At 51.0% G+C, this 143,416-nt stretch overlaps 2 protein-coding genes across 2 annotated transcripts; one reads left to right on the forward strand and one right to left on the reverse strand.

Annotated features, from left to right (window-relative positions):
* Nucleotides 1-34,343: 34,343 nt before the first annotated feature.
* Nucleotides 34,344-34,685, forward strand: LOC308246083 (type III endosome membrane protein TEMP-like; the record flags this gene model as incomplete). The annotated part of the gene is made up of 1 exon (XM_080664011.1): nt 34,344-34,685. One exon carries the CDS (start codon nt 34,344-34,346, stop codon nt 34,683-34,685), a length of 342 nt encoding a protein of 113 aa, XP_080520137.1.
* A 4,976-nt stretch (nt 34,686-39,661) lies between these two features.
* On the reverse strand, nt 39,662-110,523 carry FNDC1 (fibronectin type III domain containing 1; the record flags this gene model as incomplete). The annotated part of the gene is made up of 23 exons (XM_080665576.1): nt 39,662-40,776; nt 42,396-42,518; nt 43,898-44,059; nt 45,277-45,306; nt 47,457-47,536; nt 50,891-50,999; nt 53,586-53,816; nt 56,121-56,264; nt 57,546-57,614; nt 62,875-63,330; nt 64,222-64,333; nt 66,470-66,570; nt 68,436-70,715; nt 72,085-72,273; nt 75,266-75,373; nt 76,092-76,279; nt 78,332-78,449; nt 79,929-80,027; nt 81,336-81,542; nt 88,229-88,297; nt 88,747-88,833; nt 91,317-91,535; nt 110,415-110,523. 23 exons carry the CDS (start codon nt 110,521-110,523, stop codon nt 40,661-40,663), a joined length of 5,406 nt encoding a protein of 1,801 aa, XP_080521702.1. The 3' UTR covers nt 39,662-40,660.
* Nucleotides 110,524-143,416: the final 32,893 nt, after the last annotated feature.

A 143,416-nucleotide genomic window follows, 5' to 3' on the forward strand; every position in this document is an offset into this window, starting at 1 on the left:
GCTGCCCTTCTGGCAGTGGCTCTCGCTTTCTCCTCTTAAAATGAGAACACTTCATTCCCAGCCTTGGGCAAACTATGGCCCGCGGGCCGGATCCGGCTGTTCTATCCGGTTCTCTTGCTCTCCCCTCCGCTCCTTTACTTTGAATTTATATTAGTTCACACAAACACTCCATCCATGCTTTTGTTCCGGCCCTCCGGTCCAGTTTAAGAACCCATCGTGGCCCTCGAGTCAAAAAGTTTGCCCACCCCTGTATCTAACCACTTTTTTTTTTTTTTTTTTTGCACAATTAACTTTTGCAAAATGAACGTATAACTGTTCCTGCACCCTGGGTTTCTGAAGCCAGACATTAGCCTATTGAAGTGATTTGCAGGATTAACTGCACCTTTCATGTCACCGATGCCTGAATAATCTGAATAGTTTCTGCCTAGAGGGAGTATGTTTGTGACGCATCAGAAGGAGATGGCGGGTTGGAGAAGTTGTCGGAGAGATAAGAGATGAACCTGGAAGCAGGAAGGGTCGGGCCTCTCTCTCCTCCAGCAGGTCCTGACCCTGGCATGTCGCCCTGTGTCCTGGGATTTCAGTTTTCTCACAAGCAGAGGAGGAGTCTGCTCTGGATCACTTCAAAGACCGAGCCTTCCCGCAGTGGAAGGAGAATTCTGGGGGTCGCCGCGTGTCATAACTGAAAATACCACCATCACCTGAGACAGACAAGGGGAGATCAGAACTTCCCTTTCCTTGGACCGGAAGTCAGCACATCCCTCGAGGCCTGTCAGAATGTTCACGTCACCCACAGGCTTCTCGCCCCTGAACCCTCTCCTCCTTCCTTAGGCTGAGCCGAGCCCTCACGAGAAGGAGCCAGGCCAGGCGAGGAGCAGCTGCTGGCTGCTGACAATGCCGCTTCCACGGCAGTTTTGAACTGATGAGATAACACTGCGCACGAGGTCATGCTCTTCATGTGGAAGAGGTAACAGGCCTTTGGCCACTCCTGACCTGCACCCTACTCCCTGCGTCTTCACCCCAGTCCCCACACCTGCACTCCACTCCCACAACCAGCACACGGCCTGACCCCGCTGTCCTGGGACCTGCCACAGCCCTGCACCAACTGGCTCATGTCTGAACCTCCTTCTTTTTACGCAGGGCTCGCTCTACACTTTCTCTAGGAGACATTTCAAGCTTCACCTCCGCTGACCCCACCTGGCACCCTCTTCCCCAGCCTTCTGCTAGAGTCCCATTTCCTCCCCCTTACCTCGCCCCCCCCCCCCCCCACGCTGCCTCACTCGTGTTCATGTTCTCAGGGCACCTCTTCACCAGAGAGCACGTGCCCTGCAGGCTGGCTGTGTCTTATTTCTCTAGGTTGTTCTTTTTGGTGTCCTTGGGGCCCAGGACAGTGTTAGACGCGCAGCCAGTGACTCAGGAAGTGACTCATTGGCTGCTGACTTGATTTCAAGTTGCTGATGCAGCCATTGTGGGTCACTATAGTCTTTCCTTTCCTTTTTTTCTCCCTTCCCTTCCCTTCCCTTCCCTTCCCTTCCCTTCCCTTCCCTTCCCTTCCCTTCCCTTCCCTTCCCTTCCCTTCCCTTCCCTTCCCTTCCCTTCCCTTCCCTCCCCTCCCCTCTCCTCCCCTCCCCTCCCCTCCCTTCCCCTTCTCTCCCCTCCCCTCCCCTTCCCTCTTTTCCTCCTTTTTCCTTTCCTTTCCCTTCCTTTCCTTTCCTCTCCCTTCCCTTCCCTTCCCTTCCCCTCCCTCGCCTCCCCTCCCTCCCCTCCCCTTCTCTTCCCTCCCCTCCCCTTCCCTCTTTTCCTCCTTTTTCCTTTCCTTTCCCTTCCTTTCCTTTCCCTTCCTTTCCTTTCTTCTCCCTTCCCTTCCCTTCCCTTCCCTTCTCTTCCCTCCCCTCCCCTCCTCTCTTTTCCTCCTTCCTCTTTTCCTTTCCTTTCCTTTCCTTTCCTTTCCTTTCCTTTCCTTTCCTTTCCTTTCCTTTCCTTTCCTTTCCTTTCCTTTCCTTTCCTTTCCTTTCCTTTCCTTTCCTTTCCTTTCCTCTCCCTTCCCTTCCTTCTCCTCCCCCTTCCCCCTACCCCCACCCCTACCCCATTCTTCCTTCCCCTTACCCCCTACCCCCTTCCCCCTTCCCCCTACCCCCTACCCCTTCTCTCTTCCCCTTCTTTTCTTTTCCAATAAAGGCAACTTGGAAATAAAACCACAAAGAGGCCTACATGCCAAGGACCATCCTAAACATAAAGGACTTCATGTGGGGTTACCTGAGGCAGGTCACCCCTGGGGGCCTTGCGCTCTGCCTGGAGCGCCCTCCCCCAGAGCCCGGAGAGCCAGGGACTTAGAGGTGCTTACACATCTGACTCCGCCTCAGCTCCCGGGCCTGAGTGTTACACCAGCAGTGCTCATTGCATGCTGGGAAGGGAATGACTTTCACACTTAGGTGCCCACTGCCGTGAATGGGGTGTTGAATGGTGGGGGAGCTTTGAGTTTGTTTCCTGCACTGGGTGCCTAAGACTGGGGTGAGCGGGGCTCCAGACCCAGGCCAGCTCCTCCAGCCCTGCGCCCGCCCGGAGGCAGGGGCTTCTTGGGGGCGAGTCAAGAAAAGCAATAGATCCCAGACAAGAAAACGCTAAAGGCGCTGTCACCATCAAACCAGTATTTCCAGAAATGTTAAAGGGGCTTCTTTAAGGAGAAGAAAAAATCTCCAAAAATAGGAATAATAAAATGGCAGTAACTGTAGACCTATTACTTTAAATGTAAATGGGTTACTTTAAACAATTACTTCAACAATTACTTTAAATGCAAATGGGATAAGTGCTCCAATCAGAAGACTTACGGCTAAAGAAGGCAAGCGCTTAAAAAGTGTGCCTTCCCTCCTGCCCACACAGAACCGCAGATTCCCTGTTGGTTTGAATTCTCCTCCCTGCCGTTCCTCCAGAGGTGGGCCAGCCCCGAGACCCAGAGTCAGAGTGTCACCCCTTAGGAATGCAAAATGCTTCCTGACCCAACACAGCTTTGCTTAATGATACGCTCTGCAAAGTCAGGGAGCCCATTTGGGTAAAATACAGTTTCCCCTTTTCATGCATTTGCTGCTTTCTCAAATTCGTAGGAAGACTGCAACATCAGCAAGTTGACAATTTGGAACTGAAAGAGCGAGTCTAGAGTCTGGAATTTCATGTCCCGATTGAAACAATAAAAACCTTTGAAGTGTATGAATCTGTGCTCGGCAGGGCTTGCGCCGGGCATCGGCTCATTTTTCACAGACCAAGCTGACGCAGGGACATCCCCCTCCACCCTCCACACCGAGACTCTGCCCACCAGCCCCTTCACACACCCGACAAGAGTCCTCCTGAGAAGGGGGTGTGGCCCCCCATCACCGCGCCCCCACAGACAGGAGTCTCCCCACAACTGTCCCCTCTCCATCTTCCTAACAATCCGCTCCCCACCCAAAGTGACACACACAAACGTGGCTTTCCACACCAGGCAGCTGGTGAAATGCCTCCGGAGTGTGGGAGGCTGGATGCTGGGGCAGCATCGTCACGCCGTGTCCCCCCTCTCTCCCTGGTCGCTCACGCATGGAGCTCGAGCTGTGTGACATACAATATCATATTAGTTTCAGGTGTACAGCACAGTGATGAAACATTTCTGTAACTCATGAAGTGATCAGCCTGATAAGTCTGATACCCATCTGACACCATCCATAGTTGTTACAATATTGACTATATTCCTTATGCCAGCCGTGGGCAAACTACGGCCCGCGGGCCGGATCCGGCTGTTCTATCCGGTTCTCTTGCTCTCCCCTCCGCTCCTTTACTTTGAATTTATATTAGTTCACACAAACACTCCATCCATGCTTTTGTTCCGGCCCTCCGGTCCAGTGTAAGAACCCATTGTGGCCCTCGAGTCAAAAAGTTTGCCCACCCCTGCCTATGCTGTATTTTACATCCCCAAGATTGTCTTTGTAACGGGCAATTCATACTTCTTAATCCCTTCCTCTTTGTCACCCATTCCCTCACCCCCTCCCCTCTGGCAACCATTAGTTTGTCAGATTTCACATATAAGTGAAATCATATGGCATCTGTCTTTCTCTAGCTGACTCATTTCTCTTAGCATAATGCCCTCTACGTCCATCCATGTTGTTGCAAATGGCAAGATTTCATCCTTATTATGACTAACATTCCATTCGTGTACTACATCTTCTTTATCCATTCCTCTGTGATGGACACTGGGGTTGCTTCCGTATCTCACCTGTTGTGAGTCATGCTGCAGGGTGCGGGTGGATGCACATGTCTTTTCGATTTAGTGTTTAGGGTTTCTTCAGATAAATACCCAGAAGGGGAGCTGCTGGGTCCTTCTTATCTCTTGTTATGCAGCCTTTATTTTAGAGTCTATTTTGTCAGATATAAGTATTTTGCTACCCCAGTGGGGTGGTTTTTTTTTCATTTCTATTTGAATAAGATATATTTTTCCATCCTTTTACTTTCAGTCTGTGTGTGTCTTTCAATCTGAAGCGAGTCTCTTGTAGACACCATATGTAAGGTTCTTGTTTTCTTATCCATTCAGTCTCCACATGTCTTTTGATTGGAACATTTAATCTATTTGCATTTAAAGTAATTATTGATAGGTCTGTAGTTACTGCCATTTTATTATTCCTTTTTTTGGTCTTTTTTTTTCTTCTTCTCCTTAAAGAAGCCCCTTTAACATTTCTTGTAATACTGGCTTGGTGGTAATGAACTTCTTTCGCTTTTTCTTGTTTGGGATCTATTGATTTCTTGACTAGACCCCAAGAATCCATGTTGGAGAGGCCCATGTGGCAAGAACTTGAGGGTGGCCTCTGGCCCACAGCCAGCAGGGAACTGAATCCTGCGTGCAGCCACTTGAACTTGGGCGTGGCTCTTTCCCCAGGGGAGCCTTCAAATGAGACTGCAGCCCTGGCTGACAATTTCATTGCAGCCTGCGAGGCGCTGAAGCAGAGGCCTCAGCTGAGCCATGCCGGGGGTCCTGGCTCACAGGAACTGTGCAAGAATAAATGTTGTTGTAAACCTTTAATTGGCGATGAGTTGTTATGCAATAACTGACATACGTAGTACCTTAAGAACATGCTAAAATATCTGGGGATACATGATTGGGAGGTGCTAGTATTGACAATTAGGGCACTGGGGAACTTTTGCTATAAAATATGATATTAAAAAGAACAGCACTTAATTTTGTAGTCACAGGTTGATGAGGCTAGAAGAGCCTGGTTATTTGAGAAGTTGCTTGTGAATTATTTGTTTCTCAAAATGATGTGTCTCACCCTCTGCTCAGCACCCCTCTCTCTTCTCTAGTTGTTGTCCGATTGCCTACCTGGACACTGCTTTCCTGCCGGCCTTGTACCAGTGACTCAGTTGGACCATGTGCCTGTCTCTGATTTTAGTTTATTCAAAAGGAGTTGATCCCATTGGTTCCTTTCATAGCATCTAATGATCAAGTGCAGCTCCCCACCCCCCACCCCAGCCCACGCTCAGGCCTGGGTCTGGGGACTTCATTTCCCAAGAGGAACCAGAACCTCTGAGACCTATCTGTGCCGAGAAGGGTTTTAGACACGGAACACATCTATTCAAGAAAGACTTGGAGCAATCAGGGCACAATCCATCCAAAATGAGTTCGTATGGGGGCGACATTTAAGGGAACATCATCCACTTTGAACTCTGCACCCTTGGAGGCCAGCCAGCCCCCCACAGCCTGCTGGTTGGGATCACTGTTGCCGAGGGAATTCAGGACAGAACGTGGGCTAGAACACGGGCCAACCCATGCTGGCAGCGTCCCTTTGGCCTGTGGTCCTCTCACCACATGTGATCTCTGGTATCCATGCCTGACAGTGGCAATTCCAAGCAAGGCTCCCCACCACAGGGGCCTGGAGAAAGCCCAGGCCTTTGTCATCCAGGAAGTTGCTATACCACGCCCCCCCCCCTTCCGCCCCCCAGTCTCCATACGTCTTGGCTTTACTCTGATTAACATCAAGACCTCATCCCTCCATGTTTTCTCTTGGTTGAAATCCAGGTGAAGTGGAGAATTTGCGTATTTCAAAGCCTACGGTTGGATTTGGAACATTCTTAATTCCTCCTCAGCCTTTCAACTTGATTTCTCAGATCCAGTGCTGGCGGCACTCCCTTTTAAGCTGCCTTTGTGATGCTGACACACCTCACAGTTTGATGAAAAGCTGGAGAAGATTCCTGCAATGAACAAAGCGCAGTGTTTAGGAAATTGCCCATATTATGTTGTCAAAAATGGGTTTTTCTTCTTAATTTGCTTTGTATCCGAGCATTTGGACTAAGTTTATTTTAAGCATTAACTGTTTGGGAGGTTTTCTTTAATACACCAGCCATTTGTATTTCCTTATTATGAAAGAACTCCCCGCCCCCCCCCCCCCCCAAATACATCACTGTGGGGCGCGGCTACAGTGTTTGGGCAGGTTCAAGCCTCGGACTAATGAGAGGGCTCAGTCCTCTCATGGCCACGTGCAAGTCCCGGCTTGGAGGGCAGAGCCCTCCCAGCACAATGATAGCCAACAGCTGTGGCTGTGAGCTTGAACCTATGGTCCGAACACGTGGCCCCACGTGCCTGAGTGATATGGGCTGCAAGTAAACAAAGCTTGTTCAGGTGCATGTAATTGAGGAGGATGGAAACCCACGAGAACGTTGTAAACATCTTGACCACGCCCTTTCTTTGCCTGGTGGCATCGGCTATAAAATAAAGACACGGCTTGTAGGCGTCGGCGTTGTCTCTCAGGAAGCAGCGTCCCACCGAGACCCAGCCTTCGTTCTCTTGTCTGTCTTTTCTAAGCCTTTCAGCCGCCCCCACTCAGGTTCACCCTTGGCCGTGCCAGCGCGGCACCCATCACCCCTAGACATGAAGAAAGATAAAGGGGTCCCTGTGTGTGATCACTTTCTCAGCCTTCCCTTCCCTCAGGTGTCCCGGGACGAAGGTTAAATCAGGCAGGGGCCCTGCAGAGTGAGAATCTCTTGCAGGCCTTTGTGTGAGGCATTCTTGGTCTTGGGACACTGGTTGGTTTCGAGAACAGGAAGAAGGCGAGCTGGTGGGACCCAGGGCTGACAAAGCTGGTGCCACAGGATGCTGGGGACGCTGCCGCCGCAGGCTGAGGGTTGGACCAGGTCACTCCCAGCTCTTCTATCATAAACTTATTTGCCAAACTCTGCCCTCCCACCATGGGGGCAGGTGAGCTGGAGGAATTCCTTAGAGGGGAGGCTAGAGTGTGGGTGTGCTCATCCGGGCAACATGAAAGTTCAGATGAAGGGAAAAAGCGAAGCTGAACTGAAGTATCCAGATTTATTTCTTCCCTTGGTCTCCAGGGATCTGGCCTTGACCTAGGGCAGTGGTCGGCAAACTCATTAGTCAACAGAGCCAAATATCAACAGGACAACGATTGAAATTTCTTTTGAGAGCCAAATTTTTTAAACTTAAACTTCTTCTAACGCCACTTCTTCAAAATAGACTCGCCCAGGCCGTGGTATTTTGTGGAAGAGCCACACTCAAGGGGCCAAAGAGCCGCATGTGGCTCGCGAGCCGCAGTTTGCCGACCACGGACCTAGGGGCTGGCCTTGCATGCAGGGGGGATGGGGCTGCAGACCCAGAGCCGAAAAGCAGCATTCAGAATGGAACAGGCAGAGCAGGAGGAGTAGGAAGGGGCTGGGCAGGAAGGAGGAAAAGCCCTGGGTTCGAGGACAGCAGCATGAGTGAGGAGGAGGGCTCACAGAGCGGGCCAAGGAGGCGGGGGCCCAGGAGATCCTGTGAGGCGCAGGGACCTCCGCAGGGCCCACTGATCTCGTCTCTGGTGGAGAGGGCACAGGAAGGCCGACCCAGCACAGCAAATCCAGGTTCCCAAGCCAGGAATGGAGCTTCGAGCATTGCCGGGAGAGAAGGGAGGCCAGAAGCTGGCGTCGGAGTCGTGATCTAGAGTTAGCAAGACAAGACCAAGTTCAAATAGGGACCCATAGCGAGGGGATGTGCAGGGTGGCGGGAAAGCTTTGCCTTGCCCAGGAAACATGTTTAGCCTCTGCTTGCATTACTACTCAGCCAATGCATGACCTCTGGGGGGTCGGGGGGGGGGGGGTCAGGTGGGATACTAAGAGGGCCAGGCTGGAAGGGATACTGTCTGCTTAAATGGACAGCCATCACTCAGAGGGCGTAAGGGCTCAGGATAATTTCATCCCCGTGGTGGGAAAGAAACAGCATGAGGTCTTCAGACCTTGGGCCTGTTGCTCCCCAGTTGTTCACGGGGGCAGTACCTGCCTGTGGGGATTGCGCCTCTTTGAGGACCACAAGGCAGAGGCGGGATTCATTCTCCTGCCTGAGCTGCAGGGCCCGCCCGAGGTCTTTAGGGGAGAAGGCAGGCGGCTTCGGACGGCCAGGTGACATTTTCTGGAAGAAGCCTGTTTGGTTCCTGTATCCGGGCTGGACCCGGGGGCCTGACGCTGAAAGAAAGACGGCGGAGGCTGAGGCCGCATACCTGTGGGCAAGCGCGTTCACTGTCCTTTGCTGGGCTGAGCATTTTCAGATTTCCCCGCTTCGGGTTATTTGCTGTTAGCGGTTTTTACCTTATTTGTTCCTCCTTTGCCAGTAGGAAAACGTGTGTTTCACATTTTTCTTGGATGTCTTCTCTTTCCCCCAAGGGCAGGGTGGATCTGGTTTCGTGGGGCCCGAAGCTTAACAGGTTGAGGGTCCTCTTTGAGAAAAAGAATATAAACATTTGAACATAAAATTAGGTGCAAAAGTGCTGATATTCATTTGGAATGAGAAGTCACAATATATGACAACTTTTAAAAAGCTGTCCAATGTAAAACATCACAAGGTCTAGAGAAATAGCACACTAATTAGCTGCCTGACTATAATATCCTTTTTCCTCTGTCTTTGACTGCATACTGTGGTGACCTCCTCCTATAGTAACAGTTTTTGTTTAGAGAGAGAGAGAGAGAGAGAGAGAGAGAGAGGAACATTGGTATGAGAAACACTAATCGGTTGCCTCACGTACACACCCAACCGAAATCAGGGTTTGAGCCCACAGCCTAGGTGTGTGCCCTGACCGGGAACTGAACTAGCGACTTTTCCGTGTATGGGACGATGAGCCACCGCCAGGGCTAACTGGATCTTTGTTTTGTTTTGGTTTAACTTTTAGCATCAGCGCTGAAGGGAACCCTCCGTAACTCCCTTTGCCAGCAGGAAATGAATGTTTTGCAGAAACATTTGTTCCAATGAGAATGAGCCTAAAGTAGCTGGTTCCTCGTTCTCCCTTCGGCAGGAGCACAACTCAGACCCCGGAGAGAAGGAAAACATTTCCCATTTCAGAGCCTCCAAACAAGAAGATTCCAGAACCCCTTCATGCATTCAGTCAGGCAGTCAGGCAGTCACCCACCGGGCATTGGTAGGTGCTCAGCTGTGGTGCTGGGGTGGCAGGCATGAGACAGCCTGTCGGGGAGGCACAGCTGGAGCCCCTGATAATGGGGAGGGGGAGGGGGTCGCACACACTGGCAGTCCCGGGCCAGCTCTGGCTCCCACGCGTTTTGTTTGGCTGGAACGGTGTTGTGCTACGTTCATTTTTAAAATTAGGAAATAGTTGCCAGTGTTTAAATATTTGGAAAAAATGTATGCACACTCAAGAACACTCACTTCCTACACATTTACAACGCGGATTTCCAGTGTCTCTAAAAACTGGGGTGAGCCAGGTGCCCATCCTCTGAGCTGGGAAGGTGGGGGTGGGGGTGGTGCCCGGCCTGGTCCCCACCCCACGGGGCTCCATCAGCTTTACCCGTGTGTGTGTGTGTGTGTGTGTGTGTGTGTGTGTGTGTGTGTGTGTGTTGCGGGGGGCGGGGGGAGGTTTGCGAGATTTCATTTATAGAAAGAACTCCACTGGTTTCGTTAGTTTTTTACTATTTGAAAAACACTCTTTTATGATATAAATTTCCAAAACATATAGAATAGTCTCTTCCATGTTGGCTAAGTTCTTGGTGTGTTTCTGTTCCCTTCATATGTCTTTTGTGGACCCTTTATTCTGGGTGGCCCAATACAAACTGGGTGCCAAGTGTGGTCATATTATGCTAAAAGAGACCATACTATGGTCACATTATGCTTAAAATACAGTCGTATATAATGCCTTAAAACCTAAAGGGACTATTTACTTACCTGGGATCTTCACAAATCTCATGCTAATGAGAAACTATGGATCTGATTGTACAATTACAAGCTTCTAAAAGAACCATTAAGTTCCATTTTTTATTAAATAAATCTGGACAGTAGTCTTTTGTAGAAACAGATTTTCTACCAGGAGGAAATGGACTGTGAAGAAAGAACTGGCTCCTGAACCTTCTAACCAAACTGACCAAGCTCCCCCTCCTCCCGGGCCCCTCTGTAAGCCGATCTCTCTCCATTTGCCTGGCTTCCGTGGAAAAGGAACAGGTCCCCGCCTCCGACTGTCACCATCTCCGACTTTGTGGACTGTGCTCTGTGGCGAGAGGGTGGACCTCGGGGCGTTTTCCCGGGCGGCTGCAGACAGGCTGTGGGGTTCACCTGCCCGCACTGCTGAGCTGGGGCCTCCCGTTTCCTTCCTCTGCTCCTCACATGCGTCTTTTCATTTTAGTTAGTAATTGATCATTTCTTACCTGTCAACCAATGGGAACATTTTATGATGTTTGCAAACACAGCTTTATAGCACCGGGTGGTTTCTCTTAACAAATTCTTTCACTAGGAATCTGATGTGTCCAGGCAAAGCCAGGGACAGAAACCCAACGGAACCCAGAAGTATTTGCTAAGGAATTCCCAGGGTGTGTTCAGTTCCTTAGTATCCCTCACACTCTTCTTTTTTTTTTTTTTCTTTGTTAATTGTCACCCGAGGATATTTTTCCATTGATTTTTAGAGAGTGGAAGGGAGGGGGAGAGACACAGAGAGAGAAACATCGATGTGATGGGGACGTGATTGGTTGCCTCCCCTGTGCGCCCTGACCAGGCTGGGTATCGAGGGGCCTGCAACCGAGGTACGTGCCCTTGACCAGAACTGAACCTGGGACCCTTTAGTGTGCGGCCTGACGCTCTATTCACTGAGCCAAACCGGCTAGGGCTCCTCACACTTTTCTACAAAGGCCAAAAGGGAAGCCAGATGTGTCTGTGAGGTAACCATGGCTAATGGAACGAAGCTGGGTGGGGAGGGCATGCTTGGGGACTCTGGGTGGGACAGGGGCTGTGCCCCCACACGGTGTTCAGACATTCGGTCATTCATTCCCTGGAATGTACTGAGTGAGGGGCTCATTCATCCCGGGGTGGGCACACAGGGCATCCTCCAGAAAGGGGATCCGAGGCCAGGAAATCCATTCTAGGGAGAAAGATGGGAGGACACAGGTGGGGTCACACCCTTCACACCCACAGCAAGGCCAGCTGGATGGCCCTGACTCCACGCCTTCCCGCCTTCACTCTTGTGAAGAACCCATAGCAGAATGCAGGGCAGGGTGACGCCATTGCAGGCTTATGTCTAAGTCCGTTCTGACGGACATAAAAGGAAATCATTTGCAAACTTTGGTACTTGAATATCCACCTTTCACATCCCTTAGAAATGATCCCTGCAAGGAGCAGGTTCCAGGGCAAACCCCACGCCAAGCATCCCAGTAGGAAAAGACAGCACAGTAAACGGGGATGATTAGGAAAGTTTAACACTGAGGAGTAAAGTTTCTACAAAATGCATATCACTTGCCTACTGTTGTCAAGTCGAAAAATTGTGAAGTCAAACCGTTATACGTCGGTGACTGCCTGTATGACAAAGCTAGAGTAACAATGTCAAATGGTACTGGCATAGAAATGGGCTTATAGACCAATGGAACAGAATCGAAGACCCAGGGATAAATCCAAGCATAAATGGTCAAGTAATATTTGTTAAGGGAGCCAAGGATAGTCTCTCAGTGACTGATGTTAGGAGAACTGGATGTTCACATGCAAAAGAGTGAAATGGGAGCCGCATCTTACACCACTCACAAAAATTACCTTGAAATGAATCAAGGCCTTGAACATAAGACCCCAAATGGTAAAACTCCTGGAAGACAACACAAGGAAAAAGCTCCCTGACGTTGATCTTGACAATGATTTTCTAGATGTGGCACCAAAAGCACAGGCAACAGAAGCAAAAATCAGCAAGTGGGACTTCATCAAGCTACGCAGCTCTGCATCGCAAAAGAATCAACAAAATGAAAGGCAACTCACAGCACGGGAGAAAACATTTGCAAACTAGACATCTGGAATTAATATCCAAAACATATAAGAAGCTCATACAACTCAAAAAAAAAAAATCAAATAATCTAATTAAAAATGGGTGAAGAACCTGACTAGACATGTTTCCAAAGCAGACATACCAGTGGCCAACAAGCACAGGAAAAGGCCGTCCACATCACTGGTCACCAGGGAGATGCTAATGAAACCAGCGAGATGTCACTTCTCACCTGCTGGGATGGCATCCAAGCCACCAGGTAGCAAATGCTGGTGAGGAAGAGGAGAAAAGGGAGCCCTCGTGCACTGTTGGTAGGAATGTAAATTGGTGCAATCAGTGAAAACACCATGGAGCTTCTTAAAAAATAATAAACCAATTCATAGAACTACCATAAGATTGGGCCATCCCACTCTGGGTATGACGTATGAAGGAAACAAAATCAGTGTCTCCAGGAGCTATCGGCACCCACATAGTCATTGCAGCGTCACTCATATCAGCCAAGATATGGAAGCAGCCCAGTGTTCACTGACAGAAAAATGAATAAAGAAAACGTGAGATACACACATAACAGAATATTATTAAGATACACAACAGAATATTATTCAGCCACAAGAAAGAAGAAGATCCTGCCGTTTGTGACCCGGGGATGGACCTTGAAGGCATTATGCTAAGTAAAGTAAGTCAGTCAGAGAAAGAAAAACACTGTATGATCTCATATGCGAAATATTAAGTAACCAAACTCATAGGAACAGTAAATACAATTGCCAGGTGCTGGGTGGTGGGGGAAATGGGATGTTGGTCGAAGGATACCAACTTCCAGTTTCATAAGATAAGTAAGTCCTGGGATGATGTACAACATGGCGGCCATAGTTAACAGTAGTATATTGTATACTTGAAAGTTGTTAAGAGACTAAATTTTAAATGTTCTCACCACTGTCACCGCAATAAAATAATAGCAATAACCTTATTGTGGTAATCACTTTGTAATATAGATGAGTATCAGATCACCACATTGTACACCTTAACCTTACACAGTGTCATCTGTCAACTACATCTCAGTAAACCTGGAGGGGAACAGTGTGGTGCTGACCTGTGGGTTTACTTTACAGGGTTAGAAGCATGTAAGGAATTTGGGGTTAAGATGCTTATTGCTGTGGCTGACATAGGGGGCAATATTCAAGGTTCTGAGGCTGCCCGGACCCAGAGGTGTGTTTGGAAGGTCGAGCAACCCAAATGCTAGCAGGTGGGATCTCAGTGGGGCTGGGAGGGGTTCCTATTGCAGCCAGCCGGAGCGGGAGCAGCCTCTCCGTGGGCTGACTATACGCAATCTATACATCCCGGCGGAGGGCAAGTTGAAAGCCTGTTGATATAATCCTGACACCACGGAGACCATAATAAATGGGGCAGGCCAAGTAACAAAGGCAAATAATCCTACGCCTGAACTTGAAAAGCATGTCCTAGGTATATAAACATACAAAATACACATGTTTATAGGACTGCAACAATGACAATAATTTATCCACTTTTTCTGAGGACTTAAGAAAATAAATTGGGTCATCTTTCGTGCTCATTGTTTTTGGTAAAGTAACGTAGATGTGCATAGATAAATATACAAGTATTTGCGGCAATTTGAGGTTTGCTACAATAGTCTAACTCTGTAGAACTTACGGTGGTTCTGCCTCAAGGGCAGCATATTTACCCTGAGATGGTGTCTACAGAAATGCATTTGCGGGGTTAGCGGGGTGGGGTGGGGGGGAGGCAGGGGAGCATATTCTTCAATAGGAGGGACGCCACCCACTTGGCCTGGCTCTTCTGGTTCTTCCCGAAGCTGGGGACTTGGACCCATGAAGCCCTTTTCCAGGGCAGTAAGAGCCCCCTCACGCGTGATAGTCTTACCAGCTGTCACGTTTGGAGACGCCGTTTAAGACAAGTTTAATAGAGCTGGTTTGACCCCGGTTTCCAATAACGGTAGAGGAGTTCCTTGGGATTCATGTGGTTCTGCAGAGAATTCGTCTGTTTCTCTGTTAATTCACTTTCTGTGGATCACCCAGTGTCTCACTTCTCCTCTAAGACCTTGAGGAGTTGTCCCTGATGTGTACCCTCCATCAGCATGCTCACTCCCAAATGAGGCAGGCCAAAAGGAAGGGGCTGAGGTCAGCCTCACTCTGGAGTCCAGGCTCTGATTGCACCAGCAGGTAGGAAGGACCAGGGCCTACAGAGAAGGTCTGGTTTAATGGCCTGGTTCTACTGCTGGAAGCATCAAGCCAACCAGGCCTTGGTCCCGGATGGAGGGGGTCCAGGCCTCAGTCCCCGATGGAGGGGTCCAGGCCTCGGTCCCCGATGGAGGGGGTCCAGGCCTCAGTCCCCGATGGAGGGGTCCAGGCCTCCGTCCCCGATGGAGGGGTCCAGGCCTCAGTCCCCGATGGAGGGGTCCAGGCCTCCATCCCGATGGAGGAGGTCCAGGCCTCGGTCCCCGATGGAGGGGGTCCAGGCCTCCATCCCGATGGAGGAGGTCCAGGCCTCGGTCCCCGATGGAGGGGGTCCAGGCCTCCATCCCGATGGAGGAGGTCCAGGCCTCGGTCCCCGATGGAGGGGGTCCAGGCCTCAGTCCCCGATGGAGGGGGTCCAGGCCTCGGTCCCCGATGGAGGGGTCCAGGCCTCCTGCTGTTGCCTCAGGGTAGACGCGTCAGGACAAGGATCCTGTGTGCAGAGCTGAGGACTGCAATGCCCTGGCTTTCTCTGGGCCTGGAGCCCATGCTCTCCAGGGAGGAGGAAGCCCAGGGATGTGGGCAGGTCCTCGGTGGGGTTCAGGGTTCTCTCTGGATGCACGGAAGTGGACAGTCTGATAAAGAGTGCTCACTTCTCTTGAGAGACCCAGCGTTGCCTTGTCTGGCCTCAGTCCTTAGAGTCCCTGTGCGGGGACGATTGACTAGCCTGCTCTGAACCTTGGGTAAAAGGCTCCCAAATAAAGCTGACGCTCGTCAGGAGTCTCTCTTAAGGCAGCTCTTCTCGCTGGTCCTCTCATCTGTGAAAGGTTTGCTGTCCTCCCTGATTCTGTCCCTGCTGGTCGGCCGGCTGGCGTCTCTGTCCTGGGCTACAGCCTCTCTGGGACACAATGCCCTCCGTGGACCAGCTCACCCAGGGTGGCCTTGCTGGGCTGATCAGCTCTTTTGGATACTTTCAACCTAACAGCTTCCGAGTAGCTCTGAGTCCTCCCTTGACTGACAAGGGGTTGAACCAACCAAAAGGAAGAGCTAAAAATTCATCTGTAGGATCACACTCAAGGATGTGAACAACGGTTTCTCTACCAGTTAACTTAAAACACACATATTCTCACATTGCAAAGAAATGATGTTTATTGTCCTATAAGGGAGAGATTCTAGATCGTTCACACTCCTGAACATCACTGGGTAAAGATAACCAAAGGGGAAGGACTCAGTAGGTCCCTCTCAGCGGCTTCTCTGGGCATCTTCAGTCATCCCACTGCATCCTGAGGCTTGTTCCCAAGGAAACACTGAGCAGGGATGTTCATGCCTTTAATGCTACCTCACCTTGAGGTCGTCCACACGAATACAGCCAGCGTGGAGTAAGGAGCTTTCTCCTAACACGTTTCCATTTAGTGAGTGAGGGAAGAAAGGCATTTGGTAATTGCTAGTCTGGTTCTCATGAGGTCTAAACCCTTGAGCTCAAATGTCCTCTTCTTACCTCACATTGTCTCTCTGTTCTGTTTTGTTATGAAATGAAGGCTGTGCTAATGAGCTTCTAATTGTGGGAAAACTCCGTGACCAGTAGGGATATAGAAATGGCTTTGGTAACTCATGAGAGTTCATATTTATAAAGCCCTAGCCTGGTGCTGACAGAAGTCCTCCCTCCACCCGTCTCCCCACAGCTCTGGGAGGGGTCCTGTTTCCTCTGCTCTGCAGACAGCCAACTGCGGCTCAGAGCAGATAAAGAGAACCTTGGGGGTTGGATAGCTGCTAAGTGGCAGTCATGGGGTTTGATTCCCAGTCGGTGCCAGACCCCAAAGCTTGTGTCCTTACCCCTCTCCTTGTCGGGTTAAGCCATCACTCCCCACAAGTAAGCAGGGAAGAGCCCCCAACCTCCCAGCCCGCAGTGTTGTGGGGCCACATGGATGGGGTTAACGGGGCTAACCTGGAGTTTGCCAGTGCCAGGGGCACCCCTCACAGAATAACCCCAAGCCAGGGAGCAGAAGCGTTAAAGGGAAGAACATCAGCTCGAAGAGGTCTAAGAGTGACGATGAAGATTCCTGTTTGGAACCCAGCACGCGTGACACATGGTCCTGGCTTCAGACCCCTCCCATTTCCACATGGCTGAGCCTCCCTCAGCTGAGTGACCCCTTAGGGATTTGTCTTGTTCCAAGTGCACTGTGAAGTGGAAAGTGTGTGGGGCCCTCCCCCGCGGCCCCCCCTACCCCGCCCCATCCCCATTACCTCCCCATTTTTCCCAGTCCTGGCCCAGGACACAGGCAGGTGTCACGGCCACCAAAGCCAGCAGGCGTCTTGCTGGTGTGGCCGTGGGGAGAGGCCCCGGGCTGTGTGAGAGCCGGCGGGGACGTGTGGCGAGCCCAGTGGCGTTGCTGGCTTCTGCGCCCTTGCAGACCCTTGGCTCTTTCCTGCCTACACACAGCCCATGCAGACCCCCCGCTCTTTCCTGCCTACACACAGCCCATGCAGACCCTCCGCTCTTTCCTGCCTACACACAGCCCATGCAGACCCTTCGCTCTTTCCTGCCTACACACAGCCCATGCAGACCCTCCGCTCTTTCCTGCCTACACACAGCCCATGCAGACCCTCCGCTCTTTCCTGCCTACACACAGCCCATGCAGACCCTCCGCTCTTTCCTGCCTACACACAGCCCATGCAGACCCTTCGCTCTTTCCTGCCTACACACAGCCCATGCAGACCCTCCGCTCTTTCCTGCCTACACACAGCCCATGCAGACCCTCCGCTCTTTCCTGCCTGCACACAGCCCATGCAGACCCTCCGCTCTTTCCTGCTTACACACAGCCCATGCAGACCCTCCGCTCTTTCCTGCCTGCACACAGCCCATGCAGACCCTTCGCTCTTTCCTGCTTACACACAGCCCATGCAGACCCTTCGCTCTTTCCTGCCTGCACACAGCCCATGCAGACCCTTCGCTCTTTCCTGCTTACACACAGCCCATGCAGACCCTTCGCTCTTTCCTGCCTGCACACAGCCCATGCAGACCCTTCGCTCTTTCCTGCCTGCACACAGCCCATGCAGACCCTTCGCTCTTTCCTGCCTGCACACAGCCCATGCAGACCCTTCGCTCTTTCCTGCCTACACACAACGCCTGCCCACTGTCAAGCTTGGATGCAAAGATGCAATGGGATGTGGAGATCAGAACAAAGCTTAGTTCCGGCTGGGGTCTGCCTTGGGGTCTGCCTTCCCGCATTCTGTGAGGAGAGAAGCCACTCACCGAGGTTCAGGCAGGAATGTGCCTGAGGCTGAAGTGCAGAGTCCCTGGGAGGGGTCGCCAGGATTTGCTTTTCTTGCTGAACCTTTCCTTTGCTCTAAGACCCTGTGTTTGTGAGATTTCAGTTCTTGGCATGTGTGTCAGATGAAGCCCACCTCACCCGTTCCCCAGGCTCGCGGGGGGCTCTCCAGGGCCCTGGCCCTCCTCCTCCGTGTCCAGTCCAGCCGTTCCCTCGAGTTCAGGGAAGCACAGGTTTCTTACCGAATCCTTTCACAATTATGACTTCCTGCTTGCGGTGCCCAAAGACTAAACACACAAGGAAAGAGAAATACAAGCATGAACATGAATAAAAAAATCTGACATTTTCAGTCTTTAAGGCTTTGAGTGTTTTTGTTCCCCCCAAACGAGTATTTTATTCTTGTTACTGTTGTCCAAGTAAGGTAAAAACCCGGATTCAAGTGCTTCCTTATTCCATCAGCATCTACTCAGCATGTCAGCCTGTGTTCTGCCCCGAGGACACATGGGCACACGCCCGGCGCCGGCCTGGAGGGGGAACACACACAGGCAGGAGAGGAAAGGCGTGCCATCGGGGAGCCCACGGCACCCGGCCTGCAGGACGGCACGGGCCGAGGCTCCCAGCAGCGCCCACCCGTGTCCGTGTGCGCCCCTCTGCCAGGAGGTGGGATCCATGCCCTCCCTGACGCAGGGCTGCTGGACCCACAGGATGAGGCAGAAGTGATGACGTGCTACCTCTGAGCCTGGCCCTCGGGGGCCCCCAGCTTTCGTCTGCACCCTCTTCGAAGCCAGCTGCCAGCTTAGAAACTCAGGCCAGACTGTGAGTGCTGAGAGGTCACAGGTCACAGGGAAAGAGGCCCCGTGGATGAGCGCTGAGCCACCCACTGACACCGTGTGAGGGAAGGTGTAAGCTTCTCACTGGTGACGTCCTGCCCAAACGCCCCGAGCACAGGATCGCGGGCAGTGAGGCGGCCGGGGTTTTGAGCCCCTGAGTTTTGGGTGGTTTGTCATTGAGCAAAAGATGACGGAAGCCACAGAGGTGCTGACCTGTAAGTGTGGAGCGGAGAAATGCAGCTAAATCTGCTGCAGCCCCCGGGGCGGCGGCACAGGCTGTGTGTTGTGACAGAGAACCGCCTCCCAGCTCAGGGGACAGGCCCCCGTGTAGCCACAGAGACACCTGCGTGATGCTGTTCCATGCCAGACGCCGTGCCTACACTCATTAACCCATCAGCCCCACCACCAACTCCCTGGAGGCGAGGGCGCTGTTACCAGCGGGAAAACAGGCTCAGGGGTTGAGAAACTTGTCCAAAGTCGCACAGCCAGTGAGTGGCGTTCTGTCCGTGGCCCTCCAGCACCAGTTTGGGCTTTCGGCCTCCACGTGTCTCTCTGCCGGGAGCCAGGGTTCAGGGAGCAGCCCGGCTTGGTCCCTTAACTATGAGAATACTGTTGAGGGGAGGTTTGGCTGAGGAAGACGCTGGGGAAAGCGCAGCCAGCTGAGGGGATCAGCAAGGTCTGGCCTCTGCAATTAGATTGGCTGCGCCCTTGGACCCCACCACCCCCTCCGCTCTGCTGCTGGCCCCCCCTGAGCGGAGGCCTCCTCTCCCCGCTCCCTCTCCCACGCCGGCCTGGCCAGGTCTAAGAGCTGCAGGCTCGAGGTCACCCAGTGTGTGTGGGACCCGCATGTAGGCCAGGGTCGGGACGAGGTCTCTGCCGGTGATTTGGCCTTTTCATATTCCACCAAACCAGGAAAGAACCGTGGCTGCAGTGCGGCCCTGCTATTTAGTATTTTGAAGTTTTATTCAGATTCTTCCAGGAAAAGGTAATTTTTAAAATTTAAAACATCATTTTAAAATTGTTGCATGCTTAGACCATATCCGTACTGGCCTGTACAGTTTGATAAAATTTACTTCTAAACATCATACTGATTCCACGGAGTGAGGCATTCCCACGCACACGTGTTTCTCTATAGTTTATACCCAGCAGAGACCCTGACTCAGCTGAGTGCAATAGGCTATAAAGCAGGGGTCCTCACACTTTTTAAACAGGGGGCCAGTTCACTGTCCCTCAGACCGTGGGAGGGCTGGACTATAGTTTAAAAAACAACTATGAACAAATTCCTATGCGCACTGCGGGCCCGGGACGCATTGGCTGCTAAGCAGGACAGGCAGCGGCACCCGGCGGGCCGGATACATGTCCTCGGCGGGCCGCATGTGGCCCGCGGGCCGTAGTTTGAGGATGCCTGCTATAAAGCTTTCATTTCTCCTTGTCTCCTGGAGGCGGGTCTGGCGGGAGACTGCGGCCCTGCCTTACCCGCCCAGGGACCAGGGTTGAGAGGCTCAGTCTCATCTGAAGCTGGTCAGGAGCCACGCAGTCCCGGGGCGGGGTGGGGGGAGGGGGTACTGGGGTCAGCTCTGATGTCAACCCGGGTCAGGCCTCCTTGCACACACACGTGAACACCGCCCCGCCCCCTTCTCTTAGGGATCCCCGCCTCCTCCCCGCTCTGGTCCTTCCCCCTGCGTTCCTGCGGCGATGCGGCCGTGTCCTGTTCTCCATTAGGCTGCGGATGGCGGCCCTTAGATCCTCGCCACCATCTCTGCAGCAAACCAAGAAAAACAAACCTCGGGTTGGCCGTGGGCCGGACCCGGGCTGTGGAAAGCAGTCCTGATCATCTGACCCTTCTCAGCATGAAATTACCCTTTTGCTTGCCTCAGATCTTTCCTGCTATACTGTACTTTGTTTAATATTCTTAGAGCCATCTTCAGCTTTCTTTCTGATTAGTGAGCCTGGTATGTCTTCGTCTAGACTTTTACTTATAACTTAGTCGTGTCTTTATTATTGAAGTCTGTTTCTTGTAGACAGCATTTGGTTTGGCCCGACAGCCCCCGCCTTGCAGTGAGGCGGGTCCCTTCTGAGTACTCGACCCAGCGCCCAGCGGGATGAACGTGGCCAGTGGGGCTAGGGAAAGGGCCTCCTTATACATCCCGTGTTAATTCCGGGGCTCTCTCCTCGCATCGTTTTGGCGTTTCTTTTCCTTGCCTCCTGTATTTTTTCACGTGCACGAGTTGATTCGTTCTTTGCTGAATACTCAGGCATACTAGTACTCTGCAGACCTACCAGGCCTGTCTCTCTGTCTCTCTGGGAAGTCCTCTTTCTCTCTCTCTGAAGTCCTCTCTCTCTCTGAAGTCCTCTCTCTCTCTGAAGTCCTCTCTCTCTGAATTCCTCTCTCTTTCTCTCTGAAGTCCTCTCTCTCTCTCTCTCTCTCTCTCTCTCTGAAGTCCTCTCTCTTTCTCTCTGAAGTCCTCTCTCTCTCTGAAGTCCTCTCTCTCTCTGAATTCCTCTCTCTCTCTCTCTGAAGTCCTCTCTCTCTCTGAAGTCCTCTCTCTCTGAATTCCTCTCTCTTTCTCTCTGAAGTCCTCTCTCTCTCTCTCTCTCTCTCTCTCTCTCTCTCTCTCTCTCTCTCTCTCTGAAGTCCTCTCTCTCCCATTTTCACTGTGAGCTCTCCTTGCCTTGGTCTCCCTGGACTTTAGCTCCAGCCTCTTCACTCGGGCTGGCTCCCAGCCCCATCCGGGTTCCCCTCCCTGACCTGCATCCTGAAGACTCGGGCAGTGAGCTGGGGCAGTTATCGGCCTTCCTTCCTTCGTTTCCCATTTCTCAAGGATCGCTGTCTGTCACTGCCCGAAGCCCAGAGTCTTGGAAAACGTTTTCATATGTTGTTTCCGTTTATTAGCTGTTGGAGGCGGGTGGGCGAGCCTGTCCCTGTGGGACGTGGGCGTCCCGAGACAGGGAGGCCCCTCCCGCTGTAGTGAGCAGAGCTGAGCGCAGAGGGCAGATGGGAGCCTGGGAGGAGGTGGATGACTCTCCCACTGCTCGGCCATGAAGAGCAGTATGTATGCTCTTATGTTGTTTTTTTAAGCAAGTCCAACGGATTTATCAATTAAATTAGACCACTTAGTTACTAGCTATTTCCTTTCTTAGGCTTTTCCCACTCCGTGATTTCCTTTTCTGTGGAACTCAAAGATATAAAACCACGGGAAATAAATTATTCTTGTATACCGCTCCCAACAAACAACCGGACGAATACATAAAACCTCGGGGTACTGGGCAAACATGGGGCCAATGCTGGGTGTGTATTTTCACCTTCTAATCGTGAGTCAAAATCACTGCTTGTGGAACTGCTATCATACCTCACAGTGGAACGAACCGCCTCATCTAATGCTGAAGCGAGGGGACATAACTCTTGTCCATTTTCTTTATACACAAGGACTCCCTCCAAGTAGAACACATACAGTTAAACCTTCCCGCAGGAATAATAGAAACTAGATTTGCTGCGGGTTTCATTCTTGAAGGAGAGTGAAAATGTGTCATGATTTTACCAGCTTGCCACTGACAAGGTCACAGGACCTCTCAGACCAGGGAGGCCTCAGGCTACAGACGCTCCACAACCTTCTCGAGAGGCCAGACAATATGCCAGTGAGAGAATTCCGAGGCCAAGGAAGGAGGAGTCCGAGAGATTGGAAATGCGGAGTCTGTGTTGGAAGAAGTGACAGGAAAGCCGAGAAGCAAAGACTGAACTCTCAGAGGACTCCCGAGCTTGCTGATGGCAATGAGGCCCAGACGTCCAATCTCACTCACTCAGTTTCCTTTGTTGTTAGAAGGAAGACATGCAAACATAGTGTCTCTGAGGGTGTTTTAATTGCTCAGAACATGTGTTTGACTTAATGAGGCACCGGAACCCGGACATCTTCCAACAGCCTTCCACAGCGCAGGATGTTCATAGCACGGATCTGGCTCACTCCTGTCAGGTCCAGACAGAAGAAAAGATCGAAGAGTGGGTGGGACTCAGGGAGGTCTTTATCTGAGAGGGAGGGGGCATTATTCCAGCAGGCAGATACTTCCTGTTATCTGCTGTTTATCAATATCCAAGACAACCTTCCTTCCCTGCCCCACAAAATACAGCCAGAACTCTGCATTTGGAGAGGCCAGTTCTAGACAGATAGGAAGCAGTTTTGGAGGGGTGCTTTACCTTTAAATCTTAAAAAACAAAAAACAAAACCATGAGTGGCTGGAACATTAAAATAATTACAGGGAATTAAAAAGAATCTGTTTGGGGGTAGGTTTTCGATTGCATGAGACTCCTGGAAAAGTCTCTTTACCTTCCTGGCAATAGCAGTGTGTTACTTTGAGCTGCTCTATGCTGGTACTGTAACAGGGGGGATTTGTAACCTACCCTACCATTCTTTTTTGAAAAATATATTTTTATTATTGATTTCAGAAAGGGAGAGGGACAGAGAGATAGAAACATCAATGATGAGAGAGAATCATTGATCGGCTGCCTCCTGCACGCCCCACACTGGGGGTTGAGACCACAACCCGGGCATGTGCCCTTGACCGGGAATCGAACCGTGACCTCCTGGTTCCTAGGTCAACGTTCAACCACTGAGCCACGCCTTCCAGGCCCTACCATTCTTTTGACGTTGTTTCTGTAAATGCAGACTCTGACTAATATGTAGCTTGCAGCTAAACATAAGAATCCTGGGAACTAACTTCAGAAGATGCAGGCTCTGACTTTCAGTGACCCCTGTCCCAGGAGATTGGCTGACCTTCAACAGAAAAACCAGGATGACCTTGGTTACGGCTACAGTACCTTCAGAAAAGCTTCCAGATACACCTTCTTGTGGCTCAGCTCACACCTTATCTCCTCCACCTGCTTCTGCTCCTGAATGTTTGTCTGCAGAAGTGGTTTAACCCACAGGCAACCACCCTATCAGCACCACAGGAATGGCGCCACCAGCTGCTCTCAGAAGCAGCGCTGCAGTGACTCCTGCTGAGCTGTGGGCGAGAGTCACGCTCATCAGTGTGATACCGAGCTCATTTAATAACTGAGCGGCCCGGGAACGAGGGGCCAGGTGCAGAGGGCCAGGAGGGAGGGCCCCAGGCGCCTAACAACGGACAAAACTACGAGCCCTGCGAAACCGCTCCCGGAAGCAGGCTGCAGCTGGGTTTCAGCTCCGGCCCCGCAAAGCAGCAGGACCAGGCAGGGCGACGCCGTGGCTGACATGAGGACCAGCTGCACTGACTAATGACCCTCGTGCGGACCAATCAGTGGAGACCACGCCCCCAAGGAGACACACCAGGAGAGCTGATGACTATTCTATAAAAGGCCCAGGATGGCCCAGCCGCTGTGGCTTAGGGGTTCAACCGTTTGATTGCCGTCAGGACCCACGTCCGGCTTGGGGGCTGCAGCCGATCAATGATTCTCTCTCATCATGGGTGTGTCTGTCACTCTCTCCCTCTCTCTTTCTCTCTCTGAAATCAATTTTAAAAAATTTTACCAAAAATAAGCCCTCAGGATGGAGGACCCAGCTTTCTCTATGGAACACGCCAGCCCTTTCCCCCCTCCTTTCCCCAGCGGTGCTCACCCCCTCCCCGCCGCTGCGGCTCCCCGAACCTCTCCTCCTTCTTTCATCTCTCAAGGCGCATCTCTCTCCCTCCTAAGCTCCCAGGGCCCTTCTGCTGTACCTTGTTCCTGAGCTGGTTTCTTCTTCAGCTCACTTCTTCCTCTGGGACTTTCTAAATAAACTTTCTCTTATAATTTGCCTCTTGGCTCTGAATTCTCTCTTAGCCAGAACTAAGAACTGGGGTTGCTGAACCGAGGCCGACGCCTGGTGCTGCTCCTCCGCTGACAGAAGGGCTCCCCTTGTTCCAGATCTGAGCCGCTCCAAGTTTCTCTCAGTCTAGACAGCGCTAGGCCCTTTGCTAGCACTGCCGTCAGTATTTTTGCATGTGAATAGCTCTTACGAAATAGGCTTTGCCAATTATTTAAGTGTTTTTTAAAAGTTAAGACATGTTTTACTTTTTAAATTTTAATGCCTCATGTTTTAATTTCCCGTCAAGCACCATTGTTCAAATGCCTGAACATCCACTTTTATGAAAAGGTCACAGCACGCTTCGGTGTTGGTTTGCTTTATGGGCGTAACGAGCCGGATCTCAATGGCCGGCACGTGCAGCCAGCTGCCCTGGGCTCTGGGCAGAGAGAAACCTCCCTGCAGGCCCAGAGCAGGAGCCCGGCCTACCGGCCCACGTTTGCCAGGAGAGCCCCCCGCACTGCCCCGCCACGGCCGCTGAGGTCGAAGAGGCCACCGAAGCTGGGGTGGGACCCCCTCTCCCGGCACAGCCGCCTGGCCGGCCGCAGGTGAGGGGGCCTGGCCCCAGCAGCCGCGTTGGCAGGAAGGGGGGCCTCTCGGTGGGTTAAGTGGCCCCATGTAGACATGACCCCTGGGAAGCCCAGCGAAGAAGGCCCATTGGGGGAGAAAAACACGTCCGTATGTTTTCCCTCTTTTCAGCCATCGGGAGGAGTAGGGGCCTAGATGACCGAGGGTGAGAACAGACAGAGCTAGAATGGAAGGAGCTGAGAGTGGAATCAAAGCAAGCGAGGCAGAGGGAGGGGGAGGGGGGGAGGGGCGAGACCCGCCCACTCGTGATCGCACATGCGCACCACTTCCCGTGGGAAGCGGAGGCCACTGGGGAACCTGGGCGTGAGGGGCCGGCACGTGGACCGGCCTGAGGCAGGGCCAGAGCAGACAGACGGGGTGCTGTGCCCACAGCGCGTCTTGGTCCCCACCGGCCCCCACCAGGCCACCCCCCACGTGGAGATCCTGGGCCCCAAGAGCTGTGCCATGAAGCGCACTGTATGGCGGTGCTGGGTGGTCCCGCACTGTCCCCAGAGAGCGGGGAGCAAGGAAATGGCCTTTCCTGCCTGCGAGCTCCGAGCCCCCAGGTGGGAAGCAGAGCAGGCACGGCGCCCTCGTGGATGAGAAGGAGGCATCCGGGCGGCTGGCTCGGCTGTGGGATGGGGGCAGCGGGGGGGGGAGGGGGGGTGAGGCCCCAGAGCACGTGGCCCCTCAGTGACAGTCTCTCCCTCCCGCCGGGAGAGGGGGCAGGAGAAGGAAGCAAGACTGACGGGTGAAGGAAGGAAGAATCCCGTAAAATGAGCGCGGCCAGAGGCAATGGCTGTAAATAACAACTCAAGTTTCCCAAATCCTGGGATACACGTTCCACCCCTTCACACAGGCGTCCCCCATCTGGGGGTTGTGACAGGCCGTGGCGTCGGGTCGGCCCGGCCCTGGCTCAGTGGGCCACCCAGGGCGATGCTCCCCGCTGAGCACCGAGCAGCCGGCTGTACAGGACGCGGGCCCCTGCCATGCAGCTGCCTCCTGCACAGTGTGGCCGGCAGAAGCTCCTGCCCGCGGGCCATCTGGGGGCCCTGCCGCGGACAGCTCCTCCAGTGACGCAGCCCCCCTCTCCTTCAGAAACGCTCCCACCCTTCCCGTCCGCTCGCACGCGCCTCCGCCCGCCCTGGCCGGGGTCCTCCGCTGGCCCGTGGCCCAGCAGTGGCCGGGGTGCAGCCTCCCGCATTAGGCCACGCGCTCTGGGCTTCCCTGCCCCAAGGCGCGGGCAGCCAGCGGCCGGCTAGGCCGTCCAGTGAGCGGGCGGTGGCGTTCCGCTGACGAGTGGGGGCTTCCAGGACGAATGCCCCTTCTCGCAGTGTCACGCAGCTCCTCAGGGACGCGCAGCAGCTCGGCTGCTAGCCAGGCTTCTGGAAGGAATCGCACCTGTCAAAGCTCTCAACTTTTGTGCTGTCGTTTTTAATGGATTGATCGATTACCAGCACGTGATGTTCCTGTGACCCTGCCCTGTGCCCTGAGAAGAGGGTGGGATATTGGCCAGGCTTTCAGGTGGTCCGTCCGCTGCATCAGCCAGAGCTTTACGTGCCTCACTTCCTGTTCAGGGACCCACTTGGCACATTTTCTCCTGTGTGCTCAGATTCAGACCCCTCCCTCTCTCCCTCCCTCCTTCCCTTCCTTCCTTGCTTCCTCTTCACCAGAAGATATGTGTTCATCGATTCTTGGAGAGGGTGGGAGAAGGAGAGAGAGAGAAACAAATGTGAGAGAGAAACATCAATCAGTTGCCTCCTGTATGTGCCCCACCAGGGAAAGAACCTGCCCCCTGGTATGTGCCCTGACCGAGAATCAAACCCGAGACTGGTGCACGGATGACGCTCCAACCCATGAGCCATACTGGCCAGGGCAGGGCCTTTCTTTTATCCTGACAGCTCATTCCTGATTTTTCATTGGACCGGAGTACATTTAGGTTCTGGCTATACAAGGCAGTGCTTCCATAAAGCATCTTTGTAGCCTCTGTTCATAAGTGGGTCTCCCGCAGAGAGGCTCTGCGTAGGCTGCCGTCAATCCTGCAGGACGCAAGGGAAGTGCGAGTTGTTAGCAAAGTGACGGCCCCGGGAAAAGTGCATGAAGTTCTAGCAAATTCCAGAACTCTTTTCTAGGCTGCTGACCTCATTGTGCTCTTTGGCCAGGGAGGCTTGCTGTGCAATTGCTTCACTTTTCTGTCCTTCTCACACTAGAACTCGGAGCTCTTGGGTGGGAAAGCCAGTTTCATTGACTTGACCTTAGCCCTTCAAAGAGAATCAGAAATACTGAATGGCCGCAACATGCTTCAGAATCACTACTGGGATTCCCCTTAGATCAGAGTGTTTTCTCACTCCCATGCCAAAACAAAAACTTGATGGCGACTTGTTTTGACTTAGAGGCACGAGTTCTTTGAATGCAAACTGGTGCATGTTACCCGTTTGTCTAGACTCCTCTAAAAGCAGGACTGGAACCCAACACTAACCCCCAGACCCTAAGAGGCCACAGCATTCCCTGCCCCTGGCCTTCGCTTGTGCAGCTGCCAGCCCAGACCCTCCATCCGCCAGGGCAGCACCTGCTCGTCTTCCAAGGCCCCCTTTTCCAGAGTCTCCATGAGCCCCTTTCATTCCTGGCCCGTCCTCCCGGCCCCACCGCATAGATGTGGTCACCCTGTCCATTGAGTCCCCATGGTGTCCCCACGATCCCGGTTCCGTCACACGCTAACACTTGATTGCACGTAGAGTCTTACACATGATTTCACTTTCCCAACCAGGGTTTCTCAGTCTCGGCACTGTTGACATTGTGAACCAGATAGCTCTTTGCTGTGGGGCTGTCCTGTGTGTTGTGGGGTATTTAGCATCATCCCTGGCCTCTACCCACTGGATGCCGCCAGCACACCCCTCCCTCCAGGGGTGACAACCAAAACTGCCAGGCAGATGTCCCTTGGGAGGCTAATGGCCTCTCCTGAGAACCATTGTTCTAGACTCTAAGGTCAGAGGGTGGTGACAAGGTTATATTACCTTTAACTTCTTAGCACCTAGCAGAATCCCTGCTCTGAGAATCAAGTGAACCAATACATGTCCATATGGCATTAATATTCAGTAAATGTTAACCATTCTATCAAACTCTGCTCTCGTTGAGTTTTGGTCGAGTGGGGAAGACAGATAATAACACATAATCATGCACATCTACAATCAGCCGCCAATTCTATAGCAAAGTCAGGGAAGGCTACCTGAGGAGGCAATGCTTAAGCTACATCCTGAAGGACAAGTAGGAGTTCACTAAGCAAGTGTCAGCACACATAGGCAGCTTACAACTTCCTTCTGCCTAGGAGCTGCCTGCAGAAACTCGAGTCCAGGAGATCTGAGGCGGCCTGGGAGGGGGGTTCCTAAGGCTCTGTCCATCGAGACAGCAGTCCATGGGGCTGCAGAATTGTCAGCATTTCGGGGTGGAGACCAGACAAGGAAATGCAAGTTAGAGAAAGTCTGATCTGTCCTCCAGCTCCAAAACCCTCTTCCTGAGCTGGGAGCCCAACATATTACAATTCCCTTGGACTCCTCTCCTTTTAAAGAGAATTCTCATTTAAAATATTTTCTGATGCTCCTCACCTCCAGCTCAAGTGAGTGCTCCTGACATTGGTTCCCAGTCCAGCTGGATGTTGGCTAAGCTTCTTTATCCTCATGTTCTTTTTGCTACTTACTACGATCTGTGTGAGGCCCTGGGTCCCCTATGAACAATCCACTTTCTTCAGAAACATAAGAGCTTGCAAAATTGTGAGTTTATACCAGAAGGGATGTTCTAGAGAGGTCTCGTTAGCTATTTATGAGTGAGCGATCAAAAAGCAGGATTTTGTGAACTGATTTAATTTGCCTTTTTCACCTTGTGTGAGTTCAATTTCAAATCCAGCAAGACTGAATTCATAAATGGGATGGTGTTAAGAACCTGTAAACACTCTCCAGCACCCCCCTAGCTGGTCAAGGCCTGAGCAACTGGAGACCTTGAATGCAAGAACCAAATCACCAGACACCTGCTATGCTACCATTAGAGCACAAACCTTTATAATTACACTGGAGGCCTGATGCACGAAGATTCGTGCAAGAATAGGCCTTCCTTCCCCTGGCTATCAGCACTGCCTTCACTCCGGCCAGAGCCCCCTTCCACCTCTCGCCTTGTCGCACCAATTTGCATAGTCCCTCTTTATTGGCTGTGGGCACCGCCATCTTTGTTGTGGAGTTATGGTCAATTTGGATATTCCGTCTTTATTAGATACGATATATAATTATATATGATTTAAAGGAGATAGCCACACAGTACGTTTCAGAGGCCCTGACTCTTTGATGGCCCAGTGAAGCGCAGGATCCAATGAGTCTGTTTGTGGCGTTATAAATACAGCCCCTGGAAGGTCTTTTAATTTGTTTTTGAACTGGTGTCAAGAAGAAAATGTCAAAATACTAAAGACAGAGTGAACTTACAATCTGGCCTCCAAGTCCATGAGAAGATTATTCATCCCTCTGATTTAAATACACAGAGGTGACCGCAGTCTGTCACACGCAGTGGGAGCAGAGAAATATGAAAACAATCAGATGGCTACGCAGAAGGTCCAATATGGGGACCTCATGAATGAGTGTGTGGAGGTGCGGGGCCCACAGCAAAGCAGAGGCCTGACCATGTGCTCCATCTGCTCACCTTCCCCCCAGACCCAGGAGTTCCAGAGTTCGTCATTGCCATCATGCCTGGCACGCTGTATAGAGTCGGACCTAGCTGATTTATGTTCATTAACACATACAGAGTTGGAACAGTACTTAAAGAACCTCTTGTTTAGTTATCAAAATGTGTTCCGTAATTGCTAACACTCCTTGCAGAAATTCCAGAGGATTCCATAAGATTGGGGTGGAGGCTGAGGGGAAGATAATGGGAGTCAGGGCCAGGCTCCAAGCCTCATCTTCAGCCAGACACTTTGCACTTTTATCTGTTATTTATATTAGGGTGCCGGATCCAGATCATTTATTTTAAAATGCTGTAAAAACATTACACTTCCTAACCCACGGTGAAGCTCAAGTGCACAGAAGGGTTGAGAATTGCCCAAGATCACATGATTAATTACTGGAAAAGTACAATGGGAGCTTGCTCATCTGAGTCTCAATACACTTTGCAGATTTGGAAATTACAGTCTCCATTTCAGATTTCAAAACTCTCTCATTAATCTCCCAAATGCCTCTTTGTAGTCCTGTGTATAAACGCATGCTTGTGAGTCGACTGGAAAAAATTCAGTAAAGATTCATTTTCTTCTAATTCATTCTCAACCATCAAATCCTTGCAATTACCAAGCTACTCTGTTGTCTTAAGCACAGAGCCTACAGACACGGGCCCAAGGGAAGTTCTCCCATTTTGGAATCCATCTGAGCATTTGTGTAATTAATTCCAGGGACTGGATAAGGGCCTCAGGTACCATACCACTGCTAGTCGCTGGGTAATGATGACTGAGGAAGATGCTGGGACTCCACTGGCCACAGAGCTGATGCAGCGATGACCCGCAGCGTCTGCCATGGACGTGGCAGGAGAGTGTAGTGAAGTTGCTCATCTTTGTCGGCCCTGTCCTCTCCTAAGCACCATGCTTTGGCTTAAAAATTACCTTAGAATTTCCCCCTCTTCCCAATTAGTCTCTGAATTTTCAAATTTGGGGACTGGGACTGAAATGCCTAGCAAATTGCTCTATCTATAAATGTAAATATTAATAAGTGTGATGGAATTTAGCTGAGTTGAACTAAATCAAATCAAATTGAATTAAATGGTTTATCTCCAATGAAACATCAAAGTAAACACTCAACAGGGAACACACATCCATCCGGAGGCCAAAAATATTTGCAGCAAAAATGAAAACATTCTAGATTTGAGACTACCTCCAACAAGTTAGTTTAAATTGGCACAGGGTTTCCAAAGAATTCCTGTGTGTAGGGTGTCAAAGCACAGGGTCTGGAACAAAATGAAATCTAAGCAAAATGAAATGTGTTCTGTGGCTGTGCTGTCCTTGGCCGCCGAGCTATCAGCATCATGAAAAGCTGGGAAAGATCATGAGAAACTGATCCTCAGACGCTTGGAAATGGATGATGGTTAGAAACAGGAACGAATCAGCTCACAGAAAGGAGCTGGCACCACAGAGACCTGCACGCCCCACGAGGGCGGGGGTTCCCTTCCCAAATGTCGTTTCTGAGTTAACTGTCTCTTCCCAGAGGTCTTCGCTCCCAGGTCGCCTCCACAGCTTCCTATTCTCCATGCAAAGCAGAGAGGAGAATGTTTGGGAGCCTGCCGCTGGCTGCTCAAGCAGACTCCCATGGACCTGGGGCTTGACCATCAGACCTTTACTAGCATTTCTCACCGTCTGGGGGCTGGAAGTCAGGGTGCCCATGTGGGCAGGTCCTGGTGAGACCCTTTTCCTGGTTCAGCCGCCTTCTGGATGCGTCCTCCCATGGCAGGGCAGGGAGGGAGCAAGCCCTCTGGTGTCTTGTCTTCTAAGGGCTCCACCCTCACGAACTAATAACCCTCCAAAGGCCCCGTCTCCTGACACCTTCACATTGGGATTAGGGGTTCAACGTATGAATCCTGGGCGCATACCCACAATCAGTCCTTGGCCAAGTGTGGGAAGAGGGGCAGTCTAGCCTTCCTGGCTCTTTTGAAGAGGGGACATCAGCAAAGGAGCAGAGGTAAGGTCACAAAAGTCTTTCACAAAAGTCCCTCTTGTCTCTCAGCTGCCCCAGCATCTTCGCACACTAATTCATCCCATAAGACATCGGGTCCATCCATTCCCATGTCACTCAGCGTACACTGTTGCCATCCGGTTACCTCTCCTACTTGGCACCTAAGAATTGTGTTGGGGGATGGGCAAGTCTGTGACTCACTGTTCATGGTTTTCCTAAGTGTATCCGTCAAGGTTGTTTCTGTTTCAAGTCTCAAAACCCCTCAACTTGATGCATGCTCAAAAGCTCGGTATTGACCTGCGTAACTGTAAACGTGAATCATTCAATGTAAGTGCCTAGAAAATTCTCCCGGTGCCCAGGCCCGGCTGAATGCGGGTTTACAATGTTGGAAAAAGGTATACAGGCAGTCTTCACTCGGGGTTTTCTCCAAAAGACTTGTATACCAGCAGTGAAGTTGGTTTTCCTGTAGAAACAGGCGTATATAACGTTATAACTCCTATCTTATATGAATACACTTTATTCCCTCATGGAAGAAATTTAAGAAATCACTTTATGATGGTGTCACAATTCAGGGGTTTTCTTTGAGGAGGTCCCATCAGCCACATTTGGTGAGGCATTGGGAAAGGTCTTGGAGCATCTTGGTGGCTTTGGGGGGGAATGGATCTAGAGATGTCTATTTTGCACCAGTTACCGTAGCAGAAACTAAGGAAGTATGAATATTTTATAAACTCAGGGCTATCCCTTTAGGCCCAGATCAGAAGCCACTGAAAATTAGTGAGTTTAGAATTTCAGATTGAATTCAGATTTTTATTACTCCTTAGTTGCAAAAGTGTTGCTTTTGCTTTTTTCACAAAGAAAAGACAGCCTTCTTGGCTCTGACTGAATAGAATTCTAGTCAATGAGATATGGATGGATCATCAGTGTAGGGATCCAGTTTCTATTACTAGGTGCATGGCATTGAAATTGAAGAAAGAGGATGTGTAAATGCACTTGAATTTTAATCCAACCCAGAGCATATGAACAATGTTTTCTGAATGATTCATGAGCCCATAACAGTCTAAGCCAGCCTTGGGCAAACTACGGCCCGCGGGCCGGATCCGGCTGTTCTATCCGGTTCTCTTGCTCTCCCCTCCGCTCCTTTACATTGAATTTATATTAGTTCACACAAACACTCCATCCATGCTTTTGTTCCGGCCCTCCAGTCCAGTTTAAGAACCCATTGTGGCCCTCGAGTCAAAAAGTTTGCCCATCCCTGGAAGCAGTTCATCCACCATAACATGGCAAGTGAAGGAAACTGCATTTATGAACATGTGGTCGGCTCTTCGAGACCAGAGAACTGAGATACACTGTCGTTCATCAGATAATAGTTGCAATTTATTGAATATTGACTACATGCACCAAGTACTTTAAACAAATTATCTTGCTCAATCCTCACAATGGTCTTCTGAGTAATTATCTCAGTTGCACCCCTTCCTGCTGTGTAACTCTGGGAGTGGATCTCTCCTGAATTGGGTTTAGAGCATGCACATGGCCCAGAATGGAGTCTGGCATTCCCTGACCTGTGTGCTGGACATGGGTCCAGGTGCTCAGCACGCCACATCCCCGACCTCTCGGAGTTCCAATTTATGATGGCGTTTTACGTGTCAACTTGACTTGGCTTTTGGCTAACATCATACTTAGTGTTGAAAGACCAAAAGCTTTCCTTCTAGAATCAGGAACAAGGCAGATATGTCTTCTTTCATCAATATAGCGAGGTCTTTGCCCAAGTGGTAGGCAAGAAAAAGAAATAAGATGCAAATGAATCAGAAAGGAAGAAATAGAACTGTCCTTTTACATGACCATCTAGACAAGGCAAAAACAGAGACAGAAAGCAGATCAGTTGATGACAGGTGGGGAGGGGGGGGGTGCGGGGGAGGAATTTGTGTGTGAGTATGTATTGGGGGGGTAATGGAACTGTTGTCTATTTTAATTATAGTAGTGCTTACATGACGATAAACTTGTCAAAATTCAGGAGTGTACACTATAAATCTTGTGGTAAGCACACACACAACGGAATATTATTCAGCCTTTAATAAGAAGAAAAATCCTGCCAGTTGTGACAACGTGAATGAACCCAGAGGACTGAGTGAAATAAGCCAGTCACAGAAGGACAGATATCGCATGATCCCACTTATCTGTGGAATCTAAAATAAACTCTGGAAGCAGCGGGTACAATGGTGGTTGCCAGGGGTTGGGGAGGGGACATGCAGAGGTGTTCGTCTTGGTCATGCATGACGAGGAAGGCCTAGAGGTCTGCTGTACAGCACAGGGCCTGTGCCTAACCATACTGAACTGCACACTTAAAACCTGCTCAGAGGGCAGGGCCTGTGTTAAGTGTTCTTATCACGTACGCACACAATAATCAATTAAGAGGGTGGGAAGAGACTTTGGAAGGTAATGGGTGTGTTTCTGGTACAGATGGTGGTGATGGTTTCACAGGTATATACTTACCACATTGTACACGTTGATTATATACAGCCTTTTGTATGCCAACCACGACTCAATAAAATGGTTGGTGTGTTTTTTAATGTGTGTTTTTTTTAAAAAAAAACACCAAATCCCCAGCCGGAAGCTTCCTCCACGGACTGTGCACAGTTCCTACAGGATCTGTGCCCCAGGGCTGCCTCTCACCTGGGATCTGCTTGGAGCCAGGGCTCTTCTGACCAAGCCAAAGCTCACAGGTGTCTCCCAGCTACTCCATGAGTGACACAAACCAAACCATTGTGGGACCCTCGGGACTCCCCACGGTATCGGCCATGACCCATGGGCCAGGCTCTGGAGCCCGGGCATGGCCTGTGCTGGTGGGGGTTGTGCTGGGAGCTGTGGTCCTCTCTCTCCTCATTGCACTTGCTGCCAAATGCCACTTCTGCCGCAAATACCGCATCAGCTACCAGCACCGCCCACTGCCCAGGACAAGGAAGGGGATCTGTTCGGAGGCCGGTGAAGATGATGATGATGATGGTTTCATTGAGGACAATTACATTCAGCCTGGGGCCAGCGACCTGGGGACAGAAGGTAGCAGGCACCATTTCTCCCTCTGAACCCTGACCTTTGGACACCCCTTGCCTGCCAGCTTAAGAATTGTAAATACTACAATGAATCTCAGGGATGGAGGTGGCTAGGATTTAAGGGCTGACCAGGGATTGAGCAATTCTTCCATCCCTGACACTAGCCACCAAAGTGACAATGACCCTCTCTTGCTCAATAACTCTCAATGGCTCCCTGCTATTCTCAGGATAAAGCCTATCAAGGATCTAACTATGGAAATGAGGCCTCTGTCAGTCTCTTGGTTTGCATTCTTCTTACTTAACTAGTTATTATTATACACCAGTTGATAACATTTAGCAGATGAAAATCAGTGTGCCAAGTTTCTTATTGAATTTTTTTCCTATCAATAAAGTGGGTAATCTAAATAGTTATAATATATTCTGTTTTTGACAGGTATTAATAAATCTATTTTTATTTCAAATAAAAAAAATAAAAAACACACCAAAGAATGAATCTGTACTCAGAAGGGTCCCTGACACTTAGGAAGGACTTAAGAGAGTTGTCTGTTACAGATGTATATACATGGATGCATTGATAATAATCACCTTGTATTTGAACTATAAACTAGGACACAAGTTATTTTCCATTCCATCATTACACATTACTTCAGAAATCTCCCTGCCACAGAGAAAGCCCTAACTGTACACCAAGAGGATCTTCCTACGAGTCAACAAGTTCCGTACCTCTCAGGCCACCATCTGTTCCTCATTAACTAGAACATTCCCAAAGGACAAACAGCATTTTCCAATTCAGCATCAAAAACGGAACGGAGCTGTGGTCACCAAACAAATATTTCCGATACAGCGAGGCAACCCAGAAATGCTGTGAACGGAATTGACAGTCTCAGAGCAGCTGCGCTTCGATGAAGCTAACAGGGGTGGGCAAACTTTTTGACTCGAGGGCCACAATGGGTTCTTAAACTGGACCGGAGGGCCGGAACCAAAGCATGGATGGAGTGTTTGTGTGAACTAATATAAATTCAAAGTAAAGGAGCGGAGGGGAGAGCAAGAGAACCCTCTGCTCTTTCGGCTCCGCGGGCCGGATAGAACAGCCGAACGGGCCGGATCCGGCCCGCGGGCCGTAGTTTGCCCACGGCTGATAGAACAATAGAGATGTCAGCACACAGCGCAGCGCCACCCCACCCCCCCCCTACAAAGCCCGTCATGCAGGTACCATTCCCCGAGCTTCCAAAGAAGCCAGCTTCTCCAGTGCTGTTTCGGTGTAGACTGTGAACACTGCAGTGCACACGGCTCTTCGTACTCCTCACGTCCGCATGCTCCCCGGCACGGAGGCCACCGACAGCCGAGGAAGTCAAGGGAGGCTGGAGAAACGCTGGCCCAGAAGAGAGCCTGCGTCGCTTCCGAACGTCCCCACGTGCTGAGGGCACGAGCTGGCCGCACCCACTCTCCCACGTCCCCTCAGTCTGAGTCGGAGCCCACAGGTGCTGAGCCAGGCTGGACACGTGGTGCTGGGGAGCTCCACGCACCCCCCCCCCCTTCCTGCATGAATCTTGAACGTTTTCTAGAGCAGAGTAGTTCCCATACAGAGCGTTCAGATCCACCTTTGACCCCCCCCCCCACTGAATTCCTCGACTTTTTTATAAATTCCCAAACAACTCAAGTACGAGGAAAGCCAACATCTATGAAGTCCCATGTGATGTTGATAGTTTTTAATTAGGACTTTGCTGAAACCGTCTTTAAACCCCAGGAAAACTCTCCAGTGGTCGGCAAACTCATTAGTCAACAGAGCCAAATATCAACAGGACAACGATTGAAAGTTCTTTTGAGAGCCACATTTTTTAAACTTAAACTTCTTCTAACGCCACTTCTTCAAAATAGACTCGCCCAGGCTGTGGTATTTTGTGGAAGAGCCACACTCAAGGGGCCAAAGAGCTGCATGTGGCTCGCGAGCCGCAGTTTGCCAACCACGGCTCTAACCTGAGGCTGTGCACACTTTTTCTTACGGGGTAAGATAGTAACTATTTCAGGCCTGTGAACCACATGTGGTTTCTGTTGACTGAAACTGGGTTTTTTTGCTTGTCTGTGTGTTTGGTTTAGATACAGGGGTGGGCAAACTTTTTGACTCAAGGGCCACAGTGGGTTCTAAAACTGGACCGGAGGGCCGGAACAAAAGCATGGATGGACTGTTTGTGTGAACTAATATAAATTCAAAGTAAAGGAGCGGAGGGGAGAGCAAGAGAACCGGATAGAACAGCCGGATCCAGCCTGTGGGCCGTAGTTTGCCCACGGCTGGTTTAGAACCGTTACAAAGCCATCTGGGCTTGCGGGCCATGTGAGCACAGGCCGGGCCTCCAGGCGCGGGGTTGGACGTTCCCGTTCTATCGCAGGCTTCCCGGTGGCGGACACCGCCCTGCTTTCCACGCGTGTTCTTTTCCTTTAACTCCCACATATGCTGCTTCCGCCCCTAGAGCTGGCCAAGCCGCTGCTTCCTCAGAGCCTTGGAAACAGATGAAAACGGCCCCATTGATGTCCTCCTGACTCGCCATGAGGTGGTTTTCAGGCCCATGGCACTCCTCAAACGTGGCCTCCCGAGTGGACACAGGGCCAGAGCTGGATGTGGCCCCGAGCACTCATGTGAACCGTGACGTAACCACATTTGGACGGCGTTTTGGTAATAATACCACCTTGGCTTAGAGCCGGTGTTTTTGTCTGGGCTGCTCTCTCATCTGGGGTTTGTAGTCATTTCCATCAAAACTTGCAAACACTTTTTTGTTGTTGTTAATCCTCAACTGAGGATACTTTTTCCATTTCTTATTTCTTTTTTTTTTTTTTTTTTAGAGGGTGGAAGTTGGGGAGAGTGGGGGGGCAGAGAGGAAACTAACATGGATGTGAGACAGACGCATCTGTCAGTTGCCTCTCACATACACCCCCACCGGGGCCAGGAATCTGCAACCCAGGGACGTGCCCTTGACCAGGAATCAAACCCACAACCCTGTCAGTGCACAGGCTGGAGCTCTGGCCACGGAGCACACGGGCCAGGGCACCAACCCTTCTTTCTAAGGAGAGTCGATTTCTATAATGACATACAGCCTAAGCAGGCGTCCTCCAATACGGCCCGCGGGCCACATGCGGCCCGCCGAGGACATGTATCCGGCCCGCCGGGTGCCGCTGCCTGTCCTGCTTAGCAGCCGACGCGTCCCAGGCCCGCAGTGCGCATAGGAATTTGTTCATAGTTTTTTTTTTTAAACTATAGTCCGGCCCTCCAACGGTCTGAGGGACAGGGAACTGGCCCCGTTTAAAAAGTTTGAGAACCCCTGGTCTAAGGTATCACAGGGCGCGATAGTCACTGCGTGAGTGAACGCCAGGGGATCCCACGTGTTTCTGAGGAGCGAGCAGGAAGTCCTTTGGTGTGTGGAAGGAGCGCCGCACACGCCGTGGGGTTGTGAAGCGTGCGGATCGCGAAGGAGGGCGCCCGCTCCTCTGTGCTACCGGACCCCCTCTCACCCGAGGAGGCCGGGACAGGCCGGCTGGGGGACGGCCCAGCACTCCTGTCTGGGAGCGCACTGGTGGCTAATGAGTGCTTCATGCCCCAGGGAACACTCAGGAAACTGCAAACTGCGGGCTCTCCCAGGGGCCCCAGCAGGGAGCCTCTCTCCCTCCAATGGCGATGGTGATGGCCGGCTGGTGGGTGCGGAAACCAGTTACCTGCTTATTAGGAAAATTCACTTTTACTGAGAGATCTTTATGGAAAGAAGCATGAGTGTTAATAAGAGTAAAATATAAGGTGTTTTCAGACATCCTTCTTTTGCAAAATCCCCCTTTCAGATACAAGAGCCACAAAAGCTGCTTAAAGATTCCTGTCACTGCCTGGGAGAACACATTTGCCAATGTTGTCTCCAATAAGCGTTTAATCTCCAACATTTCCAGGGAACTCATACAACTTAACAAAAGGAAGATAAACAACCCAATCAAAAAATGGGCAACGGACCTAAAGAGACACTTTTCGAAAGAGGACATAAGGAAGGCCAAGAGGCATATGAAAACATGCTCAAAGTCACTAATCATCCGAGAGATGCAAATCAAAACGACAATGAGGTACCACCTCACACCTGTCAGAATGGCAATCATCGACAAATCAACAAACGACAAGTGCTGGCGAGGATGCAGAGAAAAAGGAACCCTCGTGCACTGCTGGTGGGAATGCAGACTGGTGCAGCCACTGTGGAGAACAGTATGGAGTTTCCTCAAAAACCTAAAAATGGAACTCCCATTTGACCCAGTGATCCCACTTCTAGGAATATATCCCAAGAAACTAGAAACACCAATCAGAAAGGATATATGTGCACTTCTATGTTCATAGCAGCACAATTCACCATAGCTAAGGTTTGGAAACAGCCTAAGTGCCCATCAGCAGATGAGTGGATTAGAAAACTTTGGTACATCTTCACAACGGAATACTACGCTGCTGTAAAAAGGAAGGAACTCTTACCACTTGCAGCAGCATGGATGGCGCTGCAGAGCATTATGCTATTTTGCAAATGAACATGTGAGAAGCACGGGAGCTGGGCGCCTGGTCTGCCCTCCTAAGGAATTCTCTGTTCTCCCAGCCGCCTGCGTGCTCACACCGTCTCTACTGTTGTTCACTGTGCAAAGGGGATGGTGGGAGCTGAGGGAAGTGTCTACCATCACAGCCCCCATGCGGTGGCCTGCAAAGTTACTTGTTTGCTTGTAAGTTCTACCTTCACGCCTACACGATACACCGGCTTCCCCTCAATACCGCGCTGGCCGGCACTGGTTGGCTCCAGGAGCCTGACTGCCTCCCGCGTGACAGCATTCACATGAGGGTAACGCCCGTGGGCCCAGAAACACCCCACCTCTCACTCACTCCCAGCCCTGCTTTTCTTACGTGTAAACCTGCATGAGACAAACCCGTCATTGCGCAGAGCTGCCGGAGGACACGGAGGAGCACATGGCTCAGACACCGTGTTTTAAATAAACTCACGTGTGCTGCGGCGAAGAGGGGTAAGGTGCTTTATTTCAAGAAGTCGACACTGAGATGGGCAGGAAAGGGAAAGGAGTTTCTTTAAGACTGGATTTTCAAATCATTTGGGACCTAAACTCTTAACCTGGGAACATACCAGGTATGTCCCCACAGAGACAGCCGTGTGTTTCCAAAGGCACTTGGTCTGCAACGAGTTGGCCATCCGTGCGGCAGTATCCCCGCCACCCACAGCTCAGCAGCACTTGCAGGACGGAGGCGTGGCTTTCCGCTGCTGAGTACACATGCTCTGGACACTTCAGTAAGATGTTCGTAAACAGCACCTGTGCGCCAAAAGTCCCACACACGTTCATCCAGTAAACAGGTACAAATTTAGCGATTTTAATCAACGTTCTTACAGACAAGTGGGGATATGTATATGCATATATACATATATATATCAAAGTGAGAATTTACAAAGATTTGATACATTTGGTCTAGCAGTGGGTGAGTCCATGGGATAAATCTTAAGCAGGATATATTTCCTTGGGTGATGATTTGAGGAATCCAGTTCTACTGCATAGGAAGAGACCAGAGCATAACGTCAGCTAGTCTGGGAGGAGTCCGATGAAAAGAGAAAGCGTGTAGCAGTCCATGAAGCCAGCTTCTGCTGTTCTCTGGAGACACCGATGGTCTGGACAGTGTGCCTAAGAAGGGTGAAGACCGCCCCGAATCAGCGGCATCCCTGGTAGCCGTGTGCTTCGGTTGTCTCTGGGATGTGCTATTATAAGCAAAACGTGTGGAGAAGCAAACTGAACAGCAACATGGAGTCCCACATGTGGTCCAGGCCAGGAAGTGGGCTGAGTCCAGACTGAAGATGCCCCAAATATCCAGTGTCCACCTCGTGGCCTTGCTGACACGGGGCAGAGGGGCTTGGGACAGACACCATCTTCCTTTTCCTGCTCAGGCCTCAGTGCAAGTTAGTCAAGGGGGCCGGGCAGGGCGAGCTTTCCGCATGCTCGTCCCCTGGTTACCACTTCCCTGGGATGGAGACGCCACACTCATACCAGCCCACGTAGTAATAGGGGGTCCCAAAGCCGATGTTGCCAAAGCGGACGGGCTCCTGGCGATACTGGCGGTAGTAGCCTGGAACAGGGAAAGGAAAAAGAGGAGAGACATGCATCTGTGATACTGCAATTTATAGTAAGAAATACGTATTTGGTCTTCATCCCCGTTCCCGGCACAGAGTTCCTAAAATCCATGGGATTTCCTAAGTGGTGGGAGTCATAAAGGAGTCCTGGTATTGGTAACAAATCCCTCTCAACCACACCTGAGCTGATGTTAGTAAGGTGATTGTGGAAAAGCACTTATACCTGTATAGGTGCTTACAGGGGGTCTCCCCAAAATGTATACATGTTTTAACAGCTGATAGCTCAATTTTGAAAATGGAATGTATTTTAATAAGCACTGCCTTTATAATTATTCAAAGTGTGTGTATACATTTGTTGGGACACCCTATATTTAGTATGTTTATTTTGATGGTTAATTTTCTGTATTCAATTTGGCTAGGGGCTATGGGACCCAGATATTTGGTCAACTATTATTCTAGGTCTTTCTGTGAATGTGTGTTTTTAGATGAGATTAACATTGAAATCGGCAGACTTTGAGTAAAATAGAGTACCCTCCATATTGGGGGTGGGCCTCATCCAATCAGTTGAAGGCCCTAAAGAAAACGACTTACTTCCCGTGAAGGGGACAGTGTCCTGCCAGCCGACTCACACTGAAACACTGGCTCCCCCCGGTCTCTAGCCTGCTGGCGCCCTGCAGATTCTGGGCTTGCCAGCTCTACAATCGTATGAGGCAATTCCTTGAAATAAGCACCTCTCTCTCTTTCTCTCCCTTCCCCCCACTGGTTTTGTTTTTCTGGAGAACCCTAATACACTCATCTTATTGTTTTGTGTATTTTTTTTCTTTGAAAATGAATAATTTTGTACCATTCCCCACCCCCCCGAGCTAAAAATGTCAATGGATCAGAAAACATCTCATGTCTTAAAAATGCCGGACTGCTGAGAATTGAGTGCATGATGGGAAAAGTGCTGACTCCATTCAGTTCTGATGGTTTGTTTGTTGGGGGAGTAACATATTGCAAGGTGTTCACATTTGAGGTGAGTACACTTGTTCTCACCTTACAACAGCCACAAAATCCAAGAGCTGATACACTCTCTCCTGAAGCATGTCATGGTTGGCACTTGCTTATTTTCCTGTTCTGTTCCTGCCATTCTCCCCCCAAAGGCCCTCCAGTCGGTGCGTGTCTAGGCCTCTTTTTGAGTCTGTCTCTTCCGAAAACCTTCCCGACGGCGCCCGATGGCTGGCCTCCCTTACACTCAGGCAGCGGCTGCAACATGCTCAGTCGCCTGGCAACAGGACGACCATGTGGCATAACCCTTGTCACTGTCTACAGTTTAAGTTGTACCTGTTAGTTGCCTTTCAGATACTTGGCTTCTCTTTCTACTCATGGACCATCTTCCTGAGAGGAGGGATGAGGTCTTATATTCATTCCATTGTACCCCTACCTTCCCTAGGCTCACCCAACTCCAGCACATGTAGGTGTATTTTGTTAATGTTTGATTGTCATGAGCTATAATGCTGCCAACAACTTGTCATCAAACGGTACACCAAAGGCAGGCCCATGGCGAATTTTCTCCCCATATCAGCCCTCCTCTCTCACCCCCGGTTGGAATATGCCAGGTCTGTGCTCTCATTACCTTGAATGCTGGGGAGGGCCTCTATGTAGGACTGAGGCCCCGTTCTTCCATCCAGGTGTGAATCCACAAATTGGCAATGGTCTTCACCTCTTCCCCAGCTGTCTCCGATGCTGTAGAATGTGTCTTGATGGAGGAATAAGATAAGTCAGTGACTGTTCAAAAAGTGCCACAGCTGCTTTAGGAGTATGCGTGAGCTTTGGAGACTATTTGAAGTGGGTACATTACTAAACTCTGTGTATCACTCTTTCCGCGTTTGAAACTTGGTGATAATGGTGCCAACCCATAGGTGTTTAAGGTGTCAGAGATCATGTATGCTAAATACTTAACAAGTGTTCACTAAATGGAAACTATTAATATTACGGGAAGTTTCAGACTATAAATTGTATCCTTTTTTAATCCTTGTTTTTTTTTTTAAAAAAAGGACAGATGAAACTAATCTAGTCTAGAGGCTGCATTGAAAGGCACTAAGATCTATACAAATAGAAGAACCTATTTTCACGTATAACTAGTAGAGTGTGTGTGTCTGTGGCCTGAGGCACTGTCCGTGGTGCTGAAACACAGCTGCACAGTAGGACAAAGTTGTTTTTCTCAACCCTGGGATGCTGAAGGCTGTGCACCTCTCCTAGGAATTCGAATCACAGGAGGAGAAGGGAGAGAGACACAGATGGTGCGTGTTGGGAGAGGCATATACACTGAGAAACTGCCAGAGTGGAGGATTGTAAGGGAGATTTTGTTTTGACATTATCTTGAAATGATACCACTAGCAAGAAAAAACAACAACCAAAAACCACAATAAAATATAGACCAGATGAGGAAAAATTGAAAAATGTATTTACTAAAAACTGTGCAAATTTTGAAATAAAAAAATTGGGGTCTGGGTGGAGGCAGGCAAAGGGTGGGGAAGGGGACATCTGTAATAGTGTCAACAATAAAAATAAAGGGAAAAACTCAAAATAAAAAACAAACAAAAAAAGTAAATAAAAACAAATTTGCATGGGTGAATGAGGCAAGCCAGCTGGGACAAAATGGCATTTTGAAATGTTCGTAGGTCAAGGTGTGTATGTTATCCTTTGTTTTAATCCCCACCCACAATGAAGACGATATAGTTTTTATTTGGACACCGAACAAATGGTACTGACGATGTATGTTTTACCATCTATGTCTTTATCTCTGGAAAGTTGTGCCAGAAGCAGGAAATGAAGGGAGTGTTCTCCTCAATACTTCCAGCTTACACTCATACCTGTTATTGAGTCAACAGCAAAAACTGGCCTTTAAGTTTATGTCAGAATTTTGGACTTCATTCCTAAAAGGTAGGAGATTTAAGACATGTATCTTTCTGGGTGCCAGTGTAGGAACTAATCGCCCTAAAACAGAGCCTGCCAAGCTGGTTTGTATTTGAGCTAAACCTAAACATACCCTCACACACCTGCCATGTCAAGTGAGTAGCTCATAAAATAAAAATGTTTCCTGCCCTCCCACAGCCACCAGCCTCAAAGACCTACCTTTCAGGTTGTCACTGAGGTAGATCTTGTACCGCAGTGAGTTACAGAGAATGACGCCCACAAACTTTCTGTACCACGTCCGCTTCACATACTGCCGCCCGTGGCAATCCGTGTAGTCGGGATTGTGTTTGAAAGCAAATGGGATCCAGATGGGCTCGCCGCCTTGACAACAAAAACACACGAGGGCGTGGCGTGCCAGTGACTGTTCGTGCACCAAGTACTACAGGTCTGACTATTTGCTGGGCTTTCTTTTCTCAGGGCTTCTCTGAGCAAAGCTTTCCCACCTCCCACTGGGCATCCTCTTTCTCTGTCCTTTGCCTTCTTAGGACTGAAACACAGTTGTGGAGTTCCTTTTACTTGAACATAGGTAAGCGATTCTCAGAGCAAGAAAAAGGCATTAGGCCTCAAGGGAAATAAGCTATAGAGGCAAAGTTGATCTTACAAGACATGCCATCCTACCCCCACCAGGTCCCTCTGCATAGACTCCTACTGTTCTTGTCATTCATAAGACCCGTCCTGAACATGAGCAATAGAGCTTTCTCAGGTTATTTAACAACAAAGTAAAATTTGGTTACACACTTAATGCATTTTGCTACCTTTTCAGCAATTCAAAATATTCAAGGGGGGTTGAATGAAAATAAACTTATCTATTCTGAGATATTGGCCACCCATAATGGTTTTTTATAGATATTGGCTACTATTAAAAAATTCCCAGATCACTTTTCCCTGGATTAGGATGAAAGAAGCAAAGAAACCACTGATGTTGTCATCCTATCTAATAAAGAGGGAATATGCTAATTGACTGTCACATCCTCACAAAGATGGCAGCGCCCACAGCCACAAGATGGTGGCGCCCAATCCCCTCAGCCCCACCGGAGTGACAGGTGCGCAGAACGGCCGGGCCTGCCCTGCGCACCTGCCTCCGGAGTCCCCCAGTTCCCTCAGCCCCCCAGCTACCCAGAGCCGGCCTGAAGCGCAGGCAAGCCTTGGAGAGTGGTTGCCCAGCCACCCAGGGCTGGCCCGAGGCGAAGGCAAGCCTCAGATGGTGGCTGCCCAGCTGCCCAGGGCCACCCAAGGCTCAGGTAACCAGGGCTGGCCAAGGCTTACACTGCCGGCAGTGGCAGCAGAAGAGGTGTGATGGGGGCCTCACCTTCCCCTGATCGCCGGGTCGCCTCCTGCCCCTGAGGGCTCCCGGACTGTGAGAGGGGGCAGACTGGGCTGATGGACCCCTCCCTCCAGTGCATGAATTTTCATGCACCGGGCCTCTAGTAATATTATAAAAATGCAAAAATGGTCCAGCACTTGTAATTGTAACAATCTCATAGTCAGTATTCAACATGATTACTAAAATATGAAGTTTATCAAGAAGACAGACTTACCCGGTGGCCTCACAACAAGCAGAGGGTTGTCTGTAGAATGAAAAAAAAAAAAAAGACTTCATTATCACATTTCACAACCATGAGAATACTTAAATGTTTATTATAACCAAGATGGCTAACCCAACTGGAATAGGCAAAGAAAAAATATATGGTTTATTTGTCAGAGGCCAACATTTTTTGTTAGTTTTTATTTTCTGAGCACTTTCTTTTGAGAAATACTTCATTTGATTTTTATAGAAGTTGTGGGTCTCTGAAGATAATATGTTGACACTGGGTACCACAAAATAATGAAATACTCATTATGTTTTAAAATGCGTCCATCTTGGGAAAACAGTTTGGTGGTTTCTTAAAAAGGTAAACATGCATCTACTGCACAATCCATCCTTTGTGGCCTTGAGAACTTATCCAAGAGAAATTAAAACATGTCCCGGCAAACACTTATTCATGAACGCTCACAGCAGCTTTATTTTTCATAGTCAAAGAGCAGAAACAGCCCAATGTCTACCATCAGGTGGGTGGAGAAGCTCACTGGTGCAGCCGCTATGCAAGGAATGCTGCTGAGGAATCACCGAGAATGAGCTACAGGTGTACCTCCCTACGCTCAGATTTCAGACACCAGGTTCTTGATAGATGTTAAATGTGAATAACTTGGTTTTCTTCCTATAGATTTTTATCATGTTGATTCTGAAAGTTGCCAAAAGTCCATTTTCTTTTTAGGAAATGCAGCCATAAACATAGACACATTCCCTATGTTAGCACCTTAACCACTGATAATGGCTTCCTCTTACTCCTCCTTCTTGATTACTAATGAGAAACACACTTCTTAGATGAACTAGGTGAAAATGCTGTTGAGCTCCTTTGCCTACATTTCCAGTATAGAGCATATTCTCACCAAGACTTCATTTTCCTCCCCATATTTTGATGCAGTAGATTTCAAGTCAATACATTTAAAAATATCTTCCAATGACATATGTTCTGGGACAAGCCACATGTAGGAAATAATAGAACCCAACAGAAGCTAGAGTTGCTACTTTGGGGTGCAGCTGGCAGGGCTGAGCTTCTGAAGGTGGCCTCAGGTCCCAGGCCGCCAGCGTGGCTTCCCACATGGAGAGGCTGCAACCCAGGAACTGTCTCCAGGGGCGGTTCTGTGCGCTTCAGACCATGAACACGGGCACATTTAACAGAAGGGCCTCAGAGCTCTGCACACTAGCACTCCCGACACAGGGACACCCTCTGAGTGATGCTGCTTGTAAGACTGAATAGTATTTTATTTATTTGAGAGAGAGAGAGAGAGAGAAAGAGAGAGAGAGAGAGAGAGAGAGAGAGAGAGAGAGACCTATTTGTTGTTCTGCTTATTTATGCAATCATGGTTGATTCTTGCATGTGCCCTGACTGGGGATTGAACCTGCAACCTTGGTGTATCAGGACGATGCTCTAAGCAACTGAGCTACCCGGTCAGGTTCTGCATAGTATTTTAAACTCTCCACGTCAAGTAAGGTCACCTTCATCTCCTGGTTTAAAAAGCGTCTTCGCCCTAGCTGGTGTGGCTCAATGGATAGAGTGTTGACCTGTGGACTGAAGGGCCCCAGTCAATTCCGGTCAAGGGCACATGCCTGGGTTGCAGGCTCAAACCCCGTTAGGGGGTGTGCAGGAGGCAGCCGATCAATGATTCCCTCTCATCATTGATGTTTCTATCTCTTTATTCCTCTCCCTTCCTCTCTGAAATCAATACAAATGTATTTTTTAAAAAGAAAAATCTTAAAAAACAATTAAATGAGCATCTTAGAGACGTAACTCATTGTTAGAAGCAGCTTCCTCTCGGGCCTCAGGCTAGTTATGCGCCTCAGCTGTGTGCCGTGAAAAAATGACCTCTGCAACGAAATCTTTAGCAGCTGGATTCAGGCTGCTCTCCTGCGTGGCTGAAAACCAGACTTCCCCCTTTCACTGGAAGCTGACCTTTCCGTTTCCCAGGCAGTTCCAAAAAAGACTACTTTGGATATTATTGTCCAAGTTTTAACCTAGCAGAAAGTGATGTTTATTTAATAAAGCAACAGCCAATATGAATTCATTAAATAGAAAAGTTAGGATTCTAATTTTCCAGTTTTTATTCTATTGCAGTCATCAATCCAAATTATTTGTTTCTGAGAAAAGGGAGAAATGAGAAGTGAAGGCAGCCGTACCTGACTCCGTGACAAATGAGACGGACGGGCTGATGGGTCCATAGCCCTGAGGGTTCTTGGCTTGAACTTTAAAATAATACCTGAAATTGGAAGAAAACGCTTTCTGAGAGAGACGCTTGTTTAAGTTCTGTAAGAAGACAGACTTCCCAACTACTTACTCTGTGGCAGACTTTGAGTCCTATTTTTTTTTACTAATGCACAAATCCCTGCTATTTCTTCATAGTTCTCTGCACTTTCTCATTTTCTAATAACTTTTCAAAATAATACAATGACCAGCATAGACCTGTGGCTAATGGGAGCAGACGGGGCGTCACTGAGAGAGTGTGTCCCTCAGGGCACCCGGTGGTTCTGCCGTGGAACCTCCTCTTGTCGTGCTCTGGCCCAGCTGGAGGGCAGGCTGTGTGACCCGCAATGACCGTGGCAGAGAGGGAGAACCGGTCCAGAGGCTGGGTCCTCAGGGAACCAATGTGTTTTGGTTGCATGACAATCGCTGTGGTTGGCTCCGAAGCCTTGGAAGAGTTTCGAGCTTCTGCGCCTCATGGAGAGAGAAGCCAGTCCAGGAAAGGGTGTGCAGCAGGCCTGGAGAACTTCTCGAGGGCTTCCTCGGTCTTGGAACAGAGAACGGGCAGCAAGGACAAGTCTGAATCAGCTCGTCCACCTGGAGGGAGGCGGCTAGGCCCACGGGGGTGGGAGTCCCGGGACGTCTTGCTTTGCTCTTGGGAGCTACAGGACCAAAGCGGTGGCTGCAAAGACTGGGGCCAGCTCCACGCGGCACCCACTCCATCTTTGTGAAGCTCTGTGTCCCTCCCCCGTGCCCTCCTGTCCTGGGCCACTGCAGGTGAGGAAGGGGTACATCCTGCGCGTGTGGCTCTCCACCACTTTGGAGAGTTCATGGCGAGCCTGTCCCCGTGGCTCTGACCAGAGGAGTCACACTTCAGTTCCAGAATTCTTTGTCAGGCGCACAGATGACATCCACTGATGAAAAGGCACCGGGTTTTAAAGGCCAGTTACTGACATTCAGAGAGCAAAGGCTGTGTCCTGGCGCCACACCTCGGAGCATCTGCGATCACCCAGGAGCCGCGGCCTCAGTTACAGACAGGACGTGATTCTGTGTCTGATGAAACAGAGCTGGTCGAAATGGCCAAGCTGATTAAGCCATCCAGTGAAATTAGTCTTCTTTGAAGCCTTTCAAGAAAGTCAGTCACATCTCATTAGGAAGAGAATCCTTCCTAAAATTTCACTTGAAAAAAAGAGGCACAATTGAGAACACAGGCCTCCAGATCTCGTCTCGGCAGTTCACGCTTTCCCAGCGGCGTACTTTCCTGGGTCAAGTGGCAGGTCTGGCTATGTTATGATTCTGGTTAAACTTTACAGATACTTTCTTTCTTCCTTAAGAAAAAGGAAATGAAAACCTAAGGGATGACGCATTCTGAGGGTACAGGGGACATTTCTCCTGACCATTTCTCGAGCCACCGCTGGAGCCGCCCGATGCTCCTTCCCCAAGCTCCGCGCTCACATGTGCACGGAGGAGACGCCAGTCCACAAAGAGGAGCTGGTCCAGCGTCTCTGTTGCATCAGCGGGCCTCCCTCTGATACCTCAGCGTCTCCAGACCCACCATCCCGGCTCATAATCACTCCATCCTCGCAAAGCTCTCGTGGCCCAACTCCAAAGACATGCTTCCACTTGAACGTCACCTAATGTGTCCAAGTACATTTAAATATGCTGCGCTGGAAAGCAACCTGGAATCATGAAAAAAGTGAAGTTCCTATTTTCAAAAACCACATGAAGCTTTTGCTATGACTGAAATACACATTCATACTCTGAAGAATGTCTGCCTCGCCCAAGGAGCAGGCGCAATCCATGCCTTGCCGCCTTCTATAGGCTTTGGCCCTGCTTTTGAATGGGCTCCAGAGTGACAAATGATCGGACGTTGAGTGCGGAGTAGAATATGGCGCTCCAGAAAGTGAGCTGGCAGAGCTGGGTGAAGGTACCCACGCAGTCACACCCAAGGCTCGGCCATAAAGAGCCACAGCTGGATTTACACTCCGGCTCCTCTGCACCATGGGCTTCTTGTGTCTCTGATTCGGGGGACCCTGAAGGTGGCGTCTGGAAGCCTGGGGACGGCGACGAGGTGGGAAAACCCAGACTCCATGAGGATGCATGTGGATTCCTAAAGGGCGTCCCCACAGACTAGCCAGTCCCCCACTTCTCCTCCTCCTTTAGGGTCACGCAGGGGGAAAGCATCCTCCCATCACAGCGTTTCCCTGGCCCGGAACGTTTGGCAGCTGTTCAGAGCGGTTTTGGGGAACGCACGTGGGAGGAGGCACAGTGCTCGCATCCTGGGGAGCACTCCCCATCAGAACGAACGACCGGGAAGGCATCCTCGGGAGGCCACCATAGCAGCTGCTGTTCCCAATCTGTCCACCAGGCAGCTGACCGCGGGTGGACAGGAGGACAGAGGCCCCCAGGGGCGCCGCAGGCCCTCTGGGACCAGCACCTAGCCTCCAGCCTTCTCACCCCTCCTGCCTTTTCGGCCTCCCTTCCGACCTAGAACGCACCGTCTTCTTGAGCAAACTTCCTGCCTGGAACAACCTGGCCTTGCCCCACCTCCTCCTCCCGGTTAACAGCTCTTAGATCCGATTGGTAAGGCGTGAAAACCATGGGCCCTGGTGGGAGCACTGGCAAACGCCAAACACCAGGGAACGTTGTTTTCCCCCAGAGAGCTGGTTTACAAGCACACCACTGCTCCACCACCCCGTGCCCGGTGCTTCACCGCGTTCACCCACCAGGGAAGCGTTCCTGATGGCCATTACCTTCAAAACCAGATGGTGTAAAAGTGGAAATGCGTACTCCCCCACTTCGTACCCGGGAATACATTTTGCATTTTTCCCACTGAGGGCTGTAAATTCTGGCTCCCAGATGGCCCTCTGCCCAGCCAGCACTTGCCCGGTGTAGGAAGCCGTGGTTGTCACCTATTTTAATGTATAAAATGCGTCTCCTGGAATGATCTAAACTTCTACATCATAGAGTTTGAGTACCAGTGAATTAAAATGTTTAGCAACTGCTGCTCCACTAATGTCACATGTGGAGGGTGTGCCGTCTAACGCCACCACACGGGTGCCAACAAAAGGATCGCTTCCTTCTCAACGCAGAACAGCTTTTCTTACCCAGTGCTAGGCGGTGTTGAGTCTCTGGAAATCAGGGAACAAAATGCCAACACAACAGACTAACAATTCCAGTGCACACAGTAACTTCTTCCAAGAAAACTACACGTCCTATGTAAGGGTTCATGGATACGCGATGAGAACTAAACAGAGGATGCAAAGGAAATCACACAAACACTTCGATGGAGCTTTTTCCTTTGCAGCCCAAGGACACCTGTCACTGCGCCCACAGGTCCCGTTGTTTGGTTTTCCGTGACGGCCACCCCTACCTTGTGTTTGGCTTCAGGTTCTCGATGGGCAAATGCGTGACCGTGGAAGCCTGAGTGGACCACTTGTTCCGGATGAAGTCTTCGTAGGACGCGCTGTAAACCAGGTAGCCTGCGGTGGGAAGAAGGAAGGACCCAGTGAGCATGGAGGAACACGCGACGCAGAAGGTGTACCCTGTGGAGGAGGGTGGGGAGGGCGGGGTGAGGCCACAGTGTGGAGGCCGCTCTGCGGGAGGCGTTCCACAGAGAGCACGCTGCGTGCTGGGTGAGGGTGGGGTGTGATGTTGGGATCTTCCAGATGCAGATGACAAAATTAAAGACACTTCCTGAGACTTGCTAGTCTCCCACTTGTCCTCCTCCTCCTAATCTCCCACGCCCCCTGTCCCCCCTCATCTCCTCAGAACTAACCCCACCTCATCTTGACTGCAGAGGAAAAGCAGAGGAAGAGAGAAGTGATGGCCACACAAGTCATTAAGATTATTTCCTGGTAGAGACACACACAACCGTCCCTCACACGAAACAAAGACACTGTGGAATGCCATGTATGCGTGTGTGGCTGAAGGACCCCGGAATCACTGAGGTCTCACCTGTTTGGTGAAGGCTCCCCTGTGATTTCTCGTGCTGAATACCTGTGCTTGCCCTTGACCTTGATGTCTAATGACAGCAGTCAGGCAGCTCTTCTTTCTGCCTCATCGCTATTCACAGACCTCAGAGGGTGGGCCCTCGGCCCTGACACCTGCCCAGGCTGCCTCAGAAGGCCAAGCAAAGTTCGTGGCACAGCTGCCCACATCCTCTGTTCTAGATCTCTTACGTTACACTTCCTACGTGCCAAACATTGTGCTAAACACTTTCCGTTTTTCTCTGGTTAATTCTCCTGGGCCTACTACCTGGGTATTACTACCCACACGTTAACATGAGGAAAGTGAGTCTTAGAGAGGGCTAAAATCTTGTTCAAGTTCATCCATGAATTCATTTAACAGGTATTTACTGCATGTCCACTGCGGGTCAGGCACTATACTGAGTGCGGAGGACTCGGGGAGCAGTAGAGCAGACAGCCAGCCCGAATAACGCAGCTGTGGCTGGAACTATGCAGGATCTGTCCACGTGCTCCCAGGGGTGTGAAGGGATACCTGGTCACGGTGGACATGGAGAGCTTCCCTGGGGTCCTCAAATGGGGCGATCCCTGAAGGGTAACTGGTACCGCTCACCCTTCAGCCGTGTTTCTCACGCCCCGGGGCTCAGGGAGCAGTGGTGTACCATGTTAAGTAACCTCTGTTGTGCAAGAGATCAAAAGCTAAACTGTGTAAGGTAAGGTTTTCAATTATTCTTCTGTATGTTTGCTTGTTGGATTTTCAAAACTGCCCTTCATAAAGCCATAGTCAATGAGGAAAAGGATTTTCTGGATGCTTTGACTGCAAGCTTTCCTTCTTCCATTGATTTATTGCTTCCTATTAGAAGCATGTTGGACTTCACAGATACTGGCTGCAGCAGCCCACGCAGCGTGCACACTGGAGTAACCGGCACTGTTAGTTACACCTGAGGCTCAGACTCCTTGATCATGCTCCGTCATGGCTCCTCTGGGCCCTGCAACCTCACCTGGCACAATACCCGGGCCATTCTTTCCTGTGTCCCTTATCCTGGCTTTTGCGCTACTGTGCAAACTCCATAAGAAAAGTTGCTTTTTGGATGTTCTTGAATAGTTTTTTCTCATTTTAAGAGATAGTATTTGGGACATAAAGCAAAAGTACTGTAAGTTTTGACTTCGATGGACTACATTAGCATAACAGTGACAGATAATGTCAAACTTGGACTTACACCACCATCACCCACCTAGCCCAACACACACACACACATACATATCCCTTCCTCTTATACAACTTGCAGGCTCAGAATAAATCATTCACAAAGGAAGGGTCTCTTCAAAGAAAATATTAATTCTCTTCTGTAAAAACTTAGTTCAAAATATTTCTCCTCAAATGTATCCTTGGCAGAATCAGATGAGCTCATGATCATCTCACAGGCCAAGAGTCTAAGAGGCTCAATATCCCTGGGCCTTCTTCCATCACATCCAATTCCCACATAAGGAATTCAGAAGCACTGAGACTGATCTGGAAGCACCCAGCAGGCATGGAAAGATGGAAGAGGCAGAGTCACAAGGTAGCACACGGTAGGAGCTCTTCATCATCCATCCTACTGCAGGATCTAATCCTACAAGTGGCTACAGGGACTCGCTGGCCATTTTGCAGGATTACAGAATGCAAAAGATGTAACAATATTTTGCAGAAGAGGAAACAAACGTCCAGGGAGATGAAGTAGGTAGCTCAAGGTCATGCAAATGTATCTTGGACTAGGATTCTGGACTTCTGACTCCCATCCAGTGCTCTTCATACTGCCCCACAGGGCTTTCCTACTTGCCTATATTTCATCCTTTTGAAAGAAGACATCTGCATTTATCCATCCAGTCCACCCATGCACCCACTCATCCATTCATCCAATCCACCCATGTATCCATACATCCATCATCTCATCCATCCATCTATCCAATCCATCCATCCATTCATCCATCCAATCCATCCCATCCATCCATCCATCCATCCATCCATCCATCTATATACTCATCCTCATCTGTTCATCTGTTATTATCTGTATGTCCCACCTACATGTTGATGGGAACTCTGAACATCTGCCTTGGACACACCTGTTACCACATCTCCCGGGGTGGCTTTGTCCCAGTCCACAATGACAAATGAGTGGCAGCCTTCCATAGCAACAATGGTGATATTGCGGGGCACATGCTGAGGAGGCAGGTCATTCTTCCTCATGTCAGTCGGAATGATTTCATCCAGGCTCTCCACTTGGAAATGATCCAGAGCATCAGTCAGAGAGCAAGGGGCTGATGGGTCTTTATTTAGATACGTCACATAAGGAGCTGTAAAAGAACACAGATACCCAATCAGATTGCCGAAGGCTTTCTCTGGAGGCAGAAACATAAGGTCTGCTCCATGGAATAGACCAATCATTCAGTCTGCCTGCTAGACAGAAGTTCCAAGGTCATCTGCCCTGATCCCAAACCCAGAAGCACACCCCTAGCTCTCCTTAATGGATCCACCCATTATATCTGTTAATCTCGTGGTTTCAAAAGATGCTATTGCCCCATGAACATTGATGACAATGGCCTCACAGCTACTTTGAAAGATCCCCAAACTGCAATTCATTTGACATAAGTTAGATCTGTAGCATTTCACCATTCCTATGCCCAAACATTTGGAAAAGTGTGAATCAGGCCCAGAACAAAATTCATTCCCTAGACAGTCTTGGGACCAGAAAGTAATATACACTGATCAAGATATACGACCTCTATCATCAGTCCTGGGAGGCCTTCCCTAGGGCTTCCGTGACCCCCATACCCATCTGGAATGTCTGCAAAGGCCAGGCCTAAACAGCCTTCTCTGCTCAGCACAATAATAGCTACCCACATTTATGAACAGGTTCAAGGTTTTTCTACACACATCCCAGTGGGTACGAGGGCATCAGGAATAAGGTGGGACTTTTATACACACAAGGCTCCAGAGTGCTCTCATTCTACTAGTAGTACTTTTCCTTCTGTTAATCCTCACTCGAGTATATTTTTCCATTGATTTTTAAAGAGAGTGGAAGGGAGCAGGAGAGACGGAGAGAAACATCTACGTGAGAGAGCCACATCAACTGGTTGCCTCCCACATGCACTCCACCAGGGCCAGGGATCAAGCCTGCATCAGAGGCACGTGCCCTTGACCAGGATCGAACCTGGGACCCTTCAGTCCAAGGGCCAACGCTCTATCCACTGAGCCAAACCGGCCAGGGCTCTAGCAGTTTCTAAATGTTCCATTGCATCTTTTGGTGCCGGTTCTCATGCTCAGTGGCCATTACGACCAAAAGCAATTTTTAGCCCCTCTATTTTCCAATAATTTGTATAAAATTGGGCTTTTAGGGCTTGTCCATGGATCTCCTCTGGAAGTTTTGGAGAGTAATCTATGCTGTATAGATCACAGACACATGGACTTCGCCAGACAATGGTAGCCTCTCTGTCTTCAGCAGAGTTCTCTGGGACCGCTGATAGCAGTGCTGACAGGAGTTCCGAGTCTGGCGTGCAACTAGAGAGAGAGTCTGATTTGGTGAACTCGGCCGGCTGCCAAATGCCACAGGCCAGCATTGGCATTTCCCGCAGGAAGGCCGCCTCACATTAATTGCTCTCATTCTTCAAGAGCGTGTAGCTGAGACACCCAGCACTACATCGTGGCTGGCAGGAGCTGTTCTCTGCTTATAGCAGAACATTTGTTTTGGAAACAAAAAAGCGTGAGGTTAGTTTAAGCCGTTGCCAGTCTCCTTAGTCATATATTGTTTTTTTTCCACTTAGTAAGACGTTAATCTGAGTGCCTCGTTAGTGAAGTTCATTAAGGACGTGGGAAAAGAAGACTCCCAAAGGGAGTGAAACACGGTTTAGCAAAACAGTTTCCTCTCGAAACTGTCTCCGTAACTGCCAAAAAGGAGCAGGAGGAGGTCATGCGTCCCAAGGCCGTGCGGCTAATGAGGAGATCCAGGGGTGGGCAAACTTTTTGACTCGAGGGCCACCATGGGTTCTTAAACTGGACCGGAGGGCCGGAACAAAAGCATGGATGGAGTGTTTGTGTGAACTAATATAAATTCAAAGTAAAGGAGCGGAGGGGAGAGCAAGAGAACCCTTCACTCTTTCGGCTCCGTGTGCCGGATAGAACAGTCGAACTGGCCGGATCCGGCCCGCGGGCCGTAGTTTGCCCACGGCTGAATAGGCAGTGACTCAGAGAAACGGCCCTGGTGCGGGATGCCATCAATCAGTCGGCCCTCGTCTCCAAGGAAGAACTGAATGTGCAGGCGAAGCCCCGGGGCAGTCTCGTCTCAGACGTCGGCCACGACAAAATACTCATGTTCCTGACCTGATGCTCCCTACGTGCCCCTTACTCTTAGGCCACACAAACCAGCCCATCTCTACTCTGTCCAATTCCAAGTGTCCCTGCATGCACCCCTCTCCTGCTGTCCACAGAGAGTCCCTGTGGTCTCAAAAGGAGTGACTCCCTGATCGCCCCAAATGGAACTTCACTCCGGGAAAGTTTCTGCTCCAAACGGGCCTCCTGGGCCGGGCCAGGGGATTGGCTATCCTCATCCTCAGAGGGCACAGGCTGAGACCCCGTTTCTCTGGTTAAGGAAGTTTATTTACCAATAAATCGTTTCTTCCCAGCCAGGTCGAACTCTTCCTCGGGAAAGGAGCTGATGGTGCCTTCCGCTGGGACGACGGCGGGCGTGGTGGCCGCGGTGGAGGGCCTGGTGGAGGCCGGTGGCCTCGAGGTCTCAAGTTCATAATCTGAAACGGGGTGAAGGCTGTGTAACTGGGCACCCTGCAAAGAAGCGCTGTTGGCAGCCAAAGAGACCTTCCTACGATCCCACTCCGGACTACAGCGTGCGGGCACACCCCACGGTCAATGCCGTGCCCAGACATAATTGGTTCCTAATAAAACAGTATTTCCCCCACTTCAGTCCCCTCAGAAAAGCAGCTGCAGAGGAAAGAGAGGACGGGGAAAAAAGAACCACAGATGACCAGGAAAAATGAAGTTTTTGAATCAAAGCTGGAAATAGCCTTAGAATTCACCCAGTTTAGCACGGGCCTCGTCCTAGTCCAAGGCCAATCTCTACCTAACTTAGTTCCCCTTCTAGAGCATAACGGATTCCCATCACAAAATAAACTTGATTTTTTTCCATTTATCATCTTTGGCTTTTTTCTGAGGCGGAGGTGGGATTAATTCCACTAAGAGGAATGATCTTTTAACATTCAAAGAAGAAAGTAAAACGGCTCCCGCTCCAGCTGCTCAAAGGTAATGGGAAACGGCATAGCGTTTGCAAAGGTGCTAAGAAGCCTTCCTCTGCGTTCTGACACCTGATGTCTGATGTTTTAGGTTCATTTTTGTTTGCAAGATTCAACCACTGCATCCAACTGTATTGTGATTGCAGCAAAGGAGACATTGCTCCCACATGTGTGATTTCAGACCATTGGAGCGATGGCTAATCGCAGGCAAGGTGAAGGGCAAAAGTGAGGGCCTCTGAGGGCCAGAGGCTGGCACCAGGGTGGGGACGGGATGCCGACATGAATTTCTCCCCAAGGCATTTTGTACTCTTAATCGTATACGCTTGCCCTTACTTGAAAAGATTCTATGATTTAAAAAGTCAGCGCATCCATAGCATTGCATTGCATTTGTAATGGAATCAGAAAAAGAGAGAGAAGGGAAGAAGGTGAAGAGCCGAGAGAGGAAGCTGAGGTGTCGGTCAGTTTTACGAAGAGCGGAGGAGGGGGAGGCTCAGACCGGCAGCTCCAGAATTTCCGGAGGAAGGAGGAGCTGGAAGGGAGAGGTGGGGAGCAGAGGGTACTTGTTTGGAAGCTGTATTTTCAATCAAGCACACTTTTTCTTTGGATCAAATATGTACTGGGGGCAACTCGGAAGTGTGGGGTACCACCGCCTTCCCTAAGCCTGGCCACCTCCCCCGAGTTCTGAAGGAAACTGCAATTCAGAACATCTACTTAGTGATTAAAATAAGGCCCTCCCACCAGGAGAGAAATTATCCAAATAATGTGCTTAAAACCAGTTAGTACCTTCATCATAGATGACGTAGGCCTCTTCCGTGGGTGTGGCTGTGTCCGTCTCCAATCCTGAGAAATCATCTGGTGAAGAGGGAGGGAGAAGGGGTCACCCGGGCCCCGGGCTTTCTTCCCAGGCGGCTCAGGATCCTGTCCAGGGCACAATGGTTCTCCCCCCATGGCCGGTTCATGGGAATAAGTCCTCAGAGTCAGGGCCTCCTGTGCTTGCTCGGAAGATACATGCAAGGACTTATACCCGCTTGGCAGCCACGGACACCAAGTTTTTACAGTGTGCCTGGGGTCCCACAGCTGGCGAAGGCAGAGCTAAAACGGAATTTGAACTTCAAACCCTCTGGCTCCAAAGACTGTGTACTTTATCCTTCATGAACTGTCTCCGCTTTTTAAATGTTCAACTAAGCAATGAAATCGCTTGTAAACCTTAAGCTGCTCTATTAGAATCACCATTCCACAGCTTAATAAAGGCGCAATTGAGTAGAAAGTGTATAAACCCCCTTCCCTAAAAGATTATAGGCACCAATTTGAATTTTTCATTGTTAGAGAATCATTGATGATTCCTCAGGATTCCAAAAGAGTCACCCACTGGCCTGCTTTGAGGCCAGTTTGGATAACATCGTGAATGCAACGGCGCCAAAACAAACCGCACCAACGGAGGGCCTTGGCCGCCGGTCCTTCCGAGGAACACAGTGCAAAGCCCGAAGCCACCGGGGCCTGGGGGACGCCCAGCACCCACTTCACCCGCTCGGTGCTAACACTGGGCATGCTCTGATGGGGCCCATGGGTGTCCACAAGAGAGAAGGCGAATGATCCGCCCTCAGGGCTCACAACGGTCGTTTCACGAAAAACCATTAGACATGATTTCCCTTTGGTCATTCCAATGTCAACATGCCTGGATCCAAGAGGAATGACTCCTGGGCTGGGTCAAGTCGAGCAGTTTTCCAGTTCAGGGCACCTGGCGTTGGAGGCCATCCTGCCATTGTTTCCAGGAACGCGCCTTTCTTCCCCTCGTCCGTTTAACTGTTAACAACATAGTCTTGTTCTTCCTCATTACCGGTTCAGACCCGTTTCTTTTCACTGTTATTTTTGGCCAGGTCAAAAGTGAATAAATCATACAATTTTTGCATCTCAGAGTGAACAAGGAAAGGGAAAGTGCAGGGTTTCCTTCGTGGATTCCCAGGGTGAAGTACAATTCCTGGAGGCGCTGAAGTGCCCCAGCCCAGCAGCAGGCCGCAGAAATGGTGGGGTCACCTCTTCAGGTGAGCGACAGTTACGTCTTCTGGCAAAAGTAATCATCATATTGAGTAATGCAGTGCTTCTTCTTTAAAAACCAACACACACAAAACAGCACCATCTTGATTCCAAGTAAAAGTTACTTCCAAGGTGGAGTGAAGTGTATTTATTTTTTTAAGCTGACCATCAGAATTTGCCCCACCTGATGCCTTTCCAACCACTTGGAACGACGTAAAAGTGGACGTTGTATGAGTCAACCCTGCATCAATGTCAAAAGCTTCCACTTCTTCATATAAAAGTAACTGCCAGACACCAACCACGGTGGATGGTTTACCCTCTTGAGTGGTTTGTTCAAACGGCCATAAAAAACAAGTGCAAAGTATCTCCAAAAACTGAGGGCCTTGGCTGCAGAGATATTTTTGAAGACTATAAAAACTACTCCCAGTAGGAGTTCAGAGAGGAGGTGAATGACAGTCATTGGAAACCAAGGACATTTGCAAAGGGTACAGTTGGTCCAGCCCCAGTGAATTTTTTATTATCCTCTTTGTCCTTTCTGTCTTGGGAGCGAGCCGTGGCCAGTGGGGCCATTCCATCGTGACTGTTTTTCGGAAACAGGCCCCACAAATGGTCCAAGATGCTCAGCTGGCGCCTCCCATTTCCAAACACGTGACCTCATCAGACCCGCTGCAGAGAGGAAACCTGAAGCACAAGGCTCTTCCTCCACAGGCAGAGACGGAGGACGCCTGTCCCTTAAGGTGTGTGGACACCGAACACGAAGGACCAGGTACCGTGAGGAAGGCACTCTCTCTGCTGTAAGGACTTTAGTATCTAAAGTCAGAGCAAGTAAAGAGGATGTGTGTGTGCATGTGGAGAGAGAGAAAGGAGCAGAGAAGTGAAAGCAGCAGGACGCTGGAAACAAGTGTGTAATCTGCATCCATGCCCATAGGAAGATACACGCAAGGACGGCATCCATGACAAATGCAAAAGGACATAAACACTCTTGCATTGCTGGGATGGCTGGGTGATACAAGGTTATTCCCGGAACGTCATTTTAAAGCCGTGTTTCCAAGGAAAAGGGGGCATGTTTTAACCAGGGGAGCCACGACCTGAGACTGAAAAGATGATTTTAAAGCTGGAGGGCTAATGGACGCAGACAACAGGGGTGAGGGTGAGGGCAGGATTGGGGAGGTGGGGGGACAATGGGAGGATAAGGTCACATTGTAGTACCTTAATCAATAAAGGAAAAATAAATAAATAAATAAAAGAGGTGGAGGGCTAGAAACAAAACTTGAGGACTTTGCCAATGGCGTATAATGACAACTGTCCACCAGATGAGGGTGGGGGTGGGGTTGGGGGCTTGGATGAGCAGATATGCATTCACTGATCCCCATGCTGGTCCTAAATCACAATTATCACAACAATAAACATTTCGGGCTACTAGGCTGCCAAGTGGCTTGATAGATACTAACTGTGCCCACACGGACGCCAGGCCTTGGACGTGCGCATTGTATGCTCAAACCAGAAAAGAGAAGGGGTGTGAGGGAACGCAGACTCGGAGCAGAGGAGGAGAGGGAGCCAGGGCAGTGGTTCTGCTGCCATCAGAGCCCCTTCCCGGAAGCATCTCTCCGCTGACTCAGCACAGCGCGCAGAGTGTGTTGGCACATCAAGGCCACCGCAAGGTGTTCAGCCAAGAAAGGGACAACGACTGCGTTTTATAGACGATGCACAGGATTTTCTAGAGTAACTGTGACCTGATTTTCCAATTGCAGCTGATGCTTGAACAACGCAGGGGACAGGGGCACCGACCACCCATGCAGTCAAAACCTGAGTCTATTTTGACTCCCCCAAAACGTAACTACTAAGAGCCTACTGTTGACCGGAAGCCTTATCCATAACACAGATGGTTGATTAACACATATGTTGTATGTTATACATGTTATATACTGTGTTCTTATGATAAAGTAAGCTAGAGGGAAAAAAATGTTAAGAAAATCATAAGGAAAATACATTTATAGTTTTTATTGAAAAAAAATCTGCATATATAAGTGGACCTGTGCTTTCAAACCCATGTTAAGGGTCAACTGGTTTCTTAAAGGAATGAGTTATAATATGTTGTAACCTTGTTTAGAGATGATGCACTTTCCCCTTACATTTAATTTTTTCCCACGGCTTTGCATTTATTTGTGCTTATTTTGAAAATGCTGCCTCGAGGCACGTTATTACTGACACTTGAGTATCAGGGAGTCAGAAGAAGGGGCATGGATGCAGGAAAGGATATACGGACCGGGGTGGGCAAAAGTAGATGTACAGTTGTAACACAAATAAATAATACCGAAGTTAATAATAAAAGAATAAACTGTGTTTTGTGTACTCACAATTGTAAACCTACTTTTGCCCACCCTGTATATGTCATGATTTGCAAAGAAAAGGAGAAACAACAGGCCAAGAAAAATATCCACTTTCATGCCAAGCAAGAGGCCAAAAATACAAAATAAACGAGGGACCATCAATAAAGCCCGTATAAAAGCAACAAAAGAAAATTCAAAATATTGCTAATGGCAATGAAAGCAAAATCCAAAGTAGTCACTCTTCTGCTTGCAACTAATTATTAAATAAACACTCTAATTCAGGCGTCCTCAAACTATGGCCCGCGGGCCACATGCGGCCCGCCGAGGACATGTATCCGGCCCGCCGGGTGCTGCTGCCTGTCCTGCTTAGCAGCCGACTCGTTCCGGGCCCACAGTGCGCATAGGAATTTGTTCATAGTTGTTTTTTTTAAACTATAGTCCGGCCCTCCAATGGTCTGAGGGACAGTGAACTGGCCCCCTGTTTAAAAAGTTTGAGGACCCCTGCTCTAATTACAGTTCACATTTAAAAAAATAAGACGCTAATGCAGGTAGACGAGGTCAAGGAACGTACATAATATGCTGGTACCAGGAATCCGAAGGTGAGTCTAACTCGCATTCACTGGGCAAATGGACATGAGGTCACCTTCTGATGCTCCTCTTCCTCGGATGCTTCCTGTTCTTGGGGGTGAGCTTTTTAGGTGGGAAGTAGTCCGGGTTATTTGGAACTTGTTCGGGCAAAGACTGACTTCAAACAGAACGCCCACCTCGGGTACGGCACTCACGTTGACACTGACTGGAGCCTGGCATGGTCAGCGATGCCGTGTGAGAATTCCAGGTCTGCGAACGATGGCTGAAATGAAGGTCTTCACTCTGCAGTAGCTTAAAAAGACATAAGCTTTGCAGGCGACACGCACTTCCCCTCTCCCTGCGGGAAGGAAGAGGACTTGGCCTCCTCCAGGCCTGCTGCAGCGCGGTGACCTCATCCCAAGTGGCAGAGATGACGGCGTCTCAGCTCCACGCGCCCTGACCCAGTGGGTCCCGGCTCCGTTGTCAGGAGGAAGACACGCACGGGCAGGGGACGGCCCCAGTGGGTGTCGCAAAGCAGGGAGCTGGTGTAGCCCCCTCCCCAGTGGAAGCCCCTCCTGCTGATCCAAGCGTTCCCCTGCCAAACGTGCTGGGGAAACCACTTTCCCCGGAAACGCACAAGGAGACTGAGAAATGGTCCGAATGGTCCAACAGTAAGACAGTCATTTAACCTGGGTTAAATCACATAGCTAATCACAGAACCATATGCATATAGGTTACACAGCTCTATCTACCTGTGCGCCCACCTGTCCATCCATCTCTCCATCCATCTTTCTATCTAACAAATACTAACCTACTGACACGCAGGGGACACACTTTGGAAATGCTAGTCCAAACTAATAATGCCCCACGTTTTAGCTAATTTTTTGACTTGGGCTGTGGAAAGGGCTGCCAGATAAACACAGGATGCCCAGTTACACTTGAATTTTAGGTAAATAACAAGTAATTTATATTGTGAGCATGTCCTGTGCAACATCTTTATTTGCTGCATTTGACAACCCTGGCTGTGGCACAGAGCTGTTGAACAAACCTTGTAGGATTAGAAACACCCTAGTTCCTGTCCCACCCCGGGCCCCCGCCCTCCCCGCCCTGCAGCCTGTGGGACCCTCCGCTGACAGGCAGTGAGGCAGAGGCGTGGGCCTCTGTTAGGTGAAGACGGTTACCTTCCTCGGGGACGCACTCCGGGGCCCCACGGGAGCCTGTGATCAGGTTGCCGTCTTCGTCGTGCCGCTCCAGGGTCCCAGGGGGACAGGTGGGGACGGGCGTGGTGGGCTCGGGGGTGGTGGTGGTTCGGGTGGTGGTGGTTGGGCGCAGGGTGGTGGTGGTGCGGCGGGTGGTGGTGGTGGTGGTGCGGCGGGTGGTGGTGGTGGTGGTGCGGCGGGTGGTGGTCCTGGGCCGCAGGGTTGCCGTGGTGGGCCGAGGGGTAGTAGTGGGTCTCTCGGTGGTGGTGGTGGTGGTGGGGGCCCGGGTGGTTGTCTTGACGACCTCCAAGCCCACCAGAGGCTTCCCTCCAAGACTCAAAATGGGCTTATCCTGGGCACTGGCCAGGGGTTTGCCATGTCGCCCCTGCCCGAAGAGGGGGAGCCCGTCAGGGCTCACCACGGGGGTCCCTCCCAGATCTGAAACAAGATCAAATACAGTCTGTGCAACGAGGGGACACAATCAGAGGAAGTAGAAAGCAAGTGGAAATGTCTCCTGAAAGCTTGTTATTCTTGTATTTTAATCAATAAAAAGGCAAAGGAAGGGTAATTGAAAGGCTATTCTCTGAGGCAGACATGCCTGCCGCTACCCAGACATCCCCGGGCTCCCATCTTGCCCATTACTCTGTGCTACTTCATCTAAACTAATAACAGTCCTCCACTTGCCCCGTCACCCCGTACAACGCTTAGTCTTTAGTGAGGAGAGCGGTTCTCTCCTCTCCCATCCCTGCACCCGAGGAGGAAAAGTGCTCCTTGGGACCCGGGGTGGCAAATGCTTTCTGTAACCAACCAGAGAGGAAGCACTTCAAGTTTTCCGGGCCAGACACTGCCTGTTGGGACCACTCAGCTCTGCCCTGCAGGGGACAAAGGCCACAGGCAGTGCACAGACGAGTGCTCCTATGTCCCATGAGCCCCTGTGCGTGAACACTGAAGTGTGAATGTCATGTAATTTCCACATGTCACAAATATTATCCTTCTTTGATTATTTTTGCAATCATTAAAAAATGTGAAAACTCTTCTGAGCTCACAGGCCGTACAAAAGCAGGCAGCAGGCAGGGTTTGGCCAATGGGTCGGAGTTGGCTGACTCCCGCTCGAGGCTGCCAATTTCCAGAACCAAGTTGAGTGCCACCTTTTCTGAGAGGGTGGATTCCACTGGAAATGTTGCTGACAGTTATATCCGGGGAAAGGCACGTGGCCAAAGGTCACTAGACCAGGGGCACCCATTAAAAACCAGGGCGAGGAGGAAGAGAAGTTGTTATTCCACAGCTAAGCCAGGACACTTTTGTTCCTTAAGAACCATTCTCACTTACCCACAATGGTTCGACCGTCTCCTCCTAGTTTAACCCGAAGAGGATTGCCATGTGAATCTTGGAGGTACCTTCCTTCTGCATTCAATACTAACCCGCGATCAAGATCCACCACCTAAATCCATGACACAGATTAAAGACTATATTGGACATTCAAAATGGTCACATTCATCCAACTGCAGGAATATATGCATGAAGCTTCCACAGAAGTGAGTAGGAAACATTATTTTTGTCAGCATCCTTCATAAGGTTGAATGAAAAGAAAGTGTAAAACAACTGTAGTTCCTATTATAATTGCTTACCCATGCAGCATGTAAATTACTTTGTTTCTAGAATATACAAAATATGTACAAACTGCCACTTAGTATGATGTATGTACTGCTGAAAAGTAGGACACTACCTAAGCGTCCACTGTTGGAGGGCAGAGATTAAAGACGTTATGGCATATCCATATAGTGGAAGACCATGCAGCCAGTGAAAAGGATTGAAAATTTCTACATATATGGGCATATCCTGATATAAATTCAGATTACAGGGATGATTATTTTTCAAAAATAAAAATATAGTCATTTGTGTCTATAAACTTAAAACTGCAGTGAAAATAATCTAGAAGGCTACATCCCCAACCACTCACAGTGATGATCCTTGAAAAGGGATTTGGAATGGCTTATTATATTTTTCATGTATTTCTGAACTGTTTCAACCTCTTGCAATGAACATGCATTGCTAATATATTAAAAACATGATATGCTTCTACTTTACTGTTAATGTGAAAAATCAAGGTTACTATAACAAAAACAACTTATATTGGAATTGACCAATATAGTATGTATGCAAAAAGCTAATAACCTAAGGAATTATAAAACTTGAAAAAAAGGTATTGCTATCTCTATTAAGGAACAAACTTATGCTCCACACTAGTGGTTCTCAAAGTATGATCCCAGGCCAGCAGACTCAGTGTCACCTGGGAACTTGTCAGATATGCAAATTAGCTGGCCATATCTGAGACCATATTTGGTAAATCCCCAGGGATTCTGACACTAAAGTTTGAGAACCACGACTGTGCATGATCAGACCAGTGAAGGAGCCCCTGTGAGCAGGCCACTTTGTTGGGTCCTGACTCAGTAATTAAAATAAGGTTCATTGATATAAACCCTACTTTTGAAATCTACCCATACAGTTCAATTCAAAATTGTTTACATGACATTTGCTTTAATATGTATTTCTTCCTAGAATATATATCAGTTCCTTTGAGAAATGAGATCTATCTTTAAATAACCTGTACTGAACATTTCATGAAGTCCAATATGTTTTCCTAAACCTTATTGCTATAAACGGGAAGTGTTGACTGGGAATTCCGCCACGAATATTTTTTTGATTCTTTGAAAAAATATTTCAAATCTCTGAATATTATAAAGTGTTCTTCCCGCCGAAACCGGTTTGGCTCAGTGGATAGAGCGTCGGCCTGCGGACTGCAGGGTCCCAGGTTCGATTCCGGTCAAGGGCATGTACCTGGGTTGCGGGCACATCCCCAGTAGGGGGCGTGCAGGAGGCAGCTGATCGATGTCTCTCTCTCATCGATGTTTCTAACTTTCTATCCCTCTCTCTTCCTCTCTGTAAAAAATCAATAAAATATATTTTAAAAAAAATAAATAAAAAATAAAGTGTTCTTCCCATTACCCTCAAGCCACCTAAAATCCGTAAACATTTATCTTAAACCTAAAGAAGTTAGTCATTTAACTTAAATGTACAAAAAATACTGATACCTGTTTGTTGTTTTAGACAAACAACAATTATTGGAGGATTCAAAAGGTGATCTGGTTAAAATTGCCTGTTTGATTCAGGGTTTTCTTGTTCATTTATTTTCACTCTGATTCCTTTTGACAAAGGGTTTGAGACAATTTGCAGGAAATATGTGTACTTAACTAAACAAAAAACAAACTGGGAAAACAGAAGTTCATTTGAGAGGCTGTGCCTCGAGTTCTCGGTCACGGCTGTGGTTAGCCAGACCTTTGTCTGAGTGCGCTGGCCTCATCTTATTAGCCATGAGAAGAAAACTAGTTACTCGGGACAATCACAGATCTCTCTGGTCGCTGGAAGAATGCCTATCGTGCAGCATATTGACAGATGAGTGGTGAAAACCAGAGAAAAAGAGGGAAAAGACTGCTCCATTATTGTTACACAACGCCCACCATTTTTCTCTTCCCAACAGCATGAGAACAACTGAGATGTGTAAAGAAGTTCACCCTACCCACTTTGTTCCTTGAGGGCCATTGATAATTCTGTGTCCGCTCGGTTCTCCATTACTGCCAGGCACTGCTCTCCCCTCTACGCTGGGCCTGCCATTATAACCTGCCCGGGAAACAATGACAGAACCTGGTCAACGCCACATGCCTACAGAGTTGGCTTCCTGCCAATCTATAAGCGGTAACATCATTTCAAACAGAAACAGGAACAGGACTTTAAACCAACAGCTCATGTCCATGAGATAATGATAGTCTTAACTGTGACTTCTACATGACAAATTCGAACGTCCAGAGCACAGCAAAGTCACGGCTTTCTGACTGTATGGGAGGAATGGGAGTGTTCAGCATAAGTAAATGATCCAGATGAGACTCAAGGCCGTGGTCGCTGTAGCTCTATTTTAACCAGTTGGAAGTTGGAGGGAGGGAGGGTTGGAGAAAACTGTCTCTGAAAGGTTAGCTGCTGTCCTGCTCTCCTCAGCAGGCTCACTCAGCACTAGTCCTGCCTGACTCAGTCCCCCCGGCCAAGCGCCAAGTACAAACGCACGGGCTGACTCAGCTGCTGAGCTCTGCCGGCCGCTTGGGAAGTACCTGCTCGGAGAGGAAGTACAAGGTCCCGCTAGCAGCCCTCTCGGTTGCTGTGTCCACCTATTCCTGTCTCCTGCCCTTCCTCTCTCCTGCCGTTTCTCAGCCGCAGTTCCCCTCGGCTCTGCTGGGAGCACTCTGGGGTCCAGCCCCCCCACGCCGTCAGGGGCTTGGGCTCCCTGACAAGGACTTGCAGGTCAGAGACTTCCTTCTCTTGCGCAAATGGTTAATGAAAATGAAACATTTACCGAGTACTTTGTACAAGGGCACGTGAGTTTTGTTTGTTACCAGGGTCTCGGGCTGGCTTAAGACAGTCCATTTTAACGGAACCTGACGTCAATGGGAGGCACGTGTTCCGTCTTTCCATTGAGCTAAACTAACAATACCTCGTCCAGATGAACAAATACCAATAGTTCACTCAGAGCTGCTCTGTCCAGCCCTGATTCCACGCAAGGGGAGTGCCAGGGGCCACTTAACTGGCTGCAGACTTGGGAAATACTTTACTTCGGTCCTGCCCTGGGGTCCCTGTAGACTCCAGTTCACAGTTCACAGCTGCCTACCTTCGTCCTCGGTGTAAGTCACACCCCCGTCTGTTCCAACTCTAGGTGACAATTGTCTTGAACATGTATTTCCTACCAGTTTTAAACAGCACCCACTGAGTGCAACGTCTACCAGCCGTGGGCAAACTACGGCCCGCGGGCTGGATCGGCTGTTCTATCCGGTTCTCTTGCTCTCCCCTCCGCTCCTTTACTTTGAATTTATATTAGTTCACACAAACACTCCATCCATGCTTTTGTTCCGGCCCTCCGGTCCAGTTTAAGAACCCATTGTGGCCCTCGAGTCAAGAAGTTTGCCCACCCCTGGAAGCAGTTCACGGCCAAGACATCTGAGTTTGCCCCGAGTGTTCCGTTGAGAGCTTTGTATGCAGAATCAACAAGAACACGACCCAGGCACACAGGAAGTACATTTCGCACTGACTCCTTAAATGGACGGGGGCCGGAAACAGCTCAAAGTAGCCCCAGTGCAGGAACCTGATTTGGGATCATGCTTTTCCCGGTGAAGAGCATGTGCTAAGGAGGTCAGGGGCGAGCGGGGCGGTGCAGCGGCCAGGGCTGTGGGAGTCCGTGCGGGGTTAGGACTGCCGCTCGGCCTCCTGGCTGTCTGACCTGGGCCAGCCGCACGGACCCCGCAGCCCCAGCCGCCTCATCGGGAAGCCAGGAGAAAACCTGAAAACCCTACGAGGAGGGCAAGAGGGTGACATCCCGTCACCTCTGCAAAGCCGCTCACGGGTGCCTGAGCATGGCAGGTGCCGGAGAACACAGAAGCTCTCCGGGAATGGCTACGAACGGCCCTGAAAAGCACCCCGGGGGAAGAGAAAAAACCAAGTACCTTGTCTGAACGAGGGTCTGGCGGGCGCGCGGGAGAAAGGGTTCCGGAACCGGGCGTTCATCATGCGCTGCCGCAGGGACAGCATGGGCGTGGTGGAGGAGTAGGCGGGAGGGGCGCGCGTCGTGTACCGGGGCCGGGCCGGGGTGCCCACGGGGGCGCTGGCCGTGCTGGGGCTGCGAGGGGGGTGTCTGGGCGGGAGGTGTGAGGCTCTGGGGGCGCTGCCTGGAGAAGGAGGGCGCTGCATGGGCGTGGGGCTCCCATCCCGGGGGGAGCTCCCTCGCGGGGGAGCAGGCATGCTGGCGGGGTCTGTCTCCGCGCTGCTCCTGTCTGCGTAGTTGCTGCCCCTGGGGACGGAGGAGGGGGGCCACTTTGAAACAGAGGAGGACAGCGAGTCCTCGTCCTTCCCTCCTTTCAGAAACCACGTGTCTTCCTCCTCCTCCTCCTCCTCCTCCTCGGCCGAAACGGACTGCGGAGACTTAGCGGTCCGGGCCTCGTTCTTGGAGGCCCCGTCCTTCTCCCCCGCCGCCTGGTGCCCTGCGCGCCCCGGGACCCTGGTGCGGGCGTGGGCGTGGGGGTGGCCAGACCTCGGGGGGGCGCCTGCGGGTCTGCGGGGGTGACCGTCGCCTGCGCTTCCCGCTGGGGCCTCCACCTGGCGGTGCTTGGGCAGGGCCGGGGCGGCGTCCTTGGCCCGGGCCGCATGTGCCCTCACACCTTGGGTCTCCGCGCCTTTGCTGTCCTCGTGGTTCCCGCCATAGTTGCTCTCGGAATCCTCGGGGACGGACGACTGGCTGCCTCTGGACCCATAACCGTAAGGGTCCACGTGGGGACGCCCCGCCTGGGGGGACGCGGGCTTCCTTCTGGGGACGCTGGACCCGGGGTGGAGCTGGGACTGCGCAGCGGGCAGCCGAGCGGGGGAACTCCCCTCGGCCCCCGAATCCGCGCTCTGCGCCTTCGGGAACAGAGGTTTGTCCTGAAGGTGCGCAGCGGCCCAGGTCCCGGCGGCCTTGGGGTTCTCTGCCAGGGGGTCCCTCGGCTGCAGGCCCATCCCTCGCGGGGGGCCTCGTCTCAGGTGGTCGCCACCCCGGGAGGCGGGCTGCCTGGAGGAGGAGGGGGCGTGGCCCTGCACCGCCGTGGCCGGAAGTGGCTCCTCGTCTTCCGCTTCGCTCTCCGAGCCCGGCCCGAGGTCAGGAGCGGGGTGAGCGTTCCCCCGCACATGCACTTGGGGGGTCCCGGTGGGCGCCGGGGAGCTGGAGGGCTGGAATCGGGGTCCTCGGCCGTAGCCAAACCTGCTGGGGTGCCTGCCATGGGCGGCAAAGGCCTTGCTTCTGGGCCAACTGCCGTGTCCCGGGGCAGCGGGCCCCGCAGGCGGCCGGGTCCGGAGCGTCTGGGCGGTGGCCTCCGCCGGCCTCCCCGCACCGTCTGCGTCACCGTCACCGTCACCGTCCACCCTCCGCGGGGCCTGTGTCCTGGGAGCCAGACGCCAAGAGGCCGGTGAGGACTTGGTGGGCCGCAGCCGGGATGCTCCCCCATGGGGTGCAGAAGGCCTCGCACTGTCCTCCCCAGCCTCCGAGTGGGGCGCCCTCCGCGCTGGCAGCGCCGGCTTCGCGCCCTGGGGCGCCGGGCCTCGGGCGCGCGTGCTGGCCGCGGAGTGGCGGGGCCATAGGGCTGGCCGGCCGGGCGCGCTCTTGGGCCGCAGGGGCTCGGAGGCGGCGGCTTTGAGGTCCAGGGAGCCCGTGGCCGTGGCCGGCTCGCCCTCCTCTCCGTCCAGCGAGTCGTTGTCAGCGGAGCTGGGCGGCGGGTTGGCGGGGCGGCGAGAGCTGCCTGCGGTGGGCGTGTGGGGGGCCCACGGGGATGCCCCTCGCGGGTGGGAGGGCGGCGAGGAGCCGGGTTTGTCCACACCTTCGTGTCGGGGCAGCACTGGCGCTCGGACTCTCCCCGGAGTCCGTCCAGCAAGGCCCGGGTGGACGGGTCTGCCTGGCGGCCTGGGCTGGCGCCTCTGGTCCTGGGTCTCGGAGGGCGAGGTCGGGGGGTCCCTTTGGGGGTCCAGTTCCTCCGCATCCGTGAGCTCTGCCGACTGGGGTTTCCTGGGCACCCCACCGTGGGCCAGTATTTTGTTCTTCAAGTCAGGAGGGTTCTTGGCATGCCGGCCTTGGGGAGCAACGGGCACATGGGAGTGCTTGGAGGGCGCGGCCCCGGGAGGAGGGGAGGGCTGCGAGGTGTCCTGCTCCCAGCGGTCCATCGCGCCTGTTTTCTGCCGGGCGTCGGCCTCGCTGGTCCTGGCTGGAATAGATGGGAAAGAATTTGCCATCAGAGACGAAATTCAAAAGCTTTGCGACACCAAGCGGGTGTTAAAGATGGCAGTGGAGGCGTTTCAGATCGGAAATTTTAACCGACAACTTCTCATTCTTCAGAACATCGGACCCTTTTCTCAATTACAGCAATGGCTTTGAAAGCCCTCTTTTGCTTTAAGCCGTAGATACAGCTCTAAACAGTATGTGTGAGAATGGTTAGTCACAGTTAGGTTAGTCACAGATTAGTGTTTGAAGGAATTCTCAAATGAGTACTTTGGAGTCATCCATTGGTTTTGCAAAAGCAAGCTCTTACATAGGACTTCTGTGATAAAACGAATTCTCAGTATGTTACAAATGCGCCATAGCCCTTCTTGACAATTCAGGCAAGGGATTTATAGAAACCTGTTATAAAATGTTCAATGATCTCTACCTTAAAGGCGTGGGGATGTGTTGCAGGCCTGGGAAGTGACTTGAGCGAGCAACAAATTTGTAATCTTTGAGCATTACAAAGAGTTCCCTATTCCCCCTAGCATGTCCTTACTTGCTTTCTCCTTCTCTATTGAAATCTCTTCAGTAATAAATACATTTGTAATTCCAAAATAGAGCCAAAAATAAAAAGACTCCTGAGGTAGGCAGAACAGTAGGTGTACCCCATGATTTACCCTTTCTTGAGAGCAGAACTGAATGAGCAAAGGGATGCTGTCGGGGCAGGGAATCTGTATAGCAAAGGGGAATGCAGCCGGGAGCAAACATCTATTTCATTTCCTTCCAAGACAGACTTTGTGACTTGGGGGTGCCCTGGGGATCCTCACAGCACATCACGGAGGAGAGAACCGCCAATATGATGTGAATGGGGGAGGCAGAAAGGAGTGACCATCCAGAACCAGTCCGCTCCATTTCTGGGTTTCATTAACTTGCTTGGTTCTGATCCCGATCAGATAAACAAGGAACTGAAGTTCTTCTGAGTCAAGCTGCACTCCCAAGTAACGGAATACAAGCTACGCATTTCAAATGCTATTTGGAAATTGAAGAGAGCTGACAACTAAGAATGCCACAGTACACTTGTAAAAATGTTCTTTCCTGTCATCATAACCCAAGTTACACAGTGACATAAGATTAATCACAAAACTCATACTCTCGTGTTTGTGTAATATCGTAAGAGTGACTAATGTTATTAGCAATCAATAACATTTTAGTCTTTGGGGTGACTGCTTTCTAAAGGGACTATCAAATGTTCCATAAATCACTGTGCAAACTCAGCCTAAAAAATATCATGAAAACCCAGGCAAGAGCCATGATTCATAAAGAATGTAACCCATGAAACAAAAAGAGGGGAGCGTCACACACGCAATGCTTACTTGTTGGCATAGCGACGATGAAGGCTTTGGAGTGAGGCCCCGTTCCTCTCCGGTTGGCCGCCCGGATTTTGAACAGATAGCGCTCCCCGGGCTGCAGACCGTCCACGAGGGCAGACGTGGTCTCTCCCGGGAAGGTGAGGGACTTGGCTCCGAAGGGCTTGAGCGCGGGGGCGTATGAGAGAATGTACTCTGAAATGATTTGGCAGACGGTTGGAAGGAGGACAATGAAAACAGTGTTGTGTCCCGAAGACGAACTGTAGGGGCAGGATGGACTAGAGCTCCAGTCCATCCTGCCCCTACGGTCCATTCACCTAGTGATGCATCACTAAGTGAATGGACCGGAGGGCCAGGATGGACGAGAGCGCGCATCACTAAATGAATGGACCATAGGGCCAGGATGGACTGGAGCGCATCACTAGGTGAATGGACCGGAGGGCCAGGATGGACTGGAGCGCATCACTGGGTGAATGGACCGGAGGGCCAGGATGGACTGGAGCGCATCACTAGGTGAATGGACCGTAGGGGCAGGGTGGACTGGAGCACACATCACTAAATGAATGGACCACAGGGCCAGGATGAACTGTAGCTCATCACTACGTGAATGGACCGGAGGGGCAGGGTGGACTGGAGCGCATCACTGGGTGAATGGACCGTAGGGGCAGGATGGACTGGAGCGCGCATCGCTGGGTGAATGGACCAGCAAGCTCGCCAGTTCAAGTCAGCATAAAGGCACGGGGAAGGGGTACTGTTAGCCCGGGTGCGGGACAGACTACCAGTTAATGAGCTGGCGTTGCCTATTCTCAGGACATTCAGCATAGGGAACTCTAGAGACCAGTCTCCATACAGTTTACCAAAGACATTTATGTCGTGTTTGGGGTTTTTTCCATCGGTGTTCTATGCTAATTAACTATGACAGAATTATATCCTGAATGGAAGAAGCCGTGGGAAAAGAAATGACAGCTGCTAGGAACTGGTTCTGAATAGCTGCTGACATCTCCAAGAGTTCCCGAAGTCAATTCAATGGGCAAGTCTGGTTTAGTTTAAGCCAATTAAATTTCATATTTGGAATATAATTTCACTTTTGTAGGGATTATAAAAGCTCTCAATCTATGCAGACAAGGATAGTTCACAGTATTTAAAACTGTAAGGAAAAGTTGCTAAGTAATAGATTTATGCATTGTCTAATGTTTCTATCTTTAATTGGCTATATCTATAAACATTTAATGCCCTTGATTGGACATCATAGCAAATTCAGTCCAAGGATCTCATATATCTCTATGCTTATATGGAAATACTGTCCCATACGGAAGCCATGTTTTAAAGCACAATATTCACCCTCAACTAAAAACTGTCCTGCCTGTTTCCTCCCAATGAACTCAAGATTTACAAAACTTATCAAATTAATATGACTGGGAGCTAACAAAAAACTGAATTACAGAAAAACCAAGCAGTTGTCATACTTCCAATGGAGGCATGGAAAAGCTTTTTCTTTTACCGACGAGCTAATCTTTAAAAAGTGTTTTTTAAAGCATTTGTAGGAAAAAAATAAGTGTTCTTGTTGAAAATGAATAAACTGGTCATTTGTAGTGGTCAAAAGTCAAAATTAAAAGAATGCCTGTCTATGAAAATTGGTACTTCAGGTATTTTTATGGATTCACTTCATTTGGAAACAAGTTAACCGTGTCAAATTATATTCTATTGTGTTTTATATTTCTCAGACATAAAGAATGTCCTGGTATAATTTTGAATTTTCAGTCCCATCACCACACCTTTATGAAGACCTGTGCGTTCTTTTGGACATAACTCAGCAGCTGCTACTATTTCTGATAATACTGAATTGACCACCGGGAGCTTCTTTCACCAAAGAGGGGGAAGTATAAACCAGGACGTGGGAGAGGGAGCGAAAATAAAAGCGGCATGGTAACAATGTCCCTAAAGGAGCAATGATGGATGTTTTCATAACGAAAAAGGGTCGTCAGCCCAAAACCGTCCTTACTCACTTCCCAGCATTACCACAGTACTTAGTCCAGAAGGAGCCAATGTTCAGATTTTTATAAAAAGAACTATTTAAAAGGGCCAACTAAACATTTCTTCTCTTCATTTGTTTCTAATTTATTCCACTAGAGAAGAAATGAGTAAGAATAGTACAATATTTTCTCCTTAAAAAAAAACAGAAAGTGGGAAAGCCTTAAGTTTAGAAAAGACTATCTCATGTTACCTTCCTTCTATTGTCCCATGAAAAGGTCCTTACAGGTCAACAAAGATAACGTACAGTTGTATACACAAGAGAACAAGTCATTTATTTAAATTAAGAAATAAGGAAGATCAGTGGTCATTTTCTGGATTTCTTTAAGCTTACACAAACTTTTCATAGTTTCTGGACACGAAGTTTCATAGTTTCTGAAGACTTAAATTTGTCTTCCAAGATTGTGTAACAATAAAAAGTACCCTTAGGGTACATTTGTATAAGTGATGTCAAGGGAAAAGTTCAGTACGCCCCTTCACAATATCTCCTACAGACTTCTGGAAGGTTCTTAGATGTTTTTACATTGGAAAGAAAAGATTTGTGCTTTTATTGAGTTTTCTCAACAGACATTTTTGAATTTATTAATATTTTATCCTATTTGTAAATCTACAGAATTGTTATTTTAAGTCATATTTTCCTCAACTCCCCCAAAGTAATTAATTTTAAAAGCTGACCAATAGGAAAAATTTTTTTTGCATTTGATTTTATTACTTGAGTTCTCAATCCCATTAAAACGATATTTGGTCCATTCAAGACACTCATGAGCCCATGGGGTTCCTGCTCACTCCCACTTTCTGGATCTTACTGCATAATGAAAAGACCCGAAACATGAAAAACAAGGGTCATCGGTGTGGGTAAAGGTTAGGATGTTACTCCCATACCATCAGAAACAGAAAACACCCTTCTGATAGCGGTACCCAGGTCCTTGCGTACACAGAAGGTGGGAGTCATCCCCGTGACTCCCTGGATCTCCCCGACAAGGAAAACCCCCACGTGGAAATCCTCGTCTGCTGAGTTAGCACCGCGCAGACGTGTTGCTTCCCGTTCCTAGGGCAGCCACCCGGCCTGTGGCTAGACCCGGTGCTTGGGGTCAGGGCAGCGTCCGGGGGACTTGGCTCCCTGTGCACCTGGGGCCCTCAGCAGCCGGGTGCCTACCTTTCACTCGGCCCTCAGTCTCAGGCAGTGCGTCCCACGCTACAGTGACAGCTGTGGCTTTGCCATGGACCGGCCAGACTCTCAAGTTCTCCGGAGCCGTAGTAGGAGCTGCAAAAGGAAGGTCAAGGGTCCAAGGTTGGAAAACGCCCTCGTGCATCCTCTAAAGTAAACGGCACGCGGTCCTCACGTGTTTAGTGCAGAGCCGCCTGTTCGCTTCTATCGTAATGACAGGAAAGTCTACATTTGCTCTCGTGTGACAGGGCGATTTCTGAGTTCCACCAACTCAGAGAGTGAGCTTACAGCTAGCGAAATGCTTTTCGGAATTCGGGATGTCTCTCATTGCTCGATATTGAAATATTCCAAGAAGATTAAAATGAAGGTTTTTATAAAATAAAGGCACAGTTTAAAAAGATGTCATTATAACTTTGGATCCAGAACAAAATTCTCGCTCGTTCCTCTGGCCCCAGACTCAAATACTGCCTCGGCCTCAGGAAAGACATCTCCCCGCACTGCAGGGCCACGGACGGCTCCCGCGAGCACGCGTGCAGCAGTGGGTCCCTGCTCCACACCGGGATGTACGGTGCTGCCCGTGGCAGGAAAACAAGCTCCTGGGAACAGCCAGCGAAGGAGGGGACATGGACCCAAGGAAATAGTTCCTCAGCTTCTCAGTGTTCATATGTACACACACCGCCAAGATCTAGGGTCAGTTTCACTTTTTAAAATGCCCCTGCTGGCCTTTATCACTGCCGGCTTCTTAAAGTGTCTTTGAATCTTATTTTAGGGGTATTCCCAAATGGACAATCCAAAAGCCATTTTCGATACAGACCGGATTCCGGAGTCCTTTGGAAGACGGAGGTGCTCCACTTGCCGTCTCTGTCCCCCTGTGACATGCGGACTGCGAATTCATACATGGTGTCTGGGAGCAGGCCCTCGATCAGCACGCGCCGGTGGGAGACCTGCCTGTAGTCCCACCGGGCCAGTTCCCCCTTTTCTCGGTAGCGCACCGTGTACTGCCTGTAAGGAGACATAGGCAGCAGTGCACCGGGGCCAGTTCTCCGCCACGGAGCACCGGACTCCGTGGTGCTCTTCCTTCCCCGGAAACGATGACTTTGCGAGGGAAACGGAAATCAGAGAGCACAAAGACCTACCCTTTGGACTATGTTTTGGGCTCAAAGGTGTCTAAAGCAGACAGGGAACATGACTTTTCACGACTGGAAACTCATACTGCTCAAAAGCTGAAGCAGAGATGCAGAAGGGTGGGGGCGGGGGAGAAGGAGGTGGCTTTGATGAGGCACGTGCCTTATCAGGGGTGTGTGTGCACACGTGTGCGCGTGTTTGTGCACGTGTGCAGTGTGGAGAGGGCAAGGTGAGAATCAGACCTGGCCCAAGGTAGCTTGGCTTTCCAGAAAAGAAAGACAAAAAGGCTCGTTTCGTGCCAAATCAGGCATGTCTCCTCGAGGTGAAGGGGGAGGCAGCATGGGGTCTTGAGTAAACTTACTACCATGAGCAGGAACAGCGGTGTGTCACAGACAGAGCAGGCTGAGGAGCTGATAAACAGACCTCGCGTGTGAGGTTGTCATGGAGAGAAACACGTGTGAGCGAGCACCCCCAGTCCCAGAAGGAAGGCCTGCTCGGCGCTGGGCGCTGCCACCCAGAGGTCTTTGCGGACACTGTGCAGTAGGAAGCACTGGGTGCGTGAAAGGTGCTGGTCATGATGACAGTCACTAAGGCAGGATAACACTTCCGGTGCAGACAGCACACCAGTGAACACGGGAAAACTCAGCCCTCTTTGCTCTCATCACGATGCTGGACATAGAGCCCCCGGGAGCCAGGAGCCGTTCACGTTGAGGAGGCCAAGGGCAGGGAGCGTCGCTATGAACCGCGAGAGAGTCCTATGAACCTCGGAGGTCTTTACAGGAAGCAGGTGTCTTTTTTCACTAGCCGGCAGACAGAAGCTCTAGCTCAATCAGATAACAGCATATGCAGTATGTTGCATCTATTTCTCAGCAGCGTGTCTCATTCGTTTTATAAAGTGCATCCACTTTTCCTGGATGCAGACAGGTTCAAAGATTAGTGCGTGATGACGCGCCTCCAAACCTGTGGCTGTCTCTTGGCTGTATAAACTATTAGTCACGTGACCCAGCAGCTTTTGGTGACTATTTTACTCCACCGCTGACTGGAACTGGCGTTCACCAGTGGCCTTTTAACACAAAAGCTCTTTGAACTTTATGGTTGGTTTTCTTCTATTGCTATTGCAAACTAATATAAAAATCAGACTAGCACCAGTCGTGGCTTGAGAAAAAATACATTCATCTGTTAGCACAGTGAGCCACACATCAGGCAGGGTGGTGCTTGGAGACGTCTAAAGAGCAACTGCCGGGCGCGAGCGTTAGAATGCCCACCTCTCTCATAAGACCCTTCCTGCTGCCACTCTTCACGGGTAACAGAAGGAAGGGTCAGGCTCCTTCTCAGATAGCCTGTAGCTTCTACACGTGAATAGATCATTAATGCCCGGCCGGTGTGGCTCAATGGTTGAGCATGGACCTATGAACCAGGTCACCGTTCAATTCCCAGCCAGGGCGCACATGCCCTGGTTGCGGGCTCGATCCCCAGTAGGGGGCGTGCAGGAGGCAGTCGATCAGTGATTCTCTCTCATCATTGATGTTTGTATCTCTCCCTCTCCCTCTCCCTCTTCCTCTCTGAAATCAATAAAAACATCTTTTTTTTCAAATAGAGAATTAATAAGGCACAGCAAAGCAAATGGGGGCAAAGAGAGAAATAGGACCTAGGACATTTGCAGACACAGGAGAAGGCGGAGAAGGCGAGATGTGAGGTCCTGCCCTGTGCATCACACACGAGGCCCTGGTAGCAGGTGGGCTGTGGGGAATGTGTGGCACGCTCAAGATGAGCTGCATTGCCACAGGACAGTCTATTGTCCAGTTTCAAAAAACACCAGCACTCAAATATGTCAGAAAATCAAATCCCTCAAGTACATGCATGTCTCTCTGGGGCCACAAAACCCACATCTCTCATACATAAAAGAAAGACAAAGAAGTCAGGAAGTACCTGGACGCAACAACTTTCTTCTGTTTCTCCACGACGGGGTCCACCCAGGCCACAAGCACAGACTGGGACGACATCACCCGGACACTGATGTCCTCAGGGACGTCCAGCTCATCCTCCTCTGAAATGACAGTGGGCGCGTGGGAAGGCTGTCCCGACAGTAGACTCCACCCTGGTTCCTCTGGCCCCCGAGTTTAGTTCACCCAGTGCAGTAAATTGCTCATGCGTGATGTAGATGAAATGAAGTGAACGGGAAGTTAAGCAATGATTTGATTGGTCACTGGAGAGAAACGTGAATCTCCACGCTTGCCCTTCTCAAGTGCAGTCTAAGACACGGGTAGTTCACTTGCAACTGCCCCACCCAATGGACATAAAGCACAAAAGGGCGGCTGTGCCTTGGTCAGAGGCACTCCCAGTAACTCAGTGTTGCCTCAACATACACTGTAAGTTTCCGGGAAATAATACAGTTTTTACAGGAAGCAAAACTTCAAGGGAAGAAAAGCTCAGGGAATCATTTCCTTGGCGATCGTGGCATGAAGCGAAAATTCTGGTGCCAACAACAGCATGAATCACAGGGGGCTCCGGGTCCTCACATTCCAGAGCGTGGGGTGCCAAGGCAAATGGACAGGTATATTCCGGTACAAAAGAGAATTCAGCCTGCGGTTTCCGAGAGAATACATCACAGACACAAGGCTTACAGTTCGGTTCAATCACTAACCAACGGAAACTCACAAGATGTCTTCAATTTTGCTTTTGAGTCTATTAGGTTTCTGGGGTGTTTGTTTGTTTGTTTGTTTGTTTTGTTCTGTTTTTTGTGGCTTTAACTACAAGTAGGAAAAGGTGGAAATATTTAGCCTGTTAGGAAACTGATATAGTGAATTCTTGGAGAGCAACAACTAATGACTAATAAAGGTGAAACATCCTGTATGTGGGCCTGCTGTTATACAATGTAAAAATTATCATAATATAACATTATGTTATATAATAACATATTGTGTAATATAAAATTACAATTAACAAGTGAGTTCATGAAAATAATTACGCTGTAGGTTACCTCTTTAAGTAAGGCCCAGGAACCAGAAAAGGTATATGTAATTTGTTATATATGAGTACTATAAAAAATTTCAGTGAACAAATGTGGAAAAAATAGATCAGGCTATCAGCACACCATCCCTACATCTTTTCTCACTCTTCTCACTGCCATTGTTACTCAAGTTTAGCTGAAATAAAGTTTCCCTGCATTCTTGCACACTACCCCATCCACTCCTCTCTCTCTGTTCACAGTCTGTCACCAGGGGATGTTTCCATGTGGATCACACTGTGCCCTTAAATGGAATAAATGTTTGGCTGCTCTTATGGCAAATCTATGGCACAGTAAAGACATTCAGAATATACAGAGAAATGTATTTCATCACAAGAATACCTTACCCTCTGAGTAGAAAAGAAACACACTTGTATCCAAAACGTGGCCAAGTCCGCCCTGCTGTTTCCTTTACCCTCAAGAAAATCCATGGAATTCGTCGCCTGGCCAGCATCATTTGGAAACAACACTGAATTCACACCGGACCATGGCTGACCGGATGCGTCCTTAGAAACATACCTGAAATCTTCCGTTTCGTTAGGGCGGCCCTGTAGACCGGCTGACTCTGGCCCCGGGAGTTCAGGGACTGCAGGGAGACCACGTACACCGACTCGGAGGCTGTGGACGAGGCGCAGGCAGTGAGGCTCTGCGGCTGGTTTCCCGGGACACATCCCTCTGTCCTCGGTCCCCTCCTCCACCCCTCCTCCCAGCTCATCTTTCTAGGGGATTCCCCCTTCTTCCAGGCAATTAAATAAGAGCCCAAGCATGGTAGGAACTAAACTCAAGAAGAACACTGTTATGGTGGGATATGTGGAGGTGATTTTCACCAGTTATTCCTGGAAAATGGGTTTCTATCTCATCAGCATCAAAGAAAGATGAACAAGGTTTTAAAAAGAATGGGATTACATACATGCCCACTTAAGTCCCCCAATTCCCTGTTATTTCTAAATAGAGACAAGGGGTGACTCTTTTAACTGTCATCAAACAGAAGGGAGAGGAGATGAGAGCAGCCACAGTGCCAGGTCAGCGCCTAGTGGAGGACTCACTTCAGATCCCTTAATGCCTTGGTACCACTGACAATGGAACATGCCAAGTCATCAAAGGAAGAACGCTGCCATTTATCTCCCGATCCAGGGACATGCCTACATAGCTAAGCCTGGAGGGCGGTGACCCAGCATGGATCGAGAACCACCAAGAGTCCAGCCAGAGTAGCTCGGCTGGTTAAGTATCATACTGTGCACCGAGAGGCTGCCGGTTCAATTCCCGGTCAGCACATGCCTGGGTTGCAGGTTCAATCGCCGGTCGGGGCGAGTACAGAAGACAGTCAATTGACGTGTCTCTCACATTGATGTCCAGGCCTGTCAGCCACTAAGGCCAGCAAAGGCCGGGCCTTGACCCAGCCTGGAATGATGCACAGACCTCTCCTGGTCATGGCAACTGTTCCCTCAGCTTCCACGGCCAGTGCTTCCTTCCCCCAATAAGGCTTTGCGAAGAGGGAGGACAGCAGGCCGATTGGCGGGCTTCATCAGCTGCCCCCACATTTCATCTCACGGGGACCCAAGGCCCAGTGTCCTAGGATCTCAGGCAAAGCTTCAGGAGCAAGACGGTGAAAGCAGAGCCAAGAGGCAAAAAGCATGAGCGCCCATCCCATGTCCGGGAAAAGGACCCAACTCCAGGGATTGTGCTGCAGGCCAGGAAGCAGCTGCCGGGCGAGCATGCAAAGGCGGCCGTGTCCTGTGCTGACTGCAGGTTAAAGGGACGGGGGCACAGGCAGAGGGCAGGACAGAGAACATAATTCTAAATAACCATAATACCTGGAGAATGAACGGTACAGCTGAGCTATGATGTCAGTCATGAACGAGCTTCTGAATACGAAGTGATGGGGAAGCTCATCGAATACTGAGCACCAGTTAACATCCAACTCACCCAGCTTTTTGATCTCATGCGTTCGCTCATCTCGTGCCAGTGGAACGTAATTCATCTTCCGGCCATTTTCCCCGTAGCCCAAAAGGAAACCCCGGGATCTGCGTGGACTCTTGGCTCCAGATAGGCGTGGCGCCTTCCATGCAACAGACAGCCGGTCATCTGAGGATCGGACTCGGACACGCAAGGGCTTGTTTGGCACTTCCTTTTCTTAAAGAAGACAGGACACAAACTATTAAACAGTATACCCTCGGAGTCCACTAGTGGGTACGCAAAGCCTGTCCAGAAACTGAGCCGCAACAATCACGCGGCTGGGTTTTAAACATCCATTTTGGTAAGCAGTTCCAGAAAGAACATTGTCCCCCCAAGGGCACCGACCCTGGGTGCACATGTTCCTCCCGTATTTCAGGCCGAGAGGCCTGAGGACGTCAAGTGGAAACATACCATGCGTGAGACGGCCATCCAGAAGTCTTGAGTGTTTTACAAATGTTCTTTTTCATCTACTTCCTTTGCCTCTTTAAGTCCAAAACTATATATTCTCTGGTGAGAGCTAGAGGTCAGATAACAATTCAGCAGGCACACAGGAGGTGCTGCTGACTGCCCTGCAGGAAGCCTTCTTGTTGTAAAGCTGGGAAGGGCTTTCCTGGCCTTTGTGGTGAATCACTCCGGCCTCCATAGTAACTGGCTTCTGGTTTTGATCTTAATTCTTCTGACATGTCTAATGTGCCCTCCAGACAAACCTGGGCCTGCCCCGCCATTGCTGCCATCTGTCTCCGCTGTTCCTTCTACATTTTGAGAAATCCTCTTGCTAAAATGATCAAGCTCAAGAAACACTCTCACTGTTAGCTTTCTCAAAGCAACACACTCTGGGGGCCAGTACTTAGTGGTTAAAGCTTTGCTCTTACATGGATGAAGAGCTGCTAAGTTTGGGAACAAGGGCCACAGACCATGTGACAACTACATTGGCCATTGCTGACAGTGGACCACATCCTAGTCATGTTTGGGGATCCCATTAGGCCAGTGAGAGAATCTCTAGTTATGTAAGCCAGGGACTTCCCCGGCATTCTTCCTCCACTATATACATTAACCCCATCATCAATGCTGCCTAATTGTATTAGACTGGAAAATTCCCAGGAGGCTAAGATAGAAGAACACAACCTAATGCCACGGGTTGGTATGAATTCCAGTGATGCAATAAGTAAATCAGTAGCCATTGGAGATGGCTCTTCCGAAAGCAGGACACCTGGTTCCAGTGTTCCGGATCTGCCAAGGGAACATCCATTTGCACATTAGCTGGAGTTACCTGGCCAGTCCCTGGGCATCCCGTTCCTGGAGCTCCTCAGAGCATGCCAGGGAGTGGTCCGGCAAACATTTCCCCACTGTACCAAGTAGGACTTGGTAAGGTTTTTGGTTTTGAGTCCAATCGTGCAGCCAATGGGCCACCTGTATACAACTCTCCTCACACCTGGGAGTGTAGCCACTTTCACTGGCTTCTATGAACTGATCTCAGTTTTGTGCTCAGGTTCCAAGGTGAGCGCTCACTTTCAAGGTGTGGCTTCTATAAAAATCAAGGACCTCCAGGTGGTTCTGGGAATGACAGATACGCTCATTCACACAGTTCAAGAGAAAAAGTCCCTTCCCCATCTGGCTATCCATACCGTCAGACATCTTTTATGGGTCTGCTACAGCCATCTGGTAACCAACCCTCTTTAAGCTGAGGTGCACACTAAGAAAATTATCCAGATGGTTCGAATTCATTGGGGCTGAGATTTTTTAAGTGTTTGTCTGAGCCAGTGGTCGGCAAACTCATTAGTCAACAGAGCCAAATATCAACAGTACAACGATTGAAATTTCTTTTGAGAGCCAAATTTTTTAAACTTAAACTTCTTCTAATGCCACTTCTTCAAAATAGACTCTCCCAGGGCGTGGTATTTTGGGGAAGAGCCACACTCAAGGGGCCAAAGAGCCGCATGTGGCTCACGAGCCGCAGTTTGCCGACCACAGGTCTAAGCCAAATGGAATAGCCTCGCGGAAGGCTCCTGAAATTTTCTAATAAATCCCAGGGAGTCTTTTATCTGGAAAACAAAAGTCACAACTGCTGGGAGCAATCCCGTTCTCCCGAGTGGACTGCTGAGTGGACTCTAACGTGGCCGGACGCGGGACCTCCGCCGCTCTCGGCACCGCACCACGTGGGCTTCACTGAGACCGGCTGATACCATTATTACAGCCGTCCACTCAGAGGGTCAGTCAAGAAAACAAGGACCGTTGAGATTGGAGTAGACTTCAGAAAGCCAGACACCCGTGTCTCCTAAGTTGTGTTGTCAGCTACACAAACTGGCAACTATTCTTAAACTGCACAGAATCAAAACCTGTTCTTAAAAAAAAATCCCCAATTCAACACGATGCTTTGTCCACGTAGGGTTACAACTCGGTGCCCGTTAAGCTTGGTAGCTTCTGGTTTGGGCTTCCACAGGCTCTCGAGTCGGGTCACCCGCTGTCTGCATGACTTTGAGGCTCCCACTGACCTCATTTCCCTTCTTGGAGAGTGGTGTGTAGCGTTTGTGTGTTGTAATATAAGTCATATAAAGCATAGGTGAAGCACACATTAATTGCTAATTGGGGTTGTGATCATGATAAAAACAAAACCCTCATCAGATTCACTGGATGTGTGGGCAGCCCCCCACCCCCGCCCCAGAATGGAACCCAGGGTCCCATTACAGATTCTGCCACAATGCCTTGCACACAAGGGACACTAAATACATGTATTTCAAAGAACCAAGCATGAGAGAAAGAGACACTTAGTGTCACAGGTTTTTACAATAAAACCTCAAATATGAGCTTATCTATATCCAGACAACTTTTGTGCACTGTACACTGAGAGCTCTGTGCATTGCCTTCATCAACACTTAGCAGCGATCAGTCGCTCTAGCGAGTCCCTTCCTACTCTATTGGCGTGAGGATGAGTACTCAGCCATCATCTCCGGGCCTGCTCTCAGCTGGCAGGACCTTCTCCTTTTCCAGCAGAGTGTGAGGTGCCATTCAGGACACAGCTTTGAAGAGTAAGAGGTTTGACCCTCTCACGCCCCTGACACCCACTGCACTGACCTCCAAGCTTCGCAAAGAGGGCCTGGATCCTCACCCTCTGAAAAGGAAGGCCCACGTGCTCACTGGCCTTCCGCTCGCCATCCTCAGCCCCAGGCAGCGTCCCCACCATCCCCAACATCAAGGCTCAGGGCCACTGGCTGTGGGGCAGGAGGGCGCCCACCCCTGAGGCTGAGCAGATGATCCTCATAATACAGCGGGCATCACGATCACCTGGACAGCTTGAAACCACGCCCTCGGCTCCCACCTGTCGGGCCAGGCGCCATTCCAGAGCTTAGTGCACTGGGGATGAATCAGCATGAGGAGGAAGAGGGGATTGTCGGGGAGGGGGGAGCGCGGGTATGAGTTGGAAAAGGTGAAGGTGATCAGTCACAGCCAGAACACAGGACATGTGCTTTGCTGTCCCCACTCTGAGTCTGAATTCCCTGCCCCTGACATGAGCCCAGGCCCACAGCTGACTGACAGCTGCCAAGGTGGGTTAGCAAACGCCTCTCCACCTCTGTCTGCCAAGGGCTCCTTCCCCAGCAAGTTCTGACACGTGCCTCCTGAGACCTTTGTGACTGACTCTCAGACATCCCTCCCATGCACCAGCACCTGCAATGCTCACGCTGACGTCTCTCTTGAGCACACTTTCCTCTCCAGTAGGCCACCCCAACACTTCCACTGTTTACTGAGCGCTTGTGTGACATTTGGGTGGGCCAGCTATCTACCGATAAGGAGGAAGGGGATCTCATTTCTTTACTTTGGAATGGTGTCTGTCAGAATGTCACCCACCTTCACAATTTATTGGATCCCTACCAGCTACCTGGCAGGTGACAAACACCCTCAGAGTAACATCATGTCACCCCATTTATAGACACGCAGAGGTGAGGCTCCGAGAGGCAAAGGGAGAACTTGGAAGCCGGAAAGGTGGGCCCTCGGCTGGCGTGGAGCCAGGTGTGCAGTCCTGCAGCCTGTCCCCCCGCACTGCTCCTGTGCGGAGCTCCGCTGGCTGTGGTGGGGCCGCCCCCACCGCGCCGTGGCATGGCATGTGCCTGCCCTGGAAGAAGGTCCTCCGGTGCCTCACGGATGCCTCTGGCAAAGGATCTGGTCTGTGGGACCTGGAGTCACCGTCCAAGACTTGGTGCCATGGATCCCCACTTACAGGAAACGTCAGCTAAGTCCCCCAGGGCCTGGAGCTCCTCGGGAGGTTGCCCACGTGTCCCCTCAGATCCACCACTGCTCGTCCCCTGATGGTGGTCATGCTTCAGGGTCCCAAGGCAAGACCATCTGAGGAAGGGCCTGGTCGGCCACGCGATGGCCCGGCTGCCTGACTGGGGAGCAGGAGCAGAGCGGACTTACTGGACTCCTTTGACAATCCAACATGGACTCACTGTAGCCATGACAGTTCCCATCCAGTGCCGTGTCAAAACTGAGATCATGGAATGGGGCCCTGAGGAAGGGCCCAGAATACCAGAACCACAGGTCTGGACACTTGGATCAGGACATCTGGACACCCATGTGAGGGAACCCCCACCCCCACTCAGAGCTCCAGCCATCCAGCGCTTGAGCGTGGCTGTACCGGGGTCACACTCGGAGCCCGGCCGGACCCCCACTGCACGGGCCGTGCCGCCACTGCCACCACACCCGCTTCTGCACCGCGGACACCGCCCGGGGCCAGGACTTTGCCGCAGACCTGACTGTGTAAACGAGTCCTCTTCATAGCCCCGCCAGCCTTGAGGAATTCCAACCCGCAGGTGCAGTCAGCGCCGCTCCTCGGCCAGGCCCCCAGTGACCAGAGGCAAGAACTAGGATCTCAGATGAATGAGAGCAGCACTCAGTGGCAGACAACCTGGCCTGCCCGGACCACCCCAGCATCAGCAGCTGACCTGCAGGTGACCCTGACCTGACACGGCCCTGCCTCGCTCAGCACCCAGCTCTGGCCCACACACACTTGCCCGGTCGGGGCACATGCAGAGGAAGCAGCCTCTGACGCCTTCCCACTAAACAGGTATCGAGTGCATGCCAGGTGCGTGTCCCAGGCCCGGGAGGCGGAGATGAGTAAATCTAAGAGACCGGCCCTTGAGGGGCTCACCATCCAGGCCACGAACAAGAAACTGAGTTTTGCTCTCCAAATTGCATACTTAATAAAACTTAAAATTGCACAAGGAAATAAGGCCACAGACAATATTCATTCCCCATTGGCCGAAGACCTTAATTAAACTGCTCTGTGAAGAGAGGACACTGTCTGATTGGTAATTTGGCTCTCTGCAGCCCCGTGATCTGGCCCCAGTATTAGCTGAGGACGCCCTGAGGCAGCGGTATTGAAACTGCATATGATCCCAACGAGCCTAAAACTTCCCAGGGAAGGGCTGGGCGAAGGCAGGCGAAGTGGAGGCTGCGTCCTTGGCTGTGGGAAGCAGTCGGGCCTCCTGGCCCCGCCCACCCCAGTGCCTGTCTCTGTGCGTAACAGATTAGCTCAGATCCAGGGACAGGAGAAAACTAACGCAACGTCAGAAGTCTGCAGGGAGGTCAATAATAGGATCCAATACACGAAAGGACCTGGACACCTCTTCCCTAGGGATACAACAAAGGGATGTGCATTTGCATCTCGAAGGGAGCTGTGTGTGTCTCTGTGAATGTTTACTTGTGTGTCTTCAGGGGTAGAAACCTCTGAAATAAACTTCCTGTCCCATTTTACAGACGGCCAGGGTGTGCCACCTTCTGACGATCTCACTGCCAGTGTCTTCCAAGCTGTGCTCCTTGCCTTCTGCTCACTCTCCTAACCGTCACCCTCTCATGTACTCTCACTCCTTCAATTCTCACTCCAGCGTGCCTCCTAAAGCCATGTCTACCTCGGACTTCTGTCTCCCAACGTTCATTCCCGCCCCGGCAGCCGCTACAGGCCTCTCCAGCACAGCGCCCCACGCTCACCTGACATCCGGCATATTTGAAGAACGTATCACCCCTCCTCCAAAGCCAGTTTCCTTTTCTAATGTTTTATTCCTCCCTCCTTTTCCATATAAAAAGACTTGAATGCTGCCCACACCCACCAAATCTTAACTGAGAAGCAGAGTAGAGTCATTGGTTTTAATATACTCACCTTCCTCTCAATAGCGTAAGATTGATGTATTTAAATACATGGTTTATGAAAATAAAACACAGCTCCTCTCCCTGTTGCCTCGAGATAGTAGCCAACATACTCGAAAATAACTGCATGCATTTGGCATCATTTGGCATCATTAATTAAATATATTCAAGGAACACACAGAAATGTCAACACTTCTCTCAACAAATAAAACCACATGATTAGACAACATCAACATCCAAATGATAAAACATACATATACAAATATGGAGCAGAGATGGGAGGCAGGTCATCTAGCATTTCACCAACTAGCCCATGGTTTTAAGAAAAGAAGGACTTGATGCAGCGGATTAACCAATAAAAGCCACCGTTTGATGGGCCCCATCTGCTCATGCCATCCACAGGTCACAGAGCTGCAAACATGCCCGTCAGGCCAGGACTGCCATCTCCGCCACCACATTTGCCTGTTAATAGCACAGGGTACCCCCAGATGTAGACACAGACACCTCCCCACACCAGGACACGAGGGAACAGTGAGAAATGAGCGACACCGGCTGCGGGCTGGTCCACTGGGTGCACTGCAGGTTGACCAACACTGTGTGGCGTGTGCGTTAGTTCAGCGATGGGGACTGGATGAAGGTTTGTGAGCACATGTGTGTGACGGAAGCACAACCCTCTTGCGAGACGGTGCTTCAGTGAAGACATGAACCGGATGAGCACATAGTACCTGTGACGGTTTCATTAAATGGTCCTGGACCCTTAATGGGGAAACCATCAATCTGGATCCATTCACCTCCTAAATTAGGAAAATGCAACCTGATAGTTAGAAACGAGGACCAGAGGAGCTTCCACATTTCAGAGCATCCCTAACTGTTCAGAGCATCCCTAACATTGCTCTAAGTGGCCTTTTCAACAGCTTGAAAGGGATTGCCTCGGGCCATTTTAGTGACTCAGCACCTAAGCTCTATGGATAACACATCCTTTTAGTCTTCTGCACATGACTTATTCTAGTGAGCACTCAAAAATTTAGCACAAAACCCTAACAACCTACATTAACTGACTGTGAAAGAAGGGATAAATCTCTCCTGGTTTTTAGTCTGTCAGCTTGTTCTATCAATCTAAAAATACTGTTGTTCAGGACCTCTTTCATGATTCTAAACTTGTATTGACATGAAGAAGCAGGGAGGGACGTTTCTCCTAATCTTAGTAACAGAAACACAGCCTCCAATTCTAGGTGAGACTTACCAGGCAGGCTTTCCGCTCTGTACACGGGCCGGCTCACTCCACTGTCGTTTTCTGCAGTAACCAGCACAAAGTACACTACCCCCGGCTCTGAAACACACGGTTTGGATCAAGCCCCGTTTCAAATCTCCAAGAACGACAGTTTGATTCGCTGTCTTCCTTATACCAGTTACAACCAAATATAAATATTTGAATTTAGTGACAAGTCTAACTATAGCTTTCTCTCTCTATTTTTAACCAAAATACTAACATTCCTCCCGTGCAACTGAAATATACCTGACCAGAGAACACAACATTTATTAATTACAAAATTCATGGCATGTGAAATAAACCTGGATTTGAGAACAGTCAACAACAAAGCTTTTAAGCCTTTTAATGTGACCTTAATGTAGGAAGTAGGAACACACTGTCCACTAAATCCATGTTTCAACCGACCATGTCCGTACCTACAAACAACATTTCCTCATGAAAGCCCCAAATGGAAATCTTCAAAAATAACTAGAAGATGTCAACATAACTCATAAAATTTGGCACCTGGGGAATCTTCACTGCAATTAATAAAGCTCCGTGAAATACGTTCCTTCTCACAACTAAACAGTCCCCTTGCTGTGTCTGCAGGTGGTCTTTGACTCTTTCAACAAATACCTAGAAAAAAAGCTTCCTGGAATCTTGGAAATGCTAATCTTGAAATAATTGGGCTTCACTTTCTGACCTGGATCTAGGGGTCAAGGTCAAATGGCAGTGGTGTCTTTGGCTGAGCTGCTGGAGTTGTTGGGATGCGGGAGGGAACCAAGACACCAAGTTAGGACATGAGTGTGCCCTGAACTTGCCACCTTGAAAGAAAACTCTAGTGCTGCTGGTTTTCCTCAAGATGAATTATTATCTTAAGAAAGGTAAGTGGAAGAGCCAGCTCCTTGAAGAGATGGAAGCTGGCAGGCATTCCAGGGGATGGATGTGGGAGAGGTTAGAGTTAGTTCCATCGAAGGCCATCATGGTATGTGCATTCCTCAGAGTGAGAAGCGTTCCCCTAGCGCAGGGGTGGGCAAACTTTTTGACTCGAGGGCCACCATGGGTTCTTAAACTGGACCGGAGGGCCGGAACAAAAGCATGGATGGAGTGTTTGTGTGAACTAATATAAATTCAAAGTAAAGGAGCGGAGGGGAGAGCAAGAGAACCCTCCGCTCTTTCGGCTCCGCAGGCCGGATAGAACAGCCGAACGGGCCGGATCCGGCCCGCGGGCCATAGTTTGCCCACCGCTGCCCTAGCGGCTTCAGTTTCTCCAGCCAGAGCCCCAGGATACAGCCGCAAGGCCATACTGTTGGGGACACCTGCTGTGTGGGGACTGGTATGGCTTCTTTCTGACCATGGCAGGGTCTGGTGGCATTTAGGGTTTGGCACGACTTGCCGACTAACTGGGAGATACTTCAGGTTCGGACTGAATGTGAAATTAGGCTCTGCCAGGCACGTCCTCTCTCGGTCCTGAGCTTATTTGTATTTCAGAGAAATGTAATACACGTCTCTGCGTCCGCTGAGTTAACTCCTTGGAGTTGCTTGGGAGACCCTGCTGCTCAGTGAGCTCTCAGTCTCTCCGTTTGCATGTTTTTCTTCTCGGCGGCAAGCATAACAACCCAAGCCTTGAGCAAGCAAATGTGAGCCTGCACTTGCCTTTGGTCCGATAGGACCTCCACTTAACCCACAGTTGGACTCTGTGGGGCCGGAGGGATGTGGGAGAGATTCAGAGAAATGTATGGAACCGTGAGGAAGGAATCTGACCTCCTGCCTCCCTTCCATGCACCGTCTGCCCCGATGCCCAGAAAGCCTAATGTTGTAACTCAGAGCGGAGAAGGGACGTGTGGCAGGCTGTGGCCAGGAAGCTGGGAAGCACTGTTGAGTCCGATCCTCTGAAGGAAGGCGGCAAAACGCTAATGTGGCTCGGGGACACCTGGCTGTCACAGATGCTGACTTCCTTATGATGCATCTTAGGGTTGGGCCATGAGATGACTGGAGAGTAAATGGAGTTGCAGGCTCCTGGGATCAAAAGGGCAGAAGACAGAGGACCCACAGGAGGCAACCCAAAGCTCACGTTCAAAACCATCTGCACCTGCACCTGCACAACGTATTTGGGCAAAATTTCAAATACTCCAAAATTCCAGAATGAATTGCATGGGGAGAAATTTAACATCGTTGAGCAGATGTGGCTAAGCATACACACCTTTACAGGGACGGGTCACCTGAGAAATCCCTGATTATAAAACGGTTCATAACTGAGAAATCTCCAGATTAGTTGTCCGGTAGTCAAGTGTCCATGAGACAAAAAAGCACATTCAGAAAACTAAACATTGTTTCCGGCATCCATTGGGAGAGGCCCAGGAACACTATAGAGTTCAAGTGTAGGGCGGGAAGGCCCGTGGCAGGATGAAGGCCGTTACGCAACCGATTCATGCCCTGGCTTCCCGTTGCCAGGGAGCCACGTGAGCCTGGCCACACCCTGGCTCACAGTCACCTTAAGAGCGGAACCGGGAACAAGGTGCACAGTTGGCTCTGACGGGGAACAAGACCGGAGGGTCACTTACCCACATCCTCAATAAGGAAGGACTGCGTCTCCGCATTCACCTTGATGTACTTAAGGCTTTTCAGTGACTTCCCGTAGGCAATGTTGTAATGCTCCACGGGCCTGCTGGTAGCATCTTTGGGTGGGTCCCACGTGGCTTTCAGGCCCATTTTAGTGGACAGCAGTTTCACGTGCCTTGGCTTCAGTGGGTGGTCAGCTATGCAAACAGCGCAACTATCAACTGACGGGAATGGCAGGCTGGGAAAAGGAACTTTCTCCAGTGTTCTCTGACGTGGTTAGCAAGACAGCCAATGGCTTTTACTCTGATCCTCTAGACCCGTGGTCGGCAAACGGCGGCTCGCGAGCCACATGCGGCTCTTTGGCCCCTTGAGTGTGGCTCTTCCACAAAATACCACGGCCTGGGCGAGTCTATTTTGAAGAAGTGGCGTTAGAAGAAGTTTAAGTTTAAAAAATTGGGCTCTCAAAAGAAATTTCAATCGTTGTACCGTTGATATTTGGCTCTGTTGACTAATGAGTTTGCCGACCACTGCTCTAGACTTTAAGCACGGGCATGTTTGGACATGGTTACAGTATGACAGCAACGCAAACATACCAAACCCACAAGCTTTGAAGTGTTGGATGACTGTGGGTGGTAAGTTTAAACCGAAATAAACCCTAGGCCTTCTCCGCTGGCTTATGTTGCCTCGCTGGAGCGAGAATACCGAACTGGTCATTTGACATCTTCCCCAGAGGCATTCATATATTCAGTGACTTCTTATAGTTAATAGGTATGTTGCGTGGTGCCATGAGACAGCCTTTGCATCGCCTCTGAGGAGAATGACAAGAACGCTCCTGACCGGGCAGAATGCGCACCGTGTCTGAAGGAGGCAGCGGAAGCACTGGTTCCTGCAAGTACAACAAGCCAGAGCCGCCGCCTGAAGAGGTAGGCACGCCTCTGGTTTTAGCTGCAGGTAGCTAATTTAAGTATTTCCTGTTTTGTCACAGAAGAAAACCAAGTTATTAAGAAGCACATTACATTTGTATCTTCAATTGTGAGGTTCTAACATAATTTTTTCTTAATTTTTAAAAATTAGCCAAAATGAAACACAATATGTAAGTGATGTTGCAATGCCACATTCAACATAAATATATGGTAAAAATTCACACAACAGTCAAATTTGGGGCAAACAGGGATCTGAAACTGATTATTCAATGATGCAAGGCATTGTGGTGGGGGGCGGGGGGAGAGGGAGTAAAAAAAAAAAGCCAGAACCCTTTAAACTCAGTAACATTAAGAAAAATGAATGTGGACACTCGTGGAAGGAGAAAGGGGAGGGAGAATGTTTGTGATGACACAGATGGGTTAGTATGGGATTTTAATACTGCACGAAGTCCTGCCCAGGGCACTATGGCTGGTTCTATACCCTCCGCGTCCTCTTCCCACAACTGCCGACCGCCTCCAGAGTAACATGTAGAAGAGGAGAGCACGCCTGTGGCCCTCCCTGCCAGAGAAACTCAAGGAATAAAAAAGAATGAAAGAAAGAAAAAAGTTATGAAAATGATTTCAAAGCATCAGAGACAAAGTGCCGCGTTGGAGCGGAAAGTGCGCTGTCGGGCTGCGGGCACGGGTGGAACCCACGTGCGGAACCCACGTGCGGTCCCTCCAGCCTCAGCAGGAGCTCCTGGGACCGCGGTGGGCGGTGGGCGGGCCGTGGGCGGGGCGGGCACGGGGCGGGGAGGGGGGGGGGGGAGGAGACCAGGAGGACAGCACCTGCGATGGCAGGTGAGCGCTCGGGCTGCTCTCCATTCGCTCTCGCGGACCTTCCGGCCCATGAGGAACTGCAGGGCTTTCTCTGCCGGAGAACAGGGGTTCCCCTTCCTCGGTTCCCTGCGTCTCCCCTGAGCTTCCCTAAGAACTCCACCTGCTCTGCCCCCTGTCGCCTAACTTTTTCTAGTTGCCGTCAGTCCCTATTTCCCGAAACAGCAGAAATCGCTCCTGGATTCCGATGCTCCACACGGACCCAAAGACAGTGGCAACAAAGCAAGTCTCGGAAACCACAAAGCCATTCTCCTGCGCGAGTAACGCTTTCCTTACGGTTCAGTTTCCAATCTCCCGAAGAAGCTGTGGCCCACACTCTGCAGTGAGGGGGACCGCCCCCCCGCCCACGTTTTCCACGGGGCAAGTGTGATCCAATCCGCGCACAGCAGCCTGGGCCTGAAAACCATCTACTCTTGTCACTGGCATCGGAACAGAACACCCTATAAATACCAGGACACTCAGGGTTCTCCCCGCCGATGCTTTGCATCTACCCTGGGACACGACATAGAATAACGTCTCACTCACACGAGAACCCACGCTGTAATGGTTGCATCAGCCCGGCGTCAGGAGAGACGCAAAATCTCACCGCGCCGAAATCAGATGCACACAGAGGAGGAGGGCAAACTGTCCAAAGCCTCGTGCCTGTCACTTCATTCTGCTTCCGATCTCCCTGTGTGTCCACAAATGAGTTCGTTTGTTCTCCTGTTTTTATTTTTTTATGTTTTTTAATCCTCACCCGAGGATATTTTTTCCATTAATCTTTTTTAGAGAGACTGGAGGGGAGGGAGAAAGGAAGAGATAGAGAAACATCGATGTGAGAGAGATGCATCGACTGGTTGCCTCCCACCTGCACCCTGACTGGGCCAGGGATGGAGCCCACAACCAAGGTACTTGCCCTTGACAAGAATCAAACCCGAGACCCTTCAGTCCTTGGGCCAATGCTCTAACTACTGAGCAACCGGCCACGGCTGCTCTCTGGCCAGTGATCAAGTACCATCAAGCAACATCTCAATTCAGTATGTGGCTGCACCAGCATTCAAACATATTTTTTAAAAGCCAGATGGTGTAAAACTACATAAAAATGGGCGCGTGAAAGACAGGAAAGGGGGTCTTACTGAGTGCCTCCCACCTAACCTGACATTGTAGGACGTGCTCACAACACAGCAACCGCGAGGAGCTGTTGACCCCCTCGTGCCGCAGGTGCGGAAAGCGGGGCCTGCAGCAGGGAGGTGAGCGCTGCCCAGAGCCACGGGCTGCACCAGACAGGAGCCAAGGCCAACGCTGGCTCCCACAGCTACCAGACCTCCCGACTCTGTCCCTGCTCATGAAGGACCAGTGACTACTTTCCCTGAATATGAATTAATCTAGGAAGCCACTGCTCTCCTAGAACCAACTGGGAAACCCCACGGCTGTGTGAGCCATTTCCTCCACCGTCTACCCCAGCTTCCCACGCCACTCTCCTCTCTGGGGGGCACTCCTGCACCCACCCCTAGTCACCTCCCTTGTGCTGCTGTCCTCACCCCTCCTCTCTGGAATACATGGAGTACGTGACTCATGCCTTCTCGGGGATATCTGCATCCTTACAGCAAAACCTTAGCACGAGGCATGACTGCCCAACATAAGCATTTGAGGCCTTACACAGTGACCCAGTGAAGGCTGATTTGGAACACAGAGGCCTTTGGGGGACCCTAAAATCATACCTTTGGGGCAACCTTGGGGTCAGTCTCCTTATAAGTTCTGAATGTAGGTTCTCTGTGGTCCTTAAGCCAATACACCCCCACACCTCCCCTCACCATAACCCCAACACACACAAACGGGGCCAAGTAAAAAGACACTACAGTGACTTGTGTCGGAGGTGTTTGCATTCCCGGGATTCCCGGTGACTTTGATAGTTAAGATTGATATCATGATTGATTCTTCCTAGTGACCGTCATCGTTGCCATACGCAGAAAGGACTGGACGAGAAGAGGAAGGGCCAATGTGCATGAACTTGGATTCCGAAAGCTAATTCTTGGGGCTGGAAACATGACAATATGTTCTACTCGCAGTCATACTGTGTAGGCCGCGTGACCCCGCCCCTTAAATGTGAAGTGAAGGCCTAAGGAGATGAAGTTGGTTTCGGGGGCTGCGGGCTGGGTTCTGTGCTACAGGATCCACACTCTGGGAGCTAAAGGTGAACTATGACAACGTGGTTCCTTACTATGCTCAAGCGTTCTCAGAAACTTACAACAGACCACCCTCTCTGCTGGACAAAGGAAGCCCATGACCTTCTGAACAGTGTTCAGCATTCTCATCTTTCCTAATGGGTGCGTTCTGCAAAGCTCTGTTCCCACGGACAGCCTCTCTACAGATAAAAAGGACGAACCCACAGTCAGTGCCACAGGAATTCAAGGCCCAACAGAGAGAGCACTGGTTCCTCACAGAGCCCACATGACAGGTTAGGGCCCCGGCAAGCGGTGTTTGCACCTCCGCGGGATGGAAAGTGAGGAAATGAGCTTCAGCTGCAGCAAAGGGATTTGGGGTGAAGCAAAAAGAATTTCCTGTCCGTGTCCTCCCCGCCTCTCCCCACCCAAGGCTGTCTTTGATGGGGACGGATGCCGAGGTGCTCCAGACAGAAGGAGGAAACCACTGGGTCTGCTGTGGCTCAGGCCGTTTCATCCCATGACAGAGGCATTGCTATGCTTCATACAAGTAACCTTGATCCACATTCAACAATATTTTGCCAGGTGCCGAGTGGCAAGATGATATTCTGGTGACCTTTCTGATACCTGGCAACTGCCAAGCGAGACAGCTGCATGCCGTGGCTCCCATGAGGCCTCTGCTGGTCCGTTGGGGAACGGGACATGAGGGTACAGCCAGCGCCTAGTTTTCACTCTGACCCAGCTCCAAACTCCAGGTCTTATCCATGCAGGCCACTTCGGTTCAAGGTCTAACTGTGGGTCTGCATCTCCTCTAGGATGGAAACCAAGCTTCCAATGGCTCTGCAACATCTGTCCTCAGAGGGTCCTCAGCTTCTGCAGAGCGGCCTCCAGGGGTCCTCCAAGGCTGACAGCGCTCTCAGAAGCCTGAGTCCAGAGCTAGGTCCCCAGGGCCAGCCTGGCCTGACCAATATCCTCATGGCCCATGCATCATGGTAGACAGGGGCACATACCTCACCTGCCCCTCCCTCATCTTTACACTCTGGCATCTCTCCTGGCACCCAGTATGCCCACATATCTGGTACTCATGTAAAATGCTGATGGATTCAAGGAAAAAATGTTAGGAGGATTTAGACTAATGAGGTCAACGGAGGGTCTCCAACCCAAACACCTCCAAGGACCAGAAAGATCAAGCAGATGAGTGAAGACATATCAAGGCATGTACCCTCCATCGAGAGGCATGATCTCGGCTTTTAGGCACCTTTGACAAATACCTCATGGAGGGGACGGACTAAGGGATGAGGACATATGGACGTTTCCTAATATCCCAGCAGGCTGTGCGCTCACACCACTGGGCATGACCGTCAACCTGAGGTCATGTCGTGGCTTCCCTTCAGAGCGAGGACCAGGACCACCTGCCTCTCCTTCCGGGGTTTCCCCTGTACTAAGCACTGACCCGCCAAGTATCTTCCTGAGGTTATGGGTGGGGGTTCCCCTCCCCACCTCCCGGTTTCAAAAAATGAGAAAGACTCATTCTTTAGCCAACTCCAAAGCCAAGTTGACATCTGGGCAGAAAATCCATTCCTGGCCTGTCCCATTCCAATCCCAAATTTTGCCCAGCTCATGCCGTCCACAGCAGCCCACCAGAGTTTCAGCAAGGAGTTGAGATCACAGCACAGAGAAATCCAATAATACAATAGCAGCCACAGAGCAACGTCCTAATTTCAACAGAAGTCCCTCCCATGACAGAATTCCCAGGTATAAAGTCCGAGGGTGAAGCCTACTCAGTCTTGTGGCTTAATTTCAATCTAAAGAAATTAACGTCCCCATTTCTTTCCTCTCAAATTGATTCTGTTTCGCCTCAGCCAGAGAAGACCCGTTGAGCTGCCCACATGGGGTCTGGGTTCTCTTAGCAAACTCGGTCTCTACCACCTTTCCCTGGACTTGGTGTTGAACCTTCAGGATTGCCTGGAGTAAAATAACCGACTCCATAGACTCCCACTCGCCTCAATTCTTACAGCCCGAGATGCTAACGTCTCTGCGGGGCAGCGAATCCAACATGTGCTGTGTGCAGGACACGTCCTAGCTTCGTCTACCAGCAAAGCCCTGGTCCGAGGCCTCCCCAGGGCCCACTCAGCCTCTGCACTTTCCAACACGCAGCTCCGAAGCCAAGAAATTCTGGGATTTCGATTAGTTCAACTTGGGTTTATGCCACTCCAAGTCAGACCCTAACGGACAAAGAGACTATTAATCAAGATCTTCTATGGAAGTCGAAAATAACATTTTGAAGCAACCCCAGCAGCCAATACGTTTGGTCCCAAAAGGCTGCCAGTGCAGACACACCCAAAGAACCAAAGGCACGGGCCAGCCCAGCGGGGACGGCTGCCATTCCCAGCCGAGCGCCCGGGCGGCCCACCCAGGCTGACCATCGCTCGGGAGCAGGAAAAGTCAGCCTTGGTTAAGAAGAAAACCCCCGAAGGAATGTTAAGGGCTTTTGAAATAAGCTAGACCCTTAAAACCCCAAAAATTCAAAAATCATTTAAGTATTCCAAGGATTGCTCTTTAATGCAACAAACCCTCGTGTTTATGTAAGTCTCCCTGCTTCATCTTTGTTTGAAATTCTAGTTTTACTTTCCACTGGAAACCGCCAAATACTTCCCAGACCCTGAAATGAAGAAAACACAAATCTCAGTGAAACCCTGAGTGTTTGACCAAAAATCCAGTCAGTCGGCCAGGAAAGGTCGGGATGTGCTAACATCGCAGCACAGCTCAGGGATAGGCATCAACGTGACCTTCAACTTTGAGACGGGTTCCTGGGAGAGGTGGGAAAATCCAGCTATTGTCCATAAGACACCAGACAGCTCAGGGAAAGTCCGAAGTGTAGGAACAGCCAGAAGGTTGGCAACATGTGGACAAAACACTGAAATGACTGCGTTTTAAATAATTTTTCAAATGGATGTTGGGATAGTATTTGCCAAATAATTATGACCCTTCCCTAAAAAAAGAAAGAAAGAAAGAAAGAAAGAAAGAAAGAAAGAAAGAAAGAAAGAAAGAAAGAAAGGAAGGAGGAAAAGAACAGAAAGTAGAGGTTGTTTTGCAACCTGGTGGGATAGCCTGATCCCAGTGAAATTGACAGCTGGGAGCTGAGATAATGCCTCCGCTGGCCTTTCTCAGCATGCCTGGGGCTCAGTGAAAGTTTTCCACAGTTGGCGTGGCTCTCTAGGGGTAACAGAATAAAGAATGAAACCCAAATCTAGGTCTTTGGAGTCCTTAAACTTAAAAACCACTCCAGCGAGCTGAAAGAGCTTTGCAAACAGGACCTGTGACCCCACCACGGGAGGCCCCACTGCACGGTCCTCCCATCAGAGATAAACACCAAGGCCAGCAGCTGGCCTGGTCCCTTGGGGAGCCGGGGCGCAGGGCTCTCCAGACTTCATCCCTAGTCCACAGTCCTCAAAACCCAACCCATCGCCCCGTGTCACAGGGACTGACTGGAGTCTACCCCATGCCCAGTGTGCTGTCCTGTTTACCTGGTGAGGGGGTAAGCCAGTGCAGTGAGAACCTAGAAGATTCCAAATGTCCCAGGCCGCTGTGTGTGGCTGGGTCCCAGTCCCTCACTGCCCTCAGCGCTTCCTACTGAACAGAGCTGCCAGCTGTGTCCTGCCCACCTCTGCCATGGCCTCTCACCCCTCAGGCCTTTTCCAGTATTTTGATAACAACAAAGCATCATTTATTCTCACTAAAAGGCCAACTTGGCATGCATACATGCCAATGTGCTTAGAAGGGCGCTAGATGGCTGCTGAATACAATGGTGATCACATTTTTCCCCATCAGCTCAGAAGCCAAATGGTAGAGCCATCAAAATCTCCCAGTCGTTAAGTACAGCTTGTCTGGATCCCTTTCTGTTCTTGCCAGACGGCCAGCGCCGCCGCCACCCTCGACGGTCTCTGTGAGTTCTCTACCTTGAAGAGTCTCAGGTGGCCACGTGTCACAGGAAGAGGTGGGCCTCGCACTTGGCTTCCGTAAACTGCTCTCCCTGGTGCTGCTCACAAGCTGGCCCTGCCAAGGCCACCGGGCTCCCCTGGAGGCACGTGGGAACCTCCAAGGACAGAGCCCTGATGGAGCCGACAGCACTTTCTCTCCTTCCCCTTCCCCTCAGGAATTGGCCCCAGCCTCCCACCCCAGGCACCCTGGCTGCAGCCACCATCCTGTGATGCTGGTAAACAAAGGCTGTGGTTCAAATGCCATACTGTTGCCTGAAGGGTAATGACTCCTTATGGACAACGTTTGCTTAGAATGTCCTAGATTCTAGGTTATTTGTATTTGGGGAAAACAGGTGAAGCGAGAAAGTCCAAATATTTGTTAATATAGTTTACCTCACATTATTCCCCTTCATTATCTTTTCTGTCTCCACCCACCCCCTAACATGGGAAAGATCCACAAAGCAGAAAAACACAAAAATGGAAAATAAAATGAAGCAGCAAGAAATGCTGTTTCAGAATAACAGTGGAAAAACTAAAATCAAATTCTCAGGCCCAAAGGTTACTCTGAAAACGAATCTGCCTTCCTCCTCAAGATGTTTCCTGAGACAGTTAAAGTTTTTTATTCGTCTCTTTAGTCAAGTTTACCAGCTGATTTATGACAGTTTAGCAGCTTGCTTTGAATTCAGACACTGCCCTGGTAGACACTGTGGGTGGGTACCCTGAGCCATCCCCAGCTTCTTCTTCTTCTTCCCTTGCCTTCTTCTACAAGAAGCACCCTCCGCATCCCTTGCAGCTAGGGGTGGTCATGTGATCCATTGCAGCCAATGACACCTATGAGGAAGTGACTGCTGCCGCCACTACCAGGAAAGCATGATAAAGGGGTCAGGATCTGCTGTCACGTGCTCTTGGCCTTTTGTCTCTTCCTCCTTCCCCCCTCTGGGATGTCAGCATGATACCTGGCGGTGCAGCAGCCATCTTGGAACATGAAGTGACGAGTCTGAGAAGGATGACCTGGCCTGGGATGCAGGCGTGGGAAAATGGGGAGGTCCAGAGTCCCTGACAGCCTCTGCTCCCCGGCTTATTGGTGAGTGAGCTAAGCCATCCCCTGACCTGTGTGGCCACCGTTATTAAGACATGGTGTTCTCAGCAGCTCCGCCCATTGCCACCTGATGTCATCATCTTTGAATCCGTAAAATCGAGTCACCGTTCTTCTCGATTTCTAAGTGCAAGCTGCTTTGTTTTAAACTTGAATTTCTTTCTGCATGCTGTTTCTAAGGGATTTGGTTTTGACAATGTCAGTGCTTTCTTAGTTGCTATGCCATGGACTTGAGTAAGTACATCTGTCCAGAGAAGGATGCGGCCAGAAATTAGAGTGAGTTTCACCAGCAGCGCTGGCGGAACCTGATCGTTAGGATTTAAGGTTTTTAAGCTCTTGGCCATTTTATTCAGGAACCAATGGAAGCGAAAGCTACTGTTCCGGAGAGAAAACAAGGATGTTTCCCATGTAAGGCATGAGCTTCCCGAATGGTTTAGGCCAGTGGTCGGCAAACTCATTCGTCAACAGAGCCAAATATCAACAGGACAACGATTGAAATTTCTTTTGAGAGCCACATTTTTTAAACTTAAACTTCTTCTAACGCCACTTCTTCAAAATAGACTCGCCCAGGCCGTGGTATTTTGTGGAAGAGCCACACTCAAGGGGCCAAAGAGCTGCATGTGGCTCGCGAGCTGCAATTTGCCGACCACGGGTTTAGGGAAATGAAATTGGAGGAACTCCATAGATACATTTATTTACAACGACGATGAGGAAACAAGGGCCCCTGAAGAGAAGATGCCTCTGGGTGGGCAGGGAATGACGCGCTTGGTGAGCCTCAGGGACCTGCACACAGAAGCCGGTCCTTTCCAGGTTTGGTGGGACCTTTTGCACATTCTTCAAGTTCAACTCGCAGCTGAGCAATGGTTTCTTCAAGAACTCCCATTGCCTGCTGGTCCGGCTTCAACTCAGCCTACTTATAAACTGCTTGACATGCCCGCCAAAAAAAACTCCCTAAAAATTCATTCCTTTTCCCAAAATGTGAAAGTCATTGTCTAACTATGTTAAACACTTGGGCATTACTGTCGTTAAAATCACCACTCATCTTCCCCAGCAAGCTCCCTGAGAAACAGCCTTAGAACAGGCCAAACCAGTGTTGTGGCGAGGTAGGTATGAAACAGTAAACGAAGCAGACGTGGCCAGAAGCCACAGGCAGATACTTCAGCCCCCCATCCATCAGAAAATAATAGGAGGAGATGGGGGGCGGGGCAGAAAGTGGCATTTAAAACAGCAGGGCCAGGGCATCTGCCAGTGCGGAGGCAGCGAGGCGGCTCCCCCGCGTAAGGAAGTCAGAGAGCCAGGCCTCTGGGAGAACGAGGCTGCTCATCGCACCCGCTATAGGTCTCGGCTGGAGGAGAAAATCTATGAAAGAAAGGCAGAAATTGTACTGAAAAGGACAAAAAGGCATAGGTCAGTCAACATCCAAGTGCGCCCTCCAGGCAGAGCCCGCAGACAAATATGGGTTCCCTGGCTGGTCTTGGAATTCTGTGTCCCTGTGTGAAGCCTCCAGGGCTGGACACTTGCTACACTTGCCACCGTGATGCCGTTATTTCCGGCCACGTTGGTCCCAGGGTCTTTATTAAGTGTGTGTGGCCTGTGCCTCCCAGCGGGGCAGCGGGTCGCCCACAGCAGCTCCGAGTTGATGACAATCGCTCCCTTTATGGATGAAGGCTCTCGGCAGGCCTGAGCTGCGACGGGCCCGCTGGATGTGCGTGGGACTCTGGAACTTGGGGCTGACAGTGCAGCCCACGTGGTCCCCACCCAGGGACTCGCCCCAGCGCCGGGAGCCGTGTGAATCCCTTCATCCACGCACGGGGAGCATGCTGGCTGGCAATCCACCTGTGATGGGTGAATTGTGTCTCTCCCCCCACCGCCCCCCGCCACCAAAGGATGTGCTCCCAGGACCTGGGAATGGGGTTTTTTAAGGTGTCATCAAGTTAAGATGACGTCATGCTTGGTGAGCATTGTCCTTCATCCACCAGGACCAGTCCTCTTAAAGAAGACACGGGGAGAACCGGTGGGAGGCACGTGGGATCGCTGCGTGATTTCTTACAATTGCACGTGAATCTTCAACTATCGCATAACCCTTTAAAGCCATTGTTAAAATAGCCTTCTGTAGCCACGGGGACGTTAAAAGCAGTGGCCTTGTGCCCGGCAGAAAGGAGGGCACCACGGTGGACGCCTGATAAATGGCCACGTCAAGCTTCCTTGGAACTGAGCCCCCGTAAACGCAGTAAGCCTGGGGCTCACAGGGCCCCGCGGCCCCACTGCCCTTGCCTGGCCGGAGGAGATCCCTTCTCTCACGCCCCTGGGAGGCCACACCCGACCATTCGGACCTCTGGGCTCCCCCACCCTGCCCAGCCCCGGGGATCCCGGCCACAGGCGACTGACTGTCCATGGAATTTCCTCTCCAGACCAGCTTGGCGTCATCTCAAATTAGGAGCCACAGATACACACTCTGGTCACACTGTTCACTACGATGCTAACTGGTTCCAGCATCAGTGCTGGCGCTAGGGGACCCACTGGCCACCCTTCTTCCGAGAACAGCACAGCCTCGTCCCCGTCTGGGTCTGCGGGCTCTAACCAGCCACCTGTCCGCCACGAAATGGCTTCTGAACCCAGAAAGGAGTCGATGCTTAGCGGACCGTCAGAGCGGAGCGTCCCTCTCTCGCTGTGAAAATCTGCATCAGTTCTGTCCGCCGCCTTCCTCTTAGAGCCAGTGACTTAGCACGTGGAGTTTTAGCACCTCCTACCATTACACAGGTCTTCCCCTTATAAACCATGTGGAATTCTGTCCACAGACCCCCTTGCACTAACTGCTTAGCTCTCTTTAACTGTAAAGTCTGTCCATGTGCCCACCTCGAGCGCATGGCACTCCCAGCACCCTGGAACCCGCTCCGAATGGGGCTTTTCTAGAACACATGAGCCATTTCCGGTAGGGCTGAAGGTAAAGACCGTCAGCGTGGTCTATATTGTAATGAAGAAACCCCCAAAGTCCAGGTGAATAAGAAGAGATACCAGAGCCCGCAGCGCCACGCACGGAGGCACCATCGCCCCCTCTGGCCTCCCTCCAGCGCCCTCCTCCGCTCAGCTGCCATGTGGCTCCCACGGGGGCGCGGGGGGGTGGGGAGGGGAGGGGCACTGCGGACACTCCCCCAGTGGCCATGCTTGCTTTGGATTATGGCCAGACTCCAGGACCTTCCTGAGCTGGTGGTTGCTGACCCCCACCCCTGTGTGCCACTGTAACCCCGGGGGCCACCTTGCAGGAGCCACCCCTAACACTCCTGTTTCCTCAAACATGTCACACAGCTTCTGGCTTCTGTGCCTTCCCACATGCAACATGGTGGTTCCTCCCCCTGAAATGCCCTTCCTTGCCTTCCCGCTCTAACTAATGCCCGGCCACTGTCAAGACCCAGCTCCGGACAGGAGGCCCAGTAGGCAATGTGAGTCATCCAGGCAGCTCTTGGGGGGCGGGGGGGGGGGGGGGGGGCGCGGTTGCTAGTTATAAACCTGCCTTGGGATTTGCATCACTCTCCCAGATACAGAAAGAATCCACGGAGGGTGGAGGGGGGATACATCATGAGACCGATGAATCAAAACTCGCTCAAATCTGTCATTCCTGCCCAGAGGCGGTTACTCCCCTCGGGTGGCCCTGGCCCCTTCTCAGTCCACCAGCAGCTGCAGCTTTGGCAGGGACCTGCTGGCCAGCGTTAGGTTTAGGCTTCGAATTCTTTCTCACCGATGGTCAGCGGGAAATGAGTAACAAGTAGCAACCTCGAAAAAAAGACACTAGCGGAAAACCAAAGCAGATAACTGAATGTTTGACCTAATTCTCTTAAATCTAGAAAGCCACAGCTCCTGGGGTCAGCGGGCAGTGGGAAGGCCGCCGGAAGGCCAGGAGCGCCCTCTGAGGGCCGAGGGGCGCAAGCGCTGCGGGGCCGGAGCGGAGAAGAAAGGAACTAGGAGAAAATGTGGTAGAAAATCTGTCTTCCACATGATGTCACCTACCACTCAGTGGCACAAAAATGCCACATTCAAAACTTCTAAGTTTTAACCCTCTGTCCCATACTGGGGAATGGTTCTTAGTAATAACACAACTCCCCAAATTTGAATTAATTCATATTCCTTGTAACTAAAACAAGGATAACGTCTAAAAGGAAAAGAGGATGTTTGCTCATATGCATAACCAATACCTCCCTGGTTCCAAATGCTCTAGCAACTGTCTACTAAATTAGTAAGAGAAAGAAGGGAGCAACGTGCCTCCCAGCCCCAGCTACCCAGTGCTCCCCTGAGGCACCCACGCTCAGTTTCTGGTGCATCCTAACATAAGCATTCTATTAACAAGTAAGTACTTGTTCACGTATATTATTTTATCACCTATATTTGTATACCTTTAAATACCCCCTCTATATTTCCTAACTAAAATAAAAGCTCCTGACGAGAGGTTTAATTGTAGCTCAAGGAATCTCCAATTTCCACAAGGAACGGTGAAAAGAAGTCTGCTCCCCAACCAGCACAGCGTGATGGGTTTCCCCTTGAAACCCTGCCACGGCAGAATAATGGCCCCCAAAGACGGCATGGCCTCATCTCTGTAGCCTGTGAACACGTGGCCTCCCGGGGCAACAGGGACTTAGCGGGTGTGATTAAATGAAAGGTCTGGAGATGGGGAGATTGTCCCTGGGTCCAATGGAATCACCAGGGTCCTTGTAAGCGAGAGAGCAGACAGGAAAGTGGGGAACCTATGGATATAAGGGGAGTGATTGCCAACGGGGCTCAGAGTGGAGGCACAGGGCGCCTCTAGAAGCTGGGAGAGGGGGGCCTGGCTTCTGCCCTAGAGCCTGCGGAAGGAGCACAGCCCTTGCTGTTAGCCCACGAGACCCTTCGAGCTTCTAAGATAATGCATTTGTTTGGTTTTAAGCCACTAAGTGTGTGGTCATTGGTTGCAACAGCAATAGAAAGTAATGCAACCTGCCACTCCCCTGCCTACGTTCAGGGGAGGGGCCTTTATGACTTAAATAAAGGTATGAATGGCCGTGGTAGGACATATTGATAATGCTCTGGAACCATCTGGTGGTGTCTTTCCAGGGACATGAATTGTGTCTCTCCAAGCCTGTTACAACCTCTAATTCCACAGTGACGAACCGTGTGCTCAGCTGATGCGTAAAACAGGTCTTTCATGTGCGTGGGCTCCAGTGCACAGGTACCAGGGAAGGGTGTGCTCACCCCTCCTCTCGAAGAGAAGAGATCAGATGCAGGAGGGACCCGCTGCAGAGCTGGAGGCAGGCTGGCCACAGGAAAGCCCCTGAGGCTTCTACAGACATGCGCTTGGGCCAGTGGAGACTGACTCACCGGCCGAGGCCACGCAGCACGTGAATGACAGCCCAAGGCTCCAGCCCGGGCATCTGGATGCTGAGCCTCCTTCCCTCCTGCAAACCAGTGGGTGTCACACTTTCTGTTCTCCAGAGCCCTCCTACTCTTAAACAAATCGGCTCTTACAGACGCTGTTCATGTGGGTTTTATCTACCGATAACTACCGACCAGAAATTAAAACTAGGAAGAGGTTAAACTCTGTGTTGATTTAATTTTAAAATAGCAATAGTAAACCATTACATGTTGACATAAAAATACTGTATAGGAGTGCCCTCGGCCGTCCCGGATCTGCCTCCTGCTTCAACAGTGTTTGGACGGAACAGGCCCAGGGACGCCCCTTCTCCCAGCCTCCGGCCACCCTCCACCGTCTGGCCCAGTCCCCACCTTCGGAACCGCCTCAGCCATCCTCCGCCTCTGAGAGCAGCCAACACCGTGTTTTGTTTTGTTGTTTGTTTGTTTACCTTGCTTCTCATTGCTGAACAACCGTGAGCTCCCAAATTTGTCAGAATCCTTCCACCGAGGTGGAGGCTGCCGTCAACTGCCTGGCCGGCCTGCATCCGCGGGCCTCCCACCCCCACCTCTCTCTGGGCTTCTATTTCCCCCCACCAGGATGCTGTGGCTCTCGAGGGCAGGGCCCCTTCTTCCCAGCAAGGGCGCCCAGGTCTCATGAGATGCAAAACCAGCGGGTGGCCGTGTTCTCTTCCAGGACCTGCTGACGCCTCCCACGATGAGTGGGCAAAACTAAGGGCGCCATGGAGACGGCCCTGGCCTTGGAGAGGAACCTGACCCAGGCCCTTGGGAGCTGCAGACCCTCATCTCTGGGACTTCCTGGAGAACCACTTCCGGGGTGAGGAGGTCAAACTCATCAAGGAGATGGGTGACACCTGACTCACCTCCGCAGGCTGCGGGCCCCCAGGCTGGGCTGGGCGAGGATCTCTTCGAAAGGCTCCCCCTCAAGCACGACCAGCAGCCTGTGGAGCCCAGAGGCCTTTGCGGGGCCCCTCTGCCTTCCCCTGGAGTCTGGCTTTTGCCTGAGCCTCTCCCCGAAACCACTGGCCATTCTTTTAACCACCCTGGAGCCCTCTCCCATGCACTGGACCAAATGGAACAATAAAGCTTTTTGCAGAAAAGAACAACTATTTTATGAAAAAAAAATAACTTTTCTAAAACAAAAAGAAATACTGCGAAGAGATTTTGCATTTTGGCAAATCTCTTTAATAGAAGACGGCAGGACGTTCTGTCCGCTATCACTCCAGTCTACTGCAGCATGCCGTTTTGGTGGAAGCAGCTGAAAAAAAATCTGGCCTCACAGAGATAGTAGTTGGAAAAGCATTGTTAACAGCCATTATTATGGGTCATTCTGGAAAAATCTTTGAGACTACCCCAAAACTCATCAACTAGGAGTTTCTTCAAGCTTAGTTGCAATGTGGCTCTGAAGCCATATGAAGAAAATGCTCACATTTTGTCACACGAGACGTCCTTTGGGCTCTCTTGAGTTCTGGATGGACTGCTCAGACAGGCAGGCTTGGTAACACCTCGCGTCGGTCACTTGCATCTACAGGTTCGCTTGGTTATGCAGATCAACTACAACATCAGTTTCAACATCACACCCATTTATGCCGACACTGACCTCGCTAGAAAAGGTTTTAAGTATAAAAAGCTTCTAAATGTATGATGTTGGAGATGGCAAAACTCTCATTTCCACCTGAAAGCTCAAATGCTGCCCCTGGCAAGACATCCCAGCGGTTATTTCCCTCGCAGTGGCAGGCCCCCCTTCATTCATTTCTGAGAAGCTGTCCGCCGGATACTCAAGTCAGAAAAACTGGCCTGTCTGCAGTCCTTCTTTCTGGCGAGGGTGGTGCTCTTGGGGAAAAGCAGCTAGTTCCGGTCACGGCTCACACCATCGCGCCAGTGCTTGCCCGGGGGTTCCCACCGAACGTGGTTTGAGCAGAAGCATTTTGTGTGCCTTTCCTCCTTCTCCGCACAGAATAGCAAGGGCAGAGATTGGGCCAAATTCACAATTTTCACTGTTGCACCAAGCACATTCTTCGCTGAAACTGGCGTATCTTTCCTTAACTTCAGAGGCTGAAAATGCAACGACTGCTAGTTCATCGTGGTGCCAACGCCTAGATTCGCGCTAAAGCGCCCGCGCTTTTACCCACCAAGCCCCTGCGCCTTCCCTGCAAACGCAACGCAGCGGGAAAGGCAAGTGTGACTTAGCGTCACTTTGAAAATAGTTTTGATCTTGCGGGTTCCCTGAAAAGGTCTTTAAGCTTTAAAGAAAAAATTAAAATCACCCATAGCTACCCTAAGAAAACCACTATAAATGTATGTGAGTGTGTGTATCTCCATATGTTTTCAGAAAAGGGTCTCCTGGCAAGCACCAGCGTGGCATGTGTGTGTGCGCGTGTGCGTGTGTGGGGGAGTAGGGGAGGGGTCCCTTGCTTGTTTTATGTTTTTTTTTATATATATATATTTTATTGATTTGTTACAGAGAGGAAGGAAGAGGGATAGTTAGTTAGAAACATGGATGGGAGAGAAACATCGATCAGCTGCCTCTTGCACACCTCCTACTGGGGATGTGCCCGCAACCAAGGTACATGCCCTTGACTGGAATCGAACCTGGGACCCTTCAGTCCGCAGGCCGACGCTCTATCCACTGAGCCAAACCGGTTAGGGCGCTTGTTTTATGTTTTAATTGACCACCAAGTTGAAGGGCTTCTTTAGATCCTCAGTGCGCCCTGCAAACCACCTCTATTCTAAGGAAAGTCCCTCGGAGCTGTGGTGTCTGCCACTGTTTACGCGGCTCTGCCTGGGTTCACTGGAGGGGCTCTGGCCCTAAAGGATTGGGGGGCAGGGGAGCGCCTGACTCCAGCAGCTTGCTGGGCGCATGCACTACTTCAGCCAGAGGGGGAGCACCGTGGCCAGGCCTTGCTGTCAGACTCAGAATCAGACAGGACGCCTTCCAGAGGAACAGATGAAACGAATTATGTGCCCCCTGATCTCTTTCCCAGCCCGGAGAGCTCGCCACAGGGCACGTCTGCTCCTTCCTTCCTTCCATCCTTTCATGTGAATGCAGGAAACGTCTACTTCAGAATGCGCCCGTCCCCCTTTGTCCATTTCTCGTCTGGTCATCATTTTACTGCAAATCCCACGTCAACACACGAGAGAGAAGTGCCAGCAAGGGTTCCAGCCCCAGCATTTCACAGCTCAGCCATGCAGAGCCCCAGGCCAGGGAGGGGGATGCCGGGACAGCCACCCGCCCCCCGCCCCCCGCCCCACTCAGACACACCCGGGCGGCGCCCTGGGCAGGTGGCAGTGGGATCTAACAGGGACAAAGCTGGAACCATCACGAAGCCAGTCTGGCATCGGTCCCATTGCAGTCCGCCTCCTGAAACAAAAACTCTTTCAACATTCAGAAAAGGTTCCTTTAGGAGAGAGAAAAAAGCGAGGGTTGTCGGTGGAGAAGTCGAAAGGCTTCATTTTATTCTTGTTAAATACTGAGCCACATGCTCAGCGACTGCTTTCCCAGAGATGGCTACCAGAGAGGAGAGCGACGACAGCTGGGACTGTCTCTTAGGACAAAAGTGGCACCTGGCACCCCAGCCCTTGGCGCAAACCGGCAGCGAGCTCTTGCAGGATGCGCCCTCCGGAAAGAATCCAAAGGCCACGTGGTCCCCAACAGTCTCCCTTTCCCTTGTAGCCAGAGGGCAACAGAGACAATGCGTAGCATCCTTTAAAAAGGAGCCCGCGTTGGAATCTGGATTTTCATAACCCGGCTGGGCGGGAGCCGACTTGACCAAAAAGTCGACTCCTTGGATTCCCGCAAACCGATGACACGAATGAAAGCCGCACGGCTTCAAGCGTGCAAATGCCCGCACGGGAAGTGGGAACAAGGGCCTCCAGAGGCGCGGGATCAAAACCAGAACACCCACCAAACGTGTCTCTCCCGGGGCGCCCGGGCAAGAAGGCGGACGGCACCCCGTTGGCATTTGCTGAAAAGCGCTGCTCACATTTCAGTCCCCAAAGAAAACAGCCACCAGCCCGTCCCCAGCCTCAGCCTTCGGGAAAGGGTGAGCTTCTCCGGAACCGACTCGCCCCCTGCCTCTCACGGCGCTCACGACCACGGTCCCCTCGCAGCTCCTTGCTGCCCGCCGGGATGCGCGGCCTCCGCCAGAGCGCGGCTTCCCTCCACCGCCCGCGGCAGCTCGCGCCTTCCTCCGCGCGCGTCTGGGGCGGTCAGTCCTGCCTCTCCGCCACCAGCAGGCACCCCAGCCTCGGGGCAGGTGGACGGAGGGAAGAAGGATGCCCGGGCAAAGGAAAGCATCGCCCGCCCCACGACAACTCCAAAAAGTGGCGTTCTCGCCCCGCTCCACGTTTGCTGAATCTCCCGGGAAGCTAGCTCCAGTCTCCCGACTCCCGGGCGCGGAAACTTCGGTGTCAAGGATGAAACTGAGGGCCCCTGGCGCCGACGGCGTCCCCGCTCCCTCCTCCTGCGCGCGGGACTCCGGGTGCCCAGAGCCCGCGTCCCCATCCGCCCCACCGCGCCCTGGCCCGCGAGCGATGAGGACGCACAGGTTAGTGACACGACACGCAGCCAACACGGAGCGGGGCGGCTGTCCCCAGAGCGACAGGCGGGTGGGCGGTGTATGGAGGTGGACAGAGAAGCGGGGAGGAGGCGCAGAGAGCGGGGCAGCCCAGCCCCGGCTGCGCGTACCTGGAGCTCCCGCCACGGAGACCACGGGCACCAGCGCCGCCAGGAGCAGCAGCGCCGCCCAGGGCAGCAGGCGCCGCGCGCACGGGGGCGCCCCGGCCTCGAGCGCCATCGGGAGCCCGGGGTGCGCGGCGGGCTGGGCGGGGGGCGGCGGCTGGTCGGTGGGCGCTGGGCCGGAGTCAAAGCTGCGGAGGCGCCACCGTCGGGTCCCGCTGTTCGTGCAGGTTTGTGCGCTCTGCGCTGTGCCCGCCGCGCCCCTGCCCGCGCCGATCTCTCCCCGCCCGCGTCCCGGCCGCCCAGCTCCGCACTGAGGCCGCCCGCCACCGACCGCGCCTTTTAGTCGCGCGCGGGCGCCCCCTGCCGGCAGCGGGGCGGCGGGGCGGCTGGGGCGGCGGGGCGGCTGGGGTGGCAGTGGCGGCAGCCCCGGCTCAAGGTGCCCGATAACCCCCGCAATCCCGCTTGGCGTTTCTGAAATTCGGCGATTGCTGTGCGGGACGATGTGGCCGAGGAAGTTCCGTCCATTGTCTAATCTCTCGTTTTCTGGCTCGGAAATGGTCCGTTGCGTCCAGTGGCTGCCACACCCACAAATGCCCCTTGTCCCCTTAAATAAATACCTCTGGTTTCAACGTTGGGGACAGGGGACAGTCCCCTTCACCTCCATCCGCACGTTGTGGTCTTCCTTCGGCTCCCCCCTCCACCAACCCCCCCCCCCCCCCGGGCCTTCCCCTCACCCCTGCACCAGGAGAGGGGTTTATTATCCTTAGATACTGCGGCTCCTGCTGCCGCACCAACTGGTCTGAAAGGCGGGCCTCTCTCTGCGCGAGGAGCCCGGTGCGCGACGCCTGGCCGTGCTTCCTCCAGCTCCTGCTCTGTGAACCCGCCTGGGGTCTCCCGCTTCGGGATCCCACCTGCCTGCGGCCAGCTCCCGCCTGGGAGCCTCGGGCCCTCCGCGTGGATTGCAGCGCCCCTGGAGGCCACGAGGACACCTGCGCCCCGCGGGCCGCGTTCTGGCGCCGCGCGCTGCTGTCCGCCCGCCCGGGTTTCCTCGCAGACCCGCTCCGGCTGAAACTGACAACCTGAAGGCGAGTCAGCCCTCCGGCGGCGTGACCACCCAAAGCGGGAGCAGGTTTGTCATTCTGCAGAGAGCGGACGATGGCTCAGTGAACTGCAGCCGTGAGACAGGCGCAGCCTCTCCTCCGAAACGCAGCAGCAGCACAGCACAGAGCCCTGCAGCCTTCTTTTCCAGAAACCTCCCTCCCTCCATTCGTCTGATAAAAAACTGACAAGGTGTCACCACTTTTAGGCTTAAAAGACTCCAAAAAACCTTACCTGAACGTCAGTCATCTGTCCTGGGCCTGGCCATCTCAAAAACATACTGGTAAGCTCTCCGAAGGTCTCTTCCTTTCGGTCCATTCTTAGTCCACTCCAGCATCATTATTGTCCTGGCAGACGCCACCATCTTCACAAGGTTTCTGAAGCTCCAGGTTGTTGCTTCTCTTTTGTTTATCGAAACCAGAGGGGAAGTCGTCCGCATTTTCGTGGTGACCCTTCACTAGCCTGCCTCCCGGTTATTCCTGTCGTTTATCCCCAGCTTCACGTGTCCGTCTGTGATCACAAGCGTCCCTGGTTCTGGTTATGTTTTTATCACCACACAGAGTCCAGCACTCGCCATACTGTGGGCGTGCCATTTCCGGACAGTGGGGCAGATTTGAATGCCAGTCTGGTGTTCCGTGTGGATACATGGAAACGAAGCACAGATGACCAGGAGAAACTCCAGCAGAGTTTGAAAGCGTGTGTCTCGTGCCATCATCCGACACCAACTCCTTTGGTTCTGTGCTCTGTAAGTCGGGTTGAAGCTCTGCATTTGAACACGTTGTATGTTGGGACAGCAACAGGACATTAGACAAGACTCCCACACAGTGGCGATGTGCACTCAACTTTTAAAAGTCCGGGTCGAGTGGACGAGAGGGGGTGCCCACCGTGCCTGAGTGACTGGGGGTGGTCCTTAATTCAGGTCTGGAGGAAAACGGTTGCTCGGATTCCATGAGCAGAGGGGAAAGGGGAAAGAAAATACAGGTAGGCACGTAGACTTCACCTTGACATGGGAGACGGAATATGGAGATTGCTTCTCACCAGCCATAAAATAAAATAATGTTTGCTAAACTTTTCTTGCACCGTGTCCACTTTCTCTGCTTCCCACACGCCCTCAGAGGCACTCGTCTGCTTTTAAAGAGAGAAAACCAAGGCTCCTAGAGGTGGTGTGGCTCTTCCACCCCACGGTAGGCTCTGCTGAGGGTGAGAGTCCCAGGGGAACCATCTGACGCCAAGTGCACGCCCAATTTCACGGCACCATGGCACCTCTGAGCATGCCCCGTCAGATGTCCAATGACAGCAGCGGGGTCGAGCCGAGACCCCGAGTACGTGTCACAGGCCCAGAGTCCAGTATAGACTTCTCCCAGGCACCTCCTCACCATCCACGTGGTGAGCGATCCTTGGCAAACAATTGCACAAGACCTCAGTATCACATCACTCATCTTCTCAGGGTTTGCAAGGTGTGGGAAAGAAATGATGCTCCTCAGGAAAAAAGAAAAAAAAAAAGCCATAAATCCATCATTGCGGCAACGAGCTTCCTCTGCACAGAAGTCCGAACTTGTTCCGCTGCGGGGCAGTGCCAAGGCAAGTCCTCTTGTGCAAATACACCGGGAACCAGCGAAACCCAGAGGGTGAAGGTGTCAGACGCCCAGCCAGCATATGAATCGTTGAGGACTCGGGCTGAGACTGCTTCTGTGGCTGTGACGTGGAAGCCCACAGGCCTGCGTGCTGGCTTTCTGTCCGGGGCCCAGGGCTGAGACACACACTGCAGCGGAAGCAGCTAGATGTTCCAGTTCTATCGCCCACCGCTTGTCCGTGGGCAAGGGGCTTGAGCCTCAGCGAGAGGACTCTCTCATTACTCTCTCCTTGATGCGACCTGACAGAACACCTGTTTTCTGTGCCATGTAATGTGTTAGGACCTGGGGGTACACGGGACAGGTGCCATGTAATGTGTTAGGACCTGGGGGTACACGGGTGGCTGAGACTCAGGCAGCTCTTGCCTCAAAGAGCTCGCGATCAAAGTAAGAGAAAAACAAACAAACAAACCAAATTACACTCCAGATCGCCAAGGTAGTTAGGCCCTGGCCTGGCCCGTGGGGCTCAGGGTTGAGTGTTGACCTAGGAACCAAGAGGTCACGGTTCAATTCCCGGTCAGGGCACAGGCCCAGGTTGCGGGCTCAATCCCAGGAGGGGGCGTGCAAGAGGCAGCCGATCAATGATTCTCTCTCATCATTGACGTTTCTCTCTCTCTCCCCCTCCCCCTCTGAAATCAATAAAAACATCTATTTTTAAGTTACTTTTTACAAAGACGTTGATGGGAATGGTTCTAATGTTGCCTACCTCTTCTCTTACTTTCTTTCTTCCCCCAGGAGGTTTTAACCGTGAGTGTACCTACGTCTGTAGGCAGACATCAGGGTGCATTCACGCTACTGCTGTGGACTTAAAGAGCCCAGTGTGGGAGGAGGCGTGAATAAATCAGGGTGGGACGAGATCTCAGAAACGTACCGTCTTCAGGTTGCAGTTGGCAGATGTCGAAGTTGGCCCAGACATTGCGCTGGGAAAACACGCCTGGCTGCCCTCCAGCCTGCCTTGGCCTGGCCGCCCACCCTCTGCGGAGCGCGGGGCCCTGCGGCCGATGGGTGGGTCCTCCGGAGGTGGACGCCGCGCTGCTGTGCACGGGGCAGGTCCCGCCAGCTACACACGTCTCGGACTGCGCGCACCGACCACGTTGCCATCCGCACCCAGCGGGCTGCCCCCAGGCAAGCCTCCGAAAGGCCTGGCCAAGTCCTGGTGCCCGGCAGGGCCCTTCTCTCCCCGCGGAACCCCCACCTCCGGCTGAGCAACGCTGCTTGCATCGCCAGCCCTGGGGAAGGTGATGAAGCCTGTGTGTCAGTGCCCCCCCACCCCGCCTCGCCCCTTTCCTCCCGGGTGGTGTCCTCTCATACACTCACCGGGCACGGTCCCCTTTGGCATCCTGCCTCCCCGCCCAGCAAACATTCCTTCCAGGGACGATCTGATCACCTCCTGCCAGCTGAGATGGGAGTGACTGATAGGGCTTCGGTCCTGGGTACTCGGGGTGTGTGCCAGGCCCTGTGCACACGGCAAGAAGTGCAGAGCCAGGGGCAAGCCCGGAGGGACGCTCCATTTGCAGACTCGGGGCTCTCAGCATCACAGGCCAGTGGCAGACCAGCTCCCTGGAGGAGGATGAGCAGCAAGGACATCAGCAGGGAGGCATTTGGGACTAAGGCAGCCTTGGGCAAACTACGGCCCGCGGGCCGGATCCGGCTGTTCTCTCCAGTTCTCTTGCTCTCCCCTCCGCTCCTTTACTTTGAATTTATATTAGTTCACACAAACACTCCATCCATGCTTTTGTTCCGGCCCTCCGGTCCAGTTTAAGAACCCATTGTGGCCCTCGAGTCAAAAAGTTTGCCCACCCCTGGACTAAGGTCTCTATTTACGCTCAGATTTCCCGAGCTTTACAAAAAGCACCATCGTCCGCATCAGCATTAAAACCAAGTCTCTGGGGCCACATCTGAGAAGCACAGTAAGCCCGCTCCCCTCCCATCCTTTTTTTTTTTTCAAGTATATTTTTATTGATTTCAGAGAGGAAGGGAGTGGGAGAGAGAGATAGAAACATCAATGATGAGAGAGAATCATCTATCGGCTGCCTTCTGCACGCCCCCCACTGGGGATCAAGCCCGCAACCCAGGCATGTGCCCTTGACTGGAATCGAACCTGGGACCTTTCAGTCCGAAGGCCCATGCTCTATCCATTGAGCCACACCAGCTAGGGCTCCCCTCCCATCCTTTACCATCTGCGTGACAACCGGCATCCAGGAGGAAACGGTCCGGGATTTCGTGCCCATCAAACCCAGGTGCTTCGCTAGCAGAACTCCCGCGTTAGATTTTGTCAGGTTGTATGTGACGCTCTCAGGAAGAAGGGTGCGAGAGCAGTTCTGTAGGTCCCCAGGGAGGGGTCCCTGTTTCTCTGTCCCAGCCTCAGCCCCTGCATGACCAGTGACTCTGTTCAGCAGCCTCCGGCCCCCACCTCTTCCCCATTCTGGAAGCATTCTCTCCTAAGAGCCTCTTAGCTCTTAAGAATTAAATCCACTGAGAAGAGGGCATACGGGGGGGTAACATGTAATGGGGAAAATTAAAGAATAAAAATTTTAAAAAGAATGAAGCCCATTGAAGCCACCCACTGACTCTCCCGCGTCAGCCCGAGCCGCCACGCAGAAAGGCGGCGGGCCGCGCCCTGCGGTCCTGACCACTCGTCTCCCAGGGAGTCTCCCCGTGCTCCCTTCACATGCACAGGACCCTCCGGCACAGGCCGCCCGCAGCTGAAGAGCCATTGAAGTGCTGGAGGGAAGGCACAGGGACTGGCTACGAGATGCCAGGGGGCCTGGCCTGACAGCAGCGCGAGAGCAGAGGGAAGAGGGAGGGGGGCTCTGAGGCCAAATGCAGAGCAATTAGTACCTGAGGGAAGGCTGTGCGTGTGTGTGTGTGTGTGTGTCTGTGTCTGTGCTGTGTGTGTGTGTGTGTGTGTCTGTGTGTGTGTGTCTGTGCTGTGTGTGTCTGTGTGTGTCTGTGCTGTGTGTGTCTGTCTGTGTGTGTGTGTGTCTGTGCTGTGTGTGTGTGTCTGTGTGTGTCTGTGTCTGTGTCTGTGCTATGTCTGTGCTATGTGTGTCTGTGCCCTGTGTGTGTGTGTGTGTGTGTCTGTGTCTGTGCTGTGTGTGTCTGTGCTGTGTGTGTCTGTGTGTGTGTGTCTGTGTATATTTCTGTGTGTGGGGGTGTGTCTGTGTATATTTCTGTGTGTCTGTGCTGTGTGTGTGTCTGTGTGTGTGTCTGTGCTGTGTGTCTGGGTGTGTCTGTGCTGTGTGTGTGTGTGCTGTGTGTGTGTCTGTGCTGTGTGTCTGGGTGTGTCTGTGCTGTGTGTGTCTATGTGTGTGTCTGTGTGTGTCTGTGCTGTGTGTCTGGGCTGTGTGTGCTGTGTGTGTGTGTCTGTGCCCTGTGTGTGTGTGTGTCTGTGTGTGTATCTGTGCTGTGTGTGTGCCTGTGCTGTGTGTCTGTGCTGTGTGTGTCTATGTGTGTGTCTATGCCCTGTGTGTGTCTGTGTGTGTGTCTGTGCTGTGTGTCTGGGCTGTATGTGTGTGTGTCTGTGTTGTGTATGTGTGTGCTGTGTGTCTGAGCTGTGTCTGTGCCCTGTGTGTGTGTCTATGCTGTGTGTGTGTATCTGTGCTGTGTGTGTGTGTCTGTGCTATGTGTGTCTGTGTGTGTGCCCTCTGTCTGTGTGTGTGTGCCCTCTGTCTGTGTGTGTGTCTGTGCCTTGTGTGTGTGTGTGTGTGTGTGTGTGTGTGTGTGTTTGCACACGCCCACGCTACTTAGCACCCAGGAGAGAGAGCGTGTCTAGCTGAGGAGGCAACTGGAAGGGTCAGCATTTGAGCCAGACTCTGAAGGAAGGATAAGCCAGAACATGATGCACATGCTCATCAGAGGGACCAACAGAGGAAGGGGCAGGAGAGGTTTGAGAAGCTCAGGCTGGACAGGGGGTGTGTGAAAGGGGTTAGCAGGCGATGTGGTTTAAAGGTCGGATGGAGCGGGTAATAGAGGGCATAGAAACAGCCCTGGGGAGACTGGCTTTGCTCTGAAGGCAAGAGGAGGCCTCTGAAAGGTACCGTACAGATTATGTTCTCTTATCACAGTGCAATGAAATCAGAAGCCAAAATCAAAATGTAAAATATATTTTTGGATATTAAAGATTAACAAAATCATAACAGAAATTTTTGAATGCCCAGAACTGAACATTAATAAATCTCTTCATATCATAACTTGTAGGATGTTGCAAAGGTGAAAAATATATACTCTTACCTACTTACATATGAGAAAAACACATAGCCTAAACACTTGTGTTTAAAATTATAACACTGAAAATAAGCTGACTGTCCAACTAGCAGTTAGGACAAGAACAAGAGAATAAACTCACTAAAGAAAAAGGACAGACATAATAAAGACATGAATACACGTTAATGAAAAGGAACGCGAAGTTACAACCAAGAGCAAATCCTGAAAAAAAAAGATCTTTCGTGAGATTTATCAAGAAAAAAGGGGGAAAAGCACAAATAAAGAATAACAGGAATAGACAGACACAACTGCACAAACTGCAGGTATTAAAAGGAAAAGAAAATATTATGAATTGAGAACTTATGTGAAATATAAATTCCTGGAACTTTTTGACCTATTTAATTTGACACAAGAAGAAAAAGAATGCCTGAATGGTCCTGCAATTATTAAAGAAATGTAATCGGTAGTTAGAAATCTTCCCATAGCCCAGGCCGGTAGCTCAGCTGGTTAGAGCGTCATCCTGATACACCAAGGTTCTGGATTCAATCCTGGGTCAGGGCACGTGCAAAAAGCAGCCAATGAGTCCATAAATAAGTGGAACAGCAAATCGATGTGTGTTCTCTCTCTCTCTCTCTCTCTCACCCTTTCTCTCTCTCTAAAATCCATACATTTGAAAAGTGAATTTTAAAAAATTTTCCCACAAAGAAAATCGCAGGCCTACTCAATTTTATGAGCACGTCCTACATAACTTTCAAAAAAATGGTTCCAATTTTCTAAAAGATGGAAAATGCAGGATTACTCCTCTGGTGGCACCCCATGAAGTTAATACAGCCTGGATGCAAAAGCTAGATAAAATGGCATGAGGGAAAAATACAATCTAAGTGGTAAACATTGATACAAAAACCCTAAACAACACTAACAAACCGAATCGAGCCAAGCGTAATAAAGAAAATATGTCTTGCCCTAATTTTCTCTTTCCCAGGAGTTCGGGGAGGTTTAACATCAGAATAAGTGTAATTTATCACACTAACAGTTGAGAGGAGAAAAGCCATATGGTCTTCTCATTTGATTCAAGAAATCCTACATAATAAAAGGCTAATATGCAAATCAACCGAACTGCGGAACGACCGGTCGCTAAGATGCGCACTGAACACCAGGGGCAGACGCTCAACGCAGGAGCTGCCCCCTGGTGGTCAGTGCGCTCCCACAGGCGGCGCGCCGCTCAGCCAGAAGCTGGCAAACACACACAGCAGCGGTGCACGAGCCTCTCCCGCCTCTGCGGCAGCGCTAAGGATGTCCGAGTAACAGCTTAGGCTCGTGGGGAGTGGGCCTAAGTCATCAGTCGGACATCCCCCAAGGGCTCCCGGACTGCGAGAGGGCACAGGCTGGGCTGAGGGACACCCCCCCGCCGAGTGCACAAATTTCATGCACCGGGCCTCTAGTATTAGATAAAATTCATTATCCCCTCATGTTTGAAAAAAATGTTTAGGACACTCAAAAAACACAAAGGGGATTGCATAAATTCATGAATAGTAGCTATCAAAAATATATGTAGGGCAGACACCATTCTTAACTGAGAAATGAAATAAGCATGGATGTCCACACGCATCTGCCCGCCATTCGGGAGGCCTTGGCAACCAGCCTTGGTCTATTTCAGGCGCTTGGCAATTTCTCCAGCTCTCGACTGTCAGTTGCACGGCTTGGCACACGAAAGGCAATCTTTTCCACGTATCTTAGTAACAAAACAACACAACTTTATTTACTTAAGTAATCTTCCTTTCTGAGATCTTATAAAACAGGTGGTGGTAATTAATTTAATTCTGCTTTACATGATAATTTACATTACAGTGCTCGCTGTCAAATATTTCAAATAGCACTCCTGCTCTTCCGGAAAGTCTCTGGAGACCCCTGTCCCAGCATTCTCATTCTCTCTCCTCTGGCCACTTTGAACTCTTCTTTGTTTTTCAGCAGGAGCAGGTGGATGAGGAGAGGAGTGTACATTATTTCCTTTATTTATTTTTTTTTTAAATAAATCTTTATTCAGATTATTACAATTATTACAATTATTTCTCCTTTTTCCCCCCATAGCTCCCCTCCACCCATTTCCCACCCCACCTTCTGCCCTTACCTCCCCCCCACTGTCCTCATCCATAGGTGTATGATTTTTGTCCATTCTCTTCATGAACCCCCCATACCCCTTTCCCCCTGAGAATTATCAGTCCACTCGCTTTCTATGCCCCTGATTCTATTATATTCACCAGATTATTCTGCTCCTCAGGTTTTTAATTCACTTGATTTTTAGGTTCGCTTGTTGATAGATATGTATTTGTTGTTCATAATTTTTATCTTTACTGTTTTCTTCTTCCTCTTCTTTAAGAATACCTTTCAGCATTTCATATAATACTGGTTTGGTGGTGATGAACTCCTTCAGCTTTTTCTTATCTGTGAAGCTCTTTATCTGCCCTTCAATTCTGAATGATAGCTTTGCTGGGTAGAGTAATCTTGGTTGTAGGTTCTTGCTATTCATCACATTGAAAATTTCTTGCCACTCCCGTCTGGCCTGCATAGTTTCTGTTGAGAAGTCAGCCTACAGTCGTATGGGTGCTCCCTTGTAGGTAATTAACTGTTTTTCTCTTGCTGCTTTTAATATTCTCTCTTTGTCTTTTGCTCTTGGCATTTTAATTATGATGTGTCTTGGTGTGGTCCTCTTTGGATTCCTTTTGTTTGGGGTTCTGTGCGCTTCCTGGACTTGTAAGTCTATTTCTTTCACCAGGTGGGGGAAGTTTTCGGTCATTATTTCTTCAAATAGGTTTTCAGTATCTTGCTCTCTCTCTTCTTCTGGCACCCCCATAATTCTGATGTTGGTACGCTTGAAGTTGTCCCAGAGTCTTCTTACATTATCTTCAACTTTTTGGATTTTTTTTTTTGCTTTTTGCTTTTTCGGTTGAGTGTTTTTTGCTTCTTTGTATTTCAATTCTTTGACTTGATTCTTGTGTTCCTCTATTCTGTTTCTGGGTCTCTGTATAATATTTTTTATTTCAGTCAGTGTATGTTTAATTTCTAGTTGGTCCTTTTTCATATCTTCGAGGGTCTCGTTATATTTATCGGCCTTTTCTAGGATATTCTTAAAAAGTCTTATAACCGTGGTTTTGAATTCTATATCCAGTCGTTTGTTTTCCTCCATTTCTTTCGTTTGTGATCTGATTCTTTGACCCCGCATTTTCACTGAATCCCTGAGTTGGTAAGGTAGGTATTTGTGCTAGGTTTCCAATATGGCCCAGTGGGTCTGCTTCCCCAGTTAACCTGAGGTGGACACTCTTGGTGCACCCCTTTGTGGACTGTGTGTACAGCCTTGTTGTAATTAAGTCTTGATTGTTGTTGGTATCACTGGGAAGAATTGACCTCCAGGCCAGTTGGCTGTAAGGATCAGCTGTGTCTATGCTGGGAGAAGCCCGGTGCTGGAGACAGCCCTATAGGATTAGACTTGCCAAATTGCAATAGCCTCTGTGCTCAGCTTGGATGGGGTGGAGCCTCAGTCTTGGCTTCCTGTCAGCCCCGCCCCTCCACGCACGTGCGCTTTCAGTCCTCCGCCTTCCCCAGCTCTAGTCTCCGCCTGAGAGTCCAGACTCCCCCCACAAGAGCGTGGGTCCCCAGGGGCTTGCCTGGAACCGGGGTTCACTGCAGTCAGAACTGGGGCACAGTGCCGTCAGGAGCCTCTGACTCCCCTCCACCAGGGAAAGCCCGCGGCAACCTCCGCCGCAGCCCTTGTGCGCACTGGCGCGGGCGCGCTTTCAGTCCTCCGCCTTCCCTGGCTCCCGAGTCTCCGCCCAAGAGTCCAGACTCCCCCCACAAGAGCGTGGGTCCCCAGGGGCTCGCCTGGAACTGGGGTTCACTGCAGTCAGAACTGGGGCTCAGTGCAGTCAGACTCCTCTGACTCCCCTCCACTAGGGAAAGCCTGTGGCAACCCCCGCAGCCTTTGTGCGCACCGGCGCGCGCGCGTGTGCACTTTCAGTCCTCCGCCTTCCCCGGCTCCCGAGTCTCCGCCAGAGAGTCCAGACTCCCCCCACAAGAGCGTGGGTCCCCAGGGGTTCGCCCGGAACTGGGGTTCAGTGCAGTCAGGACTGGGGTTCAGTGCAGTCGGAGGCTTCCTTCCCCCTTCCGCCAGAGGAAGTCAGCCAGGCTCTCAGCTGCCCTTCCTCCCTGCGCGCACAAAGCCCCTTTGCCGTACCTCCAATTCTCTGTGAGCTTTTCTCCTTCCTTCTAGTTGTAGAATTTTCACTCAGCCTGCTTTCCTGTGGTTCTGGATGGTGTCCGTTCTGTCTTTTAGTTGTAGTTTTGAAATTGTTGTGCGAGGCAGCAGTTTAGGTGTTTACCTATGCCGCCATCTTGGTTTCTCACTCCATTATTTCCTTTATTCACACTGCAAGACGTGTGTCGAGAAGTGGGTGGTGGGCGTGACTGCATTCCTCCATACTCTCCCTGGTACACACGGTTTTGGGTGGTCAAGTGCTCACTGTCATTCATCTGTGTTTGGTTCCCATTGTCCATACGTTACCTGGGCTTGTTTCTTCACACAGGGAAATAAACCTACATGATTCCTTTCAATGGTGGCATTTGCCCAGAGGAGAACCTGAATTCTTTTCCACATGCTTTTGATTCAAATCACATTGTTCTACTTGGACAGCTGGTTTTTTCCAATATATACTTAAAGTAAGCGTAAAGTCATCGGCAAACGTGATGTTAAGGGAACTTTCGGTGGCATGCTTCACCTTTCTTGTCGCTGGCATTTCACCATTACATCATTATTTACCGTTGCTAAGGTGATCCTGTGAGAATACTCCGTTTGGGGATACTCGGAGTCCAAGTTTGTGGCTCATATCCTTGTGAATTACTCCACTCAGAAACAGAATTAATTTGACACCGAGCCATTTCATCCACTGCCTTTGGCGACTTAATACAAACCGGTTATAGTCTAACAATACTACTAGTAACTGAGTTATTAGACAACCCACTATAGGAAATGACGTTTCAGTTATTTGTAAGTAGACAGAATCACTCTGTAGGTACATGAAAGATAGGGAGATATATCTATCTTCTGTTTCTGCTGCTCTGATCAAACCTTGACTGACACCGAGGAACTTGTCAACATTATTATCGTCAATATCATTTTCAACATTATCACTGTCGATATTATTGCCAACATTATCTACCAAGAAAGCATTGGTTTCCTCCGGTCAAAGCCAAAGTCTTTAAAAGGATTCATTTATTTTCTATTGCCTTGATGCAGATAGGAAACAAAATTAATAATAGATGTTCCTTAAGAAGCAAGGGTCCGCCGAAACCGGTGTGGCTCAGTGGATAGAGCGTCGGCCTGCGGACTGAAAGGTCCCAGGTTCGATTCCGGTCAAGGGCATGTACCTTGGTTGCGGGCACATCCCCAGTAGGAGGTGTGCAGGAGGCAGCTGATTGATGTCTCTTTCTCCTTTCCCAGGAGTTGCCTCTACATTTAGGAAGCTTCGAGGGTGCAGAGCCCATTGGGCCCCCACTGCACGTTCACCCGATCCCCACCGAGACACCTCCCATTCCTGACACGCCAGCCTCTGTCCCGGTGGTGCTGCTGGGACTTGTGTGTCACACTTAGAACAGAGGGACCACCTGGCCACTCCAGCTCCCACGGCGGGCGGCGGGGGGCGGGGGGGGGGATGCAGAGCACGGCCTGCCGATGAAAACACGGGCTAATGTCCACATAATACCTGCCCCGTGGATTCGTGAGCTTCATGCCACGAGTCTTACACCCCCAAACAGGATCCGATTCCCTCCAGGACATCAACGCTGCCTTATCTCTCTATGTGTCCTTACTGGTCAGCAGAGTTCCCACCGAAACATTTTTTTAAAATACGTTTTTATTGATTTCAGAGAGGAAGGGAGAAGGAGATAAACATCAATGATGAGAGAATCACTGACCAGCTGTCTTTTGCAGCCCACCGCCAGGCATGTGGCCTCTATTCCCCCCTTCCTCCCTCTCCCCGCCCTCTTCCTCTCTCCCTCGAGCAAACAGAGGCCTTGAGACAGGGCACTGCCTACCTCCGCGCTCTCTCCCTCGCCCCTCACCCGGTGCCAAACCTTAGAATACGTGCCAGGAACTCGGGCGGGAGGGGGTTGCAAACAGGAAGAAGGTGATCTTACAAACTCGAGATGATATTAAAACCTCTCGTTTCTGAGCGCCCTCCTGCATTTTGAGTCCTGCCGGCCCCTCTGGAAAAGCAGGCCATGCTTTCCCTTCCCGGCTGCTCCCCGTTCTAGTCAGAGTTCACGGATGGACGGACGGGGCTCACAAGGGTGCAGACACCGCTACTTCCTCCTTTTGGGAGAAGAGAAGCAGGGGCGAGGGAGGGAGTCGAGAGGGAAACTGAGACGCGTGGGGGAGGAGAGGAGGAAGGGGTGGGCAGGAGGTCTGTGTCACCCAGGAGCAGAGAGCAGCATAAATCGGTCGCCTCGTGCCCCCCCATCCCCCCCCCCCCCTGCCAGGAGCACCCCGCACACTCAGTACCCGGTGGAGACACCCTGCAGCCTGTGCCTCCGTAAATCCTCGGCCCCTTTTCTTTGCAACCTCCTGCAGAACCCCAGGCCTGCGGCGGTGGCTGCGGGCCACCACAAACACATCTCGGCATTCTCGGGCCAGATTTCATCCAAAAAGCTGAAGCTGAACCGCCTCAGCTACAAATTTTTCTGTCCGTTTTCCTTTGATCATATAATTGGGATGAGAAAGGGAACTCCCACCGAAGAGCAGCATGCACCTCAAGTTGAAAAGGGATTGAATAAATCACCCTTAGACAGCGCCGTAAATCCACCCACATATTTTTCATTCTACGCTGTCACTTACACCAATAAATGCCGGGGGGAGAAGGGGGGAGTTGTACAAGTTCTTGATAAACTTGCTAGTAAATTGTCAAGAGTCACCTGAGCAAGAATGCGAGCGAGACTAAGAATAGTGTCGAGGCAGCTCTCTCTGCACTAAAGCCAAATGGGGTACAGCTGCCGCCTCTCCTTGCAGCCCCTCCCCACCCCCCACCCCCCCCCCGGCAGGCTCCACGCGTCCGCTCCCCACCCCAGACACCCGGGGCTCGGTGCCGCCTGGCCAGGGTCGCAGACCTGCCCCTGCCGCTCAGGGCACTGGTGGGGCCTGCAGTCACCCCCCTGGGCACCTGCCGGCACTCTTGGCTTTACTCAGCCTGACCCTGGGTCAGGGCACCCCGACTCTGAATCTAAGAGGGTGGGGAGCCAAAACCGGTTTGGCTCAGTGGATAGAGCGTCAGCCTGCTGACTCAAGGGTCCCGGGTTCGATTCCGGTCAAGGGCATGTACCTTGGTTGCGGGCACATCCCCAGTGGGGGGTGTGCAGGAGGCAGCTGATCGATGTTTCTCTCTCATCGATGTTTCTAACTCTCTATCCCTTTCCCTTCCTCTCTGTAAAAAGTCAATAAAATATATTTTTTTTAAAAAAAAGAGGGTGGGGAGAGTGCTTTCATCTTTGCCCTTTGAATGTGGGAGAGTCCCAAAGAGTCCCAGTCCCTCGATGCACGCCCTCTGCCACGTGACTCTGTGGCTCCTTTGTCCCCTGCAGCCCCAGGGGGTGTCCACTCCCCCACCCGCCCTGAGGCTGGGCGTGGCAGGTGATGTGTCTTGGCCCAGGGGACATCAGCCAAGGTGACAGGGACCTGGTGAGGGAGCCCAGGCCAGCCTGGCAGAGGACGAGGGGTGGCATCGTCCCACTGTCGGCCACACCCAGCTGGCCTACTCACCAGGGGACAGAAACAATAAAACGCCCGTTTGGAAAGAAGGGACCTTTACGCTGGAAATGAATGGGGACCGTCCTGGTTTTCACAGGCTCCGGCACCTGTACACACTCCTCATGTTATAGATCCGGGATGTGTGTACTTTCTAAGGACACCGCCCGGGTTACAGCTGATTAGCCTGGAGCTAGGAAGCACCTGTGTCTGGGGTGTTGGGGTGGCGTCACATTAGCTCTGAGAGTCCCAATGGAGTCAGGGATACCCCACCGCAGTCTCGACTCTCAGGGTCCCCAATGGAGCATCACCCACTGCCCGAAACACCCAAACTCTACCCCGAGCTGCTTCACTGCCTACAGTGGCTGCAAACCACAGGCCGCCCACAACCGTGCACATGTATGTGCCCGTGTGCACACACGCATGGACACACAGGCACACACACGTGCACACTCTCATAGTAGCAATGCTTTCGGCATGTGCAGCCCCACTGGTGGGTGACAGGGCCGCGGGCCACGCACAGGGAGCTGGCTGCCCCTGGCCGGTCGCCCGGCGGCTGACGGCTAATTGCTGAGGGAAGACGTCCACTCGGCCTGCAGGCCTGGCCCCTGCCCAGGAGCCGCATCGCAATCGTGTCTCGTGTGCCGTGGTCAGCAGAGGCCGGGCTCCCCTGGAGGCCAGTCGGGGACATTCCCGCGGGGGCCTGAGCGCGCTCCCAGCCCTGCTGGGGGACAGGCGCGGGGGGCAGGGCCTGGGCAGGCTCACCCGAGGTGCCAAGGGGACAGGAGACTTCACAGAAAGGTAACTGCTGGGATGCAGAGAAGGAACGCAGCGTTAAGAGACCCCTGGCGGGGGGACAAAGGGTGCCAGGGAGCCACTCCCAGCGTTACCTTGCTGCACTTAATTGTTTTAACCTTCCACACGTGTTTCCCCCAGATTTTCTTACAAAGTGTTCTCGGGCAAGGATCACGTTATGTTTTACGGTGCTCAGGACAGTGCGCCGAGCAGTGGGAAATACATTTTGACTTGAATCAGCATGGGAAGGAGTAACCCACCCCAACTATCGGTTCTTTGTGAATGATTACAGATCAGGTCTCGGCCGGCAAAGCGAAGCAAAGAGCAGGGCTTGTCTATATCGACATGGGTGTGTCATCCAGATCATTCCGTGGCCCCGCGGAGGGAACACGGGCCTGTGAGCCTGACGACTCCTCCCCCCGTGCCTCTGTCCTGCCCCCGACCGCCCCGGGATGCTGTGGCCGCCGTCACTCCCCGGCCTGCGCTGCATCCGCTCAGCATGGGCAGCAGGGGACCCTGTAAAGGGAGAATTTGCAGACCTGCCCCGTTGGGGTTCATGTTTACTGTAACACATAAATACGCACAGTTACGAGAGAAGGGGTAACCATGTAGGCTGATAGATCCTCAGTATCACCAAAGCACATTTTAAAAATAAATAACAACACGACACACCAATAGGACTCAACAGGGGAAAACCTAACATGAGCGAGAATGTCACGTTTCGGAACGCCCCTGCCCCCTGCCCCCTGCCCCGCAGCGCGGTGCTGACCGGCAGGCCTTTAGCATGGGGCTTGCTTACGCCGCGGGGTGCTGCCTGCGGTTCTCAGCCTGCACAGCCTTTCTGGGTACGGGGACCCCGAGCCCCCGGGGCCTCCTGTGGCAGTTGAATTAGTAACATTGGCACCGGGTGGCCACAAGCACGAAAACACAGGGGAAGACAGAGTTTCAGAGTGCTGTGTACCAGAAAGCGGCCGTCCACGTAACTCAGAACAGGCTTATATTTCAGATCATCACCGAAATTCCAGGTTTTAATCCCGTAGGAAATTCAGAGGTTTTTCAGACTTGGCCACGACTCCAGCCGGAGAAACAACGGAATAAAATAACCTCTGAGGACCCTGACTGTCCATTCCATCCAACCTCATCGAGGCCTCGGGACTATCCATGGCGGTGCACAGCTCTGCCACCAGAGGGAACTAGAGATCCATCGTGGGAAAGACGGCCTCCTTCCTGTGAGCAGAGAGCTTGCTGCGATGGGGCCCCGTGCACCCAGACCTCGGCTATTTCCACATCTGTGTCCTTTTCTCTTCCCCGGAGCCCGTGCACGTTGGGAAGTTGCCAACCAATGAATTGTGGAGAGAGACTCTGAGAACTGTCAACCCAACTCAGGTTAGACATCTACTTGGAATCCTGTGGACTTCTGCTTCTCATGTGGCTCTTTCTTGCACACAGTAGGCGCTCAAAGTTCAGTAAATACCAATAAAGAAAGAGAAACCGACAACGAGAGGAACCCCTCCTATTTTAGCAGACGCGCGCACGTGTAGTACTTGCACAGCTGTCGTGTGTGACCGGGTTCCGCTGTTCCATCTTTAGGACCCGCAGGCAGAGCCATGCTGCGCCTCTTGGTCACCCTGCGGGTTCAGTGTGGGGTGCGCAGTGCAGAAACGTGTGTCTAGTGGCTGAATGGAGGCTAGGCTGTGCCATGTAATGACACATCAGTGGCTTTCCTGTCGAAACTCAGACTGTCACTGCGAGAAAGGAAATGCCCATACAAACCCAAACATGTTCCCTCTGTGCTGAGAAGGGCCTGGCTTCGCCTCATCCAGCCGTCACCCACCTCGCCAAGGCCTCGGGGCGCCCTCTGCCTGCCCCGCCCCCTGTCCATCTGGAAAGGCTGACCAGATCCACGTGGGCCTTTGGGGGGAGGGGAAGGGGACCTAATAGTTTTCAAACAATAGTGGTTTCCGAGCTTCACGTTTGGAGGCCCATGGAGCGTGGAATCATGCAACGGGCCCTGGCGGGGACTCGGGGGCCCGACCCAGCTGCACAGAAGCTGGGAGGGGGATGCGGGGAGCAATGGCGGGGGGACCCTTCTGCACCGCCAGCTGAGAGGGCGCGAGGCCAGCAGTGTGGGCAGCCTGTGCCTGCTTGGCGCTTGCCTACCCCACAGGCACTGGTGTTTCTTAGGAAACGCTGCTCCCTGCGGAGGGCGAGACCCAGCGCAGCCCGCTCCCTGTCTCCGCGGCTGGGGGCCCGGCTCAGCGCCGCTGCGGACGGGCTTTCGGGGAGGCCGGGCCACCTCTACGTCGGGCCGGGACACCTCCACGTCGGGCCGGGACACCTCCACGTCGGGCCTGGCCACCTCCACGTCAGGCCTGGCCACCTCCACGTCGGGCCTGGCCAGCTCCACGTCGGGCCGGGCCACCTCCACGTCGGGCCGGCCACCTCCACGTCAGGCCAGGACACCTCCAGGTCGGGCCGGGCCACCTCCACGTCGGGCCGGGCCACCTCCACGTCCGGCCGGGACACCTCCATGTGGGGCCTGGCCACCTCCACGTCAGGCCTGGCCACCTCCACGTCGGGCCGGCCACCTCCACGTCGGGCCGGGCCACCTCCACGTCGGGCCGGCCACCTCCACGTCGGGCCGGGCCACCTCCACGTCGGGCCGGCCACCTCCACGTCAGGCCAGGACACCTCCAGGTCGGGCCGGGCCACCTCCACGTCGGGCCTGGCCACCTCCACGTCAGGCCAGGACACCTCCAGGTCGGGCCGGGCCACCTCCAGGTCGGGCCGGGCCACCTCCACGTCAGGCCAGGACACCTCCAGGTAACCAGGTCCAGCTGCGGAACGGGCCCCAGCGCCCTTGGTTCACGTGACCAACTTCTCGCGGGCACCTGGCCCCTCCCCCTGATGACGTAACCAGGTCGGGCTTCCCATCCACCCCAGGTCCTCTGTCTCACTTGAAAATATCAGGCGTGTGCCCAAGGCCCTGCCTCACGTGACCAACCTCAGGCTAGCACCTGGCCCCTCCCCTTGATGAGGGAAAGAGGTAGGGCAGCCGACATACACTGCCCTCACCGCCCAGAGATCACAGGACACTTCCGGGTATTTCCTAGTCCCTGACACCCCTGACCCACATCCCGTTGGCCACCTGGGCCCTCCCCCTTGTTTTCCAGACACCGCTCCTTGTTGGCCCGAACACTGAGCCACAATTCCGGGCTTTTTTGCCCCTCAGGCGGAGCGTGGACTTCCCAAATCGCTAGATGTTGGGTTAAAGGCCTAAACATACAGCCCCAGATCACCTTCTCCTCATAGACTGCCTCCGATCCCTGGTGGAGGGCAGCAAGCATGGTGCTGCCAGCCCTCATTCAAAAAAGCCATCAGGGTCCATCTGCCGCGGGACTCCGCTACGTCCCCACCAGGAGGGAATCTCAACCTGGAGTCGACTTCAACACACAAGACTGCCTGGCTGCTTTGAAATCTAGGCCAGAATTGTGTTAAGCCCCAGAAAACCGTTTCCCTTCTGGCAGCCAACTCTGGGACCATCCAGTGTCACTAACGTGTGGGGGGACTGACGGCTAGCTTTGGGCCTCAATTATAGCAAATGCCCTTCCTTGACACATGGACCATGTTGGTGCCATCCAGTGTCCGCATCACTGGGAAGTGGCCTTTGGCGACCCCCTGTGACCCTCCTCCGAATAGGTGGTCCCACCAGCCTATGCACTAGACCATTTAGCGCCGAACTGGCTTCATGTCTGCTATTAGCCTGGCTTCCAGACGTCAGGCACAGACTTACTGAGCGCCTTCTGTGCTCCTGGCTCAGAGCTGGCGGCTGGGGGGCGAAGGTGGGTGCACAAAGGCCCTGCTCTCGAGGTGTTCCGAGCCTAGTGACAGTGACAGGTGCTGGGGGCTGAGGAGGGGGCCCAGGAGCCCGGACGGCTGGAGCGTGGGTGAAATCTGAGTTGGGTTCTGGCAGGCAGGTGGGAGGCGGCCAGGCTGGGCGGGGGCCCCTGCAAGTAAAGGAAGTCACATCCCCAGGGGCAGCGTCTGAAGGGCTTGATGTCTCAAGCCCAGCAATATATGCTCACAACGGGGGAGTTCGGGACCCTCTGCTTTGGAGGTCGTCAGGATGTTCTATAGAACAGTGACTCTTAAACACTTGGGGACATGCAGCCCTCAGAGAATCCGATTTTTAAAAACCAGCTATGCCCCTCCCCCACGAAGCCACCCCGGGACTCCATCGAAGAAACCCTCGTGGAAGCCGGGAAGTGCGAGGAAGCCAGCGAATCCACACTGACCCTCAACCACAGCCACAGGGAACCTGGGCTCCGGTCCCCGCCTCTGCCTCCCAGGACCAGCCAGATCTCCACACACACCCCAGAGCTGCTGATGGTGACATTGCACCCTGAGGGTGGCCAGTGGCAGGGAGCGGGCAGGCAGCTGCAGGCTGGCCCAGGATGCCCTCATGTGCAGGCGCGTGGACCTGCTTCCTGCCCCTCACGCACAAGTGGGCGTCCAGCGGCTGCTCCCCGCGGCGTTTCCCCGGAGCCAGTCAGCCCCTCAGCCAGCGGTGTCTGCAGACAGAACCTCCCCCCACGGCCTCCTGCCCGTGACGGCTCTAGAGTCGATGGTCTATGAAGCGGTCAACAACTAAACAGGCAACTGGACAGGCCGACGTTCTCACGTAAGGCTGAGAGTCTGGGGACCTGCACTAACACCCTCCTCTGCCACTGACCCCTCTGTCCCTCCCCTGCCCTGAGCTCAGGTGGCCCCTCTATGAAGAGGGCCTGAGGATTCCTGCCCAGTCCACAAGGCAGGTGAGAATTAAAGCCAAGTGATAGGGTGGAAGTGTTTTGAACTCTAAACCTTAGTATTGGAAAAAACATTAAGGGACGAATGATAACATCACAGGAAAAAACTGGCAACCGTCACCCCAAAATAAAATTTTGGCATTAAAAAAATAAAGGCCAGACACCCAGTAGAGAGGATACACAGTGTCTGCCACTTGTTCTTTTTTTTTTTTTTAATATATTTTATTGATATTTCACAGAAAGGAAGGGAGAGGGATAGAGAGCTAGAAACATCGGTGAGAGAGAAACATCGATCAGCTGCCTCCTGCACACCTCCCACTGGGGATGTGCCCGCAACCAAGGTACGTGCCCTTGACCGGAATCGAACCCGGGACCTTTCAGTCCACAGGCCGACGCTCTATCCACTGAGCCAAACCGGTTTCGGCCTGCCACTTGTTCTAAGGTATCATAAATACTTTTATTTGTTTAGTATTCAGTTTAGAAAGGAACCGGAAAGAACAGGACCCTTGATATAATCCCGGGGGGAGTTACTGGTACACGTTTCCTGGAACACTGGCTGAATAGGGTAGGCGCCCAGTGAGTGTTCATTTTTATCCTAAAAGATGTGCTGAACTTGGCAAGCCTGCTAGGATGGAGAGGCTGGGTGGGTGAGCTTGGCCAGGCCACCCTGTAATGGGGGCCTCCGAGGCTCCCTTCTTTGTCCGCTCGAGAGCAGAGCCCCAGATGGAGTCCACTTCCCTGGGGTTCCACCAGCTGCTGCTTCTCCCCATCAGGCCACCGCATTGCCCCTGGCTTCACAGTGGGTATGGGGGAGCAGCCGGGACAGGACAAGAGACATCCAGATGGCCTCAGCGGCAAGCAGATTAAGCAACACCCATACAAGTTCAAGTGCGGTTCAACACCTCTGTGCTTCCTTCCTTCGTTCACTCCTTGTGCCTTTTCCACACCCAGCTGCTGGCTGGCTGCAGAAGTGAATCTGCACGACAACAGAGGAGACTCACCGACTAGCAGCCAATCCGATGAGAGACCGTCTGCCAGGCAGGAGAAGGCCGTCACACCGCACAGAGTCTCAGGCGGTGGGAGCACTGTATGTAGGATTTAAGCCTGGGAGGGGAGCAAGCTTTAAAAAAAAATTCCCCAGGTAGTTTTGCCAAGGATGGCGGGGGATACAGACTTGGAAGAGTTAAGATATGAAGCAAGAAACCATCAGAAACTGTTCAAGTAATACAGGCAACATGCCCCGAGAGCTTGGAGCTCGAGATGAACAGGAAGGGAAGGGGTAAGTGAGAAGTATCTGGGAGACGGAATTGGGACCGGTGGAGAAGGCCACGTCCTGCCTCCAGCTCACCGCTCTGCCGCTTGGTAGCTGTGTGAGCTGCAGAGTAGGGACATCGCTGAGCCTCCGTTTCCTCATCCATAAGTGGGTCTAGTTATATGAAAATGCTGAGAGGATTACAAAAGAATGGGGGCAGAGAGATTGACCTGGCACATGGCAGGCATCCAATCAAGGTTAGCTCCCTTGAAGGACATGGCAACTCACGCCATAGGTTGGAGTCAAGCTTGAAAATAAATAGTAAGAAAAAGGGAATGAGCAAAGATGAGCTGCTGTGCAACCCTTGTGTTGGGCAACAAGGCCGACATAGACCTCAGGAGAAACCACCTTAAAATATGACTGCAGAGCCCAGCCGGTTGCTCAGTGGTTAGCGTCGCCCTATGAACCAGCGGGTCATGGTTCAGTTCCAGGTCAGGGCACATGCCCAGGTTGCAGGCTCGATCCCCAATAGGAGGCAGCCGATCAATGACTCTCATCATTGATGTTTCTATCTCTCCCTTTCCCTTCCTCTCTGAATTCAAATATATATACACACACACAAGACGTGGCTGCAGAGACAGAAGTGTGCCCGTGGCCTCACTCAGAGGACCCACCTCCATGCTGCCTCTAACGCAGCCCCTAGGGAAGGCGGGCTCCACGCTCAGGCTTCTTGCTGCTGAAATCAGTTTGACAGCACTGTTCCCCTTTCACAAGGTCACCAGTCGTTCAGAGAGCCCCCAGATTCTTTGTCGCCCTCCGTTCCTTTATGCCAAACCCACAGACACAGGAAAGCAGTTCAGGTCGAGGAAGAGCCTGCCGTGAAATGTGCCCTGCGCCTGTGAGCCGCACGTCGTACAAGGAGCATGTGGACTCCACCTCCGTGAGGCACCCAGCAGCCTTCCCTTCCCTCTCAGGCCTGCTCCCCGAGCTTGTTCAGGCCACACGCGGACCCTCAAGATACTCGGTCATTTACCATGTCAGTTCTGGGGGAGCAGATTGGTGTCACCAGAGGGAGGCCAGCCAGCACTTTCACTATGAGAAGCCACATCCAGCCCCCCCGGGCTGGAAATTCAGCACCACGTGGGAAGGCAAAGGGGCGATTATTTCCGTTCCCCAGGTACTTGCTACATCACTTGTTTCCTATTTCAGTGCGTTTCAGTGCGTTTCAAAAATTTCCCCCGGTGAGAGCGCTGAGGAGGCTTTGTTGTGAAACATGAACACGGGGTGCTTTCTTTTTCATGACCTCACTCAGATTCATTCGTCTCTGGGTGTGGAACTAAAGCCCCAGCGGGGTGGGGTGCAGTGCAGGGAGCTTTTCTGGGACCTCAAAGATATGCAAAAAAAGGGGAGGGGGCAACTAGGGGAGGACAGCAATGAAAAGAGAAGCAAAAGGGGGAAAAAAAGTGTCTAGACCAAGATTAAAATGTGGAAAAGCACTTGGCAGAGCAGAGTTCTGAAGAAAGAAACTTTACTTCCTTTTACTGGCCATGGATTATCTGTGTCCATAGTTTTAAAAGCTCAAATGAATAATTCAGACTATAAAATAGATTTAGGTCTGTTACTCTCAATATGGTTTATAAATATCGTATTAAATGTATTCAAACATTTTGCGCAAATCACCAGAGGCTCTGTATCACCTGAATGCTTTCGTGTGCTCTAAATTTGCGTATGACGAGATGAATTAGGTCAGAGGCCAGAGCGTTTCTCCCCGCTGTGTTGAAATAAATGCTTAGAAGTAGTTAACATTCCATAGAGTTTTGACTTAGTGACTTTTGAAATAATTGGCAGTGACACTGAGTGCACATTCACATGTGGTGCCAGTGAGCCGCCCCTTTGGACACACAGCTTGGCTTCTGCCATTTTCCACAATCCCACCACTCCCTGTCACTCACTTCACCCATTCACCTTTCCTGCCTGCCCCTCAGGTGTCTGAGGGTGAAAATTCTGGGTTAGGCAGTGTCTGATGGGTATAGGTAGACAGACAACGCTGTACTGCAGTAGTCAATAATATTGTAATAACTCTGTGCCGGGCCAGGTGGGAATTGGAAATATCGAGGGTGGGGGAGGAACACTTTGTAAGGTATATGGTTACCTAACCACTAGGCCCATGGTCGGCAAACCGCAGCTCGCGAGCCACATGCAGCTCTTTGGCCCCTTGAGTGTGGCTCTTCCACAAAATACCACGGCCTGGGTGAGTTTATTTTGAACAAGTGGCGTTAGAAGAAGTTTAAGTTTAAAAAATTTGGCTCTCAAAAGAAATTTTAATTGTTGTACTGTTGATATTTGGCTCTGTTGACTAATGAGTTTGCCGACCACTGGGCTAGGCTGTACACCTGAAACTAATACAAAATAATGTAAACTGTAATGGAAAAAAAGAATAACAAAGTTGAACTCCATACTAGTGCGTTATAATCCTTTACGTATATGGATGGCATCCGGCATATTCCCAAATAAATTAAGAGAAAACCCAAAGACATTTACCAACAGAGCAGGGAGTTCTAGTCCCAACTCCGCTACCCTGTTCCTCTCCCTGATCAGCCACCAGGGAGCATTGCAAACAGCTCCCTTCTGCAGCCCCGGGCGGTCCTTGGGGCGCAGCACACGAGGACACCTCCTGCTTTTGCAAGAAAGTAGGCTAGGGCAGTGGGAGGTGTGTGGTGGGCGGAAAGGTCAGCGAGCAGAGTGGCGCTACAGCGGGAACTTCTCATCCGGAGCTCAGCCAGGGCCTCGTGCCACACCACTCATTTCTGGAGAAGACCGAGTATCGAAATGGGCATGTTTGCTCTTAATAACAAAACCGTGTCCTCAAGCCCAACACAGCTTTGGTCAAAGACCACATTCGAATTAACCAGAAGGTTCCCTGTCTAAGAGAGCTGCCGCCAGGAGTTAGCTTTGCTGTCTTTACAAGGAAAGGAGGTGCACGGGAGAGGAAGTCTTAACAGCCAGCAGGTGGCCATCTTTAAGGTCTAATTCCAGAGCGCGAGAAAGGTCACTGTCCTGCCCCCCTTTTGCGCATGCACGCACGCATGCACGCACACGCACAGCACGCACACGCACAGCACGCGCACGCACAGCACGCGCACGCACAGCACGCGCACGCACAGCACGCGCACGCACAGCACGCGCACGCACAGCACGCGCACGCACAGCACGCACACGCACAGCACGCACACGCACAGCACGCACGCCAGTGCCACTGCCCGCTCAAGTCCTCAGTCTGTGCCGGAGACCGGGAGAGTGACCCGGAAGTGAACAAGCTGTGAAGAAGCGGCAGGAAGAAGCCGTTCTGGGTGGCGGGAATCGCTAGGAGACGATGCGGAGTCCAGCCGGGAACTACGGCCGCTCGAGCGGGAGCTCCGGGGTGAGGTGGGCGCTGCGCTTCTGCTGAAGCACGGCGGGGACGAAGACCATTATCTCGTCCTTCGCTTAGGTTTCCCCGCAAGACAACCTCGGCCTCTTCAACGGTAGGGAAACTTCTCCTAAGAACGTGAATAAGGCAGCGCTTCCACCCAGGGAGGCCGCAGTGAGTTGCCGCCGATGCCCGCCACCCTGCGCCGGCCCTGGGGGTGGCTGCACGCGGCCCGGGTGGGCCAGCCGGCCTTCCCTGCCTCTGTGCACCGCGGGTGGGGTGTAGATACCGCCATGCTAATGCTATGAATCGTGTGTGCTGTGAAGTGACCGAGTTTGGGAAGCATTGCTTGGGTTCAAGTTCTCACAGAAACCCTCCGTATGCAATAACAAGCCGTTATTAGCTGCTCACTGAAGCAGGGACCCCCCCTCCCCCCCCCCCGTCCTCGATGTGCTCTTTATTGACCCCCCCGCCCCCGTCTGCTCTTTATTGTGAATCCATTATTTACTTAAAGTTCAGGTTTTAGGAAAACAACCTGCAATTAGCCTCTTGGGTGTTTTCTCTGCTAATTTCCACCCCAGTTAAGTCAAACTCGTGGCAACTTGCTGTTTGGGGGCCTTGCTGCTCACCTCGTATCTGCCCTCAGGCACATTGCACACCCACTTCACCGATGGGGAAGGTAAGGCTCAGGGAGGCTGCGTGCTGGCCCCACGTCCTACCAAGAGGAAGCAGGCCGTCAGCCTGCACCCTGTTTCTCCAAGTGCGGCACTGCCCCCCCCCCCCCCCAGGCACATCCCCTCTGATCCTGGGGGATCCGACCTGAGCCGTGCTCCCCAGGCACAGGAACATCAAACTCCAGGATCGCCTGTATTTCTCAGAAAGACATGGACAGGTAAAGGGAAGGAATGTGTGGCAGCCTTCTGGAAATTTCACGCTGGCGGGACACGCAGGGGGATAATAAACACGGGCATTAGGCTGTGCGATGCATCAGGGAGGTAGTGGGGCTCCCTGAGGCAGAGCCCCGATGTCCCCCGTCAGCGGCAGGGACTTCGTACAGAGCGTGGCCCAGAGCTGCGGGAAGGAGGAGAGGACTCAGCGTGCATGGACGCTGACAGCCGTGGAGGGGCGGTGACATTGCGCCGCTGTTTTGTAGGAAGAGGCATTTACAAATTCTCTTATACTTTAATTTCTCTTGAAGCGTTCTATTTTAAGCTTTAGGGGGAAGTGTGCCCCATTTTAACGAACTTCTCACACCTACCCACCATGATTGTGTTTTTTAGATTTCAAAGAATTAAAACACATCTGGCATCCTCCCCCGAGATCCCTCCTGGCCAGGGATGTGTTGTTTTCAGAGCCCTGAGAAATCCCCGGAGACACAAACAGTCGCGGGGGAAATCCTGCCCAGCACATCCCGAGAGCGTGAGCTGGCCCCTTCCTGCCTGGTCTGCCCGGAGCGTGTGCTGAACCGCAGCTCGGTTTCGGCCCGGTGACACCCTGAATCCCTCCTCAGAATAGGCTGTACTCACCCACAGTAAGGGGTGCAAGGGGAAGACAAGCAAGGGGTGCTAGGCCCGCTCTGCTCCGAGAGCCCCGCACCCGTTGAGACCCACAGTCGGCTGTGAGCGCCCCACGTGCACTGAGGGGCGCTGTGGGCTGGCTGGAGGCACGAGGTGACTTTAGCGCGAGACCTCAGCAGACCTGGCCACCCCCTGGCTGCGAGGCCCGTGTCAAAGCCAGCGCCCCAGGCCCTGGACTGAGGTTCAGCCCACTGCTTCAAAAGGATAACACGGGGCCCTGACCAGTTTGGCTCAGTGGATAGAGCGTCAGCCTGCAGACTGAAAGGTCCTGGGTTTGATTCCGGTCAAGGGCATGTACCTTGGTTGCAGGCACATCCCCAGTAGGGAGTGTGCAAGAGGCAGCTGATCGATGTTTCTCTCTCATCGATGTTTCTAAACTCTATCCCTCTCCCTTCCTCTCTGTAACAAATCAATAAGATATATTTTTTTTAAAAAAAGGATAACACGGGGATCCTTCTTTCCTGCTTCTCCAAAGGAAAGCTAGGGTGCTAGCCCTTGCTAGGATTATTGGATGTCCACACACTCCATGGCCCAGCCCTGTGGCGCATCTTCATCCCCTGTAAGAGCCCTGGCTCCTTCTTGCCTCTGTGCCTCTGTTCCTGCTGCTCCGGCCACCGGGGGGCACATTCCCTTTTCCCGTGGCCAGCTCTAACCCATGCTCGGTGCACAATCAAAGCACACACCCTGGAACTATACTGCTCAGAGTGAGTCCCTGCTCTGCCGTTTACTAACTGCCTCAATTTCCTCATCTGTAAAATGGGATAAAAGTACCATTTACCTCATAGGATGGAGTGGGATGAGGAAGAAAAGTGTTGAAGTAAGAAATGTCCAAACCCGCCCTGACCGGTTTGGCTCAGTGGATAGAGCATCAGCCTGCGGACTGAAGGGTCCCGGGTTCGATTCCAGTCAAGGGCATGTACCTTGGTTGCGGGCACATCCCCAGTAGGGGGTGTGCAAGAGGCAGCTGATCCATGTTTCTCTCTCATCGATGTTTCTAACTCTCTCTCTTCCTTCCTCTCTGTAAAAAATCAATAAAATATATTTTTAAAAACAAACAAACAAAAAAAGAAATGTCCAAACCCATAGGGAATTTTTATCAGAGTTGATGTGAGCCAAACTGATAACATATGCTAGGGAACAAGATCTCAAATAATAGTTTTACAGCTTCTTTTACTTAATGAAATTAAGGAGGGAAGGTACATGGATGTGGGAGAGAGCAAGACAGGAATTGGATTACAGGACAGTTGATAAGATTATGTTCTGTTTTGAGGGTGAATATCCCCTTCAGGTATTTCAAAGATGCGTTGACCTAGATGCACAAAAACCATGGAAGGGCTGGGGCATGGCTACCCACCACACCTGCCCCGTTAGGAATTTATGATCAGGTCACCGGTGAGGTTACTTTCCATAGAACCCTTTTTTGGTCCACAAAAGAAGGACTGCATGTACAAAGCTTAGAAGCAGCCTGGCGCATGGTCAGTGTTTACTATGAAAAGGAGTCACTTTCTCTAGTGCTTTTCAGGAAGGGTTCTGGGGCCCCCCTCTTGGCCCAAAATGAGAAGAGAAGGCTACACTCTGGTATGTAAGACAGAAGGTCCAGGCTCTCCAGGAGTTTATAATGAAGGAGGAAAGTTTAAAGTCCACCAGCCTTGATGGACAAAGCAAAGGAATGATGCCTAACTCATTAGTTTGTGTAATTTTTAATTCAAGGAGTGAAACTCCTATTTAGAGTACAATCTTACGTATATTTTCAAGATGTACTTGGTACCCTATTCAAATATGTATAATAAGAAACGATTTAAAGATGTGTTAGTTTATTTTTACAGGATTCCATGTCTGATTTTTACAGCACTGTGGAACTCTGAGCCGAGTTACTTTCAGGCTTATGTGATTAGTGTCCATGATGAAAATCAATGATAGCCTCTATTGACAAAGAACACACACACCCTTTGCCTCCACAGCCAAAGGCAAATGCTTTCGGTTGCATTTTACTATAAATAGTATGAAACACAAAAAATGTGTCTTTCACAACATGCCCAGATGGTTTTGAAATGTCCTTTTACCCCAAGGCGGTAGCCGTTCACAGTGGCTATATCATTTGCAGAGTCCAGGGCAAAATGAAAATGGGAGGTGCTTTGTTCAAAGAGCAGAACATGAAACCAAGCACAAGTGCTTTCTGGGCCTGGGGACCTGTGTGCCTGCAAGGTCACGTGTCCGTGAGGTTGGCCCTGGCTGCCCCTCTTATGGATTTAACGTATTTTAACATTGTCATTCACGTATTAACGTATTTAAGAAATTTCCAAGCTTAAGGCCTTTACTTGACATATTTACCAACATTTATCAATATATCACAACATTCACTTCACTCTGCAAAAGGTCATTTCTTTTCCAAAAATCACATTTTAGAATAAAATAAATACAGCATCAACATAATTTCTAAAATAAAAGTTATGTAAGTACATTTCTCATGTTTTCTGAATTAAAATGAATGGTTTTCATTGTTTTAGTCTGAAACTGTGAGTTCAGTGTAGATTTCACTATGCGCTCTCATTCACATGTTGTCATAGCCCATCCCAGCACTCCTTTTACAAGGGCTACACTATCAAACGGCAGGATTGAGAGGAATTTAGGTTATCTGTTTCTGTTGACTAACAGATACCTGTTTGTTCCCACACCTTGGGAAATTTTCCTCATCAAGACTTACCCAAGGCAGCCCATTTAAAAAGAGAAATTTTCGGGGCTGGCCCAAAGACCAAACCTGCTGACTATTGCAAACGTAACAATGTGTGCTCACTTTGTGCTAAGCACTGGTCTAAGCCTTTCCCTTGTAGTAATCCATTTAGTTCTAGAAAAAATTCCCACCGAGTTGGAAATGACATCCCGTCACTTGTGCCATAGTCTGTTCTTAGAAGCAAGGTAACAAGTCCAGCCCACACTCAAAAAAGGAAAGTTCGGCTTCACCTTTGGGGGAAAGATATACCAAAGGATTTATGAACAGATTTTTTTAAACCATCATATTAATATATTATATTTAAAGGCATGAGACCAGATAAAATCACCAAAAAAGTGAATGTGAAAAGAGAGAAGAGACCAACGACTCTACCCTTGGATGCTTCAACACTGAAAGGTTATTCTGTTTTATAGATACGCATGGAAGTTGTGCAACTTCCCAAGATCACTGAGCCGTCAGTGATAGAGGGGACCCAGGACCCAGGCAGGCAGGTTTCGGAGCTTGCATTCTTTATTACTCTGCTGCTCAGAGGGAACTACAAAGGCCCAAGTTCAGCAAATCAGTAAACTAATGAAGGTGTATAAATTGATATTTGTCATTTGATCTGGTATGTAAGATCCATCAAAAGTATTGTTTTTTCTTAGGTCTTGGCCTTGATGTTTCTGCCACCAGATAATAGTGCTAGTTACGTAACTGTTCATTTAGTGAAAATTTTGAGCATCTCTGTATGGCAGGCACTTGGGATAAAATAGACAATGAATTCTGCTCTTACGGAGCTTTTGTTCTAGCAAGGGGAGATAGAAAATAGTCAAACATGTAAGTGATCTAGTATTTTGGAAAGTGGTGTGTGCTTATGGGGGGAAAAGTAGAATTGGGTAAAAGGAATTGGCAATTCATAGCGAAGTAGTTTCACAGTTGTGAGCGCATGAAACAGTTTATTCTTATATTATTATTTATTACTTTTTGTATTCTTTTCCATATGAACAAATTTAAACCTACTTTTGCCTCGCCCTCTCCCCGCTCCTGAGAGAACTGAAATTGGGGACGTGTACTAGGTGATGGGAGGTCATCAGTAACCAGAGGAAAACATCTAATTAGTGATTTAAGATTATCTAATTGGAGAGTACTGTGAGGCATAAATCAGCACCCTTCTCATTCACAATATATTTGTAATGAAAATTATTAAAGAGCTAATTAAAACATTAACTAGTACTAACATAATATATTAGATAACATAGCAAATTGAAGTCAGATTTTTAAAATCTCAAAAACAATTAGTTCACTAAGTTTTAACTCTTCCCAGTCTCTGTTTGATGTAATCACAAGTTGGACTAGAATTTGAGTACACAGCTTTAATCCAAACTCACTTTATGAATTAGGGATCTTGAAGAAAAAACATGGCCATTATAATGCTACAGAATCAATAGCTCTTCTTGTCATTGAAACAAAAGAACGTCTTCAGTGTGATTCAAGTAGATAAAATAGAAACAGACACACCAGGATTTTTATTCATTCACAAGTACTCATGAAATGCATTTCATTTAATAAATACAAAATCTCCCATGGCTGCCCCTGCTCTCACCTCCTCTGCTGGCCACTTAGGAAGGAATGACCCCACTGCACCATCTCCATCTAGCTTATGCCAAGTTTAAATAACACCGGGGCCCAGATGCCCTGTTTATCACTTTGCACGTCTTCCTCATTTAGGTGCCCCAGCAGCTCTGTGCAGTTGCATGGTCCCTGCGTCACACCTGCATACCTGCTCTGGCCACAGAGCTACAATACTGCCTCACAGCGCGTGGCCCTTTGGCAAGTGACAATTAGGTGAATTATTCGCCTTGTTAAAAGCCAAACGCTGGCTCCCTTTGGGCACTATTAAGAAATGGGAAGCTGACATTAAGTCTCATTCTACTTAACTGGTGTTAAATATTCTTTTCTTGGGTCATTGGCTTCATTGAAAAAGTAATCTCCACGCACGGGAATAGGGGATTATCTGAACTGCTCCGGTGAGCACTGATGAGGAAAAAGGCAGTAGAAATAAAAGCTATTTCTAAATTCTTTATAAGAGTCTCTGAAATGAGTAGTGGTCTCATTTTTGCTAGCAGAAACTCTGAAGTGGTTGTATGATAGAGGATCCTACTTATAGGTATCAGCCCTCTGACTGTGGGGCTCTATCTGAGGAATCACCCTGGGGTCATGACCATTGTAGGGACATCTGGGTGCCTTTCACAAGAGTGTCACACACTGGAAAAATCACACACTGGGAGGAGGAGTTAGGAAGCCAGGGCATGACAGAAGATTGGGAAGGACCAAAACCTAGTACTCACTGAGCGGTTACTGTGTGATGAACACGAAGCCCTTTACATACTGTTAACTAATTTTATCTTTACAGTCATCTCAGACATCAGGTACTGTATTAGTCAGCTAGGGTCACAAAAATGACGCAGAATAGATATCTCAAAATGCAGTAGCTTAATGAAAACAAGCATTTACTTCTTGCTCATGCATCTGCAGGTCATCTAGTTTCTGGTTGGTCTAATTGAGCTCAGCTGAGCATGGGCATCCACCACACAGGTCAAGTTCATGCATTTCCCAGTGTGAAGAATTCTTCTGAGACCTTAAAGCAGGGGTCCTCAAACTTTTTAAACAGGGGCCAGTTCACTGTCCCTCAGACCGTTGGAGGGCCGGACTATAGTTTTAAAAAAAAAAAACTGAACAAATTCCTATGCGCACTGCGGGCCCGGGACGCGTCGGCTGCTAAGCAGGACAGGCAGCGGCCCCGGCGGGCCGGATAAATGTCCTCGGCGGGCCGCATGTGGCCTGCGGGCCGTAGTTTGAGGACCCCTGCCTTAAAGGTTTGTGCTTCTAAGGATGATGGCAGAAGTGAGAGAGGGCACACCCAACCTCACAAGTTTGCTCCAAGCCTTTGCTCGCCTCACACACACTAACATTCTATTGTCTAAAGTCCAAAAGTCAAGCCCTAAGTCAAGGGTCAGGGAGGTACGCTCTGCCCACCAGGTGGCCACATCAGGAGTGTGGATGTGTAATACTGCTACAGTGAAGTGAAGATGAAGCCAAAACCGAATCCCGCCACAGGTGCTATTATTATACTCACCTTAAAGGTGAGGACACCAGGAGAGGCTAGGAGACGCGCCCAGCGTTCCACTAACGTGAAGTGGAGAGGCTGACATTTAAACCCAAGCAGACTGGCCCCAGAACCCAAGCTCATTTGCAGGGCACCTTAGTGAGGAACAGGAGGAAGCTCCTGTGGGCTGGGAAGACATAAAAGGTCTGACACAGAGTGGAGAAAGGCCAGGGAAGGGGAATCTAGAGATCGCAGCTCCAGAGATCACTTACCTACCTACAGGCTTGTCCAGGGCACCTACTCCAGGCCAGGGGTGGAATCACAACTTGTCATACACCCCCAAGTAGAGGTTACTCCCAGAACCTTTATAAAATTCCACTACTTATCCAAATCTTTATATTTTTCTGTAGTTTCAAATTGTCTACAGTGAGGAAAAAATACAACTTCATAATTATAATTTATAATTAATAGTTTTTAAATATAACTAGAATTTTTCCACTGTTTGAGAATTGATTCATGGGAAGTTTTTCTATTATACTTTGACTATGTTTAAATATAGTTTGAAATATGTATTTTTTAATTCATGGAATTCCAAAGATTTTACAGATACTGAGTTTAATTTTTGAGAAT

This window comes from Plecotus auritus (genome assembly GCF_963455305.1).
Source record: "Plecotus auritus genome assembly, chromosome: 4".
Taxonomy (NCBI): domain Eukaryota; kingdom Metazoa; phylum Chordata; class Mammalia; order Chiroptera; family Vespertilionidae; genus Plecotus; species Plecotus auritus.